At 41.3% G+C, this 121,546-nt stretch overlaps 1 protein-coding gene and 2 pseudogenes across 4 annotated transcripts; 1 reads left to right on the forward strand and 2 right to left on the reverse strand.

Annotated features, from left to right (window-relative positions):
- The first annotated feature begins 457 nt into the window (after positions 1 to 457).
- On the forward strand, positions 458 to 120,933 carry SLCO5A1 (solute carrier organic anion transporter family member 5A1). 4 transcript variants are annotated; one of them, XM_037148922.2, is made up of 10 exons: positions 459 to 670; positions 2,243 to 3,619; positions 48,969 to 49,101; positions 53,813 to 54,030; positions 73,854 to 74,018; positions 97,907 to 98,105; positions 108,504 to 108,663; positions 110,186 to 110,427; positions 112,457 to 112,521; positions 114,984 to 120,933. In XM_037148922.2, the coding sequence occupies exons 2-10, from the start codon at positions 2,653 to 2,655 to the stop codon at positions 115,439 to 115,441; spliced, it is 2,607 nt and encodes an 868-aa protein (XP_037004817.2). In that variant the 5' UTR covers positions 459 to 670; positions 2,243 to 2,652; the 3' UTR covers positions 115,442 to 120,933. The 4 variants fall into 4 exon arrangements, with proteins under 4 accessions (XP_037004818.2, XP_037004817.2, XP_037004819.2 ...); XM_037148923.2 differs by lacking the exon at positions 73,854 to 74,018 and having other exon boundaries at positions 458 to 670; XM_037148924.2 differs by lacking the exons at positions 48,969 to 49,101; positions 53,813 to 54,030.
- LOC119051952 (heterogeneous nuclear ribonucleoprotein A1-like) lies at positions 14,763 to 17,440 on the reverse strand (annotated as a pseudogene).
- LOC119051946 (60S ribosomal protein L7a-like) lies at positions 17,842 to 18,641 on the reverse strand (annotated as a pseudogene).
- Positions 120,934 to 121,546: the final 613 nt, after the last annotated feature.

Raw genomic sequence — 121,546 nt, forward strand, 5'->3', positions numbered from 1 at the left:
CAACAGCACCCAACCTCTGCAGTCCTTGCTGACCTTTTCTGCTCTGCCACTCTGGCAGTCCAGTCCTCTGCCCCATGCCTACAATCTCCCTTCTTCCAGAAATAAAGCTGTAATAGGTTCTCCAGCACATTGTATATAGAATTTACCCCATTGTTTTAGGTCACTTACAGAGCTAATGCACTAGACAGTGGTTTTTTAGTGGAGGGATCCTGTCCTGATTATCTTTGGTCCCAAGAACCTACTATGGTCTCTGAGAATTGTGAGTACCCACAAACAGAAATACTTTTTAAAAAAATTCAGAATGGACTCTCTGCCTCAGCAGCTAACTTTTTTGGATACCTGCCCCCTAGAGGCTTCAGGACTCCTTTCTCTCCCCTGCAGAGCAGGTGAAGGGCAGCTGGGTGGCTCGCCTCCTTCAGGCTGGGCTGGGCGGCCGCTGCGCGCCTGCGCCCTCTGTTGCTCTGCTCCCGGTGCGTCTCTGTGCGCGCGTGTCTGTTTGGGTGACAGGCGAGGCGTGGGGGAAGAGTTCAGCCTGAGTCACAGTCTCATTCACTGATTTCTCAGCGGTTGGACCGATGCTACCTCCCCAGGTAGCTCCCAACTACTCCCTCACCGGCCCAGTCCTCGCCTCCCACAGTTGCACTCAGCCAGACTGACGACAGACTCACGAGTGAGTAGCTGCGCCTTGTGCGCCCCTGCAGCAGCTGTTCCCGGAGGTCCAGTCCCGGGAGCGGGCTTTGTGTGTGGGTGAGCGCGCGCGCGCAGGGGGTGTCCCTCGGCTTCCAAGTCGGCTCCGAAAACTCCCTGTCCATCTGAGTCTGCGCTGAGTTGTGGGTGCCCACCTGGGCAGGAGCCCGAGCGCCCCGGGTGCGGGAGGGTGTTCACGGGGATTCCCGGGCTCGACGCGTGGCCACCGGTGGGGTTTCCCAGGAAGATGCCTGGGCCGGTAGGCGGCGGGGAAGTCCAGGCTGTGAGCGGCTGGCAGGCGGGGAATCTGGGAGCGGGTCTGGCCAACAGTGAGGAGGGAGATAGTGTAGCTGCCCTCCTTGTCCGCCCAGCCTCTCCGCCTCTCCCCCTCTCCCCATTCCCCTTTCTCCTTTCTCTTCTCCGCAGCATCACAAAAGCGCGCTGCAGAATGAAAAACCCCATGCAGCGCATTCCTGCTTTCCTTTCCCACCTGGTGCTCATTCCCCCAGGCTGGAGAAATGGAATGGGAGTCTCCGAGATTAGGGGAAGGGGTATTATCGCGGAGACACATCTGTTTTAGGCTCTCCTTGAATTCAGCCTGGTGCGGGATCGCGCGAGGGGTTCCTACAAATGCACGCCTGTGTGGGTGTGTGTGCTCTCTCTCTCCAGCGCGCGCGCGCACCTCGGGCCCACCCTCGCGGGTGCGCTGGATGTAAATAGCACGCCCCTCCGCCCGCCCCGGCTTGCCAGGACTGCTCCGTGGGCTCCCGTGCCCGCATCTCTTTGTTTGCTTGTGGCTTCCCCACCCATCCGTAGGGCAAATTGATTTTCGGTTTCGCTTGACACTAAGCGCTGGGACTTGGTGTGGGCCGTGCGGCCTCAAACGCTCCTGGTATTTGTCATTGAATAGTTCTTTCGCGGGGTGTTATTTTTAGTGCTGGGAATAAAGAGGCAAGCACGTTGACCTTTTTGCGGCTGCCTTGAGCTCTGAGTACGTGTCTCTCATTACCGGAGCAATCGGATTCACATCCAGTCCCACACGTGCCTGCGCACAAGTGTGTACACACATTTCTACACACGTAGCTTTCCCCTGCTCTTTTCTTCTTGAAAATTGCGACTGGAAATGCAGTGTGTTTATTAAAAAAAAACAACAACAACTTTCCTTTGTTCTTTCGGGCATTTTCTATTTTGAGTAATGGAGTAGGAGAGCCAAAAGGTTGCAATTAGTTCACTCGAATAAAAGACCTGTCTCTGAGTCAGCGCTGCCAGGTGGATAATTATTAACATATAAAAGCAGATGCACTGTTTAAGGGCAAAAGGGGCGGGGCGGGGGCAGGTCCTCGGTAGACAATGAGGGAGGGTCTCTGGCGACCGCCTACTGCTTATTGTTCCCCGCACCGCGGGTGGCAGCCTGCAGCCGCCTGCCTCTCCAGGGATTCGCTCCTCGATGGGAGCGTCCCAGTCCTTCAGCGCTGGTGCCTGGGGCGCTGGGACGCTGGGGCGCCAGCCCTAACCGCAGAAGCTCTTCGCTGACCACCCTTTCTTTGCTTCACAGGTTGGCAGCTTTGCACCCGAGGGTGTTGCGAGCGGAGGCAGCGAGGACAGCACGCCTCTGGGCGGGATGCAGCACGGGCATCAGCGCTAAGCGCCCCAACGCTGGGCACCGGGCGTTCTTGCTCCGGGCGGCCGGCCGAGCGGCGGCGGAGGGGATGCACCCCGGACGCTCCAAGCTCCTTCCACAAGCTACCGCCCCGAGGTGGACCCCGAGCAGAGCTCATCACAGGACAGCGAGGACCCCTGCCCCCCGGGGCACTAGGCTGCGGAGCCTCGGGGCAGAGTCTGCAGTCAGGATGCCCTCGGCGCCTCCCTGCTTGTGAGGATGTCCTGCGTGGCTCTGTATCCCCCAGCCCCGGTCCCTGGTGGGCACAACTGCGTGGGCCTGGCTTCAACCCCTATTGCCGGTGGATGAAAAGCTCCGGAGTCCTTGAATGCGATCAGCGATCGGACTTAATTCTAAGAGCCATGGACGAAGGCACTGGGCTGCAGCCCCCGGCGGGAGAGCGCCTCGAAACCCGGGCCACAGAGGGAGCTGTCCAACAGAAGTGCGAACCAGAGACCTTTAGGTCCAAGAGTTTACCCGCCTTGAACAGCACCTCCTGTCGGCCAGACCTCAACCCCACTAGTGCAGGCGCCAAGCCAGGCTGTGCAGATTCTTCGGGCCACCAGGAGTCGAAACAAGGCCTGAGCCGGTTGTCCCCCAGCCTCTCCGCCCCGTCCACTTCCGCAGAGATGGCGGGGCTCGTGGACTGCAACCACAGGGTGGACGTCTGCAAAGCCATGTCGGTGTCCTCCACGTTGGCCACGCTTCAGGGGAGAAGGTGCCTCTATGTGGTCCTCACCGATTCGCGTTGCTTCCTGGTTTGCATGTGCTTTCTGACCTTCATCCAGGCGTTAATGGTCTCAGGGTACCTGAGCAGCGTCATCACCACCATTGAAAGGCGCTACAGTCTGAAGAGTTCCGAGTCAGGGCTTCTGGTTAGCTGCTTTGACATCGGAAGCCTGGTGGTGGTGGTGTTTGTCAGCTACTTCGGGGGCCGGGGTCGGCGGCCCCTGTGGCTGGCCGTGGGTGGCCTTCTCATCGCCATCGGGGCGGCCCTCTTCGCCTTACCTCACTTCATCTCGCCTCCCTACCAGATCCAAGAGCTGAATGCCTCGGCCTCCAATGACGGCCTGTGTCAGAATGGCAACTCCACGGGGACTTGGGAGCCGCCTGCCTGCCTGAAGGACTCTGGGGGCAATAATCACTGGGTCTATGTGGCTTTATTCGTTTGCGCACAAATCCTCATTGGAATGGGCTCCACACCTATTTATACCCTGGGACCAACCTACTTAGATGACAATGTCAAGAAAGAAAACGCTTCCTTGTACCTAGGTAAGAATTTTCTGTCCTCACAGATAAGCGTGAAGTCAGAAATCAAAGGAAACACTTTCTTTCACATTTTCTTGGAGATTTTATGTATATTTAGCTATATACAATGAATTACATATGTGTTATAATCATTAAGTTTCAGTTTATTTATGTTTTGGCTTTAGGGTGGTGTGTTTAGGTTTGGGAGAGAATCGAAAGTTGAGAGCTGTTTGAACCAGCTTTCAGACTCACACTTTATACTTTTTCCCCCAAGTCATGAAAAATTTTAACTCTGAGGTAGTTTCTCTGTCTCGCCACCTATCTTTGGGAAAGCTGTAATCTATCAAGTTTGCCTTCTAATAATTAGCTGCCCTTCTTGAAAGGCTCTGGAAGGAACGGAAGTAGTGGCGTGTGGAGTGAGGTTGCTGCTTCTCCTTCCTGTCCCTGCAGTTCAGGTGCTGAAGTGCCCAGACCAGATAAAACATACTTCATTGCCACCATACCTACATTTCCTACGCATCACCTGCATCACTTAAACAAACAAACTTGAGTGATATCATATGACTCGGTTATCTTCATGTAAAAGCAACACACCACAAGTTGTAAAGTTTATCGAAAGCTATTTTTATTGCTGGTTGAAGACCTTCAATTAAATGCACTTGAGAGCAGGATCCCTTATTATTTTCTGAAAAGCAAATAATGCATTGGGTGAGTTGACTTGCACGAATCAGCTGCTGCGGACAGGGGTGCTTGGGTTCAGTACCGGGTTCTCACCGGAGGCCAGGCAGGCACTGCAGCTGGTAGGGAAATGTAGCTCCTAGAAAGCTGTGTGGTTGTTAGCAGCTCCCTGTACTAGCTGCCCCTTCAAAACCGAACTTATTTCTTTATTTTTAATTTTTAATTTATCGATTTGAGAGAGAGAGAGAGAGGTCAACTTGTTGTTCCACTTATTTATGCTTCCATTGGTTGCTTCTTGTATGTGACTTGACCAGAGGTCACACCTGCAACCTTGGTGTATTGGGGGTGATGATCTAATCAACTTAGCTACCCCATCCAGGACCAAAACTAAACTTCTAAGGGATGGACTTGAACCCTTGGAAGGGATGAGTAGCAGTTATGCTGGCTGTGATGTTTTCTCTATGTTTCTCTTCTTGAGTCCAACAAAAAGACAATGAAGGATTTTACTTTGTACAAAAATATAAGCAAATAGCAGGCACATTGAACAACTTATTAGCTATGTAGTGATAGGGTTCTTGATGTGGGAATAATAAGGTTTTAAAGGACAGTGAAAATGATAGCCAATTAAGAGGGCTATGCTTTTTCCACAGTACAGCTGCTATCCCCAGAATCTGTTATAGATGGTGTCTGAGCCATTTATAGTTCCCAGTAACTGGACCAAATGCATTAACATGAGAGTTTTCTAATTCATTTTTATTATTAAATGCAAGAGAAAGAAATTTACATTCAGGGCAGAGAGGAATAGCTTGTTACTTTGCCTGCATGTTTTCTAACATTTATTAGGATGAATTTTTAAGCATAGAAGAAGTTGAATTAAGGACTTTCTTTTATATGACTGCAGGAGTTTTAACATCCTAAGAAAGTTGATAATCATTTTCATAATGTCCTCATGTATTCACTCCACATTCAAATGTCCTCAGTTGTCCCCTTGAAGTCATATGGATATCATATATACAAGGTCCAGAACAAATAGTGTGCCTTTTTTGATTACAAAATCTTCTTTTACAAAATCATAAGCATGTAATTCTGAAACACAACAATATCACACTCAAGCACACCATATGACATTTTAGGTAAAATGTTAAAATTAAAAGTATAAATTATTTTTAAAAGTATAAATTACTACACCCTTACTACTACCCTACCAACCATGCTCAAGCAGGTGTTACTTCTGCCAGAACACACACACACACACATACACACACACACACACACACACAAATATTTATATATATTTATATTTCAAACCATTCAAGTTGATCAAAATTCATTCATGCATTGCATGAGGCTCATTTGTATCTTACAGTCCAGAACAGGGAGTGCAACCTTTTTCTTTTTTCATCACATAGGGTTCTGAAGGGACAAGACTAGTTGGTTTGTGGACTGTTCCACATTCTAGGTTTGCCTGATTATTTATCGATGCTACAAAGTTGAATTCTTGGCTGAGTGGGTGATTGGCAGGTCTTTCCATTGTAAAGGTATTTTCTCCCTCTGGAGTTGTAAGTAATCTTTGGTGGTACCTTGACTCTGTGGACCTATCTTCATATTCTTGCTGATCTTTGCTTCTATTCACTTGGAAAACTTAGCTCTCCCTTCCACCCCACTTCTGGGTATCAGTGGCATAAATTTCTTTCATCAAGAACACAAGCAGAGCCCTACACAATAAACGGCTACTAGTAAGAGCCCCAGGATTTAACTTTTCTGGTAGTAGTTGTCCACCAAGAAGAAAAACAGCAAGTACGTGTTGAGCCCTTCTTCTGTGCTGGGCACTGTGCTCCTTTTGGGGAGACCAAAAATGAGACCAAGCTCTAGCACTGAAGAGCTTTCAGTGTAATGAAGAAGTATTGACAATTGAAGGTAGGGGTGTGAACCCGTGCAAGGGGAGGGAAGCTATGCAAACAGTGATTGCTTTCCCCCTCTCCTTCTTTCCCCCCTTCCTCCCCTCCTTATTCCTCCTATTTTAGATATTGGCTAATCATTTATTTGGAAAAGTTTTTGATGAATGCCTTAGGAAACTCATGAGACTTCTGCTTCATATTAAATGGAGCTCAGTGAAAGCTCCAATGGTGGGAGTTCCAGGAATCTTCTATGGCTTGTTTTCTTTAATGTTCCCAATGGCCTTAAGACCTGGGCGTTGATTTCCCTATTTTATGCTTGAGGAAACTGGGGCTCAGAGGGTTTCAGTGACTGCTTCAGGGCTTCAAATCCATGCCTGTCTGACCCCAGAGCCTTGGGGCTTCCCTCCATGATGCATGTCTTTTGGCTAGAGGCTTGGACAGTCAACTGAAACCAAAGGTCGTGCCATGTGCAGCGGAGTTCTCAGAATGGTGCAGAGGTTGCGGAATCCGCCTGAAGTCATTCATCAAAACAAGATCATTCTCAAACCCTTTTAAAAAGTAGGTTTTTTCTGCACAGATTCAAATGAGAGGGGTCACTATGTTCTTAGAACATGAGTGGGGTTAACCTAGTATGATGTGGAATTTCTTCCTAATAAACAACTAGTTACATGTCTTTGGTACTTTTCACAAAGCTATTCTTCCAGATTATCTTTTTCTCAACCCACCCCCCTTTTTAGCCTTTTTGTTAATCTTTCTAACTTCTCATTACAACCATAGAAGGGGGGAGGGAAAGCAGGTAGCAGGTTAGTAATTGCAGGCAGAAACAAATATATCAATTAATGTTAAAACCATTGAAATGGGGTGTAAATGTATATCTTAATCTTTTGCAAGTGCAATATTAACATTCTGGCAGCTTTAACTGTAGAAGGATGTGGTTATAGGTGAGATACAGCAGCCTTTATGCCCATTAAATACCCAACTTTTTTAGCATTGAGAGAGGTTTAGTGTTGACCTGGAGCACAGAGAAAGCTTTGTAGGTATTCAAAGGTAGGTTAACAATGACACCGTGATTTGTAATTGTATCTCAAGGAGAGAGGAAATGTGATCGTCTAGGGACAAGATATTCATGAATCAAGAGGAAAGCGAGAAAGAGAGGCTAACCAGGTGGGAAAAGGGGGAAAAAGGATGCATTTCTAGAATAGAAAGCTCCAACTTTGATTGGGTGATATTCGGGATATGTGGTGATCGGCATGGGCTGGCCACGTACCAAGCAGTGTGGGGGCGGTCCTCCTTGGTGTGTGCACCCCGACTGCACACCGCAGGGAAGAGTCGGCAGAATAGGCACAGTCAGTGCCTTACTCAGGAAGAGCACCGGAGGAGGCAGAGGGCCGTGTTGCTGTCTGGCTCTACCAATGACTCACCGTGAGAGTTCAGACCAGTCCCTTAACCTTGCCCAACCTCTCCTCCTACATGCAGATGATAACATTTGTTTCTGGCCCTGTAATGTTTTGTGGGCTAAATGAGATTACATGCATGCATAAGCCTTCAAACTCATCCTAGAGAGCAGAGGAGGGAGCAAGAGAGATTTTACTCTAAGTCTGAAAACCCATAAACATATCTTTTTATGATTGGAAAAAAGGCAAGAGACATTTGTAGGAAATCACTCCTTAGAATCATTGCACAGGAAACTGTGCATCGGTGCTGCAACGGTGTCCCATTCTGATTAATGGGACTTTCTGAGAAGCCAGGGTTTGTCACCAGCACTTTCTGCATGTCAATCATTGGTGACCGACTATCTTGCTTTAATGTATGAACATTTATGTAACATGTATTTGTGCCCCATGTAACATAACAAAAACTCTTTTGAAGTTTGGGGGGCTCTGTGTTGCCCCCAGTTTCGTCACTGTGCCCATGTACTCTCAAGGATTTCCCATGGACCAGAATGGAGTTCCCTAGCCTTTTGTGGCTAACGTGACTTTGGGGAAGGCAAGCTGTGGATTGTCCAGTCTCTATGGGGGAAGAAGGCAAAGGAGATAAGGGTAGTGCGTGTACTGAGTAGCCGTAGTTGTATCTGCCACCCTGGTCATGTTTTCTCTTTTGCCTCAATAGCCAGAAAGTTCAGGCCTTTCTTTTCTTCCTATCCTGAGTGTCTCATAGCATTAGTTTTCCTCATCTTTTTGTGGGGATTTTGCAATGATCCAATACAGAGCACCCTTTCCCCTCTCTTGAGTTCTAAGAAATGAGGCAAAGAAATTAAACTGTGATAAAAATGAGGCTGAAGAGTGTAGCTCATGTATTTATACAAGTAGACTTTCTACGAATGCCAGCATTAAACAGACTCACCCTCCAGCCCCAGGCAAAGCTGCGCCTTCCCAGCACGGCAGCCCTGGGTCTCCCACGCGGGCTGGGCCGTGATACGCAGGTAAGGCACATGCCAAGAAAAAGCAGGGAAAGAGTTTTGTTCCCATGTGCCAACTCCCCAGCAAGAGGCAGAAAGGAGGACTTGAGCTGAGCACCCCCGTTTATTTTCCACTCCATCAATTACATGCATTCTCCGCTCCTTTCCAGGCAGGAACAGCATGGGGGGGGAGGCGGGGGAGCCAAGAAGCAGCAGGAGTGGGCCCACGCGTCATCCCTTAGGGCTTTTAACTTTTTTAAATATCTGCCTTAATTTTGCCTGACTTGTTTACAATGTGTTTATCTTTGTAAGCCACATAAAATCCCTTTGGGAAGCAAGTTCTGTTCAAATCACGAGTAAATAAATAATCTCCACTGAAAGCGCACATGAGGGGGATTGACGATGGGGGGATCTGAGGAGATGACCCCGGACACATGGAGAGGTCACTAGAATGGATCCAGCACCGAGGGCCCTGTGGCAGCTTCATGTTAGAGTGCAGTGAGTTTTCCAGATGCCTGGGACAGCTGATCTGTGGCAGAATGGGCACAGCAATTACTGGATATATAGCAGCCGCCTGAGGCTTACTATCATTTGTAAAACAAACTAGTTGGTCCATGATGCTGAGAAACAAACTTTAAATTCTAACTGAAAATTTTAAGGGTTTACTGCTTCTGGTGGAAAGAACAGTGGGGTACACATTGGTACATTCACCCACCTGCAAATGACAGCCAATGGCCCTGTTGGTGGTATTTATTTATGATACCTTTTCACCTTGCTATGAGTTCTGTTACCTCTGAGGTTCCAAACAGTCCCTCTGAAAATTTAAACATGGGGGGTGAATCCCTGGGGTGTCTTTTCAAAATGCAGATTCTGCTCCTGACCTTCTTGGGTGGAGCGTGGAATTCTGCATTTCTAATATGGTCCTGGGGGAGGCCAGGGCTTCTGGTCCAAAGCCACATTTTGAGCAGCGAGTGTCCAAAGACCACAGATGTTTGACCTTTTGGACCACTGGGACATCTCTCTCTGGTCTGGGGTCAGAGCCACTGTTGGCAAAACCAGCTGCTGATCCAAGTTTTACTTCATCAGGTAGGACCCCACCATCTCTGATTGCATTTGCAAAGGCACCATGTCCATGGGGGTTGTTTCACAAGCTGCGGTTGCTTTTTTGAATCTCACAGTTGTGTGACATTGAGATTACTGCTGAGTTCAGGGGGAGTAAGTGGCCTTTGGACAAATGGTGTTCATTTTAGCATTAACCAAAAGAAGCACCACTTTCTCCACCTGGAAGGCTCTGTGCTGAAGGGTTTCTCTCGGGTGGTGGAACTCTGCCCCTCACAGGTAAGTCTGTGAGCTCTGCCACCCCAGGTGAGCTCACCTTATTATGCCTCTTGATGGAGGCAAAGCAGACAAACCCCTGTATTTGCCTTTGCTTTTTTCTTTTTCAACAATATAGAAATTTCAGGGGTGGATTGGGAGTTTTGTGACAGACAATATAAGGTCTGAATGTATTGGAAGTGATTTTACAGGCTGGAGATCAGCAGTTTTTCCCTGGCAAAGGATGATTAGACTGGAAAGGGGCTGAGCTGGACTGGCTGGCTGAGTTCTCTCCAGCAGGAATGGTCTAGTCAGTACGCATCCTAGAGATGGTCTCATTCAGCCCAGGTGTAAAACGATCACTTGGCTTGCAAAGAAACCCAGACTGCAAAAGACTAAAGGCTTTGTGCGATGGATGACAGTATGGCAGCTCTTCAATAAATTAAAAATATAATTATCGTATGATCCAGCAATCCCACTTCTGGGTATCCAAAAGATTTGAAAGCAGAGTCTCCAAGAGATATTTGCACACCCCTGTTTATAGGAGCACTATTCACAAGAGCCAAGAAGTGGAAGCAACCCGTGTCCACTGATGGATGAATGAATAAAAAATGTGGTATATGCAAATAACGGGATATTATTCAGGTTTACAAAGAAAGGAACTTCCGACACCTTTATGTACAACATGGATGAACATTGAGGACATTGTGCTAAGTGAAAGAAAACAGTCACAAAAGGAAAAATACTATATACTTGCACTTACCCGAGGTACCTAGAACAGTCAAATTCATAAACACAGAAAGTAGAATAGTGGTCACCGGGGGAGGGGCAGCAGGGAGTCAGTGTTTACTAGGTACAGAGTTTCAGTTTGCGTGATGAGCAGGTGTGGAGATCTGTTGTACAATAATGTCATATACCTGACGCCATCAAACTGTGCACTTAAAAAATGGTTGTGGTGGTAAAAAAAGATTAAAGGATTTACCAAAGTCATACAGCCAACTTGTTTTCTGTCTGAACTAATTTGTAGATTATAAACCAATCTGTATTAAAAAATTATGAGCACATAAAGGAAATTGGAAAACTCCAAGTCCTTGGATGGGAGAGTCCCTTCTCCCAGCCTACACAGGGTTCTAGCCTGTGTTGACTCATGTGCGTCTGTGCATCAACTATGAGAATTTTTTCAAGTGTGTGGAAATTGCAAGTTATTCCTTTGGAGCATAATTTTTAAAAAGAAGAAATAGGAATTTGGGACAAGAAAAATGGAGGCAAAATGGATTTTAGAGTAAGAGTTTTAGGGATGAAGCCTTCAGAGACAAGAGAAGGTGAAAAAAACATACCTCGCTGTTTGGATCATTTGATTGTCTTTTTGGGGGAAAGAGACTGGGATATTTGGCAGTGGAGACTGTGACTCCATGTCTCTGTGTTCTGCTGTGCTGGGTTGTCCAGCAGGAGCTGGTGTTCTCACCCAGCTTTTGCCGTCTCCTTGTTCTAGAGAGAAAAAGAGGGATTGCACAGCTGCCTGGTCCTCCCGCCACTATAAAGCATTAGCAGTACTCAGATGCAGTGTTTTCTGAATCTTGGTTCCCTGTGGAAAACTGTGTAGGCTAAAGGTCATTCTAAACAGTGGTTCTCAGCTAGGGGTGATTCCCGAAGGACATACTTGGTAATGTCTGGAATCAGTTTTAATTGTCACAACTTGGAGGGGGCCTACTGGCATTTCATGGTGTTTTGGCCAGTGTTGTTGCTAAGTATCTTACAGTGCATAGAACGAACCCACAACAAGGAATTATCCTACAAAAACGGTTCATAGCGATGCTGTAAACATTTTGCATCTTAAGCATTCAAGCTACTGTGTTATCTTGTGTTTCATATATCTTGAAACTGCAAATAGAAAGCTCTAGGTCATATAATCAGAAAGCATTGGATATATGGATAGAGATTACCCAGGAAAAACATGTCTTTGTGGAAAACAACACCTTCTAGCAAGCCAAGGATTAGGAAATACAAGTTAATTGCGCATTACTACTACATCATCACTCAATAGATCCTACAGTATCTGTAGTGGATTGTGGGAAGTACTAGAGTGTTCCATAGGAGATTATTTTTACTAAGTGTAAAAACATGAAGGGTTTTATGGTTTTTATTGTGGCTTTAGTTTTCATCAGCTTAACAAAGTTTCTAACCCTAGAGACTTCTAGACCTTACTGGAGTTGGGAATAATCCTTGAAGTGGGAATCATGTGTGCTCATGGGTGTGTGTAAGTGGAATGCTGTTTACTTATGTGTCTGAGCTCTGTTTTAGTGGTGGTGGCTTCAATAAAAAAAAACATTGAGCCCTGGCTGGCATAGCTCAGTGGATTGAGCATGGGCCTATGAACAAAGGGGCCGCTGGTTCTATTCCGAATCAGGGCACAAGCCTGGGTTGCAGGCCCGGTCCCCAGTAAGGGGCACGTGAGAGGCAACCACACATTGATGTTTTTCTCCCTCTCTTTCTCCTTCCCTTCCCCTCTCTCCAGAATTAAATAAATAAAATCTTTAAAAAAAGAAAAACAAAACATTGAGATGAGGAATTCTGGGAAACTATAAAGCAGTTAATCAGCATTCTAAAGCAGAGCTCACCAACTTAATAATTAGACCTCAAGAGGAGATGTAAGATAAATTTAATTAGGGGTTAGAAGACCTAGAATATCTCTTAAAATAAATACAAACTTAATTAACCAAAAAACACAAAACCTGATATGGTTTTATATCTGGGGTATAACAAGGGCTATTTTTAACAGCAAATATTTTTGAGTGTTCAACAGATGGCAGGCATTGTGCTAAATGCTTCATCATCTTCATTTATGCTCAGAACAATACCATGTGGCAGCTACTTTTTTTTTCTTTTTTATTGTAGTACAAACATATAAGCTTAAATTTATCACCAACCATGTAAAACGTGCAGGTTAGTAGTGTTAAATATATTCACACTGTTTAACAACAGATCTCTTCTTTTCATCTTACAGCACTGAAACTTATACCCATTACATGGTAATTCCCCCCTGCCCACCATGTGGCAGCCGCCTTTCTACTTTCTGTTTGTGTGGTTTTGAGTGGAATGACATCATATTTGTCCTTTTGTGACTGGCTTCTGTTGCTCAGCATAATGTCCTTGAGGTTCATTCATGTCATCGCTTATGACAGGACTCCCTTTTTAGGGCTGCATGATATTCCATTTTATGTGTAGACCACATTTTCTTTATTCGTTCATCTGTTGATGGACACTCGTGTTGCTGCCACTTCTTGACTGTTGTGAATAATGCTGCTACGAGCATAGGTGTGCAAATAGTTCTTTGAGATTCTGCTTTCAGTCCTTTTAAAAAATAATTTATTTATTTATTTCTAGAGAAAGGTAAAGGGAAGGGGAAAGAGTGGGAGAGAAATGTCAATGTGTGGTTACTTCTCATGTGTCCCCTGCTGGAGACCTGGCCTGCAACCCAGGCCTGTGCCCTGACTAGGAATCCAACTGGTGACCGTTTGCCTCACAGGCCCATGCTCAATCCACTGAGCCACACCAGCCAGGGCTCAGTCCTTTTGTGTATACACCCAAAAGTGAGATTATTGGATCAGATGATAACTCCGTCTTCTACTTTTTGAGGAACCTCTACATTGTCTTTCATAATGGCTGTATCATTTTGTATTCACACCAACAGTGCTGAAGGGCTTCAACTTCTCCGCGTTCTCACCACTTGTTATTTTCTGTTCTTTTGACAGTGGCCACCCTGAATGGGTGTGAGGTGATATCTCCTAGTTTTACTTGTATTTCCCTAATGATTCGTAATGTTGAACATCTTTTCATGTGTTTATTGGCTATTTGTATAGCGTCTTTGGAGACATGCCTATTTAAGATTTTCCCATTTTTTATTTGAAAAATTATGTTAAAATTATAGATGACATATTAAACACTTATCAGATATATGATTTGCAATTATTTTTTCCATTTTATAGGTTGCTTTTTTTACTCTCTTGATCATTCCCTTAGATGTGCAGGAATTTTTATGTTTGGTATAGTCTCATTGTCAGTTTTTTATTTTGTTGCCTGTGCTTTTGAGTTATATCCAAGATAGCAGCACCAAATCCAATGCCTAGAAGGTTTTCCCCTATTTTAAAAGAAATTTAATAGTTTTAGGTGTTGCCTTTAGGTCTTTAGTCCAATTTGGGTTGATTCCTGTGTATGGTGTAAGGTAAGGGTCCAACTTTATTCTTCTGCATGTGGACATTCAGCTTTCCAACATCATTTGTTGGAGGGACTCTCCTTTGCCCATTGTGTACTCTTGGCTTCCTTCTCAGAAATTGGCAGCTGCTTTTACTTTTTATGTTTTATAGAGGAGGAAATCAAGAGTAAATAATGTGCTTAAGGTCATCTAAAAAGTGGCAAAACCAGCATCCAAGCTAATTATCCAAAGCCTGAGCTTTAACTTTCAAAATTATGAAACAGGAAAGGGAGGGAAAAGTTTATAAACCTCTGGTGTGACTTTGACTGCATTCTTAATTTTTTGTTAGCTCTAGAGAAGACGATGGAGCAAGGCTGGTCGCTTTTTATTTTTAATTTTAAATTTTAAAAAGACACATTCATGCAGCATCCTGATCAGACTATTACATTTGGCAATCAACAGCATGGGTACAGAAAAACTGCATTAAAACCCTTTGTTGGAATGCTTCACACTTTCCACAGAACAGAAACTAAAATAACATGTTATTCAATTCATCACAAATACAGTCCTCAAGTTCTGCCATTCACGTGAGTTTTGTCTGAAACGTGTCTTCTTTGTGGCAGCCGGGCCCAGCCACCGCTGTGCCTGGCTGGGTTCACAAATCTGTTGTAACCCGTAGCTTCCCTGTCACTTCTCTGGCTCTCCTCTCCTGCTAAGTGTTTTAATTAAAAGCTGGCAGTAATTAAAACCTCTGCCATTGCCACAGCTACAGCTGCTGCTGGAACCACCATAGCCACCTAGGTGTCATAGTTTGGTGAAGCATTAGCCTCCACCATGGTAGGGGCCAGAGCTTCTGCCTCCAAAGTCTCCACCTTTCATGGGTCCAAAATTTGAAGATCGATTGTTGACATTGCCAAAACCATTGTAGTTTCCGCCACATCCAAAGTTGCTTCCATCATTACCGAGTCCATTATAACCGTCCCCACTGCCACCGTATCCACCACCACCATGCCTGCCACCAAAGCCACTTCGACCACTGACATTTCCTCCGCCACCAAAGTGGTCATTCCCACCAAAACCACCTCCATGACCACCTCCAAGGTTTCCAGAACCACTTCGACCTCTTTGTATGGATGAAGCTCTAGCCATCTCTTACTTAAACAGGGCTTTCCTTACTTCGCAGTTGTAACCATTCACAGTATGGCACTTCTGAATGACAGTCTTGTCTACAGAGTCATGGTCATCAGGGTTTCAGAGCAAAGCCTCTCTTTTTGCCACTGCCACAGTCAATCATGATTTCAATCACTTCAGTTTTCCCCTACTGTTCAAAATGACCTCTTAGGGGATGTTCTTCGGTGACTTCTTTAATGCCACCGACAAAAATCTTTTTCACAGTTAAGTGGACACCAGGTCTTGAGAGTCTTGAGACAGGCCTCTTGGGTTCCACGTATCTTCTTCCATCCACCTGGTGTGGCCTTGCATTCCTGGCTGCACTCGCTTCCTCCACAGTGCGGTGGCACGTGACCCATCCAAAGAATCTGGAGTGCTGGGTGTTTTGGTTGCTCCTCACCACAGGGTCTGTGAGTGTTCCCAGTTGCTCCACGTGGCTCTTCAGACTTTCATCGGTTGCTTCAAATCTCCAACCTCCAATAGAGAGCTTTCTCAGCTGTTCCGGCTCTTTGGGAAACTCTGACTTAGACCTGATGACTGCGGGAGGGCAGACTTCAACAATGCTTACTCGGAGGCATCCACCAGCAGAAAGGAGTGATCTAGCCAAAGTACCTCAAGGCTGGTGGCTTTTTAGATTTCTATTGCCTCTTACATTCTCCAGTTCTTTGCCTTTCTAGCCCTGGTTGATATCATCTTGTCCTGGAACTTGTATCTTGGCTATGGAGAGGAAATGTCTTTCAGAAGCTCTGCCTTTCACAAGCTAGTCTGCTGCGGTCCAGCCACAGCAGGGTCCAGGGGTTCCCGAAAGGTGGGTAAGGCGTCAGCGATGGGTAACAGATGACAACATGCCTCAAAGGACAGTGAAGCTCTGTTCTGTTTATTGCAAGTACAAGCAGGTTTTTATATTTTCATTTTAGGTAGCGATTAACATTTGCAAGTGCATGATCAGTTAAGCAGAAAAAATCAATACAAAGGTAACCAGGAAAAGTACGAAAGTTCCCATAGATTCAGTTATATTAAACAAAGATTATTTTGACCAGGAGAGCCATAAGTCAGACAATTAGAAGTAGCTGTGTGTACAGAATTTGAATGTCTTAATGTTTATTAAAGTTTCTCAGAATTTGTCATGGGGCAAAAGGATATGCTAGATTGAGTAGAGGTAATAGGAAATTTATTATAAGGCCTTTGTGATGTCTAATTTAGCTATCTAGCCTTTTCTGTCTAAAATGTTTCTCTGTGTACTATAAGCTCTGACTCCCTCGTAACTGTTTCTACGTGTTTAGTTTGTAATAGCTAACCAGCGTTTCTTATTTCTTTGCCTGTCTAATTGATATATATTCTTATTCAAGGAAAAGGAGGGGCTGTTACTCCAACAACTTTTAGACATACAGGGACTTTGTTTTCTGGTCAAGAAATTATTTTGTACAACTTCATTGGAATTATGCGAATCAATGAACCTGAAATACAGGTGTCTAACAATCCCACCACCTTTTGATCACCCAAACAAACATGTAAGGAGAGATAGACAGGAAATCCAGCCACAGTTGCCTCTGCCTTGCAGATGCATCTCAACCGTCCTGACCTTGTCAAGGGACAATTGCTGGCCAGCTCCTGACACTAGTCTCTTGAGCAGATCCTCCAGCCCCCAGCGGCTTGAGTGATGTTGCCATGTGACGGTTGTCTGTGGGGAATCAGGCATTCATTCCTTTTGCTCCTATTTCAGGCAGCTGCGTTATTACCTGACGGGAAATTCAGTCTTCTTCCTGTCCTGGGAATTATGATTGCTTGTGAAACCGTCACCCTGCAAAATTGCTAATCCCTGTTACCTAATATAACCGAGAAAGGCAGGTGCAGGTTATTCTTACTTGAAAGTACAGAGCATATTCAAGTAATTAATATTTTCACCATGATGAAATGACCTAACTTGCAAGTATATGAAATTGAATTGTCCAGTTTCTGACTTACTAGTGTGAAGAAATTTTTAGCCACAATACTGATCTTGTCAGGTATTTTCCTAGTTTTTTTGGCCTTGAATTGGTATCAAGGAAATAGAGCTTTCAAGTTTTTGTTTTTGTTTTGTAAAGAGAGGGGAGAACTAAGTGAATAAGACTATAGATAGTAAATTCCAGACCCGAGACTTTCTGGCTGCAGATCAACTTCTGATCAATGCGTAAAGGCGGACCAACAGTCCTCATTTGCAAAGTGTTATTGGGTTAATGATATTTGCCAGTATCTTGTCTAGAAATGTGCTCTTGTCCCTGCTGTGTACTTCCAGCTGGAAGGGGAACCTTTCCTGACTTGAATGGCATTTTAATGACTTTCCTTTAGGTGGAGGACAGAGTAAATTTTAACAAGATGCAAAAATCTTCCTGAGGTCAATCAGAAAATTATCCTGTGGGAAAGACTTACTTAAAAATATATATAAATCTTAGGACAAGGATTTGAAATTTGGTTTTGCTAGCTTAAGATATCTCTAGTTATTAATATTTCATTTCTGTGAAACTCTGAAGAGAAATTAATTTTAATTAATTTATTTTTGATTGGTCAAAGGAGAATTTTTATTACTTTTACATACAGAAAACTCAACAGTGTGTACTTAGCCCAGCTTGGTAGCCAGTTCCTTAGCCTTGGCCTTTGCCAGCTTGGCCATGCGAGCCACTGACTTTGGACCCAGGATGTCGCCTCCCCAGTGGTGGCAGATCTCATCGTATCTGTCATTGTAATTGGTCCAGAGAGCTTCCACCAGCCTAGCCAGAGCTCCTTTGTCTTCCGAGTTAACCTGTGTAAAGGTGACAGTGGTGCAGGTGTTCCTGTGGACTAGACGTCCCAGCCTGGCCTTCCCCTTGATGACGCAGTAGGGGACACCCACCTTCTGGCCCATGGTGGGCAGGAGAACCACCAGATCAATAGGATCCATGTCACGTGCAATCTCTACCAGCTGGGCTTTCTTGTTCTCCACCAGGGTGGTGACAGTATTAACCGCTGCTGGAAGGACAGGTGGCCTCATGGTGGGGACATCCCCTTTGCTGGCTGCTTCTTTCTTGGCCTGGGCCAGCAATCTCTGCTTCTTCTGCTTTGTCTCTGGTCGGTCCTTGTGGGCCAGCTCGAGCAGCTGTGTAACTGTTTAGCAGTCCAAGGCCTGAGTGAACTGGTTAATGGCAGGAGGTACTTTCAGACGCTCATAGAGAGTAACTCTTTGCCTCTGCAGCCAAACGAGGCAGGGCCATTTGACAAAGTGGGTGAGGTCCCTTTTGGGTTGGATGTCCTTCCTGTCCGATGCTAAAATTCTTGGGCCTTTTCTCAAACGGGATTTACCACTTTCTTGACCTCCTGCTCCATCACAACAGCAGGGGCCAGCATGGCCTTCTTCCCCTTAGCCTTTTCTCCCTTTGGCATCTTGGGCAGCAGGAGGAGAGACCTTAATTTCTTTAGAAATAGTGATGGACAGTGGCAGCTAAAGGCAAGAAGGGAACATCAGGGCAGTGCTCTTCCCCATGGCTGGAATCCAGTCTTTCAGTTGTGTGATGTCCTCTCTGTACACTTTCTTTCCTTTTATGTTCTAGAGCCGTTGTTGTCTGGGAGTGACCTGTGGGACCGCCACATGTATTCTCACGGGCCTCCTATTTACTCATTTACCACTTTGGGGACGACCAACTTAGGACTTAAACCTTCCAGGTCATTCATCTTACAGAAATGGTAAACCAGCTATAGATGGCTAAGCAGTAATTTGACACAAGTGCAACTGTAATTATGGACACGACTTGGACCAAATCACATCACTTGTAAAACCTCAGTTTCCTTTTCTGTAAAATGATCTTGTCTGACCATACCAAAAGACTTCTTATCTGATCTACAGTCATTTTTTTGAAAGCTTGATTAAGGATTGGAGCATGAGAGTAGGTAGTCACTATATATCATCTATTGTATTTTTAAAACGAACTGTAAGAAGTGGATCCTGATCTCTAAGGAACTTACACTCTAGTTTGATTGTTTATTTAGCACCATCTATTCTGAGCGACCCGAGATGCTCTGTGGGCTGTGTGACCTCTAGCATGTCACTCAGCATCTCAGGGTTTCAGCTTTCATATTTATAAACAGATGGAATTGAATTAGAGTCTCAAAGGGTCTTCCTGGGATTAAACTCTTTGATTTCTTCTGGGCCTATTGGGTCATAATCCGGAAGCTAGCACCTTCGAGGCTGTTCAATCTTGTTGCTGCTGGAGCTGGGCTGCCTTGGGTTCGAATCCCAGCACTGCCAGGGCCAGTGTAACCTGGGGCAGGTTCTGTGGCTTCTCTCTGTCTGATCCTATCTCTGTTAACACCAGGATCATTGTGGACTAGTTGTGAATTAAGGCACCTGATGCACTGAACACAGGACTGGCACATGATTAAACACTCAAAAAAGTGTGCTGTCATTAAGTAAAAAAGTTAATCCTATTCAGGAAGAGAGTGGTGTTTGCTTTCATTGTAGCTGGCAGGGTACAGCTTCTTCTGGGCTTTTCTGAACAGGTTGTCTGACTCACAAGCTATGTTCAGTGTACCTGTGTTGATTGCCTCGTGCGGGTCCCTGCACGTTAGGCTGGCCCCAAGCCAGGTGGAGCTAGGATGTGGGTTCCATTACATCACCTGTTCTGGAGGCATCCCCCGTGCCTCTTCTCACCTTCACCATAGATGCGTGGACTCTGTTCCTCCCTGGGTCTGCAGTGGCTATTATCTTCCTTCTAGGAGAGAGGGACCCCAGGGAGAAAGAAGGCAAAGCTTTGGGGTTATAAATAGTTTCCTGATGAGATGCTTCTTGCTATGGGCTTCTGATAATTATGATGATGGGAGCTGCTGGGTATAATCAAGTTTAATTGCTAAGGATTGTAGAGAGGTGGCCCTATGAACATATGTTCATGGGCTATTTTCACGCTTTTCTGTCCTGTTTTAGATTTAACACTCTCCAATCAGGTCTCCAATCAGCACGTTCTGGTAACTTCAGAGCATTTTGTGGTTCTTGGAGGGGACCTTATGACTCTCATGAATAGTCCATGTCTATCTTGGTTCCTGTGGTTATGATAGTGGGGGAAGCGGGGTAGACGATGTGAAGGGGCAGAAAGCCAGTGCCTGGGAAATACAGATGTGGGCCTTCTTGACCTACGTCTCTCCTAGGGGGCACACAGTATGTTCGTGTGTGTGTTTGAGTTGGGGGTGCAGGAGAAGAAACAGTGAGTGGAAGAAATAGCTACATTTTCAGGCTGCCTTCATACTGCACCTCAGAAATATGACCATACCTTGCTATCGCTGCAGTAGGAATTTTTGCATTTCTCCAGCTCCTTACTTTTCGTTGGTCAAATGGTAGTTTAAAGGTTATTATCAACACCTCTTGTTTTCCCTTCTCTCTGTAACTAGTGATTTCATGGCCTATTAGTGTTCTATGAAGAGTTTGTAGAGCAATAAAGGCCTGATAAAATTATTTTTTATATTTAATTACACTTACAAAAGGTTTTGCTTAAAAAGTTGAAGGGCGGTGATGTCTGAAAAAAAAGTTTGGATTCATATCAATGAGCCATGTGGTTCATGCCGTGATATCACAGGCCATGCTCAAGTCACTAGTATGTGTTATTATTTGCTTTCTGTCTTTCCTGTGTGCACTGGCCGCGGCTCCCTCCTGATCCACTTCTGAGGCTTTCAGCCACCTGTAATAATACCTATGAACTGTCCCAGAAAAAGTCCGCGGGCTCCACTTCCTGCCCTAAATTCTCAACCAGCTTGCTCTGCCCTACTGCCTCCCACTCATATTTGCTGCCTGGGACCTTATTTTCTTCTCCTCACCCTGTCCCTGTGGATTCCAGTGGACGCTTCCCTTGGATCTTAATTCACCAGGATGCTGAGCTTTGCTCTCTGTTAGCTCTTTCTTGCTGGTGGCCACTTCCGCTGTATAAAGACTGCTTGCTCAGCTCTCAGAACCTCTCTGGGGCCTGGGGCATGGGACTCCCTTGTCTTGGCATTAATTCCAACATCAAAGCCACACACAGGTGCTTCGCTGTGTATAGCTCATTTCCATAAGGGTTATCTTGTGTCTGTGGCTGGTGAACTTACTGGGTTAGGCACAACCCAGTATTAATGAGGCTCATGACTGTGAGTTATATGCAAGTGAGTCACCATTGCTCTGTCCCATAATACACTGCCACCTTGTCCTGTCAACTTGCAAATGAGGTTATTTACTGACCTCCAAGGAGGCAGGAAGTAGGAGCGATGCTCACCCATTCCCATTGCAAAGAACAGACAGAAAAACAAAATACCAAATCCCTCCTCCTTTATCCCCCACCCCCTCCAAAAAAGCTCCACTGCAGGGTCATATACTCTATCTCAGTACACAGAGAATGTATTAAATAATAACAAAAATTAACTTGGCATAATGATGATGATATGGCAATTATAATCATCACCTTGTAAGTACCTCAGTCCTGCAAAGGCAGGGTGTTTAAATGTTCTGACTCAGCTGGTTTTAAGTGACTAGAATGATTCTAGGTCTTTTCAGAGTTTCTTTTTAGCATGTTTGGCCATGTCCTGATAGATGGCTTGTCTTTTCTTGTTTGTTTGTTTGAAATTTGTATACCAAACAAAATGTTCACGTGTTTTGCTGGCCATTGTATTTAGGTGAAAAAAGAAGTATTTCTTTTCTTTTTTGGTTTTGATATTCTTTCACATACCCAAAAGATAAATTGTTACTCTATCTACGTCACTAGGTTAAACAGCGCATGCTGATAATTGCACATTTTCTTCCAAGGAGTTGATTTCAGATTATGCTGGCTCAGTTTCGAAGCCGTAGGTTGTCTTGCTTTAAGAAAAACTGATATGCAAAAATAAGAACTTAGAAAATATATACATTTTTCATGTGGGAAGGTGAATTTCTTATACTGTAATAAATTTTTTTGCTATTTTTATAAATTTCTTTAGCTATGATTATAGAAAACGTACCTAGTCTGTAGCTTTTAAGAGCACATTCATCCATTAAAATCTCATACATATATATTCTTTACAAATTTTTTTCATTAAATTTATTGGGGTGACATGGGTTAATAAGATCCTATAGGTTTCAAGTGTACATTTCTGTGACACTGGATCCGTATACTGCACTGTACGCCGGCCACCTGCCGTCACACTGTCTTCTGTCACCACGTACTAGGTGCCGGCAACCCCCAGTCCCCCACCCGCTTCCCTCTGGCAACCGCCAAGTTGCTGTCTGTCACACATGCGCGTTCTAATTCGAGATACTTATTTCTTACTGATCACAGAAGTTAGCTAATAAGTGCCTCTCTCCCTTCTGAGTTTTCTTCTCCTTTTTTCTTTTATTTGACGTCATCTGTGATTTGGATTTGAGGGCTATTAATAGTTTCATTAATGTCACAGATCAAGCTTACCACTAAGTCTGTGGGTTCCCACTGGGACTTTTCCTAACTCTTAAAACATTATTGGTTGATTATTATCCTTTGCTTCAATTTACTCCTGCTGATTTAAAGACTTTTGACTGCTCTAATGTGAGTCAATCTGAATTAATGTTTCACAGAAGACCCTGGAAGGCCTACAGTCAAATGCCTACCTGAGGTTAATTTGTCTGTTTGTTTATTCAACAAATTTTTTTTCCAAAATGGCTAGATATTTTATCACTGATTTTATTACCTAATTTGTTATTATTCATTCTTTCTTTTGTATTATTCTTTCATTAGAGATTTTTGTTAGATATACTTGTGTCAATATAATTTGAAAAATTCATTAGTTTCTTTTTTTAAAGAAAATTGCCAGTGTGTTAATAGACATGGTCATTGATTTCCCTTGTGACTTTGTACAATCTAAACCCACTGTGGTGATTAAATATCAGCTTTGTAAATATCAGTATAGATGTGTCAAAGTCTGTGTTAACAATGCTAGTTCCTAATGGGTGAGTTTTTTAATATCATTGTTGTTAAAATTAGGTTTTTAATGACCAGTTTATTTTTTCAAATTTATTTATCTAATTGTTGTTCAAGTACAGTTTTCTGTACACTGTAATCCATTTTTTTGCTATTTTTATAAATTTCTTTAGCTATGATTATAGAAAACGTACCTAGTCTGTAGCTTTTAAGAGCATATTCATCCATTAAAATCTCATACACGTATATTCTTTACAAATTTTTTTTCATTAAATTTATTGGGGTGACATAGGTTAATAAGATCCTATAGGTTTCAAGTGTACATTTCTGTGACACTGGATCTGAATACTGTACTGTACGCTGGCCACCTGCCGTCACACTGTCTTCTGTCACCACATACTAGGTGCCGGCAACCCCCACCCCCCCACCCGCTCCCCCATGACCAGTTTATTTATTCACCATTTTTATTGTGTTTTCATCCATTTCATCTCCAGAATTTCTTCTTTATGAGATATTTCTTTTAGCTTCCTGTAAATTATTTAAGTTAGAATAAACTCAGTATATGTCACTTATTAACCTCCCCTCTATGTTCAGGTTTCCATTAAATGTGCTTTTCTTTCTTTCCAGCACAAGATTCTTCTACTCTCAGTGTTTTGACAGGTTTCTTTATAGCTAAATAATCCTGCTCTCGTAACATGAGAGCATTTTTTTGTTAGAACTAGAATTTATTATACCAAAATGTCCCAATGAACTTCCACTTTCCCTCACCCTACCTCATGTCTATTGTTTCTCTGATAAGCGAATAGAAATGTGTTCAAAGTTTCTACTGAAGCTCCCAGTGGCTTATGTTTCTGAGATGCACAGCTGCCTGTCAAACAGATAACTCTAAGACTTTGAGACACAGTCACCATCCCTTCAGTCAGCTGGATATTAATAAACTGGAACCGTGTTTTGCTTTGTGCCAAAGGGAGGCAGCAGAGGAGACTGGGAAGGAGTCAGGGTGAACCCTGAAAGCTTGAGTCTCGGAGTTAGACGCGGTTCCGCCACTTAATCATCCTGTGATCTCGAGTCACCCAGCTGTTCTGATTCATCTCATGCACTTGTGAATAATAACTTGTAGTCTACCTGTATCATACATGTGACTGTAAGAAGAAATGAGAGAATTGAAGGCAATGTCCCTTCATTCAGCAAAGGTTCCTAGAAACACACTCTGTGCTAGATGCTGGGGTGTGACGTGAAACAGCACTGCCTTCGTGGAGCTTAGTCCGATGGGGAGACAAACAAGGTACAGGTAAAGGACAAGCAGTTACAAATCCTGCTAAGTGCTATGAATAAAGGGAACCACATGGCATTGCATTGCGGGGGGGGGGGGAGGTGTTTAATAAAAAGATCCCTAGAGGAAGCCATATGTAAGCAAAGGCTTAACGGATATTGGAGAACCATGACATGGAAAATGTAATGTCAGCACATAATTCTGATATCAAAGACCTTAGAATGGGCTTCTTTTTTTAGTTTCGTTTATTCATTTATTTTATCCTTTAGATGCTACATATTAGTGAAATCATGTGGTATTTGTCTTTCTCTGGTTGGCTTATTTCACTTAGCATAATTCCCTCTAGGTCCATCCATGCTGACACAGATGTTGGAATCCTAAAAATTTTTAAACTTTTTATGGCCCAATAATATTCCATTGTATAATGTACTACAGCTTTTCATTCACTTGTCTATTGATGGGCATTTGGGTTGCTTCCATATCTTGACTATTGTAAATAATGCTGAAATGAACATAGTCTAGGATGAGCTTATTAAACATGTCCGATGATAAAAAAAAAATGCAGATTCCTGGACCTACCTGCATGGGGCTTCTGATTTAGTAGGGCTATGGTCACTTTTTTGCATCTGTACTTTTTAAAATAATAATCCTGGGACACTCTTGTCCTGGAGGAATCCTGGTCAGAAACAACAATTTCCTTTCAAGGGAATGACCGTGGCCTAGTCTTCTTCTCCCTTGCTTCTCACCTGCTGCATAGGTAGTTTCCTACCTATTCTCTACCTTTTGAAACTTCTTTGACAAAGGGCCTGGGCCTCCCCAGCACTACCGTGGTGCTGGTCCTCACTTCTCAGCAGGTGGGGAAAACCTCTCGATGCTATTTAATTAGGGGAAGGGAGGTTTGTTTCTGGTGCGTGCATTGAAATTCCGGCTATAATATTGTATCCTTAAGTAGACTGTTGTGGGCTGTTTTGAAAATTTAAATGCTTTTGGTAACTATAGCTTTTGGAAAGATTCAGAAATCTACTACGAAGGTAAGCCTGGGGATTCCTCACAGCACAATTCATCATACTTTTCTCCTCTGCCTCCTTGTAATGTAGCTAATATATTTTAGCATGTATTTAATATAATTGAGTAGTTTTAAATATGGAATTAGTACTAGGTCTGATGTTGGGATCCAATGGTCTTAGCAAAGCTCAGTTGGGGTCAAAAGGCACCAGGAGTCCCCTTCTCTTTTCTCCCCCTGCCTGGGGTGTTCAGGGAAGCCAGCAGCAGTGTATTTGAGAACAGAGTAGCCACTGGGATTTACCAGTGAGAGGCTGTTAAAAAATGTGTTTGTTTTCTATGCTCCAAGTGACATTCTATAAAGGTTGGTTATTAGCAGTCCAGTTGAGTTTAGTGGCTGGTAGAACATGTCTAGTGGTAAATGTTCTTTTGGAACTTAACTGGAGAATGGTCTGAAGAGTGACTCTTAATAGTCTCAGGGTCTGAGCTCCGGGTCACCTTTTCTGCCCAGTGATTGCTGCCTTTAGGACCACCTAACCCTGAAGCACGCTGGTTGTTTCCTAGTGAGGAGAAATTTTTAACGTGTGGTCTCTGGACATATTTATCTTTATAAAGCACCTTGGGATTTGAGGGGTCACCCTTTATGTGGGAAAACCCAGACACTTCCAGGTTTCTCTGGCAGGGGGACGTTCAGGTGGGGTGAGTAACTCACCAGTGGGACTGGTGTGCCTGTTCTCTTCTACCTGAGCTGCTCCACTCCTGTTTTTGCCCATTTTCACCTCACTCTGAGGCTGGGGGCAGGCTGAGAGGCTCTATGTGCTCACGACTATGGAACAGATGACCCCTCCCCTGGTTTTCTTTAAAATAGACTGCAGCTTGTAAAAGACGGGGAAATAAACTCAGAAAATATGAGACATTGACTGATTTCTAAGGAGTAGATTTTATATCCTTACAAAAGGCCTTGCTTCCAGGCTCGCTTTTATCCTACATCTTCTCTTGGGAATTCTAACATCTACACTAGAGGACAGTGAAAGACTCACTTATACCTGGCCAGGTGTACCGTCTACCCTGGGCTACGATCTGCTTCACAAGGAAGGTACATCTCATAAGCATTCCCTTTTCCTATATCAGGATTCCCATATATCAGGATTTCTTTGTGGCTGCTCCCTCCCTTCTTCTCCCTGAGAGGGAGGTAAAGAGGAGAGGGTAAGATGTACCTGGCCGCTGGAATCCCTTGAGAGGTGTAGGATGGTCTTGTAGCTAGAGCTCTGGGTACCACAGAAACCAAGGAGCAAGCCCATAATGTGAGACGGCAGGTGTGGTAGAGAACAGGGGAAGGAGAGAGCAGAGATGTGTGAACCCGCTCTTCTCTCACTGAAACTAGAAGTGATGAGATGACATATACGCCCATCAGATGATGACAGTGAAGTTCCTGTCACTGGATGCCGTCAGACTCCCAAGAGGGAGAAGGTCTTGTGGCTGAGGCAGGAGGAGTCCACCTTGAGGGAGTGGCAGCCCTGGGCTGGTCCGAAGAGGGCGGGAGGGGTGTGATGGGAACAGAAGATGAGGAAGGGGGAAGGGCACGGTGTGGAGCTTGTAAGTCTCAGTTTGGCAGGAGCTGAGATGGTCACTGACGAGTCACACATGAAACGTTCCTGTTCACTACATATGTTCAGGAAACACTGATCTCAACAACATTAAATGGTTTTTTTTAATTGCAGAATTTCTTAAAGCCTTTACCCTGCCGAGAGCCATTACACATTTCCAGGAGAGGACTAAGGCATTTAGTCTTTCTCAAACTTAAGACTGCCATAAACGTTTAACCCCAAAGGTATCTCAGAGACTGGGGTTCTTTGAAACCCTTTTGGGAAATCTTGACTGTGTGTTTTCCTCCCTCATTTTCCAGTCAAGGAAACTGAGGACCAGAGAAATTAAATGACTTATGCGAAATAATGAAGCTTGAGGTGGCGTGGTGTGGTGGAAAGAACACTGAGTTTAGAGGTGGAGAACTAGATGGGAGACTTTGCCATTCTCTGTAACACATTGTTAATGGGGGACCTGGCCTGGCCGCCTGAACTCTGTGGGTCTCATGAAATGAGGGGATTGCAGTGTCTCTTTCTAGTGGAGTCACTTGGAGTGTGTATGGCTACTGATTGTATCATTTGTTTTTTTTGTTTTTGACTGCTGAGTTTGTGTCAGCTGAGGCAAAGGAAGAACACTCGGCGACACATGTAGGTATATTAATCAAACACTACTATTTAGATTCCTTTTTTGCTTGCAAATGGATACAGTTACCAGGCTAGTAATTAAAATAAAATCTGCCAGAGAATGTAAAACTCTAAATGATAAAATGTTGGGAAAGAAAATGAGAAACATAGAAAGACTAACAGCTCTGGTAATGTACTTTGCTGAAGAATGTTTTAACACAGCTTTTAATTTTAATGAAATCATAATCAATTTTAATGTAAATAGTAAACCACAACAGACATCACTTTTCTTGTGTGCTTTCTGAGGAACTGATGAGGGAAGGTCAACCAAAATAAAACTCGGATTTTGGTCTGTTATTCACTTGGGTCATATTGGACCGGTGCTCTCTGGGCTCATTGTCCTTGAGGATTTTACAGCTCTCTTAGTTTAAGCTGGTGTCATAAGTATACCTTTACAGCTCAGCTAATTTCATCTATATTTGCCTTAAATGGGTGTTAGCAATAGGATCTTTGTCAAAGCGTGGCTTGGAACTGAGGGCTCTCAGACTCAGGGTGAGCCCTGTGAAGCCAGAGGTGCTTGAAGATGTGGGTTCTCCCCCATTCTGTGCCCTTGACAGAGGATACTGCTGGCCCCCTTGTGGTTGGATGGGGCCATGTGACAAGTTCTGCGACCAAAGAGTCATGTGTAGTAACAGATGCTACTTCCAGGCCAGAGCACATTAGTGCCAGGAAAAGACCCTACAGAGTCTTCATTTCCTCTGTTGTGGGACAACAGTCTGATGCCATCAACTTGGGTTCTGGAATCAGAAGTCATGGAGCAGGTCTCCCAGGTCTTCATAGGTTATTAATTGTGAGCAAGGATTAAACCTTCTTGTTTAATCCCTAAAATGTTTTGGGTTGCTCGTTATAGCAGCATAATGTAGCCTATCCTGACGATTGGGTTCAGAGAAGTAGGGAAATCTGAAGAGACTGAAGGAACAACTAGCTGCTGGGAAAATAATTATTTTATTGAAAGGATGCCAGTCGGAAGCCTACCCTTTTTCCACCCCCACCTTACTGGGCTTTTACTAAGGAATTCTGCTGTCCCTGTGAGCAGCAGACTTTAAAGACTTGGTTAAAAAGTGAATTGAATGGGTATAAGTATTCATATTGATAGATAGACATTATCTAAGCATGTAGTGAAAGAGGCAATATATCACATGGTGACTAAGATCCCCGGTCAGGCTGAGTTGCCTGGGCTTAGAACCCAACACTGTGTTACTTCGAGCAGGTTTCTTAAGCTGTTTGGGCTCTAGTTTTTCTATCTGCAGAAAGGGAAAATAATTGTACCTATCTCATAGGGTTGTTAGAAAGAGTAACTTTATTAATGCATGTCAAGAGTTTAGCACTTGAAATATACTAGGTAGTCACATCTTGGCCATTTTTTCCTTCTCTGCCTCCTCCCTTCCCTTCATGTTGTTGTTATTGACATTCAAAAAAAGACTGAGGGATGAAGTGTTAATGAAGTCATCTCCGGGTAGCAGGATTCTCAGTGGTTTTTATTTCTTTTTGATATCAAATTTGCAGTGAACTTGAGTTCTTTATAAATAGCTCAGATACTTTGAGGTGCTCTTCAGTTCATCATTACTGGGGGAACAATCCAGTTTCTTAGCTTGATGTGGAAGATTCTCTACATTTGCTCTTTCCCTGCTCTCCCCAATACTCCATTTTTACCTTACTGAGGGTCTTCTTCCTATCATATCTCTGTACATGAGTATCTTTGCCCTCCTGTTCCCTTTATGTCCAAATTTTACTCGTCCTTGAAGATCTTGCTTAAATATATCATTGACCAAAGTGTTCATATTTTGACCTTTGTAAATTGCAGTGGCACTTTTCTGTTCATTGGCAGTTAATCACACACCGGCTTGCAATTTTTTTGTATTGAAATAATATTAATCTCCGTGTCTTTTAACGTTTCATATGTTTATCTCCTCTTACTAACTAAATTGTAGTGTTTCTGAGGGTGCTTGCATTTTTAATGTCTACCGTCCAGCAGAAGATGAGTGGTATAAAAGATGTTAATTGATGACTCTATATATTCTTAATATTTAATAAAAAAATAGATGCTTGAATAAAAGCCTGCCTTTTTTAAAAAAGAAAGGAGATTTCCATTTAGATATTTTATTTTTGACTTTGCTATTTATAATGTTTATCCTGATGGTCCGAGCTTCTTTTAATGGTCAGATCAATATTTGCTTGACTTGCTCGCAAAGCAAGCCTTCTGCGATTTACTGATTAAAAAAGGTCATTAAATTGTTGAGTATGTAGGATTTAAAAAATGAAATAAACTCCAGCCAGTAAAATCAGTGACAGGGAGCTTGTGACCCAGATGCTACCACACAAGACCAGGAGCCTCCTGGGTGGAAGGTGCTGTTTCTCAGTCGTCGCCCCGGTCCCAGTGCCTGACGCGGTGCCGGGCACATGGTGAGTGCTGAGTGCACATCACATGGAAAAGCCACAGAGCAGCACTGCTTCTCATGTATGTTCAATGTATTGAATGTTTGCCGTGAATTTATATTTTTCTTCTCCTTAAACAGACCAAACAATTTTTAATGGCTGTACTTAACGACCAAGTGCTTTCTTTAAAAGAAGCTCTCACTTTCTTTATGGACTGAATTGTGTCCCTCCAATATGAACAATGAAGCCCCAGTCCCGATGTGACTGTACTGGAGTTAGGGCCTTTAAACAGATAATTAAGGTTAACTGAGGTCAAAAGGGTAGAACTCTAATTCAGTAGGACTTGTGTCCTTATAAGGATGAGAAGTGACACCAGAGCTTTCTTTCCCCACGTGTGCAGAGAGGAAAGGCCATCTGAAGACACAGTGAGGAACTGGTCATCTGAAGCCAGGAAGAGGGGCCTCAGTAGAAACCAGTCCTGTTGGTGCTTTGATCTCGGACTTCTAGTATAGAACCATGGAAAAAAATACATTCTGGATCTTTAAGCCAGCCAGCCTATGGTGTTTTGCATGGCAGCTTGAGCTAAAACATCTCCTGACTCAGTAAATCCACATGTTGGATTTGTAGTGCCTACTCATTTTATCATGATTGCTGGCATCCTGATTTGCAGAGCTTTCACGCTTCTATTTCTCCCAACCTGCAGAGCGATAATGCTGACTAGCTATATGCATACCCACGCCTCCAGCTCCTGCTTCCTTGAAACCTCACCTCAGGACGCCCAAGGCTGGCCCTTCCCAGGTGGTGAGTGGTGATGGGAGCCAGCCAGTAATGAAGAGAGAGCAAGTGGATGAGATCAGAGAGCCTTCGGGCTTGGGGACTGAGGGGCGGGTTTAGGAAGCCTCAGCTCTGGACCATTTGGTGGCCCAGAACAGGGAAATCCCAGTCTTCTGCTCCCCTCCCTCCCTCCCTCCCTCCCTCCCTTCCTCCCTCCTTCCTTCCTTCCCCCGCCTCCCTTCCTTCCCACTTCCCTTCCATTAATGATGTTAGTACATTTGAAGGGAACGCACTGTAGTGTAATGGCAGCCTCGGCAACAGCTCTTCGTTCTCTTCAGCTGCCCTGTCATGCCTGTGTCTGGCCTTCCTTCTTTCCAGTTCCCACTTTCTCAGTTGCTGAGGGAACTTCCTGAGTTGTAGTTATGTTTATGGCACCTCAGAATATTAAAGGGCTTTCTTTACCAATCCGGCTGCCTGCTGACCTTCACCCTGAGTGTCCTTGACCTTTGAACATCCATGTTGGTTCTCCTCCTAGGGTTTTTGTTTGCTTGTTCTGTTTTTGGTCACACATCCAGCACTATTACTTGTTGTGTACTGTTTTGGAGAGTACAGGTCAAAACTTTTCACAAAACGCACAGTAAATGGACAAAAGAGAAGCTGACAACTGTGTAGACACGTTCACTCCAGTTGCTGGCTGAGGATGACTGCGCTGTATGGTGGCTCGAGCTCTTTGGCCAAGAAGAACAAGGAGTGTGGGGTCCCAGGCCAGTTTCTACACTTGAAAACAAAACATGTTTCTTGGGTGATGGAGATGTACACTGAGAAAACTGAAATAGATTATTATATATATACAGATAAATGTATATGTTTGAGGAAAATTCGGAGGCATAGTATTTAGATGGATTCACACTGTTCGGTATCCCTATATTCAGTATGAATGTGTTCTACAGTCATACTAAACTACTTACACTCAAATACTTGTCTTGGGGTCTGCTTTTTTATAAACATATTTTTTACTTTTATTAGCATTGATTTCATGCTGCATTTACTCCCAGGCCACAAGTTTTTGTTTCTTCAGTTTCTTCTGCAATTTAGTTTTCTTCTGTGCAGCCTCCTCCTCTGGTTTAGGAACGCTCTTTGCCTTTTCAGCAGCATCGTCTCTCTCAGAGTGGCATCCCTCTCAGTGAGAGCCCGTGTGTGCACGAATCCGCCTGTGAGCTCTGTAAGTTCCGCGCTGCACCCTGGGAGCGCTGTTCCCCTGGGTGTGCTCGGTGACTGGAGTAGCTATATCTAAACCCTAAAGTTCAGCATTATGCTCTGCATTTTTAAGCACGTGCAGTAAGAAATCAGCTCTCCGTGGGCTGCCAACCCTGTGTCCAGGGCACACCTATCAAGTCCACCAACGTAACGACAGAATGGCACACATCGCTTCTGTAAAGTGACACTCTTCGATTCTTGGTGGCTTTTCTGATCATGCATACCCTTGGTGGCCTGGGCAGTTTCACAAGTGTTCTTAAAGTGAGCATGAACATTTGAACCTCTTGATTTGCATGAGTTTGTGGGATTTTCTGGTTCAAGTGAACAGCAAACCATTTCAGAGGTCACCTCAGTTTGCTTTTTGGAAGAGCTCTTAGGGTCTGCTTCTGGGGGACCCCAGCCTAGGACAGTTGCTACAGCAAAGACTTGCATATTCAGGAGAAGATAATTTTCAGTTGTACTAAGACTATGGTTTCAGTTGGCACACTGCCCTTTTTCTGTAATTAAAATGCACAGTAGGGAAGCATCTTATTTAAAGAATAAAATGATCATACATCATATTGTTACAATATCTGATTCATTGTTTGAACTAAATGAATATTAAATTAAAAATGATAATTACATGTGTGATCTGTTTATACCAGGGTTGTTAGAGTGAATTGTTTACTGGAAGGTATAAGGGATTATTATTATTACCATCACTCTGGTCTCATGTAATACTTGCGACTCTTGGAATATCTCATTTATAAAAAAAATCTCAGGAGATACAATGTGGGCTGGCAATTTGCAAGCTGAGGCAGCAGTGCTGGATGAGAACTAATCCAAATTACTAGGCTAAAGGTGGAGTGAGGAGACTGGATCGCTTAAGCTGCCTGTGGTGACCACGGCAGAGGACTGGTAATGCGCTTTGCTCAGGGTCTGCCTGCCTGTGTCGGACTCGGAGAATCACTGTCCAATTCAACCTGAGCACTTGGAGCCCTTTCACAGCCTTTTATTTTTTCAATCAAGCCTTTTTCTCACAGCAGTAATTAGAATAAGCATAAATTTCATAATTATGGGATAAGCATACAGAAATTCAGGAAAAGAAGAAACGCTGTTTTAAAGGGATGATTGTCAACTTACAATTTTGGTCAAACGAGCAGAACTGGTGAATAACCTAAGGCTCGATCCTGTGCCTTTCTAAATCTCCTGAAATCATGAAATTATGTGATTTTGTTTTTAAATCTGCCTCTTGACTTACCATGTAGACCTTTAATCATATTAAATCCTATAATCAGAGAGAGAGAAGTAATGTTCAAAAAGAGGAGGCCGGTCAAATAAAGGGCTAATAACAATTTGGGCTTAATCTGAGAGTTAGAAGGGTGTTTTAATTTTTATTTCATTTTTATACTTTTTAATTGAGTTTATTGTGGTAACATTGTTTAATAAGCTTATATAGGTTTCAGGTGTACAGTTCTATATAGTACATCATCTGTATATTGTATTGTGTGTCCACCACCCATCTGGTACCTAACATCTGTTCTCAGATTCCAGCTCTTGTAATAATGATTGCAAACATTATCTACTGCTACTACTCCTCTCCTATTAATTTTATATTCTATCAATAACTTTGAAATCCAATAGTTAGTTTTGCAACTCATTTTATGGAAAAATTAGGTCTGATTTGATAGGGGCTGTTTTTTAAATCATACTTAGCATGAACGTTCATTCATTTTTGTTGCAGAAACAATAGCATACTTGAGTTTGGAGCGCCATTCCACATTCTGCTGGGGGAGTTACATAGTACACGCCATTATTCACCCTTTCCATTTTTGTAAAATGGGAAAAATTCTTAATTACATGATACATTTAACCTCGAGTTTGGACTCAGGGATTGTGGACCCAAGTTCATGGTATTATCTCACGCAGACAACCTTGATTAATTGCAACAGCACAGAAGCAAACGCAGATGCTGACGTTTAGGGCTGTCTGCAAGGCTGATGGCTTCTTTCAGTTCAGTGGTAGCTACAGCTCAGTCGTGATCATCATGTGGCATAAAGAAGTCAGATATTTGAAGCAAATCAGCATTAGTCATACGCTCTCCAGAAAAACAGAACCAATAGTATGTATCTATACACTTATATATAAAAAGTAAGTATACTTACTTATATTAAAAAGTAAGTATATGTACTTATATATATTACATGAGGTCTGTCTGTAAAAAGTTCAGCCATTGTTAATATAATGAGAGTGGTTTGTGTGACATTGATGTAATCTGGCAGCCAAGGAGAGTGGACCGGAATGCGCATGCATGAACAAATATGCCTTCACTGTACTAGTCAGTGGGGGAAATGGGTGCCACTGAGTGAGCCTGTGTACTGTGTGGCCGTTGCATTTAAAATGATTGAGTGAGTAGAGAAACAAATCTGCATCAACATTTGAGTCAAGCTTGCACATTCTTCTGTGGAAACTATTCAGATTAACTCAGAAGGCAACAGCTATGGGCACCTGGTGACTGGCAGCTTCATTGTGACGACACACACACTCGTTCATAACAAGTTGTGCAGAGTTTTTTGGCAAAACATCAAGTCATCCGGGTGACTCAGCTTAGGCACGCAGAACTCTTAAAAAGAGTATGAGAGAATTAGGCCAAACTCAAAGCCATTTTTTTCTGATCACAGTTGACATTTTTATATACTAGTTTGGTATTTTTAGAAGTATATTAATTTCCCATTTTGAACTATTTAATATTATATAATAGCTTTATTATCTCGAGTCAGGTCTCAGAATTAATGCTCTATAAGTGATGAAATTACTCTAGAAATGTCCTTTAGAACTTGTTAAAGTGTGTAAGTTTGAAAATTTTATAGTGTAAATTTATGAAAATATCTTTAATAACTTTGCTCTTAAAATTATAGTAGCCCCTGTGACAATTCAGAATTTTCTTTCTAAAGATTAAGGCTTAGTGTTGAGATGTCTTACGCGTTATTTGGCTGTTGTATAAATTAACATCTTTCTGCTGGAGAACACTAATGATGGTTTGTTTTTTCTTTTGGTTTGATTTTGATATTTGTTGTGTGATGTGAGATTTCATTTGTGGATTTCATTTAAATCACCTGGAAGGCCACGTGATCTAGTGTAGATGTTTAGACTCTGGAATCAGATGGACTTGGTCTTGAATTTGCTATATACAACGATTGAGACTTAGGTATATATTTTTCCTTAACATTCAAAGGTCAGAATCCAGTAAAGTGGGAATTCATTAAACTTATTATTCAAATATTTGGGGGGGAGGATTTAGCATCGTGTTTAAAAAGCACAGGGAAAGCACTTAAAGTGTGTTTTTTTTTTCCATTTCTCTCTTTACGTCTTCTCAAATTTTTTTGGAATCACTATTTAGCCCTTATCATAGAATGTCTTATTTTGGTAATTGTCTTGTGTCTTTTGTTTCTCAAGAAAGAATTCCCTACAAAGTTAAAAATTTTTTTATTTATTTTAATTGTTGTTCAAGCACAGTTTTCTGTCTTTTACTCCCATCCCAGCCCACCCCCCAGTGCTCCCCACCTCCCTCCCATCTCCACCCCCCTTAGTTTTTGTCCATGTGTCCTTTATACTTGTTCCTGTAAACCCTTCTTCCCCTTTTCCCCTGAAATTCCCTCCCCTCTCCCCTCCCTACAAACTTTTTATAGGAAGGGAAATGGCTCTTCTTATCACAAATAACATTTAAAATAAAAAAAATTTCACTTACAGTTGACATACAATATATTAGTTTCAGGTGCACAGCACAGTGGTTAGACATTTATGTACGAAGTGACCCCCGTATGTCTTGTACCCACTCGACACAACATGTAATTATTACAATAACACTGACTGCATTCCCTATGCTGTACTTTACATCCCCATGACTATTTACAACTATCAGTCTGTACTTCTTAACCCCATGCCTTCTTTCACCCAGTCCCCCAACCCCCTTCCATGTGGGATCCATCAGTTTGTTCTTTGTAATTTGAGTTTGTTTCTATTTTGTTTGTTCATTACGTTTTTTAATATATATCACTCATAATGCTTAACATCAGGTATTTCATGCAGTGTAATTTTGACAAGTAACTACTGATTGATGAATCATTAGAGAATATAGTGCTTTGGGTAACTAAAAATTCTGATTATCTGATAGCCATCTATGTGAATTCCATATCTGAAAACTTCAATAAATACATTGAACACTAAAATAATACTGAATGTAACATCACCATTCTTTGGTGGCTCTGAAGATACTTTAAAGTCTTGTATTGTCTCAGAATCATAATTTTAAGTATCAAGTTAGATATAATAATAGCAGTAATGATAATTGTTATAGCTGACATTGACTAAGCACTTAGTGTTAAGGGTTTTATGTGCATTATCTCATTTATTCCCTCAATAACTCTTGTAAGTAGATAAATTATGGTTCTCTGTTTATAGATGAGGACGCCTGTCTAGCAGGATTGAGTGTCTTGTCTCAGATCACGGAGCTGGCCCCTGACAGTCACAGATATCTGACGCTGAAGCCAGCGTTCTTAGGCACCACTCAAATATTGTGTAGAATCCTAATTGCCCCTAAGATGTTGAGCATTACTTTTTATTTAAAATAAAATACCAGATATTAGATTGGTCATTTGCCATGTTTTCTCCTCATAAAAGTCAACTGTAGCCCAGCTTTCCAAATGAGAATTTGAAAATAGTGAAAGCGTGGTTTGACAGAAGAAGAAACATGGAATGTTTCGGCATATTAGTGTAATAAAACTGCTTGCATCTATAAATGACCTTTGTATTGTTATGTAACAAAGAGTCAGGGATCATCTATTGTTTAAATGAGATGAACTGATTCTCTAGTTTCATCAATGTGGTGGTTACAAAGACAAATGCCTTAAATTAGGATAATGATAGTACCTACAGCGTAAGGCTGTTGTGAAGATTAAGTGAGAAAAAAATGTATAAAGGTATTCAGCACAGTACGTTTTTTATACGTAATAAATGCTCAGTATTATTTTTTAGCAATAGTTCTCCTGTCAGTGGCTGTAGACTTGGACCACTTACACTTTTCTGAATACAAGAAATAGCTTTACAGGGAGCCCTCGTGTAAGGAGCCCGGCTGTGGATGCCAGTGGATTGATGGGGAAAGGGGGTACTATTAAAGGTGTTCTAAAAAGTTGATACCACTTGACTGTCTGTCAAAGTCAGTGGGAGGCCATGATGATGCCAGTGTGTGTGCAGACATTTGCACGAGACACTCTTCCACTTGTGCCTAAGTGTTGCCCCACACTTGGATCTTTCCTTACGGGAATCATGCTTTTTCAAATGCCTGGAAAGCAAATTGGAGTGTGTCATACCTACGCTTGTTTGCCTGGAAGGTGTCTCCTGGCATGACTTGCCCTTCCCAGGAGATCAATTTAATCTGCTCTTAACAGCTGGTACACTCTTCTGAGTCTTCACAGTAATTATTGAAGTAAATATCATGTAACATATTTGGAATGTATTTTTCAGTTAATGTGCATTTCTCTGCCATACTATGGCAGCCAATTAGTGATGAAGCTGGAGATGGAAATCTAAAGAATGAGCTTCTTTTTCATTTAGAATGCTTTTAGGACTACTGCTACTGATGGTGGCAGAAATATTTTGAGATTTTCAGCTCTTATGGGACTAATTTCTTCAGTGGTAGAGAGACCTACTTACTTCTTTTTTCTTTTGATTTTTAATAGTTTATTTTCTAGTGTATTTTTTCCATGACCATGTATCCCCTGAGACCTACATACTTCTAATTAAACTTTTCTTACTTTTTTGTATTTTAGAGACATGTGTCCATAAATGGAAAGGCTTCAGTTTCAGATAGAGCCAAGTTCTAATTTTGGCTCTACAGTTTAATGGTAATTGCTAATCTCCTGACTTCTCAGGGCTCAGCTCTCTCATCTGTAAATTGGGAAGGGATATATATATATATATATATATATATATATTTTTTTTTTTTCTCTCTCTCTAAAGCTGTTAGTGTTAAACGGCACAAAAGATGTAAAGTGCCTATGGTAGTTTCTGAGATATCACTGATACACAATAGCTGTGATATCATTTTCCTTCACAGTGAATTATAGTTCAACCAAAATGTTACTTAGGGTTTTCACTCTTATAAATTGAATCTTTGAGAAATTGCCAACACTGGAAAAATGGACTTATAAATAAATTCCTTTTTATACACGTATTCTTTACTTATATATTGATCATTTTTAATCTCCATAGATAACTTGTTCATAATAAAACACCTGTAGAGGAGTGACTTTTCCAGATATGCATTTAAACTAAGACTTACCCACACCTCTGTATATACTGGGTCTGTCCAGAAAAAGTCCAGCCATTGTTAATATAACAAGAATGGTTTGGGCGACATCAATGTGACCTGGCCAAGGAGAGTGGACTGGAATGCACATGCATGAACAATGACGACTTCACTGTACTAGTCAGTAGGGGTGGTAGGTGCGTTTAATGAGCGTGTGTAATGTGTGGTTGCTGCTTTCAAAATAACTGAGTGAGTAGAACAAGTCTGCATCAAATTTTGCATTAAGCTTGAATATTCCTCCACGAAAACTATTTGGATGATTCAGAAGGCTGCAGCAATGGGCAACTGGGGATTGGCAGCTGAGGCTGTCATGATGGATCATGACATCACACCCACTCATGCATCACATCTTCTGCAGAGTTTTTTGGTGAAACATCAAATCACCCAGGTGACTCAGCGCCCCCTACAGTCCAGATTTGGTGCCCTGCAACTTCTGGCTTTTTCCAAGACTAAAATCACCTTTGACAGGGAATGAGATTTCGGACATTGAGGAAAATACAACGGAGCAGCTGATGGCAATTGGGAGAACTGTGTGAGGTCCCAGGGTGCCTATGAAGGAGACTGAGGCATCATTGTCCTATGTACAATCTTTCTTGTATCTTGAATCTTCTTCAGTAAATGCCTCTCTTTTTCATAGTGCATGGCTGGATACTTTCTGGACAGAGCTCGTACATTCATAGCTTAGATAATTATAATTACCTTAGAGGTAAACATTTATCTGATACTTCTACAGAGTAAATGAACATAAATGAATTTATTGCATGGGTTGGCAAACTTTTCCTATAAAAGGCCGGATAGTAAATATTTTAGATTGAAGGCCATCCAGTCTTTGTGGTGCTACTCAGTTGTGCTGCAGTGGTGTGAAAGTAGTCACACCCAAAATGGAAGTGAGCACATGTGGCTGTGTTCCAATAAAACTTTATTGACTGATTTGGCTAGTAGTTTGCTGACCCCTATTTTGTTATAATAACTTAGCCAGAGAGACTTTATCATGATGTATCGGGCAGGTCAGTCTTAAGAAAAATGGAAAGACGACTTTACAAATACTGTACCCTCATTCACCCAGAGCTACTGGGTGCTCACTCTGTGTTAGGTGCCCCTGTGGGAGGTACTATAGATGTGAGAACAAGTAAAACAAGTCCTTTAACCTGTAAAGGCTTTTTCAAGTTTAAAACAATACAGACTTTTCTTAAGTTTACACAAAGATGATACATTTGATGGCTAGAGTATTATTAGTTAAAAGAGATAAGTGTGCTAATTCCAGGAGATACATTAAACATTTTTCCTCGTTAAATTTGTATTCAATTAGAAAAAGCTGAAGCTGTGGAACGCTATAAAGAAAACACTAAAAAAACCCCAACCCATTGTAATTTCACTACTTAAGCAAACAACTTTTGATATGTAGGTTGTTTCCTTCTGGTCTTTTACATTTTTTTCGAATGACTTGAGACATAACTTAATGTATCATAAAATATACCCACTTAAAGTGTGTAATTCAATGACTTGTGGTAAATTCATAGGCTTGTGGAACCACTTTTAGACATTTGTCAGTCTTGAGATGAAATTGACATAAAATGAACCACATAGAGTTAAAGTATATGATTTGATAAAGTTTGACATATATACACACATGAAACCTTCGCCATAATCGACTGCTCGTATCCAGTGTCACCAAATCTTCCTCAAGCATCTTTGTCACCCCTTCCTTCTGCTGGCCCCTCCCACCCCCAGGTCAGCACCGAGTGTTTTTATTATTTATTACTCTAGATTAGTTAGCACTTTTTAGAATTTCACAATTGACTCATACAGCATGTACTTTTTTGCATCTGCTTTCTTTCACTCACATAACTGGAGGTTTATCCATGTTTTAGCATGTATCAGTAGTTCATTCCTTTTTATCGCTAAATAGTATTCCACTGTATGAATATACTGTTTATCCATTTGTTTATCCAATTTGTTTACCCATTTACCTTGTAATGAGCATGTAGGTTGTTTCTACTTCTGGGTGACTACAATAAAGCTGCTATGAATATTTGTATGTAACTCCGTGGGTGGACATAGGCTTCCATTTCTCTTGTAAAAATACCCAGAAATATAATGGTCAACTCATATGACAGTTGCATTTTAACTCCTTAAGACATTGCCAACTGTTTTCCAAAGTAGTTGGAGCATTTTACATTCCACATAAGCAGTTTATGAAAGTTCTAGTTGCCACACATTCTCGCCAAGACTTGGAATAGTTTGTCTTTGAAATTGTAACCCTTTGAATAGGAGTTTGGTGGTAGCTCATTGTGGTTGTAATTTGTACTTCCGAATGACTGGCGACGCCAAACACCTTTCATGTGCTTATTTGCCACCCATATATTTTCTTTGGTAAATTGTCTGCTGAAAAATATTTTTCAAAAATTGTTTTCTCCCAGAAGTTTTATAGCTTTAGGATTTACATTTATGTCTTTGATTCATTGAATTAATATATGTATGTGACTATTTAATGCACCACTTGTTGAAAAGACTGTCTTTTTCCCATTGAATTACCTTTACACCTTTCTCAAAAGTCAGTTATCCGTAGAGAGTGCAGGTCTGTTTCTGGACTTCTTTTCTATTCCATTGATCTGTTTGTCTATCTTCAAGCAAATACTCTATTGTCTTGATTTTAGTATCTTTATAATAAGCTTTAAAATCAGGTACTCTCCATTGTCCAACTTCTGTTCTTGATCTTCAAAATCGTTTTGGCCATTCTGTGAGCTTTGCATTTCCATGTGGACTTTAGGATCACTTTGTCAATTTCTACAAAGAGCCCACTGGAATTTTAATTGGAATTGCATTGACTTTCTAGATTGATTTTGGGAGAATTAATATCTTAACAATATTGGGTCTTTGACCAATAAATGAGTCACGTCTCACCACTTATTTAGATTTTTAATTTCTTTCAGCAATGTTTTATAATTTTCAGTGTAAAGGTGTCATACCTATTTTGTCAGATTTATCTCAAAGTATTTTATATTTTTGATATTGGTATATAAATGATATTGCTCCTAGCACATAGAAAGATAATGAATTTTTAAAGTATTGAACTTGTATCTTGCAACCTTGCTAAACTCATGTATTAGTTTTAATGGCTTTTTTGTAGACAGTCTTTTTTTTTAAACAAATAACTACGGCTGCATTTTAATAAAACTTATTTACAATAATTTGTTGTAAGTTGCATTGCTATTTGATGAAATGTTATTCAACATTTATGGATAATGGCCGCTGAATATTTTTACAAATATTCTAAGTAAAAAGATTTCTTTGCAATTCCTTTGTTCTTAGAAATATCCCACAAGGTATAAAATGCGTATATTTTATTTTATTTTTTATTTTTATTGTTTTTTAATTTTTTTCATTGTTATTTTATTTTATTTTTTAAATTTATTTATTGTTCGAGTACAGTTTTGTTTTTTACTCCCATCCCAGCCCACCCCCCCAGTGCTCCCCACCTCCCTCCCATTTCCACCCCCTTAGTTCTTGTCCATGTGTCCTTTATACTTGTTCCTGTACATACTTCCCCTTTTTCCCCTGAAATTCCCTCTCCTCTCCCCTCTGGTCACTGTCCCCCTGTTCTCTATTTCAGTTAGACAGTCTTTTTTTTAAGTACGTGTTTTTTGACATAATTATGACCACAACATCAATAGACTTTTGTATTATTTTTACTTAAATTTTAAAAGTTTTTCCTCTTAGTATAAAAACTCTTCTTGAACATTAAAATTAATATTTGCATTATGCCTCAAAATGTAGTTAATCTCTATTATTAACATTGTTTCTGTTTTTCTATATATGTAAACAGGGATAAATGTCCTCATGATATATATTGTAAATTGCTGTCCCAAAGCTGGTGCCAAATGAATAAGCCTTGTGCTATTTTTCTTTAGAGTTGTATCTCATTGTTTGTAGCTTCTATTTCTTTGATAACTAGTAAAGTTAGTTTCTCCTGGATTCATTAATATTTTGATTATTTTTGCACTGGGAATCCATACTTAACTTTTAGTAAAACATAATATTGCCCCAAAATATAATTTAAAAAAATTTCACAGTTTTTTAATGCTTTCCTGTTAGCTGTCCTCGGGGTTCTCCCTGAGGGCTGGCACGAGTGCAGAGGTAGCAGGCACTCACAGGTGATCAGACGTGATGTCTTAAAGCCACAGCTCACTAAACACTTCCCTCTCCCATGCCCCAGATATGAATAAGGTGCAACTGTCTGCTCATACATGTCCTTGGTTGTTCCCTTTTACAGTACAAGTTACTTTGAAAATATTTCTAGAGGAAAAGAGTGAATTTAAACCAACTGTTGCTCACTCTGGTAGTGAGGGAAAAAATACTTTAAATCTACGTAAACCTCTTCCCTTCTCATCTGTGACCTAAGGTGCTCTCTGGGTGTTTTAGCAAAGTGATAGACTCGCCCCTGATAGCTGAGGCAGCTGCTCTTTGGCTTCAGGTCTGTGTTAAAATAACTGAATCACTTAAGAGGAAAAAAGTTGCTGCTCAAAATAGCCAGGATCAAAGGTCTCATCTGTCTGTGCTTGTGAGTGGAAAGAATGATTTCTTTACATGTGATGCTCTCAAGTACTTTGGCTAATTCTCAAGGAATTATGCAAATTGAATGTGAGTTGTCATCCCTGATGCTGCAAGTGATGTGTGGATTGCTTTTCATGTCCTCTTGTCATCTGCAGTAGCTGTGACACCAGACATATTTAAGAGGGTGACCTGCCCTCACTGTATGCCTGTCTGGGCCTGATAGTCCTCTGAGGACCTTGGACATGGATGTGGAATGTCTCCGTGTGACCATCCTGGGTGCAATCCCAGGTCCTGAGACTGAGCCTAAATTAGGCATGTAACCCTCCACCCCTGCCGAGATCAGTGCCCAGCAGCACTCAGGGGCATGTGGGGCAGCTGAGAAAGTGGGTCTGAGCCAGCGGGGACATGAGGAAGTGGCGGACAGAATGCAGGAAAGAGTGGGAGGTGGGGAGCAACATGGAAACAGAGTCTGGTAAATTAGAGACCAAGTTCAAATGAGGGTCCTGCAAATCCAGGCCTGTTCCAAAGAGGCTCTGAGATCTCTGGAAACCCAGTGGGGAGGGTGGTGGCCCATAGACAGCCAGGTAGAGGTCAGAGTCAGGCCCGGAGTGGGCTGTGGTAGGAGTTGAGGCTTTGCCGCATAAAGCACAGAAACACACTCTGCCAAACCGAGAACTTAACGGGGAAGGAGGATGGAGATGGTACACAGGACAAGGCAGCCCCAGGGCTCTGGGGAGCAGGTGCCCATGGCTGGCTCTTCGAGGCACTATTGTAAGGATGGATCCACTTTGACCTTTCATTCCTGTACTCAAGATTGGAAGTCCATGTCTTCATCTCTTCTCTACTCAACAATATTGATTAGCACTGATGGACAGATTGCTTAGGCATGGATATGGCATTAGTGAGAACAATAGTCCTTATTCTCATGGAAATGACATTCCAGGGGGAGAGACACAGAAAATAAGCAAATAAACAAATGTCCTGTCATATGGCAGTGTGTGCCGTAATGAAAGTGCCAGCAGGGTAGGGTGACAAAGAGAGATGGCGGGGGGGGGTGCCACATGTAGAGATGTGGTGAGTGATGGCTTCTCTGGGGAGTGATAGTTGAGCAGAGATCTGGAAGGAGGAGGTGACTGTGTAGCTTCATGTGATGCTAAGATCTTTGCTGATTTTGAATGGACCCCTAGTTTTCCCAGGTCTACCGAGGCTGTGGCCAGCAGGCTGATCACTCTTAGGAGTTCCTGAATCATTTTTTGTGAGTAAGAGGCAGGTTGCGTTATTCAACATAGACCGTAGGGTTCAGAGAACTGTTCCCTTGGGTTGTAGCAGACTGCACGGAATGACCCTATTTGAGATAATCCCCAACGCAACCAAGATGGGCTTTTGTGGTGAGGAAGGAGCTGCGTCTTTGGACTCTGCCAGGAATGGAGGTGTCAGCCTGGACAAGGGGTGGACTGGGTGCAGGTGGGTGTTGGAGGAGGATGTCATGCCTTCTCTCTCCAGCAGGATTGGGAAGGTCAGCCCATAGGATGCTCTCCAGGCCCAGTGGGAGCCGAATGAAGAGCCCTGTGGTTTGTCTCTCTTGCTCTGTGAGCCTGACTTGTCTTCAGGGCAGTGCTGTGCATCAGAGACCTTGGATCTGGGACTCACACGCCCTCATTACTGGACAGTGAGAGCAATCCCAGGGCTCAGATAAGATGTGCCTTGTGCAAGTGAGACTTGACACCCGGGGCGGATTCCGTGTGAGTCCCTCAGGCTGCCATCGTTAACCGTGGGAGCAGGAGAACAGGGGCAGCGGGCAGATGGCCCAGAGGTGATATGAGGTTGGGCCCAGCTTCTAATGAGCTATGACCCAAACTGGTCAAAAATAGCAAAACATAAGTGAAGGCTAAGAAAAACAAAGTCTGTCAAAAGCAAATGTCAGAAAACTGAGAAAGGAAAGAGAAACTGCTCAACCACAAAAAATATGGTAAAATTCAGGAGTGTAACCAAGATTTAAAGTTCATAATCATGAGAGTTTATTAAAAACAGTTAGCCTCATATAGCAAGAGCTAAAAAGTAAGCAAACTTACTTAAGGTATGAGAAGTAGGTAACAGACAAATAATTTTTAAAAACTTGTAAGTTCATTTAAACAATGAAACCCCCCGTATGGAAAATATGTTAAGGAGAATGTTTAAATGTGAAGGTAAATGGAATTAAAAATAGAGGTTAATGTACTTTAATGTAAAAAGCACAAGTGATCACAGAATAAGATACAAAGTAATTTAAGAAGAAGAAAATGGAAATGGCAAGCCTGAAGGTCAACTGGCCTGGGGAAAGGTCAGTGAAGGAAATAGGTGATGGGCCAGCCTTCCCAGAAGCAGTTTCTCTCCTGAACCCACCAAGATGTTCGAGGTGAAGGTAAAGAGCTGGCTGTACCCAGTTGAAGGGTCCTGTGGACCTTCCCTCATAAAGAGTGGGTCTTACCTCCACGGAGGAACGTGGTGGAGCTTGGTTTGGGGCCGGGGTTGTCGCCTTCAGGCTGGGGTCTGGTTCTGTGCAGCATGTGCAGGAGCAAAGCTCTAGACAGGCCCACTGCGGGAGAACAACCACTCAGACATTTGCAAACACAAAGCTGGCCACTCGAGCCAGCGGTTGTCGGTGAAGTGTGAGCCCTGTGATGGATGGCACACCGTTTAGCCAGAACAAATGCTCTAGAAAAATATTTGCTGACATAAGACTATTTAAGATATTTATGTGAAAGCTGTACTGTAGCACTATAAGTATGGTATGATTCCTCCTGTTTAAAATGTATATAGTATATGAATAGTAAAATAACACTTATTACTACTGTTAGTATCTTACCTGAAGTTAGGGATTCTGGGTGATTTAAAAAATTATTATTTATGCTCTTGGGAGTTTCTCTACAAATGAATCTATGTCATATATTATAATCATTAGGAAAAACTCTAAAGTCTATTTCAAAAGAATAAGAACTGGCGTGGGCACATGCCTAGCTTCAGAAAGATGTGCTGTGCAGGCTCTCCTGTGAGGAGGTGTGAGCCAACGGGTGACGTGACCTGGCTCCTGGTGTGGGAGGACCGTTTCGGCTGGTGTGTTAAATGCTTTGCTGTGCTGACCGTGTAAGTAAGGGCAGCAGCGGGGACACCAGTCGGGAGGCCTCCAGCAGTTTCCCAGGCGAGCGGCGATGATGGCGTGGACCCGGGTAGAGTAGGCCGAAGGAATGGGTATTGGATCTAATTGGATCCCAAGAGGATTTGCTGATGTGTTAGATGTGAGTGGTGAGAGACGGTAACGCTACATATACATTATGTTTACTGAGAGGTATACTGTAGGCAAATGTTTAAAGCCTTTTACTGATTGGGAGGCATGATAAGGTGTGGGTTTTCGTATATGTGAAAAATCTCTGTAAATTATATAGTTTACAGGGATGCTGAAGAGAGAGTCCACTCAGGAGGGTTGTCCGTGCTGGACCTGGCTGGGCCTGGAAGGTTGGATGGGACTCGGACAGAGAGGCCCCCGGGGGCGGGGCACTGCTCCGGAAGGAGGGGCCTCTGCCCAGGCCTGATCTGAGCGTCTATCTGCGTGCGGCCCTGCGTGCAGGCAGCACGTCTGAAGATTGAAATAGCAGCAGGAGGCCAGTTTGTCCCACCCTTGAACTCCAGGTCAAGCAGTTTAGACTTTTTTCTTTGGACAGTGGGGAGGGGAGGGGATTGGTAACTTTTGACCAGGGAATAAGTAATATATGTGTTTGCTTCTACAATATTCTCCTCTAATAAACTCTGAACGAGTGCTATTGGTTAATCTGTGGATAAGGGGAATTCAGTAGCCAGAATGATCTATTTACTAAATAGGACCATGTCAATGAGTTGTTATATATTTTCAATATATTATATAAACTTATTTATATAGATTTATAAATCTAGATAAACATATATATATAGTATAGTTACACATACACAAAACATGTATATAACATACATATAAGACAAATAGTTATATATAGTAGTTACCATACTATATGTAGCATACAGTACAGTTATATACTTCTTCATATTTGTATATACTTATTTCTGTTAATGAGAATAATTCAGTGGGACTTGCAATGAAGATCATTGTCCTCTGATTACACAGCTGACTTTACGAAGCTCCACCCGCATCTGAGGAAGTAGTTAAGATGCGAATTTCCCGTCTCTGGGTCCTGGCAGGTCTTTCCAGCACACATCCCATGTGCGTTACAGCTTGGAGCTCAGAGAAGCTGTTCTCAGTGCCCCAGGCGTAAACAGTTTGGCAGAAATACCCGGTTTGTGTTTGTAAGACAGTCGCTGTCGTGTGGGAGGAGCTATTTTGGGAAGATGATTTATGTTGCATTTTGGCCTCATTACAGTTTTAAGTCGTGTACAGTGCTGGTTTACCCGGAGGTGTAAACTTAAATTTTATCTTCATATGCATCTGGAAATACCTCAGACTGGAAAAGTGCTTTCTATTCTTGAGTTCCATATTAGGCTATAAGCAGGGAGGTCAACAAGATATATATCGAGACTAATTTTATTTTATCAAAAGCATGCTTTCAAAAGAATACCAGCTATATGAGGTTGTGCCTTCTCCACTCTGCATTTCCAAGCACAAATGTTCAAGTCCAAGAACCTAATGTCTCATTGTTACAAGCAGATGATTCTGTAAAATACATAAACACTGTGCTTTCTCTACTGAAACTGTGAAAAGTGAGATCAGGTGTTCATTACTGTCTGCAGCTATAAGTAACAGAAGGGACAGGTTGCTTCAGGGTTTATTCAGGTGCAGATGACAAGGAAAGGTGCAGCTATTCTGAGTATTCCATTTGCTTTCTGGTAAATGAAGTGCTGTTGAAAGGAAACGGCAGACCACTTATTTCTTCAGTGGTGAAAATGCACGGTGGCCCTAGAAGTGAGAAACACGTAACACCTGAGTTTGTTATTCCTTAAATGTGTTTATTGCTTTGTCCCCAAGTAACTGAGTTTTAACAGGACAAACACTGGGTTTCGAGTATGGCTAGATTTTTCTAGGACTTTCAAGGAATTTCATATCCTACCTCGAAACTTAAAAATTGGCAAAACATTATTTATTTAAAAAATTTATATCTCGGCATGAAAGCAATATTACAAATGACAACAGATTTGTTATTTTTTTCTATGAGCTCATTTTGATGGTGAAATTTTTTGGATAGAATGAAAACCTTTCTGATCTCCTGACAGTAATCCCTGCCCCTCCCCCCCAACATTTAGACTTGCCCTTCAAAAATTTATTTTCTAATTCAGCTGTGGGTTGGTGCTTTCCACTTGGGTCCTCACTCAGGCCATGTAAGGGGATTTAGTAGTCTTTAAGTAAGATTCCTCAATTAACAGTAAACCAAACTTATTGTGAGATCTTTGATTGTAAAGTGGTGATTTGAGAATATTAGTGAATGGAAGGTGTTAGGAAGCTTTGCCAATTCAACTGAATGCAGCTTCATGGCAAAATCTGGCCTCGAGTTCCCTTAACCTGTCAGAACCTTCCAGCTGCGACAAGTGTGGCATCCACTTTTCCTCCTTTTTCTTACTGTTGAGACTACCTTTGATCTTCTCTTGGTTTTACCCAGTGACTGCCTCAATCCCTGCCCAAGTCTGTACTCCTGGCAATTTAAATTAAGTGGGTCTGCGGTAGGTCCTGAGCACTTATATTCAAAAACAAAATAAAAAACCAACCACAGAGTTCTCCAAATGATTTTGATGTTAAAAGAGAACAACAGTAAACAGTTAAATAAAGGACATGATTTGAAACCCAAATGTCAACAAAGACATGATCTCTAAAGTTCCCTAAAGAGTGAATCTTTTTACTCTTTGTTTGGAAGCTGTTGACTGGTTTCACTGTGGCATCTGTGGAGTGTGACTGAAGTTAGACAGCGCTGAAACCAAAGGAACATGTTGCTGTACCTCACGTTTCCCCTTCTGTCTTCTCAGCCACCATGTATGTCATGGGAGCTCTTGGCCCTGCGGTGGGATATTTATTAGGTGGACTTCTTATTGGTTTTTATGTTGATCCCAGAAATCCTGTTCACCTTGACCAGAATGACCCTCGTTTCATTGGAAACTGGTAAGAACTGTTTACTAAATTTTTCATTTCACTTATTGTTAATGGTAGAGTTGTAGTACCCTTGTAGTTAACATAAAAATTTCTCCAGAGCGAATGTAAAAAATTGCTAGAAGTCCCCTAGGAGGGGGTGGTCTGCAAAAGAATGACCCCCCAAATCTATGTCCCAATCCCCGGGATTTATGAATGTGTCACCTTTCATGGCAAAGGGGACTTTGTAGATGTGATTCAGTTAAGGATTTTGAGATGGGGACAGTATCCTGGGTGACCCTGGTGGACCCAATATAATCACAAGGGCACTTATAAGGGAGAGGAGGAGGCAGGAAGTTCAGAGTAAGGAAAGGTGATATGGTGATTGAGGCAGAGATTGGACCAATGTGCTATGAAGTTGGAGGAAGGGACCATGGGCCATGGAGCGAAGGTAGACTGTAGAAGCTAGAAAAGCAACAAAATAGGCACACTCCTGAAGGAATGCAGCCCTGCCAGCCCACTTTAGATGTCTGACCTCCAGAAGTATAAGATAATACATTTGTGCTATTTCAAGCCACAGAGCATGTGCTAATTTGTTATAGCAGCAATAGGAAACTGACAGAGAGGGTTTGGGAATAAGAGCTTAATCCCCTTTCTTTAGGGTGGAGGCTTTTGTTTTGTTTACAGAAGAGTGCAGGAAAAGAGTGACGTGGCTGTGCTGGGACTTTCCTGCGTACTTTAACCAAGGCTTTCCTGATCTTTCCTGTACCTTTAATTTTTTTCTCCCACTTCCCTATTATATTGTGTTTCTGCTTTGTCAACCCTCCCCCACTGCCCAGAACTCTGGCTCTACTTTTCCATCGTCACACACAGTGAATCTTTTCACTGGGCGATAGTTTGTTCTCTACCCGTCCTGGAGATGTAGCTACTCTCTCACTTGTGAGCCCTTAGTTGTCTTGTTAAGTAAGTAACGTTTAGGACATAGAGAACGAGAGCTCCTCTTTGGTCCTTAGGTTATTTATTCAGATAGCGAGGGCTGCGCTTGAGGCCTTCACAGCCCTCAACTTGTACAGGAGTTCTTTTTTCATGATCATAAGCATTAAGAAGTATTAGTGTCCTAAATTCATTTAGCATGGATTAGTAATAGGTATAAGTAGATAAGAAATTTTCATTTTATACCAAAGAGAATACTGTAGTATTGGACATTAGTGCCAAGTAATTACTTTCTATAGTTTCTTAAGAGAACTGTGTTCTGCACTTCATTAGCAGATAATAACCTTATAACTCCAAGCTTTGTGGGGGTAATGTTTAATGCTATTTTCAAAGCAGTTAAAATATTAATGAGGTTATAGAACACTTCTTATTTTCATAAGCAATCCTCTTTGAAGATGGGAGTGCTAAGGTCTAGATGACCCTGGCCTGGTAGAATTTTGAAATTATTCAAAAGGAAGTTCCCTCATCAGCATGAGGGGAATAACACAGGCATTTTCAGTCATTGACTGATAGGGAAATTTGGGGTCTCAACTACTGTTTTCTTGGCATCTTTGAAATAAATCAGCATAGGGATGTTTTTGTTTTGTTCTTAGAAAACTAGATCATTAAAATAGACTTATAAACATCCAACGTTCTGTATTCTGTATAGATGTCCATGACAAAAGCATGACAAGAGGGGACATCTGGTGGCAGAGAGAAAGGCAAAGAGGACCAACTAGGGGGCAGGTAGAAAGAAGGAGGCAGAAGTTTTCAGCTTACAAGTGCTTCATGGTGTCTTTAAAAAGCTTCCTAGTAGACATCAACCCAATTGGTAGCAAAGTGGAGTTGTTAAGGGTGCGGAGCCTGAAGCCATAGTCCCCTGGGTTTATATCCCAGTCTGCCACCTAATAGCTGTATGACCTTGGGGAAGTTACTTAACTTCTTTGTGTCTCTGCTGTTATTTTTTAATCCATAAAATGGAAATAGTTACAGTACCTACTTCACTGGGTTGTTATTCAAAATGAATGAGTCTATATATGTAGAGCTCTGAATAGTTCTTGCTATATAATGTGTTAGTTATTCATTCTTTTGTCTGTCACCAATGTCCAAGTTATTTTATTCATTTTAGTGGTCTAATATTCATCCTACCAATAATAAAATTTCTCAGTGTAGAAATATATAATAGGAGTCTATTTAAAATGAGTTTTGTCTATTGAGTAGCCCTGTTTCCATTCTACCTTGAACAGAGACATAGTTATTTGATATAATGTTATTTTATACCATATCTAGTAGAATGATATACTTTTCTATAAATATATGCTGAAAGAATAAAGGAAGGAAGGAATAATGCTAACATTTGTTGGGTACTTTCAGGCATTATACTAAGAGGTTTACATACATTTTCATTTAAGCCTTCTAACAACCGTATATAGCCACTAATACTATGCTCAGTGATTTGAATAACTTGCCCAAAGCCTCAGAGTCTGTGAGAGCTGGGATAGACTGAGTGCAGGGGGAGGTGCTAGTCCATGTACTTAACTGACCCCCTCAGTGAGCAGTATCTGAGTAATGGTCCATGTAAAGGAATTAGGAACCCTGGCTTTTCCATTTGGACGCTTAGTCATATTTCTTTTTGCAACACAAAATGCACATTTCTTGTCTTACTCAGCTTTTTGCTTTTAGCACTATCATTATTTCATGCATTAACAACCATTTGTTACTTCAGACCGTTAAAGAATGCGGGCTGCTTTGCTGTGCTTAGAAATGCCCCCAAACTTTTGTATTATTGTTTATTCTCTGTGAGTCTTCTCCTTCTTCTATATTTGCTCTCACTCTAGGCCACTACGAGTGCGCCTTTAATGTCTGCATATGACTTAAGGCAACGACTCTGGCTGGGCATGAGGGAATCTGAGTGAGAGCTACACAAAAACAAGCAACACAAGCTACTATGAATTGATTGCCGATGGGTGGACATTTTATTAGGTTCCTTTTGTACATTGTATTATCAATTTTGATGACTCCAAAACAGTTATTATTACCCCTCTTTCAGATGAGAAAGTGGGTTCAGAAAAGCACAATAAGTTCCCTAGGCTCTTACAGCTAGCTAGTAAGTGAAGACAGGATAGAAACCCAGGTCAGTCTGGAGCCACAGCTCCAGAAGTGCCCCTGAAGCTCCGCTGCCTGCCGCCTTGTGGACAGGGCATGGGAGGTCTGGGGAGCTGAAGGGTGGGGAGACTGAATGTCAAGTCTACAGAAAAAGATTCAAGAAAGGCTGATGAGCAGGGCCAGGTTAGTAAAGGCCTCATAAGCAGCCGAGCACTGAGCGGGCCAAATGTTTTAGTAGCTATGTTTCCTGCAGACAGATGACTTTATTTTCTCAAAATTTATCTCATTCGATGTATTTATGCAAGACATTTTTTTCAGTACCTAATCCATGTCAGGCACTGGGTTTGTGATTATATTTTGAATAATTGAGATTGCTATGAGTCTGTCTTGAGCAATCTTCTCAAAATAAAGCTGCTTTCTGATTGGCTTAAAGTCTTTATTTGATATAATTAAATAGGATTGAAAATAGCACACTGGATTATTAATGACAAGTTCTACGAATGATTCTCTCAGCTAAACTACGACCTTTAGCAGCTAGCAGCACTATAAGTGAAACACTAATTTTATAAATGAATTTCTACTTAGCACCTGATCTATATTTTTACTCAGTTGGATCCAACATTCCCTATTACAATGCTGCTCCCACTGTGGTTACAACTGACAGCGTGTGAGGCAGAGGACAAAGTCTGAGCCTTCATGAACTTGGAGGCTTTAAGGACAAGAGGATGGAGTTGAAGAATCCTAGTTAGAAAGAAGTGACCATTAGGTAGGACCCGGGGCTATTGGCTAAGAAATGGGGAAAGAAGAGAGGACTGAGAAATTGCTGCCCCCGGGGAATTACAAGGGCAAGAAGCCCAGGGCCATAAATGCTGAGCTCTGATGCATGGCTAGAAGTTAAGTTCTACTGTCTGTACTTCCTTCCTAGTTTCTGCAGCATGGTAACCTCTGACCAGTTCAAAGACAGATTCTCGATTGTGCAATACACAAGTTCTACTTCTCCTAAGAATCTGACACACATTTCCCTTCTCTGAACTTTTGTAAGATTCATGGTCTATACCACGTGATCTAACACTTAACTGTACATTTTTGCATTTCTTGGAGACATATCTTCTAGCTCACTTATAACTAGGTTGTAATTATTGAACTAGCAAATCAAATGAACTGTCTTTGGTGGCTCAGAGCGTTCAATATATCAAGTGCTTGCAGAAAAATATTTGAGCGTCATCAGCAATTTAAAATACATTTTTACATGAGATATTAATGCTTTTCTTCTAAGAACAAAGTGTCTCTACTGGTCCACGAAGCATGCTATAGAGTCTGTATTATTTTTGTATTTAATTTATGAGTTACTGGTTTATTATAGAATGCACATTGTAGCAGAACTAACACACGTGCTTAACAATACCTGAATGAAGTTCTTGTCAGGTTGTTTATTACAATGTTCACTATAACACAAGTATAATTATTGGGTAGATTTCTAATTTATACCACAGCAAGGGAGGATTTCTGTATTTTCTTAGTTTGTTCAACTTCCTACTGCTTTACCATTGATGAGGGCCAAAAGGTTTTTTTTCTGGAGAATTTTATCACCACAAACTTCTACTTTGCTCATTTGTTCTCACAGTGCAAAAGCCATAAATGCTCTTCACATTTCCCAATTTTTTAGGTGGAGTGGATTCCTCCTTTGTGCCATTGCAATGTTTCTTGTGATATTCCCAATGTTTACTTTTCCAAAAAAGCTTCCGCCTCGACACAAGAAAAAGAAAAAGAAAAAATATTCTGTTGATGCTGTTAGCGACGATGACGTTGTGAAGGAGAAATCGAACAATGCTGAACAAGTGGACAGAAAAGTTTCTTCTATGGGATTTGGAAAGAATGTCAGAGGTAAAGTATGTCTCTTGAGTGACTATGTGCACGGTAGTTCAGATCTCTCAGACTCTGGTCCCAGGCCAGTGCTGCCCACTGCTGTCCGTGGTCTGAGATGAGATCGGTACTGAAATAGAGCTGTAAGTATTGTGAAACTTTTAGAGACCTTTGACAGAGTCTTTATGCCTGTTGAATCGAATGGTGATAATAGCAAATTGGACTTATATTTTGTATGTTTTTAAGAGATTTATTTTCTAATGATTCATTTTTATTGCAAAGATGAATGTCTTTGCAATAAAGACATTCATCTGTATCGTGCACCAATACTTTTGTAGGATGGATTTTGCAAAAGTATTGGTGCACGATAGGCTAGAAATGATAATAATAATAAAATTATTATTTCCCACAAATAGTTTGAGAAGCACTGCTTTGGATCCAAAGATACATTTATATATGTCAATTACTATACTTAGAGATGTCTGATTTTTAAAAATATTGTACTTATTGCATTATATGATGAATGGTTTGTTACAGGGGAATAGTGGGTTTGGTAGTATGTCCTGATCCTTCCTCAAATATATAAAGCCTACCACTAGATGGGGGTCCCATTCAGTAGTGGCCCCGCCACATGCTTGTTAAGTGGACAGAGAGAAGGGTAGCCAGGGGCCAAGCCTCCAAATCCAGTGTAAAAAAACACCTAAAAAATGTCAGGGATGTGTAGTGATCTGTTTTTTTCACTTTTATTTCTCTTAAAAATAGTGATCTTTTTAAAGCTAGATTAGGCAATCTCAAACCTAAACAATTTAACTGAACCTCAATCAGCCAGTCTTTGTTCAGCAGTCAATGCACCTGCTGAGTGGCAATAAATCCCTTCAAGAAAACTACATTAGTTTCTGCTATTTCCTGAATTCCCTGAATTGACTTTTGTGAAATTATGAAGTGGGGTACTGGTCACGTGCTCAATGTTTTAGGTAAATTCACCCAGGCACATTATCATCTCACTTCGACTACGTACACAGTGAAGCAATAGAGACATCTGCCTGGCCGGGCAGGGAGTTACTACTACACTATAGAACTGTCCCCACAGCCTAAGAGTGGTAACGTTCAGATTGGGCTGTTTTTAATGACTGTACTGTTCAAAGCCAGTGAAGTGGCATTTCACTGGAGATGCTTCTTTCCTGTTAAGTTTTAGATTTGCCTCCCACCCTCCTCATCATTTTCTGACAATGTATATTTTGAAATTGCCGAAATGACTCCTATTGTTATAAAGAACTCCCGGATGCCGCTGTGGCCTGAGCTCTCACCCCGTGGACCAGGGCCAGCTCATCATTTTTTTGTGGATGTTTTTATGGACCACAATGGCTGCTGCCAAAGGAGTGATTTTTTTTTCAATTTAGATGGGAGCAAGGTTGATGTTAAAACATTTACAATACAGGAATAGGCTTAGAGTCCTAACTTATAGAGAGTATAACGTAAACACAAGGGGAGAAATAAAGGCATAGGCAAGCTAAAATGGTATGTTTTATGGCTTAGAAATAGATGATCTGAATGTGAAATATATGCCATAATAGATAGTAAAGAAAAAACAGAGAAGATCGATACCAAATATCAACAGCAGAAGTGACTGCTGATGGGAACAGCATGTGATGTGGTATAGATGATGCTGTCAGGGCCCTATCCACACTCTGGACCTTTCTGTCTTCAATGATGGGGGACTGCCATCTGCCAGTACCTGCATCACTTGCCTGAAGGTTTCCTTTGTGGGCTGGACAGGTTCAAGTGCCAAGGAATGAACACCCTGGCCTCCCCCTGCCACAGCAGTGTTAACCAATGGCTGATAAACACCCAGCTGCCTCACCTCATGGGTGAGACAGTTCTTCTGTGTGTTTCTCTGTCCTTTGCAGGCTGCCCTGTCTGCCTGAGCATCATGTCCACATTCCCTGTCCAGTGTTTCCTGAATCTCCCGAATATGAATTGGACTTGAATCCTCTCCCAGGATTTCCTTCTGGGTGGACATGTACTTTCTTGGGCAGGCAGGTTCAGAAGTGATAAAAGTCATCACAGAGTTTTAAAATATTTTTCTAAATTGAATCTATGCGTGGTTTTGTTGCGTATCTTCTTGTATTGCTAGGGGTTCTTTCCCAGCTTCTGTGCTCACTTTCATGGTTCGGGATGCTTTCTTTACTTTTTCCTTTTTATTGAATTTATTGGAGTGACACTGGTTTACAAAATCATACAGGTTTCAGGTGCACAATTCTACAACACATCATCTTTACACTGTATCGTGTGTCCGTGACCCCAAGTCATTCTCCATTCATCACCATTTATTCCCCCTTTACCCTCTTCTACCGCCCTCCTCCCCACTCCCACTGGCAATCACCGCACTGCTGTCCATGTCCATGAGTGTTTCTTTTGTTCTTTAATGCTCAATCCCTCCACCCCTCTCCCACTGACAGTTGTCAGCCTGCTCTCTGTGAGTCTGTGGCTATTTTGCTTGTTAGTTCATTTTGTTTGTTAGATTCCACATAGTTAAATCATAGGGTACTTATCTTGACCTAACTGGCTTATTTCACTCAGCATAATGCTCTCCAGATCCATCCATGCTGTTGGAAAGGGTAAGAGTTTTTATTTTTTACAGTCAAGTATTATCCCATTGTGTACATGTACCATAGTTGTCCACTCATCTACTGATAGGCCCTTGGACTGCTGCCAAATCTTGGCTATTGTAAATAATGCTGCTATGAACATAGGGGAGCGTACATTCTTTTGAATCAGTGTTTTGGATTTCTTTGGATAAATTCCCAGAAGCAGAATGGCTGTGTCATAAGGCAGTTCCACTTTTAATTTTTTGAGATATCTCCATATTGTTTTCCACAGTGGCTGCACCAATCTGCATTCCCACCAACAGTTTACTAGGGTTTCCTTATTTCCACATCTTCACCAACCCTCGTTTGTTGATTTATTCATAATAGCCATTCTGAGAGGTGTGAAATAGTATGTCATTATGGTTTTAATTTGCACTTCTGTGATGATTGCTGATATTGGACATCTTTTCATTATGCCTATTGGCTATCTGTATATGTTCTTTGGAGAAGTGTCTATTTATGTTCTTTGCCCATTTTTAATTGAATTCTTTTTTTAAATATATTTGATTGACTATGCCATTACAGTTGCTCTATTTCCCCCCTTCATTCCCCTCCACTCTGCACACCCCTCCTCCCATTCCCCCCTTTAGTTTATGACTACATGTCTCAAGTTCTTTAGATTCTTTATTTCCCATACTATTCTTGCTCCCCCTTCTATTTTCTATCTACTGTCTATGCTACTTATTTTCTGTACCTTCTCCCCCCTTCCCCTCCTCCCACTCCCCTGTTGCTAACCCTCCATGTGATCTTCATTTCTATGGTTCTGCTCCTGATCTAGCTGTCCTCTTAGTTTGCTTTTGTTTTAGGTGTGGTTCTTAATAACTGTGAGTTTGCTGTCTTTTCACTGTTCATCTTTTTTATCTTCTTTTTCTTAGGTAAGTCCCTTTAACATTTCATATAATAAGGGCTTGGGGATAATTAACTCCTTTGAATTTGATCTTATCTGAGAAGCACTTTATCTGTCCTTCCATTCTAAATGAAAGCTTTGCTGGATAGATCAATCTTGGTTGTAGGTTTTTGGATTTCATGACTTGGAATACCTCTTTCCAGCCCCTTCTTGCCTGTAAGGTCTCTTTTGAGAAATCAGCTGACAGTCTGATGGGAACTCCTTTGTAGGTGACTGTCCCCTTAGCTCTTGCTGCTTCTAGGATTCTCTCCTTCATTTTAATCTTGGCTAATGTAATGATGATGTGCCTTGGTGTGTTCCTTCTTGGGTCCAACTTCTTTGGGACTCTCTGAGCTTCCTGGATTTCCTGGAAGTCTATTTTCTTTGCCAGATTGGGGAAGTTCTCCTTTATTATTTGTTCAGATAAGTTTTCCACTCATGGCTGTTCCTGTTCCCTTTCTGGTACCCCTATAATTCGGATGTTGGAACATTTAAAGATGTTCTGAAGGTTCCTAAGCCTCTCATTTTTTTGAATTCTTGTTTCTTCATTCTTTTCTGTTTGGTCATTTTTTTCCTTCTTCTGGTCCACTCCTTTGATTTGAGTTCCAGTTTCCTTTCCATTACTGTTGGTTTCCTGTGCATTTCGCTTCATTTCAATTAGTTTAGCCTTCATATGTTCCTCTAATTTGTGACTAAAATCAACCAGTTCTGTGAGCATCCTGATCACCAGTGTTTTGATCTGTGCATCTGAAAGTTTGGCTATTTCTTCATCACTTAGATTTATTGGCTCTGGGGCTCTGAGCTGTTCTTGAGCCATGTTTTGATCTGTTCATGCCTGTTATGTATGAGGAGAGGCGCCTTAGGTGTTCATCAGGGTGGGGGGCCCCCCAGGTTGTTGGTTTGTGATGCTGTATGTGGGGGCGGGGTCAGAGAGGGACAATGATGGTCCCCTCTGCTGCTTCTTGCCACTGGGGCCTGCGTGGTCCTTCTCACTGCTGGCTCCTTCACCAGTTTATCTGTTCGTGACTGTGTGACCACAGTCCTCCCTCAGTGTGTCTGCCCACTACTCCACACCTGGGATTCCCCACTGCCGGTGTGCCTGGGTCGTGCGACCAGGTTGGTCCGGTGGATCTTTCCTGCCCAACCCCACTCTGCTGCTGGCTCTGCCCCTCTTACCCATTTGGCTGAAGGGTTCGTTGTTGTTAGACTTCCATATAGTTCAATTTTGGGTGGTTTGGCTGTGTTTTTGTTGCTAAAACTTTATTGTTTTTAAACTTGGTTGTGAGAGAAGGTACAGTGCTTCCACCTATGCCTCCATCTTGGCGGAAGTCCCTGAATTGTTTCTTTTATTGATGTTGAATTTTAGAACTTCTTTATAAATTTTGGATATTAGCCCTTCATCAGATGTATCATTGGCAAATATGTTTTTCCATTCAGGGAATTACCTTTTCATCTTGTTGATGGTTTCCTTTGCTTTGCAAAACTTTTTAGTTGGCTGTAGTTCTATTTGTTTATTTTTTTAAAATTTCTTTCCTTTGCCTGAGAAGATACATCAGAAAAAATATTGCTATAAGAAATGTCCAAGATAATACTGCCTATGTTTTCTTCTAGAATTTTTATGGTTTTGAGTCTAAATATAACTCTTTAATCCATTTTGAGTTTATTATCATGTATTGTATAAGAAGGTGGTCTAGTTTCATTTTTTTGCATATATCTGTGTGATTTTTCCAACATCATTTTTTCAATAGACTATTTTTATCCCATTATATGTTTTTGATGCTTTTGTCAAACATTGACTGTAAAGGCATGGGTTTATTTCTGGTCTCTCTATGCCGTTCCATTGATCTATTGAATATATGTCTGTTTTTATGCTAGTACCAGGTTGTCCAATATGTTGGCATAGAGTTGTTTATAGTATTTTCTTACAAATCTTCGCTTTTTTTGGAGTCAGTTTTTACTTCCTCTCTTTCATTTCTGGTTTTATTTATTTGGTCCTGTTTCTTTTTTTTTTTCTTGATAAGTCTGGTTAAACGTTTGTCAAATTTGTTTATCTATTCAAAGAACCAACTCTTGGTTTTATCGCTCTTTTGTATTGTGTTTTTAGACTATTTATGTTTACTCTTATCTTCATTATTTCCTTCAACTCATTTTGAGCTTAGTTTGCTGTTCTTTTTTCAAGTTTCTTTAATCATAAAGGGAAATTATTTGAGATTTTTCTTCCTTGAGGTAGGCCTATAATGCTATGAATTTCTCTCTTAGGACTGCCTGTGCTGTGTCTCATATATTTCGTATTGTTGTGTATTCTCATTTTCATTTGTTTCAAGTTTTTTTTATTTCTCCTTTAATCTCATTGTTTTAAAATATATTTTATTGATTATGCTGTCCCCTTTTATTGATTCAGTTGTCCCATTTTTTCTTTCCTTTATTCCCCTTCACTCTTCACTCCCACTCCCATGAACATTCCTCCTCCTTAGTTCATGTCCATGGGTCATATATATAAGTTCTTTGGTTTCTGCATTTCCCATACTATTTTTAACCTCCCCCTGTCTATTCTGGACCTACCAATTGTGCTTCTAATTCCCTGTACCTTTTCCTCCATCTCCCCCCTTCCCCTTTCTGCTGATGAGCCTCCATGTGATCTCCATTTCTATGATTCTGTTCCTGTTCTAGTTGTTTGCTTATTGTGTTTTTGTTTTTTAGGTTCAGTTATTGATAGTTGTGAGTTTGTTGTCATTTTACTGTTCATAATTTTGACCTTCTCTTTATTAGACAAGTACCTTTAACATTTGTTTCCTTCCTTCTTTCTTTATTTAACTTTTGGAGAGAAGTGAAGGGACAGAGAAAGAAAGGGGGAGAAACATCAATGTGTGGTTGTCTCTAGTGCAACCCCTACTGGGGACCTGGCCTGCAACCCAGGCATGTGTCCTGACTGGGAATCAAACCAGTGACCCTTTGGTTTACAGGCTGGCACTCAATCCACTGAGCCACACCAACTGGGGCAATATTTCATATAATAAAGGCTTGGTGATGATGAACTCCTTTAACTTTACCTTAACTGGGAAGCAATTTATCTGCTCTTCTATTCTAAACAATAGCTTTTCTGGATAAAATAATCTTGGTTGTAGGTCTTTGCCTTTCATGACTTCAAATACTTCTTTCCATCCTCTTCTTGCCTGTAAGGTCTCTTTTGAGAAATCAGCTGATAGTCATATGGAAACACCTTTGTAGGTAACTCTCTTTTTTTCTCTTGCTGCTTTTAAGATTCTCTCCTCTTTAATCTTGAGTAATGTAATTATGATGTGCCTTGGTGTGTGCTTCCTTGGGTCCAAGTTGTTTGGGACTCTGAGCTTCCTGGATTTTCTGGAAGTTTATTTCCTTCACCAGATTTGGGAAATTCTCCTTCATTATGTTTTCAAGTAAGTTTTCCATTTTTTGCTCTTCTTTTCCTTCTGGCACCCCTATGATTTGGATGTTGGTATGTTTCAAATTGTCCCAGAGGTTCCTAAGCCTCTCCTCATTTTTTTGAATTCTTGTTTCTTCATTTTGTTTTGGTTGAATGTTTATTTCTTCCTTCTGTTCCAAACTGTTGATTTGAGTTCTGGTTTCCTTCTCTTTACTGTTGGTTCCCTGTGTATTTCCTTTATTTAACTTTTCATAGCCTTTACTTTTTACTCTGTTTTATGTCTGTACTCAAACATTTCTGTGAACATCCTGATTACCAGTGTTTTGAACTCTGCATCTGAAAGTTGGCTATCTCCTTGTTGATTAGTTCTCTTTCTGAAGTTTTGATCTGTTATTTCCTTTGTGTCACATTTCTATGTCTATGCAAGCATGTTATGTTGAAAAAGGCAGAAATGTAGGTATTCGCCAGGTAGAGCAACCCACTTTGCTGGGCTGTGGACCTGTATGTGGTCCAAGAGAGGTCCAAGAGGAAACAGTGCCACTTGCTCAGCTCTTGGCCAGCTTTCAGTCACTTCCTCTGCTACCCACAAAAAAATTGGGCTCTTCTGGTGCTGATTCCAGGGTAGGTGGGTTTGTGTACGTTCTAGGACCCCATGGGTCTCTCCAGTGAACTCTCCTATGAAGCTGGGAGTCTATCCTGCTGCCACAACCACCACAGGTTTTTACAGCCATAGGTTTTGAGGCTTTATTTCCCTGTGCTGGAACTTTGGGTTGTGTTGTCCGTCTTGCTCTCCAGTTGTTCCTCCCAGCTTATCCACATGCAAATGTAGGTTATCCCAGCTATAGGATATCCCACAGCAGATGTACTGTCTACCAGCTGCTGCCTTGCCCACCTGGTCCACCACCTTGCCGTGTGTCCTCTTCAGCCCAGTTGCCCATCTCTGCCCCTCCTACCAGTCTCGATGAATGTTTCTTTTTTAACTCCTTGGTTGTCAGTCTTCCATACAGTTTGATTTTCTGGCAGTTCAGTTGTTTTTTGTTTTTAAATTTGTTGTTGTCCTTCCTTCTGTTGTGTGAGGAAGCAAAGCATATCTACCTATGCCTCTGTCTTCACCTGAAGTCCTTTAATCTCATTATTCATCCATTTATTGTTTGGTAACATATTATTTAGCCTCCATGTATTTTTGTGTTTTTTAGTTTTTTTGTCATGATTGAATTTTTGTTTCATACCATATTTGTCAGAGAAAATTCTTGATATGATTTCAATCTTCTTAAATTTATTGAGACATGTTATGGGTCCTAACATGTGGTCTATCCTAGAAAATGTTCCATGTGCACTTGAAAAGAATGTATATTCTGTGGCTTGGGAATGAAATGCTCTGAAGTTGTCAATTAAATCTATCTGATCTAGAGTGTCACTTAAGGCCATTTTTCCCTTGTTGATTTTCTGTCTGGAAGATCTATCCATTGATGTTTGTAGGATGTTAAAATTTTCTACTATGACTGTGTTACAGTCAATGTTTCTCCTTATGTCTATCAAGATTTGCAGCCCTGGCTGGTTTAGCTCAGTGGATTGAGTGCAGGCCTGCAAACCAAAGGGTTGTAGTTCGATTCCCAGTCAGGACATATGCCTGGGTTGCAGGCCAGTTCCCAGCAGGGGATGCACGAGAAGCAACCATACACTGATATTTCTCTCCCTCTCCTCTTCCCCTCTAAAGACAAATAAATAAAATCTAAAAAAAGAGATTTGCTTTACATATTTACATGCTCCTATGTTGGTACGTATTATGTTTACAAGGGTTATATTCTTTTGTTCACTTGCTCCCTTTACCATTAGGTAGTGTCTTTTGTCAGGATATTTTCTTTTACAAGAAAGAGTAATTGGAGTCTTTTAATAGTGAAGGGCAGTTGGTTTATAAAATATGTTTGCATCCTCATTTTCTGATCAGTATGTCTGATAAAGTCTCAGCTTTTTCACACTATCCATGCCTTAATGGTGATGACTGATGTCACTTGGGCAGTTAAACCTCCTGATTCAGACATACAGCTGGTTTCTTTCATTACTTGCACTTATCCTGGATTCTCTAATGGTATCTAAATGGGAATCTCAAGAGACACTTTTTCCTGTTAAAAAGGAATTCTGTTTTAATGAGACAATAAAATGAAAATGCTAAAAATGCTAAATCCTAAAAATGCCAAAAATGATTCAAATGATATTGATAATATTGGAATAATGTTCAGTTAGAATATATAAAGTTAATTCATATTTATCTTGCACATGTCAACTTTCTTTAGGTTATCTAATGCCTATCACCTATAGGAAATGAAATCAGTCTTGTAGTATTTAAACTGATATCCAAAAGAGGAAATCAAATTTCTGTGAATCATTCTATTGTTGTCATAATTTGTGTTATAAAACTGAGATTCATTATCAAGGCCTTGAATAAAGAATGGTTACGAAGAGTTCCTTTGGAGTTAAATCTGAGCTTGACTTCCAGATACTCTTTTCCCTTGTTCTGTTTTCAGGATCAGGGCTTCTTTGGGTCTTTATTTTATTCAGAGTGGGACAACAGTATGTTTACAGTTGTGAATACACAAAACACAGAGTTTATTCTTTTGTTACTTATCAATTGCATTATTTTTTCATATGAACAACTGTAAAGCTACCTTTGCCTCACCCTGTATATGAAACTTGGGTGCCAATATTAGCTTCTTTAGAGAGGAGGTAGAAAGATAGCTAAGTCACTACTTCCTTAAAAAGAAAATGATTTGGGCCATACTGAATGGTGCCCTTTTGGCAAGTTCTATCGCAGAGAATGCTAGAAGAAAATGTACTATACTTTTCACTCTGCCTTCACATCGTAATGACAGATACTGGGAAAATCTGACTCAGTCTTTTTTGATTCTTATTATAAATTATGCAGGAATAAGACTGTTTTAAAACACCGCAAAGGAGAAAGAATTTTTAGTGTGTCTGCATCACCTTTCTATAAAGAGATTAGCATTGATTGCATCAAAATCTTACCAATAAAAATAAACACTTAAAATATTAAAGTGGATCAATTTTCCTGAGGTTCAAGGTCTTTTAGTCTTCCAAATTTAATTGTTTATCTTCCTAAATGGAGAACTTTTGATAGCAGTTAATCATAAGGACATTTTTATTTTTGTGACCACTTTTAATTTTTTAAGCTTAATTGCTTAGTGTTGTAATTTAGCATAAAATACAACAGATTTTTCTTTACCCAACTTTGTCTGTATTAGAGCATAATGTGTTTACCTTACTAATTAAATAAAAAATTACTTTGAAATAATGAATAGATTTAAGAGTCCATTGAAAATTACAGAATTTTGATTATTATTTAATTAAACTGTTTACCTTATAGAAGGTTCTGTTCTTTGTACTGTGGCAGTATGAACATGAGCAAGCCAGGGTTTGCCCTCCATGAGCTTACAGCCCACTAAGGGAGACAGGACAAGGACAGATGGAGATATATAAAGACCATAAAGGAGGCCAGACCTACTGGTGTGAGGTTCAAAGGCAGCGAGGGCATATGTAGTTGAGGGGTTAAGAAAGGTTTCAGGGGAGGAGGTGGGATTTGTGATGAACTGTGGAAGGCTGGGAGAAGTTCAGTAAATAGAGGGGGGATGGTGCGAATATGTGCATGGAAGAGAGCAAAGCCAAGGTTAGACTATGCAGATGTATGTGAAAGTGCTGAACGTGTCATTCTGGTTGGTGTGTTGTATATCAGTGGCTAAGGACTGGGAGATAAGGTTCAGAAGGTAAGATAGAGTCATATTGTATATGGAGAGTCTGAATTCTAGCCTTTAACTGAACTTGCCCCTAATGGGCAGGGGGAGATGTAAGCAGACATTTGGCAGCCTTCTTTAGGCAGTTTATGGAGAAAAAGGAGTAGATTGGAAGTAGGCATCCAGGTGGAAGACTATGAACAAAGCTGAAGTGAGAGGTGATGATGGTTTTGATGAGTAGAGAAGGAAAGGACAGAAGCCTTCTAAACTGGCCTCCCTCTTCTATCCTTGCTGCTTTCAATTGCTTTCAACTCAACAGCCAGAAGGATCCTGTTCAAATGCCACTCCTCTGCTCAAAGCTTCTGTGGTTTTTTATTTCACTCACAGAGAAGTTCTTTCCCTATACAACCTAGTAGGGTTACGATCTCATCCATGGTTGCCTATTTTGACCCCATATCTTCCTCTCTGTCTCATTTGTTTATTTTGCTCCAGTCACATTGTTTTCATCACTGTTCTTTTTATTTATTTATTTACTTGTTTATTTAATTTTTGTTGTATATTTTTCCATTATTATTTATTCTCCTTAAACCCTCCATCCCCTGCAATCACCACACTATTGTCCATGTCCATGAGTCCTTTTTCCTTTTTCCTCAATCCCCCCATCCACTGGCCTACCCTCCCAACAGTTAGCTGTCATCCTGGTCTCCATCTATGAGTCTGTCTCTATTTTCCTTGTTAGTTCAGTTTGTTCATTAGATTCCATGTATGAGTGAAATCATATGATATTTTTCTTTCTCTGACTGTCTTATGTTCTCCAGTTCTGCCTATATAGTTGCAATGGGTAAATTTTTCTCTTTTCATGGCTGAGTAGTATTCCAGCGTGCAAATGTCCCATAATTGTTTTATCCACTCATCTATTGATAGATATTTGGGCTGCTTCCATATCTTGATGACTGTAAATAACTCTGCAATTGACATAGGAGTGTTTATGTTCTTTCGAATTAGTGTTTTGGGTTCCTTTGGGTATATTCCAAGAAGCAGGATTGCTGGGTCAAAGTCAGGTCCATTTTTAACTTTTCGAGGTATTTCCCTACTGCTTTTTGTAGTGGCTGCACTGATCTGTATTCCCACCAACAGTGCAAAAGAGCTCTCCTTTCTCTCTATACTTGCCAGTACTTGTTGTTTGTTGATTTATTGATGATAGCCATTCTGACAGGTGTGAGGTGATGTCGCATTGTGGCTTTAATTTGCATTTTTCTGATGATTAGTAACATTGAGTATTTTTTCATACGTCTATTGGCCATCTATATGTCTTCTTTGGAGAAGTGTCTATTCAGGTCCTTTGCCCACTTTTTAATTGGGTTGTTTGTGATTTTGGTGTTGAGTTTTGTACATTCTTTATAAATTTTGGATTTTAACCCCTTATCTGATGTATTGGTGAATATGTTCTCCCATTTTGTGGGTTGTCTTTTTATTTTGTTGGGTTTTTTTAATCATAAATGGGTGTTAAATTTTATCAAAAGCTTTTTATGCATCTGTTGATGTGATCATATGGTTTCTATCCTTCATTTTGTTTATGTGGTGAGTCACATTTATTGATTTGCAAATGTTGTATCAACCTCGCATTCCTAGAATAAACCCCATTTGCTCATGGTGTATGATCTTTCTGATGCATTGCAGTATTTGGTTTGCTAATATTTTGTTGAGGATTTCAGCATCTATGTTCATTAGGGATATTTGCCTATAATTTTCTTTTTTTGTAGTGTCTTTCTTTGTGAGAACATTGATGTGAGAGAGAAACATCAATTGGTGGCCTCTTGTACATGCTCTGACTGGAGACTGAACGCACAACCTAGGCATATGCCGTCACTGGGAATCAAACTCACAACCTTTTCAACCTTTCATCTCGTGGGATGATGCCCAACAAACCGAGCCACACCTGTCAGGGCTCTTTTCTCTGGTTTTGATGCTCTACTCTACTTATATCTTCTTTATCTCAAATTCTTTGTTTTAGATTTTTTACATTTATTTTGATGTGCATATGTTTTCTGCTGATGAGTGGAATCTTTAGATCTGACCATAGCTTATAAGGTAAAAAGTAAATGGTAACAGGACTGGCAAAGAATTCTTTAAAAAAAAGCAGTTTCTTTAAAAAAATATTTTATTTATTTATTTTTAGAGAGATGAAAGGAAAGAGGAAGAGAAACATCAATGTGTGGTTGCCTCTTGCACACCCCTACCGGGGACCTGGCCCACAACCCAGGCATGTGCCCTGACTGGGAATCAAACTGGCAACCCTTTGGTTCACAGACCTGTGCTTAATCCACTGAGCTACACCAGCCAGGGCAAGCACTTTCTTTATATTTATTGCAAATTGACTGCGGGGTTACTCATTAGAGTAGTATTTACTATATATATGTATATGCTTATTAGTGCCAGATTTAAACAAGCAGGATTGTACTCTGGCCAGCAACCACCAATGATGTATTTTGGGCCCTGTGGCTTCCTTCTCTGCCCACCATCTGCAGGTAAGAATCTCATGCTTAAATGCTTACCCAGAAGTGACTGTGGCATGCCACGGCCATCCATTGCTTCCCACTCTTTTAGTGGTGGCAGGGAATGGGTTTGCATTGTGTAATGGAGGGGCAGAAGAAATTGATATGCTTACATAGGGACCCCAGGGGATCATTAGTTTCAAAGAAAATGAGCAAAAATGAAATGGATGAAGTGAAAATGAGTAGGGCAATTGGGTCCTATTTGGCCATGTTATATATGAAAAGCAAATTTGGTTCTGCTTTTACAGAAGCATATGACTAAAAAATTTTGATGCTTCTGAATAATAAGGCATCGAAAAATTGTATCTGCCCTACACCTGTGAAATACACAGAGTGGTGAGAGGCCCACAGAGCATAAGGGGAGTTGTTGAGGGCTCACTGCATGGGGACAGTTTTTTTCCATCCACTTTTTGATGGACCAGAAGGCTTTAAAGTATACAGGTAGTAAGAATTTAAAGATCTGGGATAAAGGAAAATTACATACTCACTTTGAGTACTTATAAGAGAAGGGAATCACAGGATTTTTTGGAGAGATGTTACAGGAAATGGTTTTATAATTTGAATTTTAATTTATGGAGGTGACTGAATGACAATATGGAGAGGTCAATGTCATTGAAAGAAGAATTTTTACTTACATTTCCCAGAGGGAAGGGTCCTGCTATGCCATAGAGGGCCACAGGGGATGCACCAGGTTTTGGTCAGGAGACAAAAGACAGGTGCTGGGGGGAAGCCAGGGTCAAAGTCTTTATGGAGATTTCCATGGGAAAGACAAGGTGGGGCAGAGCGAACAGCTTGTGATTGGCAAGTGTGAGTAATTCTAGGGGGCCGTGCGCTGTAGGGGTGGTCTCTAGTTGCTTGGTACCTGGCCCTGGGTGATCTCAGGGGTAGTACTGGCTTGGTGTGTGACAGGAAAGTTGGTGGGTGGGACTGTAGGCTCAGGATTGGTTGGTTTGCCTATAAAAGATGTGTCTCAGCTGAGCCCTTGCTCTTTCTGAGAATCGGTAGTCAGCAAGATTTTTAAGATGTCAAAACATTTAAAAAAATGTGATTAATATATGAAAGCTTAGGTGTGATAGCCAGAGCAGACTCTCAGCCGGCCTGATGCTACTATAATTGACATATGGTGTGTCCTCCTCTCTTCACCTCATCTTCTCTCTTCACCCCTTTGAGGCCAAGGCCTTGGGTCCTGCACATGTGATTTGAAAAGCCCTCTATATTCTGCCGTATCATGATATTTTATTATTTATCAATAAAATCCCAACCTATTATATAACAAGGACCTCAACTATGGTGTTCTCATTTTTACTATTGGCCTTTTTGTCTATACCTAATATGAATTCTATATCATGTTTGATTTAGTCCATTTATACCACTTTTACCTGCTTGTTCAAGTGACACTCCCTCAAATTTTACTTTTATTTAAGAAATTGGCATTATGTAAGACTTTTAGGAAAGGACTAGACTGGTACCCAAATATCATACTAATTATTGAGATATATGCCTGGCAATATTTATTTTAAGGAAACCTCTATTTCTTTGTTTCTTTTTCTCTTGTATAAACATCTTTATTGAGCAACTGCTACAGGATGAAGAACTCAGGATACATATATGAAAAGTTACAGTCCATGTCCTTAAAGGGAAGCTGAAGGGAAATAGATACAATAGAACATAAATCTTAAAATGGAGACGTCACATTCTAAGGAAGTTTGAAGAAAGAGGGGGAAGGAATTTCTAAGTCAGCTGCCTGAGTCAGGGAAGACATCTCTTGTAAAATGACGTATTGTTGCATTCCTTCAAAATTTCAGAGTTTTTGGAATATAAAACTAATGCATGCTCATGGTAGAAATTTTAAAGTATAAAGTATGAAATAAAAATGAATTCCAGCCTCATTCCTGAACATAGATGCTTACATTTACCTACAATAAAGACACATTGAAACTAGAGAGAGGTGGTGGTCACGCACCATTGCAAACATACTAAAGCCTTGAGGTTTCAGTGCCAGCCTGCCTTTATTGTAGGATTTCTTATTCAGTGATTTAAGAAAAGGGTCACCGTCATGATTCCACCTCTCCTCCATCATGCTTTTCACTGTTTCTTTGGTTTTACGATGACACAGTTACCAACGACACCAAGAAACCTATCTAAACCATGTCCTGCAGCATAAAAATCAGGTATCTGCCTGCAAATGGATGAATGTAGCAACATCTTTGCTAACTTAGGTTTTAAAACTTTGTGTTTTTGAAATAATTTTGAAATCACATAAAAACCACAGAAGATGCAAAGAGAACTCTTATGTCCCCTGCAGCTGATTCTCCAATTGCTGGCATTCAACCCATGGGAGAAGTTGAAGCCATGATACTCTACTGCCCCCTAATACTTTCGAATGCATTTCTTAAGTGCAAGGTCACTCTCCTGTGTGACCCTTGGGCAGCCATCAAAGTCAGGAAGCTCACATCGATCCTGTGCCATCATCTAGACCACAGGCGCCATTCAGATGTCACTGATTAATGCCCTTTACATCCAACATCCAATCCAGGTCATATGTATTTAGTTTTGGTGTCTTCTTCATCTCTGTCAGTCTGGATAAGTTCATCATCATTTTTTTGGTCTTTTATGACATTTATCACTCAACTTGGGTTTAATGACGCCACGCCCTGGTTTATGCATTTTGTAGGCATACCACCACAACGACTCTGCTCAGCGCTTTGTAACAGAGGCTACACACGATTACTTTGCCTTGTTACCATTTAGGGGAACTTTTATCATCTGGATAAGATTATATCTGTCAGGTTTCTCCACTCTAAAGTTAATAAGTATATTGTAATTATTATGCAGTAAATAATGTATAAGTACTTTGTATACAGTCAGTTCCCATTATTTGCAGAAGTTGTGTTCTATAAAGTCACCATGAACACTGAAATATCCAATACCAGAGCATTGCTCTGGGGGAAATACAGAGCTGGATTCCCGTCACAGCTTAATGGCCAACCCATTAACATATAACCTTGTTTTACATGTGTTTCTGTTTAACAACACCTTATTTCATGTACACTGTTGGTTCATTGACATTGAACCCATGGCCAGCGGCACTATAACTCCTGCCTGAAAGAAGCTTATGCATAACACACATCTTCTCTTGGAAGGCACACCCCAGCCTCTTGCATTTAGAAACACTACCCAGCACTTCAGCTCTACGCTTGGGGGTGGCAGGACATTTTAAACAATAAAATCACCAAAAGTGCAAAAATGCAAAAAATGTGACAATGGGTTGTGAAAAGGACACTTGTTTGTAGTATGAGAGCTGAGACAAGAGGGCCTTGTGCAGCCCAGCCAAGAATGCGTGTCCTGCGACTCCCATGTCTTGCCATTTTGTGCGTGTCCTCCGAAGTTCATGTGCTGCCAGTGTTGATTTCACAGACACAGATGAATTCTGGTGAATTTGCAAATGCTGGATCTTTGAATTAAAGGACTGATCGTATCTTGTTCCTACTGAACTTTCACTTGCCATTTTTAGCATTAATTGTGCTCAAATTGTTCCACATTTGGCCACTGGGAATCCTTCATGCTGTCTCTATCTTTCTGACATGTTCCCATCATTCACTGAGTAGTTCTTTGCTTTTTTGCTCAGTAAGATTTTCTAGGCTCATCTTGCATTTTCTCTGCCCCAGCTCTGAAGTTAGCCAGTTCTCCAAGGCGCTCTGGTTCTCGAGAAACCAAGAACTGGGTGTGAGGTGGGCTCATTGCTACCAGGCTCCTTATTTCCAAGCTCTGCTAGTAGACATAGTTAGTAGATGCATATACAGTGTTGGGCAAAAGTAGGTTTATAGTTGTTCACATGAAATGATACAATAATTAATACATAATGCAAGAATAAACTAGTTTGCATACTCACCTAGTTTTGCCCCACACATAGACACACACAAAGTCTATCGTCTATCATTGATCAATTACCATCTGTCTATCCCACCCCTCTATCATCTGGTGAATCCATACCAATACCTGCAGTTTCAGTCTTGCATCTAACTGCTCCCTTTCAATATTTGTAACTCCCTTTTCTGGCAGTTAAAGAACCGTCTCCCATTGTTCTCAGTGTCTGCATTTACTTGCTTCCTACCCCTGTACGGAAACAAACTTGGAATCCTAACAGCCAAGGACACGCTCCGGGATACCTGGCCCCTCCTGCTGGGCGTGTGGGCTGAAAGGCAGCCCCAGCAAAGGGGAGGGAAGAAGGTGGAAGAAAAAAAAAGATAAGTTAAAGGTTGTTGAGAGTCTGACCTTTTGCTAAATTCTTCTTAAATAACAGCAAGTTTTTTTTTAATGAAAGAGAAGAGAGAAACGTCACATGTATTTTTAGTTACCTTTAAAATTACAAGGTTATTTTACTGTACTGAATGAATGCGTATAAAAGAAAAACCAGTTTACATAAATGGTATCTTTTGAAATATTCATGTGATACATGTGTTATCTCCTTGGACTGAAATAATTTATATTTTCCCAAATGTTTCAGATTCAAGCTAGTGTTTAACAGCTAAATTTAATATAACAGCTAAATCTCTAAATGTTAATATGAAATCTTAACTTCCTAATTTTTAAAATTTTAGATATGACATTTTTATTTGCAGTGCTTATAAGAGGAAATTGGGTAATTTTATGTACTTTGATTATATTTTTTCTGTTGTATTTTTTACATTAAAAATTAAGTTTGATCTTAATTTTTCTTTTAGATGTTCATTTAAACTTTAAATAATTAAGTTATAGAACATGAAAATTAGTTTACATTTAAAGAGGATAATAGTGAATAGTTTTGCCTTCCTAAGTTTTAAATCCTGTGAATAAGCTATAAACTATAGCTTTAACAACTGTTGTTTAACTTTATGAAATGACTTTATCATGTCATAACATAACAAAACCATTCTGATAACTGAGATGATGCTAAATGTCAAAAGTCATGCAGCTCACCTTTTTCATGAAGGTGTGTAAAGGTGACATGAATGTGAGTTAGTTCACATTATAAACATGCAAAAAATATAAAACTATACACATGAAAATTTCCTTTATTTCTCTTTACCAGTCTTAGTTCCATTCAACAGTTTCCTGGTATATGTATTAAGATGTATACATTGGACTGGATATAAATACATTTTTGGTTTGTTTGATTTGCACTTAGACATTATATGTACATATATGATATATATATATAAAGGTATATAATATATATTTATACACACATAAATATATTTCTGCAGCATTTATTTATTTATTAATACAGATATTTCTTGGAGTTTCTTTTATGCTAGTACATACAATTTATTTCATTTTTTTATCCTCACCTGAGAACATGCGCCTTGGTTTTAGAGGTTGGGGGAGGGAGGGAGAGAGGAAGAGAAACACTGATGTGAGAGAGAAGCATCCACCTGTTCCCTCTTGTACACACCCCAGCCGAGAACCAAACCCACAACCTAGGCATAAAACCCATGACTTTTTGGTTTATGGATGATGCCCTAACCAACTGAGCCACACTAACCAGGGCTCGTTTCAGTTTTAATTACTGCATTATATTGTATTATATGATTGTGCCATGATTTAAACACTTCCCATTGATGGGCATTTAGGTATTTCCCCCCCCTTCCCAAATTTTGCTGTTATGTTCAATGCCGATATGAATATATTTGCACATATATCTTGAACCACATCTATGGCAAGTTCTGTGAAATAAATGCCCCCACTCAAGGAATGGTCTGCTCTTCCTTGAGAGGAACTGGGCAGGTGCTGAGCTCCCACCTCTGGGCTGTCCTGCCCCTTTGGAGATCATTTCACTTTGTTCCAAAGCGCCTGGGACTGTCTGACCTGGTGGCCTCAGACCATGTGCTCTTTCAGCTGTGTCATCTCCTGAGGCTGGAAGATCAGATGTCCAATCCCGTGACAGCCCCTCTGCTGTGGGTGTCGGGGAGATGGCAACCCAGAGGTCAAAGTGCAGGATTATTTTGCAGGTCCTTTACACATTTAGTAGATTTTGGAATCTTAAAGAATAATGTCATTTTAATGAATAAAAATGTAAATAATTTGCCCTGGCTGGTGTAGTTCAGTGGATTGAGTGTGGGCCTGCGAACCAAAGGACTGTGGTTCGAATCCCAGTCAGGGCACATGCCTGGGTTGCAGGCCAGTTCCCAGCAGGGGACACACAAGAGGCAACCGTACACTGATATTTCTCTCCCTCTCTTCCATTCTCCTCTAAAGATAAATACATTAAAAAAAATAAAATAACCTTAAAAAATTTTTTTAAATGTAAATAATTTATTTTAAATAGTTTTTGAAACAGGAGTCATAGGTTGGGTACTTCTTGTAAGGATATTTGTGTATGGGTATGTTTTAAAAATACTTTATTAAATTACTTTACCCTACTTGAAAATTAACCCTCCCACAAATGTATTTAATAAAGGGGATAATTTCTAATTGGCCATCAGGTTTTTCTAGTTTTATTCTTTATTCAATAATCTCAAATATTGCTGAATGGCTATTTCCTGTTCATTTCAAAAACAATTCAGTTTTATTTTATTTTCCATCCCTGGTTTATAACATTCATTTGTCATTTTTGTCATTTTGTAGACCTACCAAGAGCAGCTGTCAGGATCTTAAGCAACATGACATTCCTTTTTGTGAGTTTGTCATACACAGCTGAGAGTGCCATTGTCACTGCTTTCATTACCTTCATTCCCAAGTTCATCGAGTCACAGTTTGGTATCCCGGCTTCCAATGCCAGCATCTACACTGGTAAGGCCCCGCCATTGGAGCGTCTTCGAAACACGAGCGTTTTCGCCCAGGAAATTGAAAGGCAGTGAGTGAGGAGAGCTCACTGGTTCCTTCTCACAGCCAAGGGTGACGTAAGGTCATTCACAGCTGCCTTCCCTGCCCCCCACATTTCAGGAGGAGGAAGTCTTTGAATGCTTTCTCTTTGATTCCCATTGTACTGCTATGTGGCGATTTTACCAGCAGTGTCTTGGACAGGGAGAACTTGGCATATTTATGTTTTTGTGGGTTGGAGTTAAAGGGAATGAAATAGGCAGTGGCCTTCCAATGTAAATGCGAATGAATCCTTTTAGAGGTTGGCACAGGTCTTAAAGCTTCAGGTTTTCGAACATTGATAATTCGAAATGTAGATCAGTTCTGTGGTTATCAGGATTTTCCTTTCCTAAATGTGAGTGGATTCTAATGGAATTACTGCAGATGCTTGAATTTAGAAAGGAAATCTATTATTTTTATGAATTTTTGTCTTAGAAATGATTTCATGTCTGGAGAAACTGATTTTTAGAAGACTTTGATACAGGGACCTTAGTGCTCAAATCTTTTCCTAGTAAATTGGGTGCCCAGAAATGTGGAAACATTAATTTTCAAATATTAGGGGGCTTCTCAGTGTATTATATTGTTGCCGGTGGAAGTGGGGCTCTTTCACGGGATCCGGAGAAAAACATTTCACCCACCCAGTGCACGGGAGATTGTGGTGTGGCAAGATTTCTTCAGGTGGAAGTAGAAGAATGCGCCTGTGCCCAATCTCCATCCACTCCACCACGGATCTTTATCCAACTACGTCTTTAGCAAGGTCAGAACAAAGGCCAGTTTCCAGTGTCTGTGCCATGTTAAAGCTTAGTCCAGTCTTAGTCCTTCTCATCATCTGGCTGACTTAGCTTGTGTTCCTGGCTGCAATCTGCTGCTGTGCTGCCACGTTCGGGCTCTCTCCTGGAGCCTGTGTTTGGAGCCTATGTGACTGTCAGCCACACAGCTGCGAGGGCCACATGGTTATGGAGAGAAGTGCATGGGGTGAGCCTGGGTCAGGGAGGGGGAGGGAGAAAAAGAGTGAGCACACACTCTTTTTGGTTCCTTGGAATTATATTATCTTGGGCTTGGGAAGGACCGGTAGCTTCTTAAAAATAACTTTCCAAGCTTTAGCGCGCTTCGGATGGACCCACCCACTAGCCAATTGATCCTTTTCTCCGGTTAGACTGACTGTCTTCTATGGTCAAACCCCTCCCCCTGCACCATTTTGACTTGTATTCTGCATGGGCTGACCTTCCCCTGCTCGCTGCAGCAATCCAGTACCGAATAGGAGGACAGAGGTGTTAATCCACACAGGGCACCGCTGTGATCCTCGGGAGTGTGTGAATTGTAGCTTCCCAGCTAAGTAAACGGGCTCATGCTCCCTGGCCCATTAAGCTCAACAATGACCGATTCCCTTGCTTCCTATTTTATTATAATTAGCTATCAATTGTAACAGTATCATATGATATTCTGGATATTTCCTTAGTGGTTTCAAAGATGGTCAGTGACTGTATCTACCTAAGACTCAATACATTAGGCATGTTTATCTAAACAGTTAAGTTGGGAATTATTATAACTTTTTCTAGTGGCTTTTGTTCCCACTCTTCTCCATGTCCACGTCCAGACCCAGTAAGCATTATTATCTGAAAATTACCAGGCAACATTATATTATAATAGAAAGAAAATGTTGACTCAAAATATCTGGGTAATTGCTTTGTTCTCCCTTTCACTTTGCACAGAAAGATGTACATAATTGGGTTGTGGATCCATGGTAGGAGATTTATTTTTTATAAAGAGTGTACTGCTGTGGACCACTGTACTATGACATAAACATATTTTTTCTCGTTTTTTAAAAAAATGTTTTTCTTATATTAAGGTAAAGTTGACAGGTTACAGTTTGGTTGTCAGAAAAATCTTAACCTCCCATTTCTGGTTTAACTTTCACACTAACTTTTTGCTGAGCAGCAATTCTTAGATTGTTGGGAAACCAAGAGTTGGCTCGTAGCTAGATTTGAGGTCACATAGCTGTTATATGTAGTTTCAAGTATTTCCCAAATGTAAGTGTTACTGGAAAGAAGGTTTATAGTCAAATAATTGTGAAACGTGCTGAGTTAAAGCATTAGAGTTCTTTGCTGCAGGACTTAACCCCTTTAATATGCTAACATGCATTGGGAGACTCCTGGAGGAAGATTCAGAGTATAATCTTCTCCAAATTGATTTGACCACCAAATCCAATTTTTAAAAAAGATTTTATTTATTTATCTTTAGAGGGGAAGGGAAGGAGAGAAGGAGAGAAATATCAGTGTATGGTTGCCTCTGATGTGTCCCCTGCTGGGAACTGGCCTGCAACCAAGGCATGTGCCCTAACTGGCAAATCCAATTTTTTAAGAGGCATCTTTGTCACAAACAGTGCTCCTCAGGACATACACCAGGAGCATTGCTGGTCCACCCTGTGTGTCCTGTTCCCAGTCAACCAAAGAGCAGCACTGTTGGAGCCTCCAACTCCCCTCTGGACACACCGGTTGGCTCTGTTGGGGCAGTGGGACATTGCCAAGCTCGGCAGGAGTTCATGCACAGTGAACACGTACAGATCCGGACGTCTCTACTGCAGAGGCAGAGGGTGGATAGACAGCTCCTTGCACAACAATGGAGGATAGGGTTCAGCTGGACCTGGGACGTTTGGCTGCAGAATTCCACGTGGTGGGGTCAAGGCAGCGGTCACTGAGTGTGGACCCTTGGGTGAAGAGGGTGCAGGAATTTGCTCTTCTGTGCTCTGGCATCGGGAGCACAGGAGGAGTGTCACTAAGTGCCAGTTCCCTTCCGGTTTTGTCACCGGTATTTTGGGGGAATCCTTGCCAGTGTAATTTATATAATGTTTTGATAGTCTCCTGTGTTCTGATAAAAGCCTTTTATTTCTAGCACACATACTTTTTGCCTCGTCTCCAGATAGATAATAAATAATAAGAGTCAAGAAGTATCTAGACTGATTAGAAATAGAGGGTGGCCAGTCATGGTAAGAATAAACAAAGACAATAATTCATTTTAAAACTCAGTTTGATTGTTTGAATTTTTAGTACCAATTTGCTTGCTCTCTCAGCAGAGATTTATATTTTAAGGACTAATTTAATTTACTTTCGTTTGGTTTAATTTAATCTTTTGTTGTCTGAATCCTTGTCTACATTTATAACACAAAGAATTAATAAATGTATTTAAAGAATTTAAAGTTTTAATATTTTTTCTCAAATTTCATTGATATGCCCATTTCTTTTTAGTTTTAATTTCTCATCTGACACCTTTCAAGCTAAAGTTCTTTTTTCATTAAAAAATTTATCTGGATAAATACCTTGATCTTTTATAGCAATTTGCCTGTGTTGGATTACATGGTAGAAATGCAAGTCTCTACCTGATTCAAAAGATGGGCCTTTGCTCACCTCTCTTATATAGTCATTGAACACCAGGTCTGTGCGGTTTGAACATCAGAGTTCAAAATGGAGTCTTGAATGTTTTTATGGTGCTTTTAATTTTTAAAAATATTTTTACATTTCTAAAAATATTTTACTGGTCACGTAGGTTCCTGCTCCACAACCAGCCCCCACATGCGACCTCCCCAGAGAGTCTCAGCGAGACCAGGTGCAAACAGTCACGGTCACTGTCATCAGTAAACAAGGATATATGCTAGTACGCACCATGCCCTGACGCCTGGGATCTATAGTACAGAGCCACGCCATTCATCACCACGTTTCCCACTGTGACTGGGGGTCAGCATCCGGCACACACAGTGGGCAGCTCAGGCTGACTGGGGCCCCGCGGCAGTTACACTGCGGGGCGGGGCGAGGTGGGGCAAAGGTGGCCAGCAGCGCCGCCCTCAGGCTACTAATGCAGCTGCGAGTTCAGGCTTGCCAGTTTTTCTCTCTAGGTCTGTTTTCTAATCTAGGAAACAATAATTTGGACTGGAATCAACTCTCCAATTTCTTCCTGCTCTAAAATCTTAGATTAAGTAGTTTTTCCAAGGCTGCATGTACCAAAGACACTGAGTCTTACAGTTCCCATGGAATTATATTATTTTCCTACAGGAGGACTAGTTACGCCCCTTGGTGCGGTATTTTTAATAACGTTGTGTCGTTACACCCTTTAGCCATGTCCGGCATCAGCGTTACCTGTTCTTTGCCACGGGCGGCCTGATGGAGTCCACAGACCAGTTTTTGAATTTGAGAACTGTCACTTCCCTAAATGTGTGATTTTTGCCAAGTCACTTAACTGCTCTTTCTCAGTTTCTCACTTGTAAAATGTGAGTTATCTCAGAGCTACTGAAGGAAATTGAATGAGATAATTTTCTCTTACAGCATTTGATATAAAGTAAATATACCAAATAGAAACTGGTCTCCCCATTTATGTTGTGCAACTGTGTTAATGGTGATGTGTTAATCACCATTAAAAACTTTAAGTTTTCTGAATTAAAACAAACTTCAATTAGCCTAATTTAGAGTGATCATTCAAAGGCATTTTCTTAAATGCCACCTGTTAAGAGAAGTAATGTTTTCACATGAAATGGCAAGGTGGGGCTATTTTAGTCTGGATCATAGCGATAAAGCAGCAGAAACCTTTGGGGCAGGAGGCAGCCAGGGGATGTTGGGGAGGACTGTCTGCATTGCTGTGCTTCACGACTCTCTCTCTCTCTCTCATTTTTTTAATTGCCCTAAATCAATTTGCCAAATGACCAGCCCCTTTTCCCCCACTTATCCAAATGACCATTTTGGGGGATGATTCTTTTCCTTCATTTACCAATTTTAGAGTAAAAGTTTACGTTGTAGCAAATTTCTGTAGGGACCAATGCATTTAAGCAATGTAGTCATGAACTAACTCATGGCTAGTTGCATGTTTGATAGGCTTTAATCCACTGCAGTCATTCTTGTTTTTGATGCTGCAGTTGTCGGTCTTTGGCCCCTGGGAGCCCCTTTGAGTAGATACCCGGATCCTTCCGCACCGTCCCGCAGTCTTTGTGGTCTCCAGGGTGACGCAAGTGTCTTTTGTTGCTTGTGTCCTGCCCTGGTTTGGGGTCAGTCATGTTTGTCAAGAAGCCTGGTTCCTTCTGGCGGAAATGGTGTTTGGAGATCACCACTCGGACACTAGGGGTCTCTTTGCTACGGGTTGTCGTTGTTTCTAGGACTTTTGTTCCTGAAAAGAGAAAAACGAACCTTGAGGTTGCACTGATATTTCTGCTTCAAATTTAAGATGACAAGTTATTACTTCTTTGATATTTATTATACCCCTTTGCTCCAATACTGAAAATCTTTTTTTCTCATGACTTTAACAAAATTGCTTTATAAGTGTGTGTATATGTGTGTGTATAAGAGTATCAGATCAACTATCAGTATTATTACTAACTATGAAATGTGAAATGCAGTTTTGAACTTGTTTGTGGTTCTTTTTTTCCAAAGGCTATCTTTTATGGATATGCAAAATACTATGACCTAAACTTATTTGAAATAATCCTTTATTCAGGTTATTTCAAATAACCGGACCTACAACCTGATATGATGTGAAGTTTATTTGCTTTAATTAATTTTCAGTTTTTAGGAATTACTTAATTTATATATATACATATTAAAGATTTTATTTATTTATCTTTAGAGGGGAAGGGAAGGAGAGAGGGAAAGAAACATCAATGTATGGTTGCCTTTTGTGCATCCCCTGCTGGGAACTGGCCTGCAACCCAGGCATGTGCCCTGACTGGGAATTGAACTGCTACTGTCTGGTTCACAGGCCCATGCTCAAGCCACTGAGCTACACCAGCCAGGGGCTAATTTTCATAGATTTTTAATAGTTTAATTTTTATTGTGTTTTTTCCCACTACCATGTGTCCCCCTCATACTCTCTCCCATCCCCACCCATCTCCGTCCCTCTGCAGTCACCACACTGCTGTCTGTACCCATGAGCTCTTCTTGTTTTTTGCTCAGTCCCTCCACCCCTCAACACACCCCTGTCTGCGCAGAACTGCTGTCAGCCTACTCTCTGTCTATGAGTCTGTCTCCACTTTGCTTGTTAGTTTAGTTTGTGGAATCAATAAATGCCACACATGAGTGAAATTGTGCGATATTTGTCTCTCTTTGACTGGCGTATTTCACTTAGCATAATGTTCTTCTGGTCCATCCATGCTGTCACAAAGGGTACAATTTCCTTCTTTTTTACAGCAAAATAGTATTCTGCTGTGTGAATGTCCTACAGCTGTTTTATCCACTCACTTACTGATGGACACTTGGGCTACTTCCAGACCTTGGCTATTGTAAATAATGCTCCAATGAACATAGGGGTGCATATATTTTTTCAAATTAGTGTTTATGGTTTCTTCATATGTATTTTTATATTTTTAAGTTAACTTGTTTTTTAAATTCTGTAAGACATTTATAGGACTTGAGAGTAAAAACCATAAAACCAAGGACATTCAGAGAGACCTTGCTTCTGTTCCACATTCTTGCAGTTCTCTCTCCTTTTAAAAAAAATATTTTATGACTTCCACCAAGATGGAGGCGTAGGTGGAAGCACTGCGCCTTCTCACAACCAAGTTTAAAAACAACAAAGTTTTAGCAACAAAAACACAGCCAAACCATAGAAAACTGAACTACACGGAAGTCTGACAACAACGAACCCTTTGGCCAAATTGGTAAGAGGGGCAGAGCCAGCAGCAGAACGTGGTCGGGCAGGAAAGATCCACCAGACCGACCTGGGCACGCAACCCAGGTGTGCCAGCAGCCGTGGGTGGATCCCAGGTATAGAGTAGCGGGAGGACCCATTGAGGGTGCAAGGCGGTGGACCCACTGAGGGCTGATAGCGGTCACACATTTGCGTGCAGATAAATCAGTGAAGGAGCAAGCGGTGAGAAGGACCATGCAGGCCCCAGTGGCAGGAAGCAGCAGAGGGAACCACTGTTGTCCCTCTCTGACCCACCCCCACATACAGCATCACAAACCAGCAACCTGGGGGCCCCCCCACCCTGGTGAACACCTAAGGCTCCGCTCATACGTAACAGGCATGAACAGATCAAAACATGGCTGAAGAACAACTCAGAGTCTCAGAGCCGATAAATCTAAGCAATGAAGAAATAGCTAAACTTTCAGATGCACATTTCAAAACACTGGTGATCAGGATGCTCACAGAACTGGTTGATTTTAGTCACAAATTAGAGGAACATATGGAAGCTAAACTAATTGAAATGAAAGGAAATAAACAGAAAACCAAAAATGAAAAGGAAACTGGGACTCAAATCAAAGGAGTGGACCCAAAGGAGGAAAAAAATGACCAAACAGAAAAGAATGAAGAAACAAGAATTTAAAAAAAAAATGAGAGGCTTGGGAACCTTCAGGACATCTTTAAATATTCCAACATCCGAATTATATGGGGTACCAGAAGGGGAAGAGGAACAGCCATGAGTGGAAAACTTATTTGAACAAATAATAAAGGAGAACTTCCCCAATCTGGCAAAGGAAATAGACTTCCAGGAAATCCAGGAAGCTCAGAGAGTCCCAAAGAAGTTGCACCCAAGAAGAAACACACCAAGGCACATCATCATTACATTAGCCAAGATTAAAATGAAGGAGAGAATTCTGGAAGCAGCAAGACATAAGGGGACAGTCACCTACAAAGGAGTTCCCATCAGACTGTCAGCGGATTTCTCAAAAGAGACCTTCCAGGCAAGAAGGGGCTGGAAAGAAGTATTCCAAGTCATGAAATCCAAAGACCTACATCCAAGATTGCTCTATCCAGCAAAGCTTTCATTTAGAATGGAAGGGCAAATAAAGTGCTTCTCAGATGAGATCAAATTCAAGGAGTTCATCATCAGCAAGCCCTTATTATATGAAATGTTAAAGGGACTTATCTAAGAAAAAGAAGATAAAAAATACGAACAGTGAAAGGACAGCAAACTCATGGTTATTAACAACCACATCTAAAATAAAAGCAAACTAAGAGGACAGCTAGATCAGGAGCAGAACCATAGAAATGAAGATCACATGGAGGGTTAGCAACAGGGGAGTGGGAGAAGGAGTAGGGGGGAGAAGGTACAGAAAATAAGGTACCTACCATAGATGGTAGGTAGAAAATATATAGGGGGGAGGGCAAGAATAGTATGGGAAATATAGAATCTAAAAAACTTGAGACACGTGTTCATGAACTAAAGGGGGGGGGAATGGTGGGGGAGGGGGTGTGCAAGGTGGAAGGGGAATGAAGGGGGGCAATAGAACAACTGTAATGGCATAATTAATAAAGTATATTTAAAAATGTTTTATTTGCCTATTTTTTAGAGAGGGGAAGGGAGGGAGAAAGAGAGGGACAGAAGCATCAATGTGTGGTTGCCTCTTGTACGCCCTTGACTAGAGACCTGCCCCGAAACACAGGCATGTGCCCTGACTGGGAATCGAACCAGTGACACTTTGATTCACAGGCTGGCATTTAACCACTGAGCCACAGCAACCAGGTCTCTACTTCTTTCGGTAGCACTTTATTAGTTTATTTCTCTTTTGTTTTGTTTCTTTTTGATGATGTGAAGGGCTGAGGGATTATTTCCTCTGAACTAAAGGAGGCTTGGAGATTTAATATAAATGATAAAGGTGCAATTGCTTTAAGAGTAACACATAATACACGTAACTGATTTCAGCTGAATCAGAGTTGAGCCAGGGTTCACTGCTTCTCTGATTTATGTATTCTTTACTTGCTTTTTAACCTCAAATATGTCTATTCTTCACAACTCTTGTGCAGGGGGAGGAGACATTTTAAGTATTATAATTTCATATATTTGAAAAATATATGTTCAGTGAAATGTCAGTTGACCAAATCTCTCAATTAAATGAAATGGAAATATGTTTGTTTCATCTTTGATGAATAATAGCACAGCCCTTCCATTTGGGATTTGTTTTGTATGAGCACACGTGTACAGGCAAACACACAGAGAAAAATAAAGTCTGCCACCAATTATAAGAGATTTTGGGGCTCAGAGAACATTCAGCCCACTTTTCTCCCAATTTCTGCATCTACATCCATTGTCCCCGTGATGATCATCGATGTTCAGAAATGGCTCAGAGGCTCCTGAGAGCCTTAGTCATCAAAAATACTGTATTGTGTTCACAGAGCAGGATTCATTTATGTATGAAAGTTGAGCTGAGAAAGATTAGGGAGCTTTTCAAAGGCAGTAAAACCCTGGGGAAAGAATGAAGTGTCAGGAGAATAGTGAGAGTATTTCTGCTACCCAGTGCATCATGTCCTTGGTTAAATCAGCATCCGAGGAACACCCAGTAGAGCTGATGAATGAAGGAATGTAAACATTTATCTTTCTGGCTCTGAGCCTCATCTTTGGAATGAGGGATTGAATTAAATAACCTTCCCCCAAAGATCCACTAACAAACACCCCAGCATCCTCCTCCCCTGGCCAACCCCAAAAGTCCTTGGGTTTTTGTGAGCAACTTCTTTTTCTAGGTATTGAAGTTAGTCATTGTCTCACATGTTACTTTGTATATATATAACACCTTTTCCTGGCATCTTAAATTTCATACATACATTACTTCTCCTTTGCTGCATGTGAAAGAATGAGGTTGACATGTTCCACTTTTTGCTTTTTTTTTTTTTGGAGGGACTTTATCAAGGAGCAAGGTAGCTTGGTGATTAAATTTCTCCTTTGAGAATTCAGAAACTTTTCACCAAGCATGATCTCATTTTAGCAGGTCCATACCCTCCTTAAGCAAGGCGATCCCTTTCTGCTTTGTGGTGAGCCAACATTTTGTACAAGAAATGTTATGGATTTTAGAGTCAGATGGTCTGGGTTCAAGAGGTGCCTCTGCCATTTATTTGCTATGTAAGCTCTGGTGAGTTAATGAATTTCTCTTGCCTCAGTTTTACCAGCTGTAAAATGGTGTGAAGTTTTGAAAAGTTAAACTTACTTATCAAGTGTCAAGAGCAACATAAAGAATTAATTGGCAATGAGAATGATCCTGGCTTTCCTCTCTAGTCATTGAATATTTTGTCGTCTATAATAGGACAGGGGAATCAGAATTATTGTTGAAAGACACGAGGGAAGGAGGAAAGTCAGGGATGGAGTATAACATTATCCCAGTTTTAGAGATAGGTAGAGACACTATACCTACCTCTAAAATAAGTAAAGGTATAGACACTGCTTGAAGGAGCTGTGGCCTCACAGGTAGCCACATACCGGGTCTACAGACAAACTGTTGTGACTCCCAGCTCATGCTACCATCTGTCATTTCCTCAGAGATGCTTTCTGTTAGCTCATGAATATCACATCCAGAGCTAATGAATATCTTGGCCCTTAAGTGTGATCAGGATATAGTTATTACCACACTGGCAGGAGGTACCGTACTCTTTTCAACTAAATAGTGAAACGTGTGCTTAGGCATCTTCAGAAGTTAGAGTAATGTCTTTTTGTAACCCGGACCATCTCCCGATGGCCCACAGAACCTTTGCTCTGCTGCCAGGCCCAAATCCCCATTGTGGCCAGAAGGAGGAACATTTGGATTTGTTACTGTTAGGCCGACTGGGTTTCAGGCTAAGAGTTATTTTTTCAAGTCATTATATTGAAATTTTTTCCATATCTCCCTTTGCAATAAAGGTGAATATAACTCACATAGGTTTTCTAATTAAAGTAATATTTAAAAACATTATAGATGTATACTTCTCCTAGCTATATAAGGAATGACTTGTATATAATTGTTTTATATTGAGTAATTCAATATTATTTTGTAACATCTTCCTTAAACTTGTTCACATTATATATATATATATATATATCCTTTTAAAGATGGAGTTGAGCTTGGTGGAATCATTCAATAACAAGGCAGAGTAGGACAGCTGTGTAAATGTATCCTTTCGTAAGGTTTTCCAGTAGAGCATCTATATTCATGACATTACACATTTTTTGTTGTCCCTATTTCAGCCTTGCTGTCAGAGATAGTTATTTATGTAATCAATGGCTTAGTAACTTTAGTTACAAGATAGAGATATTTTATATATGTACATCAGCAAACTGTTATTTGCACTTAACATATTTGTTCATGTGAACAGAGTCGTTGACATGAACTTTGCTGAGCAAAACATTCTGCACATTAGAGATTTTTAGGGAGAATTAAAAAAATGTTTGAGAAAATAACTTTGTAAGTTGACTCAAGTATTGTGGAAGCATCGGGTGCATTTTCGGTGCTGACAGCTGATAGCAGATGTCTTATTTGTCTTCAGATGAGACTCCTGCTCTAGAAGACAGAAGGGTAGTTTTCAGGGGATGCGTAATAATTTGTGCCTCAGCACCCTTCCAGATTCTGACTTTAGAAAAGCAAACAAACAAATAAAAAATCCAAACAACTTCTTATGATATAGGAATAATTTTGAAAATGTTAATGAACGCTAAAACACATGCCAGTAAATTCTAAACCGCAAAGTTCTTTCTTGCTTGAACAGGCTGAAACTTGAGTTGTGCCTGTCAACTCGCCTTGTTATTCTGTCTGCTTCCCCATCTGGCAGTGGTTGCTTTCGGTCCAGCCAAGTTGTCTAAGACATCAGCTACCCCTCTCCAGCTTAGAGTAAGAAATTACATTTTTTGGCATTTGTCTTCATTTTGGTGACAATAAAAATGTGAAAAGGTGCAGGGATACCTTTGATGCTGGGGAAGTCCCCGTAGTATAATATCCAGGGCTGACTGTGAACTGGTGACCCTCGCACTGTGAGGAGCCTGGGTCTGTTAGTTGGGAGGTGCAGTACATTGACTTCTGCTGCATTGGTTTCCTCTGTTGGTTCACACGTGTCATTTGGGGTGAAATTTAAAATAGGCATTGCTTTTTTCTTGTGCTTTTAGCCAAATGCGTGATTTAATTATGCAAAACCAAGAAGAGATAAGATCTGAACAATATAGGGAGGAGACTATGGGTGGTTGGCTGAGAGGTTTAGAGACAGATCAGTTGGTGGAGCTTGTTATTATTACATTAGCAAGGTGCACAGGAACCACGTCACATGTTTTTCTTCTAATGCTTTCTACCCAATGGCCACTTTTTATAAGGTTGATTAGTTAACAGATTTCTGACGGCTAAGTTCTCATCAACAGTGAGTTTGGTATTCTCCAAAGCTGCTCAGGCCATTGGAGTACATTTTTGTTCATAAACTTATTTTGTGGATTTTATTATCTAGTGGAATCATGCATGTCTTTTGAAACAAAACAGCATGTTCAGGTGAAGAGGGCAGCGGGTAGCATACTTGGTTTAGAGTTCCATCCCCGCTGTTGCTGTCTGCCCCGAAGCTCTTCATTTGTATGGCCTAAGCTATCTCGTTCAGAGAGCTAGGAAGGTTGATTAACCTTTACATTTCTTCCAGATGTCAAATGTTGTGACCTTTAATAGTCCTGACTCTCAGTAAACTCCCTTTAATGGGTGGATGAGAACGGCGGGTAATTGGGGGACATTTACTCCCTGTGCTTTACTGCTTTCCTCCTGCTTTTTGTTCAGACGACCACGGGACATTGAGACCTGACCCAGTGTTCCTTGTTTAAAAATGGCACTCCTTTCCCACAACTCCTGATTTTCCTTGCTCGGTTGAAGATTTTTCTCTATTAGTGCTTTTCACTTTCTAAAAAATCAGTACAATTTGCTTAGTTATTGGTTTATTTAGTGTCTGTTTTCCCCACAGTAATTGCATACTCAGTTAGGTAGCAATTTTTGTCAGGTTTCTAAGCACATATCTCCAGAGTCTAGTAAAGGGCCTAACGCATAGTAGATACTCAATAAATGTTTTCTGCTACACTGAATATATGTTTTAAAAATGGTAAGTTTTTAAGTTTTATAAAACTTTTACAAGTTTTCCAAAAGTTATACTTCTTAACACATTTGTAAAAAGTACAAAATGAACTTTACTTCAACTCTTATTAATTAAAACCAGAATGTAACAAACGGCATCTACAGGAAACCCACAGCTGATGTCACACTTATTGGTCAAAACTGGCTGCTTTCCTCCTAAATCGGGAATACGGGAATTGCTGCTTCCACTCACCACTGCGATGGAGATTCTGACCAGGACAGTTAGGCAAGAGGATGATGTGAAAGGCATTCATATTGGATGGAAAAATGTAGAACTATCTTTATTCACAGATTATGTGGTATTATCTAGAGACGATCCTAAGGAATCCATTAAAAAATCAGTAGGACTAGTGAGTTCAGTGAGGCAGTGAGATATAAGATTAGTATCTAAATAGCAATTGTAGTAGTGTACTAGTATATTTCTATGCACTAGCAATGAACAGTTTAAACATGAAATTAAGGAAACAATTTCATTTATACTAGCATTGAAGAATGAAAGGCTTAGGAAGAAATTTAATGAAAGTTGTACAAAACTTATATCCTGAAAAACCACAAAATATTCTTTAAAAATTAAAGGAAACCTAAATAAATAGAAAGATATCTCATCCTCATGAATTGGAGCATGTAATGTTATTAAGATGACTGAATACTTCCCAGATAGAGTAAACCAAATCCCCATCAAAATATCAACTGGCTTCTTTGAGTATTTTCATTGGCCAGGTGATTCTAAAATTCTTTGGGAAATGCAAGATACCCAGAATACCCAAAAACAATCTTGACAAAAAACAAAGGTCTTTGTCAAGGTCCTCCGGGACCTAGACTTCTTGATTTTAAACTTAATAAAAAGCAGCAGTAATCAAGACAGTGTGGTACTTAAAAGAGACATAAACATAAACATCAATGGAATAGCATTGAGAGTTCAAAAATAAACCCATACATCTATGGTAAACTGATTTCTGACAAGGAAGCCAAAACTGTTCAATGAGAAAAGAATAATTGTCTCAAAAAAATGGTACTGGGACAACTGGATAGTTCCAAGCAAGAGAATGAAGTTCGACTTCACATCATATGTAAAAATTAACTCAAAATGGCTCAAAGACCTAATGTAAGAGCTAGAAATTATAATACTCTTAGAACAAACATAGGCATAAATCTTTGTGACCTTGGATTAGACAATGCAAACAGTGAAAAATAGATAAATTGGGTATCATCAAAACTTTAGTATATAAAAGGTTACCACCAAAAAAATTTAAAAAACCCCACAGAATGGGAGAAAATATTTTCGAAACATATATCTGGTGAGGGATTTGCATCTTGACTATACGAAGAATGCTTACAACTCAATAATAAAAGGATAAATATGCCCATAGAAAATGGACAAAGGATCTGAATAGATATGTCTCTGAAGAAGATATACAATGGTAGCGTGAAAAGATGCTCACCCTCATTAGTTACCAAGGAACTGCAAATCGAAACCTCGATGAGACACCACTTCACACCCACGTGGATGACTATGACTAGACATCATCTATGACAGTTATAAGGGCTGGCAAAGACCTGGAGAAGCTGGAGCCCTCTCCCTTTGCTGGTAGGAAAATCAAATGGTGCAGCCACTTTGGAAAACAGCTTAGCACTTCCTTTAAACATAAGAGTTACCGTATGATCCAGAAATTCCATTTCTAGGCATGTACCTAAGAAAAATAAAAATGTAAATCTACAAAAAAACTTGTATATACATGTTCATAGCAACATTATTTGTAACAGCCCAAAATAGAACCAATCTAAATGTCCATAAATGGATGAATGGGTAAATTAAATTTATCCATTTATAAATTAAATTTATCCATTTATGATGAATGGATAAATCAAATGTAGTATATCAGTATGATTGATTATTATTTGGCCATAAATAGAAATGAAGTATCAATACATGCTACAGCAGGGATGAACCTTGAAAACATTATGCTAAGTGACAGAAGGCGGACGGAGGCATTGTATGTCTCCATTTATATGAAATGTCTGGAAAAGGCAAATCTATAGAGACTGAGAATATATTGGTGGTTGTCTAGGGCTGGGGGAGGGGTTTGGGAGGAAATGGGTGTGATACCTAATGGGTACAGGATTTTGGGGGGGCATGATGTAAATGTTCTAAAATGATTGTGGTGATGGTTGCATATCTCTGATATACTAAAAAACACTGCACTGTACACTTACATAAGTAGGTGACGTGTATGGTTTGTGAATTATAGCTCAATGAAGCTGTCAATTAAAAAAGAAAGAGAAAGAAATAGCACATTCTAGCAGTGAGTTGACTATGTTTATTAAGTGGTTGCTTTGCCCCCCCCCCCATAAACTTGGCAGAATTAACCTGGTTCTTAATGAGCAAAATTTTCATGTAGCCCTTATGGGACAGTAACTGTCTAACAAATATAGTTGAGGTGTGTAGAAGCTTCTCTTAAAAATTTCCCCCCCCCAATAAATGGGGTTTTTAAAATCTTCTTGCTTCTCCCTGGGCGCGGATAGTGTTGTCAGGCTTTGGCGGCTCGGCTGTTAGGGGATGCAGTGATGCTAACTGTCTCAATGGCAGCTGGGAATGTCCTGAGAGCTGCCGAATTTGAACGTCAATGAAAAGGGGAGACTTGCAAACTGCCAACAAGAGAAAATGGATCTCGCCCGAAGGGCCTCCAAAGAGGGTTTTGCACTTGGCACTGGCCCACCCCAGTAGCTTTGCCTCTGTGAACAGAAACCAAGTCCTGCAACTCAATACCATGGTCTTAGTTTGCAGTTTATTTTGATGACCAAAAGAGCTAATAGACTTCTATCAGTCGCCAATAAATTTTTCTTTACAGGAGGCTTTTCCTTTTGCAGTATCTTGTTGAGAGCTTTTGCTGTTTCACCTTGTTTCCCAGAACCAGTGAAAGACGGAAGGAAGTCAATGCTCTGAGTTTTGCATTTCATCATGTGGAGCTGTTTGTGCCCTCTGTGGTTTTAGTGCCTGGGTGAAGAAAACTCTTCTAGGTTTCTAGGCTGTAAAAGATGGAATATTAATTCGAGTTGACTTTTGGATTTTTCCCATGGCACGACTCGATATTTGCTTTTCTGTAGTATTTTAGCTGGAGCTCTGGTGACACCTGGAATGAAAAGTGTGGTTGTTTTCTCTGTTGAATGCACCTTTTATTACCTTTCCTTCGGTGATCCCAAGACCTCGACTCCTGAGGTTTGGTTCTCAGGTTTCTCTCCCACCGCACAGTGTCTCCCTGTGTTAGCAGAGTTGAAGAAAGTGTTATTCTGGGTGAATGAGACCCGTTTGCCCGAGTAGGAATTAAATATGAGCTTCAGATCGCTATCTCCATGCTGAAGTCAGGGAAGGGAAGGTTTGCAGAAGTGTGTAATTCCTTTGAAAGCCTTGATTGGTAATTTCAGTAAGGCCGTGCTAGAAATTTCACAGCATCCTCTATTGTTAGCTGCAGGTGGTCCCTTCTGAGCCACACTGTGGCTCTCCTGCGGTACTTAGCAGAGGAGGCTGTGGCCGGAGAAGTCCTCTTCTGGCTCTTTGTTTTCTATCTGAAAATGAAGAGGACACGATTTGAGACCAGCTGTGTGCAGCAGCCTGGTGTGAGGCTGGCTAACCAGCCAACTCGTCTGTCTGCAGAGAATTCCTAAAGGACCTCCCTGTAAATTCTTCCTCTGGGCCCATTGCCTTCTCTTCAGGTCCTGGGAGACTGGATTAGGGAATATGCTATTTAGTTCAACACACACAGGCTGCCTCTGCTCATCCAGTCAATGGTTCTATACTTTGCTGTTCCTCCTTCAAAGTTTGATTTAGTGTTACATTGTGAAACAATATGGACTTCAAGAAATAGTCTGTTTTCTGTCTTAGAAAAGCCACTGCATTTTACTAAGCAGTTACCATCAATTAGTTCTAATGATACCACTGGTTCATTGTTGTGAAGGAATTTCTGAGATTTTTTCCACAAGGGTAGTTGTTGATCTATATGGAGAAGAAAAAGATATGTTGTGCTTTTGTGATACTGTGTGAGTCTATGTATTGTTAGTGAAAATGTATACTCACTCGCTGTCTATTCCCAGACCATTTAAAATTTTCTTGCTTCAAGGTTTGAATTTTAAGTCTTTTCCTTATTCCCTGCTGACAGTAATTGATATTTATTTCCTATAAGAAAATGTTTTCAAGGGAAAGTGGAAGCTTAACAGAGTAAAATAATGTGCCCTGGTGATAGGAAATCACTGATTTTGTATCATAAGGTTAGAAGCCTGGTCTTTGGAAAAGTGAAATAAGCCTGACTGTCACACCAGTCTGCCACTCACTCAGTTTTCTCATCTGTGATGTGGAAAGAACACTACGATTCTTCCAGTCTAAGACATCGTTCATTGTGAGGTGCACTGTGATTTTGCATTATGATGAGAGAAAAATGCTTCGAACTAGACTGTGACACAGAGCTGAGATGCTGTTGATTGTAGGACACATTCTGATTTCAGAGCAACTCAAAGTCCTTACATGTCTGAGAATTAAGTGTGATTATATGCAGAGTCAGTATCACACTACCTGGCATCTACTCAACATCAGAGTGTGTGTGTGTGTGTGTGTGTGTGTGTGTGTGTGTGTCCAGAGAAGGAGAGATGGAGGGAAAGGGGGAAGGAGGGAGAAGACTATGAATAAACAGGAATAAGAATGGGATTGGATTGTAAGTTCCTTCTTTCCCAGGTGCTCCTCACCCTTTCCCCTCCCCTCAGAGGACTAGTGACGTCACCCAGTTTGCCACCTTTAGGATGTTGGCAGTTAAACTTCTGCTAATAATGTTCAAGTTAGAATTTTGATAACAGTGAGATTTTTCAGGCATCAATGTAGCTATTTAAAGCCTGCCAGTTTTAAACCGATTTTAGCATGTTTTCACCCCAAGTTGTATCTTATATTTCCTGTATGTAAAATGAGGGATAGCCTGCTTCAAGGAATAAGTGAAAATGGAAATGAATGTCATTTGAAGATTTTTATGTAGTAAATTATAAATAACAAAATCCATACGTTCAGCCATACATTCACCACACCCTGGTAAGTGCTCAGAAGGTATGAAGAATAAAGATAACGTCCCTATTCGGCACTGGAACCTTCTGGCTGGCAGGAAAGATGGGGAGGTACCGACCTCCCGACAAGGGTCAGCACTGGGTGCCATGAAAGTACACTGTTGTCTGTCTTAATAATAGCAACGGCTACAGCGCAGTTGAAAGTCCTGAGCTTAAAATAGTCTTGGTGTTTTGTTTTGTTTTTTTCCCCCTTTCTCCTCACTTTTCTCCATGGAACATTCTTACTAATGAGTGAGTCACCTAATTTTCTCCACCTCGCCATTGTGCTGCAAATCACATATTAAGCTCAGGCATATTTTACATGTCTATGGAGGTAGGTAATGTCTGTATATTGGTGTAGAGAAGAAAGTTCCTCCTTAGCTTTAATATTTGGGGACTCACTGAATATCATTTTTTCTAAAGACCTTTCCACTTCATGCAGCCACACTTTATAAGGGAAGCAATATTGAGACCTCAAGTAATAACTGCAACACTGAGTGTTATAGTGTATGACATAAGAGCAAGAACAGAGTTAAGACAACTGACATATCAATTTGCTTTGATAAATAAAAAGATAAAAGATTTCTAACTGGAAAGGAGACTTTTTAAGAATTAATGCAGAAATGAGTTCTTTTGATTCAGATATATACGCATGATAGGTAGCTAAATAACAAACGGGTTTGTGTGTTTAACAATCATAAGCTAAATATCATTCAAAGATTTACATATTAAAGAGCATAGAGGTTTATGTTAGTCCACTAATTGTAGCTTACATTCAGTTCTGTAGATTACATAGCATATAGAAATTTGTGTAATTATAATTCCAATATAGCTCATTGTGCAAATGTTGAACTCACTAATATTAGGCTGTTGCTGCTGATGTTTATACTCATGATGATGATGATGATAGCTCACTCTTTTAAGAACTTCATATGTCTTAGCTTGTCTAATTTTAATAACCCTATGAGCAACATATTATTCTTACCCGTATTTTACAGGAGAGAAAATACAAGGCCTGGGTGTGTCCAGAAAGACTCAGCTTGTAGTTGGCAGAGCTGTTTCCAATTCAGGGCATCTGTCTACACCGCCCATACTCTCACCTGGATTTGTCTCTTAGACACTTCCAGGGGCATTGGCTTCTTTCCTCCACCAGTTGTATTTTGGGTGGGCTGCGGGCTCAGCCCACGTGTTGCCATCTTTCTAAGCTTGGTCCCCATCCTCCTCCCGCCATACTTATACCAGAGTTGTCCCTGGACACCAGCTGATCAGATGTCCTTGGGCATCCCCCTCCAGAACCCTCCCCCGCCACATGTCTAGGTCACGAGAGGGCATGAGAGAAAAAAACTCTGGGACAGCTGGGGCTGTCACGCTGGGGCAGGAAAGGAGGTGGGTCAGATGCAGAGGCTCAGAGGGGCAGAGGAGGTAGAGGAGCTGGGGCCGTCTAGGGCCAGAGGGAAGGGAAGGGAAGGGAAGGAGAGCACCCAGCAGTGAGGTGAATTTGAATAAGGCAGTTTCTGCCTGGAGATCCCATCTTACACAATTATTTCTTCACAAGGGAGTGTGGAAGTTGGAAGGCCTGGATGGTAGGATAGTGGTGGGGGGAGAAATGGACTCCCAGCCCCTCCATATTCTCCATGAGCTAACTTCAAACTAACAAAGATGGTTTCCCACAGTCAGGGGGCAGCGAGAAGGGTCTACTGTCATACCCTACCCCCTTGCTCCCCAGCCCCGAATGTCCCCCACTCACCCCATTGGCCATCAGCTCCAACAAGGAATCATTTGGGTCTCTTACTCCAGCAGGAGATCTGAGCGATGTACAGATTGGCAGGAGTGAATACTCAGAACCTTTGTGTGTTGATGATGTGTCAAGATTTAGAGGCTGAGAGACATTAGGTGAACATTTTAATAGGTGTTTACTCTGTTTGATGTAACCTCATATTTACTGATGACAAATGCCCTATTTTTAAGAGCTAAGTACTAATTAGGATGTTTAGTCAAATAAATCCTACTGCTTTTAAGTTATGGCTCAGCTGTGAGCATGGGGATTTGCTTTGTTGTTGTCCTGGGGCTCTGCAGAGTATTTGTCCCTCTGTAAATTGCTCAGCTGAAATAGGAATTTTACTGATGTGCCATTTCATTATAAATGTAAAGCTTTACCTATTTAATCGTGTTGACAGCGTGGTACCCTTCCTTAATGAGGCAGATACTTTATTACCCAGCTCCTGTAAGCCCAGACAGAGCCCCGGTCAACTTACCTAGAAGATTCCAGGGGCCAGCTGAGTCTCCGAGGCTGCTGTGGTGATGTGGACAGAGCTGGGAATCGGAGACCTCAGTTTTTATTCAGGGTCTCCCTCCCTCATGTGCACTATTGGCCAAGTCACTTCTCTGAGAGGTCAGTTTCTTCACCTGTACAAGGGCTGTTATTGATTTTATAAAATCAGGACTGCAGTGAGGATTACAAGATGAACACTGGTTGCCAGGCAGAGCTCAGACTTTAGATAAATCCAGGCCTCGTTCTTCACTCCCTTGCATGGGTCGTTGAACATGCTCAAGCAAGCCCTCCAACCATGCGCACTGACGCAGCTGCAGGCCTCTGGGACCTCGTGTTATCTGGACTCGCAGTACTCCGTGCATGCCGAGCCTGTGACACCTTCCTATGTCTGCTGTCTTCACTTTCCTGCGAAGGTTATCCCAAGCCTTGGCCACATTTAAGGCTCAGTATCCCTTTCTTCTAAGAGTTACTTTTATTTTTAACTACACATGATGCCCCCCCCCACGAAGCTATAAAAATACAAATTGGCAGCATGCTATCAATTCTTGAAGGAAAAAGAAAAAAAAATGAGTGAATTATGTAAGCAGTGGATTTTTGTGTCTTCCTACTTTCCTATGCTTTTCAGATGTTCTGCTGCAACATGTATTACATTATGTTTCCAAAATAACAGGAAAAATAAGGAAACAGAAAACTATGGCCCACGCAGTGAAATCCCCCTCCTTCCCCCTCTCCAGTCCTATTCCTAGTGCAGAGGAGGGGATCTCTCCACATCCAGGGCCCTCTGATCATCTGTGCCGACTTCTCAAGGACCTTGCACTGATGTTCAGCAGACTTTTCCCTCTCCATTCTATCACTCCTTTTTAGTCTAATTTTTCCAGGATTCTATATAAATATGCTTCAGCTTCTCCATACCTTAGCAAACAGACAAGACTCTGAAAGCCCCAACTCTAACCAGGGACCCGTAGCCCTCCTCCTTCTTACAGCCAAAACTCTGGAAAGGCAGGGCAGATTCCAATCTCCAAATCCGTACGACTGCCTGCTCATCCGCTGAGGTCTAGTTTTTGTCTTCAGGATGCTCTGAACATTGTTCTTGCCAAGATCTCCAGTGATGTCATCATTTCATTTCAGTCTTTCTCCTACTCGACTTCTCTGAGGCATGTGCCACTCTTCATTTTCTCCTTGAAACTTTCCTTGGTTTCTATGGCACAGTTGTAATGGTAATAACTACAATTTATACTGTGTGCCATACACAGTGTACTGTGGCTACAGATGGTGTCTGTAATCTTCATTTTAACATGAAAGGTAGACATCTCCATGATAATGTTAAGACATCTGGTTTAGTGTTGAGGAAGCAGATGTTTACATGTGATGGCACGGCTACAAATTTGAATTGCAGTCCTTCTGAATCCGAAGCCCAGGCTTCACCCCCTTAACACGTTTATCTGTCCTAGATCTCCTCTCCCCTCTGTGGCTGCTCATTTTCAGTTTCCTCTGTGGGCTCATCTTTTTATGGCCCCCCATTAGCACTGGCACTCTCCAGGACTCTGGTTTGGGCCCTTCACTTTTCTTTGTTCAGTCTTGCTGGAACATTCTACCTGCACCATGAATTCTGCTCCAGGTTATAGATGCCCCCTCCCAGGTTCCCCCGCTCGCGACACAGGTGCAACTATGTGAGGCACTTTCGCTGACTGTTGCCCAGTTGTTGTGCCGTAGCCCTTTCTCTGCCCCTGTCCTCCTTCGCTAATTTATTTACCATGCCATCGGTGTGGGGCCTGACCATGGCTCTCCTGGACCTTTGCAGCTACCCTCCTGACCACGTCTCTGACTCCAGCTTCGACTCCATCTAAGCCGCCTTCTATCTCGGGGCCAGGAATGATCTTCATATCACACAACTCCCATCCCGGCAGAGCCCGGCTGAGGATTCCTGGGTGGTGTCTCATGGCGCAGAGGTGCGGCCTGACCTCCCGTTCATGATCTCCGATGGTCTCGCTCTTCCTCACCTCTCCTGTCCGTGTCCCATCACTTCCTGGCAGCTGGCACTCCACATTCCCAACTTGTTCGGCGGACTGCTCTGAATCCTCAGTTCCGTCTCATGCCTCTGCACATGTTTCCTTTGTGTAGGATGTTGTCTCTGTGCTGGTGCCTTGGATGGATTCTGTCTCATTTGTCAAATGTCAGCTCCACTATGGCCACTTCTGGGAAGCCCTCCCCGATTTTTCCCAGGGAAAACTCAGATGCTTCCTTTCCTATGTTCTCCCTGCCCTTGTATAATTCCTTTTTTGTGTTCTGAATTTTTTTGTTGGGTTCCCTTTTAGATTATAAGGTTCTTGAGGCAGGCACTATGGCTATTTAAAAACATGTTGCTGTAAAACACAACGCACTGAGAAGTACGTTAAACAAAGTTTGAGGTAAGGAGTAACTCTGAAGTGAACACGTGTGCACCTCGTACCCAGGTCGTGGAACGGAGTGTTTTCAGTCCTCCAGGAGTCCCCTGTGCCCTTTCCAATCCCACCCATCGCCCCGCTATCTCGGCTTTTATGGCAATTACTTCCTGGATTTTCTTCATAGTTGTATTACCAGTATGTGCATTTCTAAACAATATCATTTCATGTTCCCTGTTCTTGAACTTGATACAAATGCACTTGCACATGTGCTCTGTTGTGTTCTGCTTCTTTCACTCAGCATTGTGTTTGTAGAATCCATCCACATGCGTAGTTATGTGTAATTAGGTTTCTGACTTTTACTGCCGTAATGTGGCATTCCATCATATAAATTTGCTGCGTGTTATGTATCTATTAACGGATATTTGGTTCATTTCCAGTTTTTTGGTTATTACATTTCTTCAAATACCTCGTACACCTCTCTTGGTTGCCATGTGCGTGGGTTTCTTCAGGGTATAGACTCAGGAGCAGAACTGCCTGTCACAGGGTGGGCGTGTGTCCAACTGGGCCAGTCAGTGTCGGAGTAGGTGCCACAGTTCATGTCCCACCAGAGGGGGCCCATCGCTCCACTTGCCAACTTGTGGTACTGTCAGGCTTTTACATTTTTACCAACCTGATTGGTGTGGAGTAGTTTTCCATTGTGGTTTCAGTTTGTATCTCCCTCTTACTAACGAGCCTGAACACCTTCATGTATTTTTTGGTTAGCTGAATTCCCTCTTTAGTGAAGGGCCCATTCAAGATTTTCTTACTTTTCTCTTGGGTTGCTTGTATTTATTATATTGCTTTATAATAGGCAATACACTACAAAGTTACACATTGAGGATTTACTAATTACAGTATTTTTTAAATAATTGTTTCTTTTTAAATAATTAAAACAAAAATTTCAGTTACAGTTGACATACAATATCATATTAGTTTCAGATGACCGCACAGTGGTTAGACACATACGTAACTTATGAAGTGATCACCTCGATAAGCCTAGGACCCACCCGACACCATACATAGTTAGCACAGTATTATTGACTCTATGCCCTGTGCTCATCCACATGGACCATTTTTACAACCGCCAACTTTGATTACAGTATTTTTATTCTTTACCTTAGTACTAGTAAGTAGAAACAGAGTATTGGAAAACAAATAATAGTATGCATTACTTAAATTAATGGAGTCATACATTAATTAAATAAATCGATTCTGTCCTTTCCTTCCCTCCAGGTGTCATTATTGTCCCCAGCGCTGGTGTTGGTATTGTCCTTGGAGGCTACATTATAAAAAAATTGAAACTTGGTGCAAGAGAATCTGCAAAACTAGCGATGATCTGCAGTGGTGTGTCGTTGCTGTGTTTTTCAACCCTGTTCATTGTTGGATGTGAGAGTATCAATCTAGGAGGCATAAACATCCCTTATACCACAGGGTAAGTATCCTGGAAGTGCCGCTCCACATCATCATGATCATGAGTGAAGTGTCGGGGTCCAGGGGCAGACCTGTGCCTCCCCCCCGAAGCCGGTCTCTGTGTGCTTCCTCTGTCCAAGTGGAGCAGGTGCTGAGGGTGGAGGCCACGGCTCTGTCCCTTTGACCCTCCTATGGGTGTCTCCCATAGCATTTCAATGACAACAGACAACAAGGGAATGCTTGTTGAGTTCATGAAACTATGCTTGTTTTTACTGTGATGTTTGCATAGATGATACATTGACGCGGTTTTGTATGATCTGGCAATGCAGATAGGTAGTCAAGAGTCTGGCCCTTACCCAAACCCTCCATCCCATTTCTCCACCCAAAGACACACCAGGTGACAACTTCAATTCATTGTGTACACTTTCAGGGCTTCTTTGGATAACTATGAATGGGTATTTTCAATTTTCCCTGCTTTATATCCAACATATAGCATTTTATAGACACTTTGCTGAGCTTCTCTATTAAATGTTAAGATACTTCTTGGAGATCTTCTAATGTTTTGAATCATAGCTAACCTTTATATGGACACTACTGCATGACAGACATTTCTCCTAAGTGCTTTACATAGAACGACTTACTAATCCTCACACAACCCGATCAGGTAGGTGCTAGTCTCCTGATTTTACAGACAGCAAAACCTAGGTACAGAAGAACACATGTGCATGTGTGTGTGTGATGTGCTGATAAATGTGTAACAAATGTCTCTCTCTCTCTCAAAACCAAACCAAACCAAACAAAAACCCAGTCTGTATAGCATTTGCTGATTTCAGAGGTGTAATTATTCCCACCATGGCTGACTGCGAGCTGCCAGGGTGAAGATGCTGCATTAGGAGGAGATGCCAGTCACATCCCTTCATATAGTATTTTTTATCACACAGATGTGATAGGCTTACAGAGCCTGGTCCAGAGCACAGACTGTAGTAAAGTATAGTAAAAGAATTAGGAGGTGATGATTTGAGTATATTTATCTTTGTTTTTAATAACATTTATTTAATTGTAGTTTTATATAATTTAATTTTTAATAACCGCTGTCCTGAATAAGCAGTTGACAAAATCCCTTAAGATCTAACAGAAGGATTTTATGACCCAGAGTGGCTGTGTTGCATATTACTCAGGACTTGACCCTACATTTAACCCCAGGTAATTCAGAGCCCATGCTCTTAATTACTATGTAGTGATTACACTCCATTTAATTTTATTTTCTAATTTAACTGATTGCCATTGGATGGTCAGTGGGGTTCTTTCTCAACTTTAATTATTAAAACAATGCTGCAGTAAACAGCCTCTTGCATATACCGCTTCTCCTGTGTGCTGTGCATTTGTAGAATAAATGTCCCCAAGTGGGGTTGCAGTGAACATGGCCAAATTGCCTTCCCAGTGTTGTACTGATGTGTATGTACCATCACCAGCAATGGATACAAGCACTGATTTTCCTACAGCCTTGCCAAAAGAAGGCGGAAAACTCTTCTTTGACAGCTATGAAAACCTAACTTTTATTTCTTGAGTTTGTCAGGGTTTGTTAGGATCTGCTCAACGAACAGAACTTGAGTGCCTAGTTTTTGGTGCTTGGTACCAACAAATGCTCCATTCCTTTTGATTCTCAGTTGAGTTTTATGTTATAAAATGCTTCACTTGAAATCTGAATAACAAAACCTTTAATTTCATTGAGCCAATGTAGAATATTAAAGAAAACAAAAAAGAAACGACCAATCAGAGCTTATCTAGGTGACAGAATATGGCCGTTTGTCCCGAGAGTTCTTTTCCACCAGCTGTGTCGTGTGTGATGCATGCACCAGGTGTGAGGCCTGGTTAGGAAATGCTTTGCCCTCAGGTTCCATGTTAGCCAGACCCTTCCAGTGTCACTGTCTCGGCAAGGCGTCTGCTCTCTGCCTGATCCCAGAAACACACTCTCCCATCATTCTCCACCACCTTACTCCTGTTTAGTGTCCTCATAGCACTAACCTCTATCAGCACGTACCTTTTTGAATTATTTGCTTTGCTCTTATCTCCTGTCTCCAAAATATGAGCTTCTCAAGAACAGGTGTTATAATTCTTTCCATAATAGTTGTGTCCCCAAAACAATGTTTGTTGCATGAATGAATGAATAGGTAAACCAATGGCTAAGCATAGGGCCTTGTTCGTGCCTTGTACCAGGTGCTCTCTGAACTCTCTTAATTTAATATGTATTTTTTTAACCTCATGGAAATTTCTTCTACCGTAGTTTTATTCTATCCCTCTTCTTTATTTTTTTCTGCGCTCTCCAGGACTCCTGAAAATCAGATGTCAGAATGTATGGGCGGTTTGCCTATGTGTTTAATTTTTTTCTTGCATATTTCTGATGTCTTTAGCTATGAGAGATTTTTTCCAGACATTGTTTTCTATTTTCTATGTACATTTTTTATTTTGAAGATACTACTTTTGTTTTATTTTGAGTGTTTCCTTTTGAAAGCATCTTCGTGTTGTTTTAAAGAGTAATATCTTTGCAGATCTCTCTATGTATATAATTAGCTTTTCTTTTAAAAACTTTCTCTTTTTTTAACATTTTTTATTGATTATGCCATTACATTTGTTCTATTCCCCCCTCCTTTCCCCTCCACCCTGCACACCCCTCTCCCACCATTCCCCCCCTTTAGTTCATGAACACGTGTCTCAAGTTCTTTAGATTCTGTATTTTCCATACTATTCTTGCCCTCCCCCTATCTATTTTCTATCTACTGTCTGTGCTACTTATTTTCTGTACCTTCTCCCACTTCTTCTTCTCCCACTCCCCTGTTGCTAACCCTCCATGTGATCTTCATTTCTATGGTTCTGCTCCTGATCTAGCTGTCCTCTTAATTTGCTTTTGTTAAAAAAAACTTTATTTCTAAAGAGTCAATTTTTCTTTCCAACTTGACAACGTTCAACCTAGCATCTCTCAGGTTATGTTTCCCCCTCCCTCAAAAGAAGACCAAAAAGTTTTATTCTGAGTTGTTCACATCTAAAATAGAAGCTAGTTATTTTTTTCCACATTCCTTAGAGAAGAGGTTCTCGGTGATGTTCTGGGTTCTCAGTTGGGGATGGGTGGGTGAGTAGAGGAAAATGGAAGCGCCCCGGGATACAGTGCTTTTCCTCCTCAGATCTGCAGTGGGCCCCACTGTGGTCAGCTACACATTCCCTCTCGCCCTTGTTACATCTGCTCAGGTGGGAGCTCGGGGCCTTGTGGAGGTTCCGTCGGGCTGGCTAGCTCCTCTCCATGGTGGCTTCTGCTCATTTCACATGAACCTGTGCCTGTCCACTGGCTCTTTTCATGAAGTTTGGTGTCACTCTTTCCATTGTTCTCTGCCAGTTTATTTCTTTTAATCTTACTTTTATTTTAAGTGCATCCTCAGAAGGAATGGAAAGCAGACTGACTGGAGGTGCTCCTTGCTTTTAAACTGCAAGTTGCCTCAAGCCTTTTCAAGCCCTTGCTTAACACCACCTGTCACTTGCCAGTCCTGCATCAATTGATTTCTGGACTCGCCAGCACGACTGGGCAAAAGTTACATAATGGTGCTGACTGGCTCCATTACAGATTTATGAGTTCCAGTCTTAGCAGGCCTTCATCTTTGCTGAGCAATCCATTTCCTTGGCTCTGGCTGGCTTCCTTTCCTATGCCCCATGATGGTACTTCCATTTTTTGAAAAACACTTTCTTCAAGTTTTTTTCATCTTACCCTACTATTAGTTTTCTTTTCTTAATTGAAGTTGTTAGGGTGACATTGGTTAATAAAATTTTAGTCTTGTTTTTTTTGGACAACCTACTATTCTGCATTTTGGGATAAACTGAGGGCCTAAGAATAAACTCCTTGAACTTTGCTCCCCTCTTCCCTCAAACTTCTTTGTCAAATCGTGTTATTTTATTTTTTCCTATTTTTAATTTTTATTCTTCAAGTACAGTTGTCTCCATTTTCAACCCACCTTGGCCCCCTGCCCTACCTGTCCCTACCCCCCTACCTCCCCCTTTGGCTTCGTCTGTGTGTCCTCTATACATGTTCCTTGGTGGGCCTTCCCTTATTATCCCCCATTATCCCTCTCCCCTGCCCCTCTGGTTACTGTCAGTTTGTTCCTTATAAATTGTGTTATTTTCAAAGGCAAGTACTAGTGCCATCATTTTCTAACTGTGACCTTGCAAAAAATCTTCTAATGTGGTCAAGTGTTGCTTTCCTCATGTGTAAAATTGGTGATAATATGAATCACACCTGGTTAAAAGCATGATTAAAGTATCACATATGGCTGACATTAAAATACCACAGAGGGTAGACAATAAAAAGCCTATTTCTCCTTTCCTCATCCTCAGCTTCTAGTATGAAGCATTTAAATATCGTAAACAAATGTTTGCAGCTTTGATTTTGAGGATTGTACAAAGGAAGGGTTCTGGTATTTCCTAGCATGGTGACTTAGTATATGCGGGAAAAAGCTATATATATATTTTTTTGGTTTCTACTCCCTCTGCTTATAGATCATGCAAAGCCACTCCTTTGAAAGATGAATGAATGTTCTGGCATCTGTCTCTGCCCAGGGATGTTACCCATAATGATGCTGAAACTAGTAAGAACTTGATGTAAATAAACCTGAATTATCTAAATTCACGAGTTCTGATATAATTCTCATCATTTGACTGTGCTCAGCAGAGAAAAACTTGATTAGGAGGGCTGCGAGCTGCTGCCAGGATCCGGTCACTCTAGCCTTTGCAGGCTGACCTTGGTGACGTTTACGGCAGCAAAGCCAAAACCCAGCATCCCTGGGGAATTCCTCTCGGTTCTCCAAATTCTTCTAGAAGCTAGTCTAAAACTGAATTAGCATAAAAATTTTGGGTGGTTCAGTCACAAAAGTGTGCCACTTTTTTTGAGGAGCAGTTACCTTTGTGTGACTAATAATGGGACCCGCTCTCCAATCAGGGTGTGAGGTACGTTTCAGCCTCTCCGTGGCCCCCTGGCTGAGCGCGCCTGTGTGGGGCACAGCCTGCCCCTCAGTACGAGGTTGGCCTGCCCAGTACAGACTGTCTCATTTTGCATGATTTTGAGACTCGCGTGTGGGAGTTTCTTCTGCTTTGAAGCCAATAGAGAGAGAGGGATAAAGGGAGTGGCAGTGAAGAGAGGGGCCTTTGTCAGGCATTTTTGGTTCAGGTATGGTATTTGGCTCTTAATAGGTGTCTTTTTTATCTAATGTTTACAATCTCACTCTACTGTCTGGATTATTATCCACATGTTTCAGTTAAAGGGACAGAGGCTTAAGTAGTGAAATCATTTGCTCAAAGTCATCAATTAATAAGGAGTGGAACCAAATCCAACCCCGAATATCTATTTCAGAGGTTGTGTTCTTTCTAAATACCACAATGGTGCTATTTTGATTTTGTATTTCATATAGGCACACACCTAAATGCTCACACCACTTCCTTACTAAGAGTGACAGAGAATGTATCCACCTCCTTCACTGGTGCCCTGTTTCCTAATATTCTGGTACAGCCGAGTTCCAGGCGTAAGGCTAGGTGCTCTGCGTGTGGACCGCTTTTGCTGGGCAGCTCTCAAGGCAGCCAGTTGAGATTTTCACCTTGGCCTTGCCACACACTAGCTGTGTAAGTGAGCAAATTATTTAACTTTTCTGTGCTTGGTTTCTGCATCTTTAAGGTGTGGCAGTGATAATATCTATCTTGTCAAATGGCTGTGAGGATTGAATAAGGTACTTGGCAAATTTCTTAACCTTTCTCCCTCAATTTCCTTATCGTTAATATGGGTTGATAATAGTTCTGGTCTCTTATAAAGAGGATAAGCTAGAATAAAATTCTATAGACAATAAGCAGTTGACTTTGTTCTCGCCTTAAATATGAGGAGAAAGAGGCTCGGCGGGGATCAAATAACTTTCTCAGAGTCACACAACTAGGAAACGGTAGAGCTGTGATTTGCACCCAGGTTTCTCTGATGACTAATAGAATGGCTTTGATGATTAAACTATTCTGAAGGGAAAAGAAAACATGAAGAAGAAGCCACCAAATGCAAGCAAACTCCATTTATTAAAGTTCGTATGAGGAGTTCCAGGTTTACCAGGAATTTCAATTGGTAATTGACCAGCATGGTGAATTTTCTCACCTTGAAGGACTTAATGACTGACCCATCTTTGAATTAGCATTGAGTATTCAAGAAGCATCTAGGTGCCTGGGTAGATTTGGGAAGTTTTAGAAGGACGAACTTTTCCTTTTGAGCCCAAATGGAACCACAGTTTTTTTTTGTAGGATGAACCTGGTGTGTTATTAGTTTCCCTTAGAAAATTCAGATTTGATAGCCAACATGTGGAAACAACATAAATGCCCATCAATCAGTGGATGAATGGATAAAGAAACTGTGATGTATACGTACAGTGAAGTAGTGTTCAGACTCGCAAAGAAGGAAACTACAATATGTGGCAACGTGGACGAAACTTGAGGACACGATGCAAAATGATATAAGCCACAAACGAGTCCAAGTGAAATAAATCACTGCAAGATTCCACCCGTATGAGGTCTAAAACAGTTAAATTCGTAGAATCGAAGAGTGGAATGCTGGTTGCCCAGGGTGGGGTGGCAGGGGCAGGGAAATGTGAAGTTACTGGTCAATCAGCATCAAGTTTCACTGAAGCAAGATGAGTAAGCTGTGGAGTTCTGCTGTATGACATTATATCCCTGTCAGCAACACGGCATTGTACACTTAACCCTTATGAAGAGAATAGACCTCTTGTTAAGTGTTCTAACCACAGTAAAATAAAATTAAAGAAAAAGAAACTTCAGATTGGAGAATCTGATGATTCATCCCATAAAAAAAAAATCCCAGAAGCTGTGGCTAATATTCTGGCCCATTTCCAACTGAAATAATTACATTCTCAACACCCCCAATTTCCCTGCAGTTTGAATTAGGAAATGTATTTTTCTTTCCCTTGGTGTTTGCCGAACTGTATTTCACACAGGTGTGTCCTTATCATCCTGCAGCCGAGGAGCCAGGATTTACTGTGAAGACAGCAGCTTAAGTAATACTAAATATAAACACTTTTCGTAATGTGAGTTATTGCCTTTCACTTTACCTTTTCTTTAAATAGTTATTAAAAATGGGGTTAAGTCTGATGTCTGCATACAGAATTTTTCACCAGTACTGTCTTAATAAATCATTTAGTAATTCTAGCTTTATTACCTCTCATTTATCACGTCAAGTCTTTGAACTGAAACTAAAATCTATGATATCAACTCCTGATTTTGTGACTGGAGGTACCAGGCCAGAACTTTCCTGGGGATACTTTCTTGAGCAATAAACGATGAGGAAGCATTTTCTCATTGGCTGCATTCAGCAGTGACGGGTAACTATTGGATGGCGAGGTAACTATTGGACTATTGAACCAGCGAGGGAGCAGGGCCGAGATTTGACTGTGGTCACACATTCGGGCGCAGATAGACCAGCCAGGGAATGGGAGGTTAGTCGGGACCCAGCAGGACCCAGCAGGCCCCAGCAGGGAGCGGCAGCAGAGGGCACCGTCAGTTCCCGGCTCTGACCCCGCCTCCACATACAGCGTCATAACCCAGCGACCTGAGTGGCCCTGCCTGGGTGAACCACCTAAGGCTCTGCTCCTCACCCAGCTGCACTAAACAGCAGATGGGGTCGCCATTTCCTCGCTCTGACCAAGCCCCCACATACAGTGTCACAAACCAGCGACCTGGGAGTCCAAGGCTCCGCGCCTCAAACGTAACGGGCGCGAACAGACCAAAAATGGCTCAAGAAGATCTCAAAGCCCCAGAGCCTATAAATCTAAGCAATGAAGAAATAGCAAAACTCTCAGATGCACAGTTTAAAACACTAGTGATCAGGATGCTCACAGATCTGGTTGATTATAGCCACAAATTAGAGGAATATATGAAGGCGAAACTAACTGAAATGAATGGAATTGCACAGGAAACCAATAGAGATGAAAAGGAAACTGGGACTCAAATCAATGGAGTGGACCAGAAGAAAGCAAATAATGGCCAAAAAGAAAAGAGTCAAGAAGCAAGAATTCGAAAAAATGAGGAGAGACTTAGGAACCTCCAGGACATCTTTAAACGTTCCAACATCCAAATTATAGGGGTGCCAGAAGGGGGAAAGGCACAGCCACCAGTGGAAAACTTATTTGAACAAATAATAAAGGAGAATTTCCCCAATCTGGCAAAGGAAATAGACTTCCAGGAAATCCAGGAAGCTCAGAGAGTCCCAAAGAAGTTGGACCCAAGAAGAAACACACCAAGGCACATCATCATTACATTAGCCAAGATTAAAATGAAGGAGAGAATCCTAGAAGCAGCAAGAGATAAGGGGACAGTCACCTACAAAGGAGTTCCCATCAGATTGTCAGCTGATTTCTCAAAAGAGACCTTCCAGGCAAGAAGGGGCTGGAAAGAGGTATTCCAAGTCATGAAATCCAAAGACCTACAACCAAGATTACTCTATCCAGCAAAGCTTTCATTTAGAATGGAAGGACAGATAAAGTCCTTCTCAGATAAGCTCAAATTCAAGGAGTTCATTATCACCAAGCCCTTATTATATGAAATGTTAAAGGGACTTATCTAAGAAAAAGAAGTTAGAAAAACATGAACAGTGAAAGAACAGCAAACTCACAGTTATTAACAACAACACTTAAAAGCAAACTAAAAGGACAGTTAGATCAGGAGTGGAAAATAGAAATGAAGATCTCAAGGAGGGTTAGCAACAGGGTAGTGGGAGGAGGAGAAGGGGGGAGAAGGTACAGAAAATAAGTAGCATAGATGGTAGATAGAAAATAGATGGGGGGGGCAAGAATAGTATGGGAAATACAGAATGTAAAGAACTTGAGACACGTGGTCATAAACTAAAGGGGGGGTAATGGTGGGGATGGGGGGGTAGGGTGGAAGGGAATGAAGGGGGGAATAGAACAACTGTAACGGCATAATCAATAAAAAACTAAATTAAAAAAAGATTTTTTTATTTTAAAGAGCGGGGAAGGGAGGAAAAAATAGAGGGAGAGAAACATCAATAAGCAAGAGAGACACACATCAATTGGTTGCCTTCTGTACATGCCTCAACCCGCGACCCAACTTCAAGCCCATGCATGTGCCCCTACCAGGAATCGAACTGGTGCTTGGTCTGTGGGACAATGCCCAACCAGCTGAGCCACACAGGCTGGGGCTATTCTAGCTAGTTTTATTAATAGGCTTAGAGTTCATTCATGATTTCATCTATTTTTGGCTGTTTTGGAGACACAGTTTGTTTTATTTCACTTTAGGAATATCAAGGAGATAAGAAATATAAACAAAATTCTGTCCAATGAATTTAAAATTTTGTATCCAAGATCTAAACAAATCTACCCAAAATCTATAAATGATGTAATATGTGTTTAAACTTTTTGTTTCAAAAACACCTGTGAATATTATTAAGCTAAGGGCCAAATTTATAATTCCATAATCTCATGTTAACATAGTCACTAGAAAATGGTCATCGTGCAATGTTAGTGAGAAATAAAATAGAAGTTAGAACTCTGTGCGAAGTCTTGTTTGATCACCACTCACTCTCCAGGAAGCAGACTGGATTAAAATAAGGGCTCAAGCATTTCAATGTGAGGAGCACTACGCAGCCCCTCCTCAGCCTGAAGTGAACCATCCTGGGGACAGACAGTGTGCAAGGGCTGCGGTACACTGACCTTGGCCTCCTGGGAAGGGACTGTGCAGGTTCCCAATAAATGAAAGCCTCTCTGACAAGTTAGCCCTCCAAACAAAACGCTCATGTTCACTCAGAGTCCATGTAAGTATTAGTCCCAAGTGAGGAACCAGGGCTCACTAATAATGACTGTCTAGAGTCCCACAGCTTTCTTTGTTAATTTATTCTAGAACAATTAAAGTTGCTGGCCAAAGGAACCATGTTGACAATTGTGATTGATGGATTCCATGTCTGTGTCCTCATAATGATGTTCCCGATTTGGCCCCTCAAAGTTATTTCCTGCATTTTACAGATAAAGGACTTGAAGACCAGGTTCATTGAGACCTAGGACAAGGCATCTGCAGTGAGAACGGTTGGGCCCAGGGATTGAGACAGGGCCCTAGCACCAAGGAGGGTAGAATTAAGGCAGGATGGATAATCTGATACAAAACTACTGAATATGTGGTGCCAGAAAATGGTAACATTTTCCTTTCAGTTTTGTTTTATTTTAAAGTTATAAAAATAATTATCAAGAGCAGCCACTTCACAGAACCATAGCTTTGATTTAACGAGAATGTCTTCTCCAACACGAACAAATGACTTGATGTCGAGAACTTTATTAGTATTATTTTAGTAAACGTCACTCACGATCTTCCATTTGCCTTTCTCCTCTCTCAGACCCTCGCTCACCATGCCTCACAGGAACTTGACCGGAAGCTGCAATGTTAACTGTGGTTGTCGGACCCACGAGTACGAGCCCGTCTGCGGATCAGATGGAATTACGTACTTCAACCCCTGTCTGGCGGGCTGTGTGAATAGTGGTAATCTTAGCACTGGGGTGAGTATATCTCCCAGGTTCCTGCACTGTTGTTAATCCAACAGCCTGTGATGAGGGTGTGTTAGAATTCAAAGGAAACACAGGACCTCAGACTCCCTTTTCAAGAGACTTCACATAACCTACAAAATACCTCTGACACAAAACCAGAGGAAAGACTATTGTGCAATACTATTTTTTTCTCAGGGGTGACTGGAGTGTTTGGGTGTAGCGCTTCGCTTCCCCCTCAGCCCTCTCCTACTTTGTGTTTGTTGCCAACTCAGTGAAAGTTGATAAGGTTGAGTGCTGGGCCTCCCGTTTGCTCCTCCACAGGACCCTTGTGATGAATTTGAAGGTCAAGATGACCACACTGGTGCCAGTTGAAGAGATTAGGGGTGTACCTCCCCTCCCCTGCTGAGAGTCAGTGAACTGGGGCAATAGCCAGTTTTCTAGATTTTCAGTTCTGACTTTTTTATTTTTTAGCTTTCAGAGTAAAGATATTTCTGTCAGTTCAAGAATAGGCTATTTTGAGAATTCCTTTCCCTGTGAATTATAAATAGGCTGTAATACTGTAGGGAAAGGTTTTCATATTCTACTCAGCTCCTTATTGAGCCTGGTTTCATTCTTTGTATAAAAGCGATTATAGGAGGCTGGTGACCAGGCATTATCCCATCAACTGCGTGTTTCTGGAATGTCGTACTTGACTTTTGAGTTTTAAACACAAGTGATAACTTGAGAATTCCTGTTGCTGGATCCCCATTATATAATTGGTGCGCTCCGGCACGTGATCAGTTGGAAGGGACAATGAGGAGGGTTTCTCTGGTGGCCAAGCCCTTCCCTGGGAGTGAGCCCATGTCCTGGTGCACAGCCCCCATTTGCACAAAGACGTCAGCAGTCCCTGCACCTCAGCTACATAGCGTCCCAACTGAGCGTTTGCCCCAACGCCTCTCTAAGTGACTGAGAGGCCACAGTGGCAGTGGCAAAAGCTTAATTGGTTGTTTCATTGAAACACTTTTTTTCATCCCTTGAATTAGCTGGTTTCACATGCAACAGCCAATACTGTCTATGTGCACTGTCGTTGGAGTGGAAGCTGTCATGAACGATCTGCATTTACATTAGGTCCTACTCTGCATTCGGGGTCGTGTGAGGTGCCCTGGTGGGCACAGATGAAAATCGGGCTCGGTTCCTGTTTTTGAAGGCTTCTCTTATGGAGACCCCCAGCAGTTAAAGAGCAATAGAAGCAGCATTTAATTAGGACCAAAAACGAGCACACGAAATATGAATGCTATAAAGTGGAGTGGTGAAAGCTCCTTGGAAAAGTTTAGGCTTAAACAATTTTGACCAGCAGGTTTGGTTATTGTTGGATGTACTTTTTGGATACTTATTGTCAACATTAAGGAAGATATTTCTAAGTAAATCATTTGCATTTTAAAAAATACTGGAGTCGTTGGAGTGCATTTGAACTAAACTTCGTCTTACTATTCCTGTGCTGAATTTTGCTTTTGAATGGCACACAAATGACTGATCTCTCTGATCTGTCACTTAGATAAGGAATTACACCGAATGCACCTGTGTCCAAAGCCGGCAAGTGATCACTCCACCCACGGTGGGACAGCGCAGTCAGCTCCGTGTGGTTATTGTCAAAACGTATCTCAACGAGAATGGCTATGCCGTGTCTGGGAAGTGCAAACGGGCCTGTAACACCCTCATCCCGTTCTTAGTTTTTCTTTTCATAGTCACCTTCATCACAGCATGTGCCCAACCGTCAGCCATCATAGTGACACTCAGGTGAGAACAGCATCCAACTTCTTGGGTGGGTTAGGTACTCAAATGGCCAGAATCCATGTTCCAGGACTGGGGTCTAATGCGCAGAGGAAAACAAGGTTAGATTGTGCAGGAAAAGCACTCAGAGGTTCGCCTGGTAAACTTCGGAGAAGTGAGTTTTCCCATGTCAGAAAAGGAAAAGCTGTGACATTGCACTCTCCTGGGCTTGCTTTTGTCAGATGGGTCTTATTCTTATGGTTCAGTGTAACTTCTTTTGAGTGCCTTGGGTTCCTGAAGATTCTGCCCAAAATGGTTCCATTTCAGGAGCTGGTAGCTAGCACCTCGTTCACTACAAGAAGCCTGGCCCCAGAAAAGGCAGGAAGTCATTTTGGTGAAGTCGCTAAGTCCTGCAAACAGCAAAAAATATTTTCTCCGACCCTGGAGACAGTTACCACCTCCAGGACCACTGACTGCTTAGGCTGGGCCTATGGTTCAAAATGCCAATTTTACTAATTTTACTATCATATAAAATTTTGGAGTTGAGCAAGGAAAGGGCAGACTGGAAAAACTTAATTTTTCAGTTCATGCTGCGCTTTCTTTGCCATACTGTAGATCCCATTTGTGGGTGTTTTTTTTTTCTTCTATGAGAACATGGAAGTTACCTTAATGGAAGTCCTGTTAACAAGGCTTGACACTAGCACATTCCAATCAGATGTTGGTATTTTCAGTAAAGACTGTGGTGGGCAAAGGAAGGAAGGGGGCAGCACGGAGGAACCCGAACACACCCATGGCAGCTTTACGGGGCGGTGGGCATACAGCGCAAGGAGTCAGGAAAGGAAAGGAGTCCTTACTCCTTCTGTAGCTCCTCCCTGACCCCTCTGGTCACCACACTGCTGGGTACCTGGTTGGAAACAGCTACAGTGACAGCTTTCTTAGCAGGACCACTGGGGGGTCTGCCTGCCTATTCTGCAGAGTCTGGCTTCCTGTCTATGGGATGCGGAGTTAGAGGTTTCCCAGACAGTCCCTTCCTTGACTGTAGATAACAGCGCATGAAAGCCTGATAGTTTGTTTACTCAGTCCTCCCATCAGCACACACTTGTGGAATAGCTTCTCTGTGTGCAGCTTTGGGCAAGTGCTCTGTGAAAATAAAGAAGGTGGAGAATGGATGACAAGTACACCAGTCCTTGGGAATTTTACATTCTCTGCCTAGGACCTGTGTGTATGGGATAGAAAGGGAAGGTCCTTCATCATCAGAAAGTACAGATCATTCATGATCTAATTCTTTGACCTTTAATGCTACAGGAGATGTTAAATCATCTTACTCTTTGAACTTTAATTCTGTGAGATATGTTCAGTCACCCAGGTGAGGGTTGCTTAGTTTATAATGTTCAAACGCAGCAAGTTTTAGGCACCTAATCTAAAACTTTGAAAAAGGAGCCCTTTCATCTTTGCTAATTACAAAATCAGTAGACTGTAGTCTTCCTGCCATGTGGGAATTACTTGGAGCATAAGTTTTAGGAAAAGAAGAAAAAATGAGGTGGCTGGAAGGGATTCATTATTTCCCTAACTTTTGACTTGTTCCCTATATGTATTTTTGACTATATATTTAAAACATTTTTCTTTATGCTTTTCCTTGAGAAATTATGGGAGTAGTTTTCAGTGTACATACCATTTGGGAAAGTATAGGCAAACAGGAAAAAGTGTAGTGGTTAGGATAAAGTGCTTTATATACTTAACAGAACTGGTTTGGGAAGCTCAGTTAGGACCACTTCCTATACTTTCATCCCTGACCCTTTGGCCTTTCTTCCATCAGTATTTAAATGGAGACAATTAGAGTAAATTGGAGTTGCCTTGGTGTCTTCATTGGGGATGCATTTATTCCCTGGTTTAGCCACCAGCAGTCTTGCTTGGCTATTGTTAATAAACTCTAGCAAATGAAATACTTGGGCCTAGCATCTCTTTGGTTCCTGGCTCTGCGCTAAGCAGGGTTTACTTGACAGTCATTTTCTCGAGGCCACAGTTCTAACACATTTCTCTTGTTCCTTCCCCTCAGGTCCGTAGAAGATGAGGAGAGACCTTTTGCTCTGGGAATGCAGTTTGTTTTATTGCGAACGCTTGGTACGTCCCTCGATTTCCAAAAGGCCTCTTAGTTCCTCTTTGCAGGTGGCAAGTGCTCATTGTCCTTTAAAATGGAATGTCAGTCATTTGTTACCATTGTAGTAGCGAGGGTTTGACAGGCATAGTGGTAAGGGCATGACTCCCTTATGTTCTGATTTGGACTAAAAGCTGACTAGTTCTGTCATCTGATGAAACAAAACAAAAGCGACTTTAGGTCAGTTCCTCTTTCATTATGAACATAAACTTGGGCTAAATTCCCCATAGAATTTTCTGCAGTAAGAAATATTGGCCCAAACAATCGTGGTGGGCTTGATGTTGGCGTTTTTGTTCCTTTACGCCTTTTAGATATGAAAGTGATGGGGAGGGGTGCTCATTTCGTTTGTGAAAATGTCGGTATCTTCTTTCCAGTAATTTTATTGGCTTAGGCAACAAGTGTAACCATCAAGTTTTCTGAGAAAAAGAAATAAAACATTCTAAAAAGAAAAACGAGAGATGCCCGAGTTAACTGCCCTTTACTTAATTAACAAGAGAAGCTCCTTAGTGCCATGTTTATTCGGACGGTTGCAGAGCTCACTGGGCATGAAGAATATCATTCCGATTTTTACAGACACCGCAGCCCCCTGTGATGTCTTGCAACAGTGCATGGGAAATAGCCTGGGAAGTAGTAGTCCATCCTCTTGATCCATTTCAATGTATTTTTTAATTGACTTCCTTATCATCAGGCATATTTTTTCTTTCTTAAGTGGCAGTCTGATTTTCTACAGCTGTTTTTTCCCCACAGTAATCAGTAGCGTTGTTTACAGGACAAAAAGAAGTTTTCTGATTCAAATTTTTTATTTTAGTTTTGAAAGGTAAAACATTTTAAAATGGTATCATCTGACCCTTTGAAACCTTAATCATCTTAGGAATTTTCAATTTGGCCTATGTTGTGGTTGGTGGCCCGAGACTGGGCGAGGCTCACTTTCTGGTGAAATTCAAAGACTTCTGGTTGTACTGAATGCATGGCTTGTCTGTTTTGGTACCAGTGAGACATTGAAGGTACCATTTTTTCAAGGCACGCTGATTAAAGGAAATTTTGACAGACTTTGGCACAGTTAAGAAGTATGCCTTATGCTTCTCTTGAAAACTAAAAAGTTATTTTCAAAGAAGAAAATTTGTTTAGCAAAGGGGTAGTGGATTAGGGAAGAAAAAACCAGTTCCTCATTTTTGCTGGCCTGTCTGTGATGCCCTGGAGTCAGTCTGATTTGACGGGACGTGGAGGTAAAGGTGGGTTAACACATGGAAAACATAACATCTGGAGGGCAAACGTTTCAGGAGCTTATTGTTTAATGCTACCTTAAGTTCTAGTGATTGTTCAGAACTGCTGTTCAACATGCCAATTTCTATTTCCCCAAATTTCAAAGCAAAATGAGGCTTTTAAGGATTTAAAAAGCATTAAATGTTAATTATAGTGAACATGTTCCCTTTTAAATGAATGCATCAGGTTTAAAAATATATCACCCACAGCCACCTGGGCTATTAGCCCACCTGTTCTGCCCCCTTTCCTCCTTCCTCTCCTTCCTTCCCCGTTCTGCCCTCCCATTACTTCCTTCTATAAACTCGTACTGAGGATCTGTGGGCTGTCCTCTTGGTCCTTGGGAGGCAAAGAGTAAAAGGCATGGCCCTTGCCATCAAGGAGCCCGTGCATGGCAGATGTGCAAACAGTGCGATTGTTGAAAAAGGGTGGTTTATACAGAATGCAGTGGGAATATAGTGGCAGCTGAGTGCGTAAGGAATTTAAGAGAGGGGTAGGATATTCAAATGCAAGGTGAACAAGCAGGGGATAGAGACTCATTCTGGCAAAGGGAGTGAGGTGCTGAAGGACATTTACTTGGGTAGACTTTCTTATGGGATTAAAGACATGTCTATCACAGGGCCCCAGAATGAAGTTACTACTACTCCTCAGAGCTGTTTCCTAAGCTTTAAAGATGAATTTTATGCCTGAATTATTTCTGTACCCCAAGTGCCTTTATAAAGTTGCCATTTAACATGATTTCTGACCTATAAGAGACAGTGCTTTCCTCGTCCAATACTAGAACCCATGGGAGCTCAGCATGCTGAATTTCAGTGGATCGTAAAGGCTTCTGGTAGAGCATCTTGAATAGTTAATGACAAAAATCTGATTTTTAAGTTTAAAAGGTTTCCCCAATTGCATTTTTTGGCAATAGACATTTTTATGATCCTAAAAATCAATAACACATTCTGATTGAATAGCAAACTGGAAGATTTAAAGTATCCACCATTTACTGAACATTTTATAATAAATATATTATGACGACATGTGACAAATTTTTAAAAATCAAGAAAACCACTCCCCTCTATTGCATTCAGAGCATAGAAATCACCTTGCTAACTTACAAATGTGTTTTCTCTTATCCGATGTGCTAACTGATTTTCCTCTTCTCCCCCCTCTATACCTGTAGCGTACATTCCTACTCCGATTTACTTTGGAGCAGTTATTGACACCACCTGCATGCTCTGGCAACAGGAGTGTGGAGTGCAAGGCTCTTGCTGGGAGTACAATGTGACGTCATTTCGTTTTGTCTACTTTGGTTTGGCCGCTGGCCTCAAATTTGTTGGCTTTATTTTTATTTTTCTGGCCTGGTACTCCATTAAATACAAGGAGGAGGCCCTGCAGAGGCAGAGGTGGAGAGAGTTCCCTCTGGGCACCGTGAGCGAGATGGTGGGCCGCCCCGACGGTGCCGGGAAGCACGCCCGGACTAGGTCTTGTCCTGCTTTCAGCACCCAGGGAGAATTCCAAGAAGAGACTTGTCTGCAAAAAGGGATCCAGTTCACAGCACAGACCTACCCGGGGCCCTTCCCGGAAGCAATAAGCTCCTCCCCAGACCCGGGGCCTGAGGAGAGCCCTGCTGCGGTGTAGCCTCCCTCCCGAAACTTGAAAATGGAAGACTTTAGTTTTGTTGGTTGAGTTGAATACTGGCGACTTGAGAAACACCCGTGCCTTTTTCTCTTTTTTTCCTTTTTTAACCTCTAAAGACACAATCCTCAAACCAACAAAGCTCAGTGAACACAGCCACTATTGAATGAGGGCTGGATACCTCAACAAGACTGAGAGCCTTTCTCCCGATTCTCTCCAAGAAGGAGTTTAGGTACACTTGTTACCGTTTCCGCTATGTGAACTTCATGCTCATGCTCCAATAAGTATAAGGTCAAGGGACACGGTTAACACAATCACGGACGTGTAACGGCGATGCATCTTATTAGTGCACACTCCACACAAAGGTGGGCTTGACCATGGCTTTGCATTTACGAGTCAAAATCTTTAGATCTGAGCACCTACTGTGAGTTCTGCTACAAAGCACAAATGAATTCGCCTCAACTATGCAATTTGACTGGGAAAATAAGTGCAGCATGCTACTTTTGCTTTCAGAGACTGCAGCAGATATGTTTTTGAGAAGAGGAAGCTCTTTAAAGTACTGTTAAATAGCATTTTAAGCCATAGCAGAGTTATAAATCAGGTAGGATTTTTCAAATGCTTCAGAGGAACCATATGCATAGTGTGATAAAGGAACAGCTACTTCATTTCATAAAGTCCATTCTCTTTTAGTCCGTCTGCCCCCCTCATAAGGTTGGTAAGGAGGCTGCTAAATCATCTGATAGCTTGAATATAAACTCCAGTATTCCTTCATAAGGGGCTTTAAAACTAGTGTGCTAAACAATAGGCCTAGACTCTGTAATTTGAGATGCATAATAAGGAAACTCATGGCTTTCTCATCCCCAAAAATTGCTGCAGAAATTCTTTTAGCTCATAAGGGCTCACATAAGAGTAGTTAGAAATTGTAATCTTGATATAGTTGGAAATAGGAATATAGTTGGAAAATAGTTAGAAAAAAAATTTCAGAGATGCGTGATTGAGTCCCACCCTGTTATTATAATTATCTGCCCAGAAACACTAGCAAATCTGTATTGTCCTCTTTCTTATGCAGAGAAAATTGCTGTGGTTGTTACTGAAATTAAGTCATTACACCAGGAAACCTATACCTGCTCTGTGGAAATCACCTCGAAAACAGGAGGAGGGAGATCTGGGAGCCGAACCTAGAATATGATCCTAAGTAATGGTTGGAAAATACCAAATAAACTGGTCCGTGGTACTGAATCCTGCTTCATTAGGGTTAGAATCATTTTATACTGCCCTTTGGCTCCTTCCTACTGTGACCTTCCGAAAGTGATTTGAGAGAGGACTTTATTTTCTTTTGGGTTCATGATCCATGATCCTTTTGAGGACCTCCCAGCACGTCCCTTGGATTTAGGTGCCACCCAGCATGCTTTCTGCATGGTTCTTAAGGCAGATGACTCCCGGCAGCACTATGCACCGACGGCAAGTTAACTCCTGGGAGCTGGCTGCTCAGAAAAAGAACCATGGGCACTCAGGGTTAGGAGGAACTGTCAGGTCCAAACACCAGTGTCAGCATTTCTGCCAAGGGGCCTGTGCTTATGTGGGGCTAATCCAGGAAATGGTTTCCCTGGCTTCTACCCTCTTCCATGGAAAGAATGTGATTGACACAACTGTCCCACAATTCAGACTTTTCACCCTCCACTCATGGTTGCCCCGTGGGGTTGTACGGCTATTCCTGGGTGCAGGGTTATTCTCCTTTCTACCTAGGAATGGTACCAAATGGTTCTCTCAGTTGTATGTGGTTTGTGGAGAGGGTTACCACTCTTAAACTGAAGAATGTCTCCAAGGGCTGGAGCCAGTGGTCTTGGTGACAAGGACTTCCCTTTGAGCGGTCTCATTTGACTAAGGCATTGTTGCCTGTGGTTACTCTGGCGTCCATCAAGCTTTGGTCAGCATGGCGTGTGTGGAAGGTCTTTAGAAAATATTGCTGACCAAGCCAGTGCCTGCTCTGGGGCTTCCCCTTTCCCCTCTGTGGGAAATCTTTCAGCCTTCCAAAGAGAAAGTTTCCTTTTGTGTTGGAGCTACAGATAGGTAGGTTGGAGAGAGATACTGTTTTCTTAATTTCTCTCTGATTGTTAAGAAATGGCATCAAGAAAATTTTGGTGGGATTGTACTTTTTTCTTGCAGCTTAGATAATATGTTCCGACACTGTTACAATTTCTCTCTTCTTGGTAGGAGGTTTTTTAAAAGGAGCGCCCTCCGAACTCCAGGCTAGGGAATGAGGGACGCACCAGGTATAACTAGAGAGCACCTCCCCCTTTCTCTGCCGTGAACTGTCACCCGGCTCTGCAGTCAGCGACCACTGAGCACTGTTTGACCCATTACCATCTGCCACTCTCCGAGACCCTTTGGGGCGATTAGGCCAGAATTCAAAGAAATCAGCATGAATTGTACATCACAACGTTGGTGTTGTACTTCTTCAAGTATCTGATGCTTATAAATAGCAGGTGTATCATTAATGTGTTATTGGTGTGTGTGGAATAAGTAGTAAAAGTTGTGGAATATATACCAAGTAAGAGTTGTCCCCAGAATGCTTTGGGCTCTGGTAGCATCACTGGAATATTATGTAGTCAACTAAAATGATTATTTCATAGATGACACCATTTAATTATGTATATGAGGTTCTTAAATGCTTCTTAATAAATTGGTTATATTAATTTATAGTCATAGCTCCTATTATAAGTTTAATTGCCACTTTCCATGAGCTTAGACTCATAATTCCTTGTTTTGGAAAAGGTCATCTTGTTTCCTAATAAACTATGTAGATTAATATAGTATTTGGCTTTAATATGCAAATATAATATCCTTGACTATAGCCTATTAATTTAGGAAGTCCCTGGGGCTGGGGTGGGGGTTGAAGCACATTCTTTGGTTATTTTCATTGCTAGGAGATCCTGATCCTTTGTAGGTGCTTTAGTTCCTGAAAACAGTCAAAAGTCATTCAGAACCAAGGGAGGGGAGAAGGGCGGGGCAGAGAGGACACAGATTAGCACAGATTAGCTGATTGGTTACAGAGCATTTGTCAAGCACTATTGTTCATTTTAATTTTTTACTAAGTTTGAAAGAACTATTTATGTTCTGCTATTTTGTTTTATTGTTTTTTAAACAGATGGTGCAAACTGAGGCTCTGAGAGGGAAGGTGACCTGTTGAGAACTGGGGGGTGGGCAGGTGAGGGCTCAGACTCAGGGCTCTGCCTCTCGCTGGCCCGCTCCCCACGCTGCCTGTGGTGGTTCCAATGAACGGGGATAAGCTGTGACTAGGAGGTAGTGAGGTAGATCGCTTCAGCTTTTGACGTGCTGCTGTTTCTGAGGAGTAGAGAAGTTCTTATTTCTTTATGTAAAATAGAAAAAAAAACTGCAGGAAACATTAACATTTAAGGTTTAGATCTGGAAGGTAAATTTACATTTATTTAGCTACGTCTTAAGGTCAAAATTTTTTTGTCATAACATACCTCAAGTATTTATTTATAGTGTGTACTTAATATAGAACAAACTCAATTTGGGTGGTGACGTTGAGTCTCAGTAGAGTTTCTGAAATGAAACATTATGAGGAAAGGGGGTTCAGATTTACTGAATCTGAGCTTCGTGGTTTCCGGCATATGGTTTTCTACCCTTCCCCGCCTTCACAACGTCAACATTTCTATTTGTGTTTGGCGAAAATTGGTTTACGTTTCCTAATAAAAGTTTTAAATGCATATCTATCTCTGGTGTTACATGTTAAGTGAACAGATACAGCACATTACATGCAACATCCCAGACCACGGTGGTGGAGTTACTGGCAGAGGTGATGGCGGCTCCCCCTGTCCACCACCCGCCAAGAAAACCCTTCCTCAGTCAGCAGGCTCAGCTCGCATCCTTGGTGGGCTTGGAGCCAGAACCTTTCTTTTTGGAGCCGGTTATGTATCAGCCACAGGTGCACCAAAGGGAAGCTTCATAGTTTGAATAACCAGAGCATGTTGTGGAGATTTTCTTGTGTGCCGGGAACCATAGGAGAGCCCAGGCCCAGGCTGGTAGCCAGTTCCACTTTGTGATTTTGTGTGTAGGTAAGACACCCTCCCTGGCACAGAAAGGTGATGGTAACTATTGATGTATTGGCGCCTACTGAGTATTCTGGGAAGCAGATGGACATCGCACCACTTACTTTACAAGCCTGGAACCACCTGGACTGCAGGCTGGCGGATTCTCTGGTATGCAGGCCAGTAGGCAGCCTTTACACATCTGCATGTTCTCTTTCATAGCGGCCCAGGGAGCGCCATCGTGGACCCACGAAGTTAGTGGCCTTGAGCACTTTACCTGTTCTGTCTTCTCTTCTTTCTTCATCTTTCAGGATGCTGCTGGCTGTATCCATCCCAGATTTCTTGCTACATTGGTATCAAATCTGTGTATGTTTGAAGAGGTTATTTTAAGCACCTCAATTTTTCTCAGCCCCAGGAAGGGTCAAAGAGGAGGAAAACCCTCCCTGGGTATTCGCTATTGCAACATTTAAAAAAATGCCTTGGTGCTAGAAGTGTTTGATGAAGCATGCTCACCACAAGAAACGCCCCACTGAATCCACGGTATTTCACTGATAAGCGACTGCATGTGCTGTGCTTTTGGAATTTGGGAGAACCTCCCAGAAACAAGCACTCATTACTCTCATTACTACAGTTAACCCATGAACATGACATTGCAAAAATGAAGTGTGTAAGGGGGAATCCTTTTTTCTATAAAAAAGTCAGCATTTTTGATATTTATTTTAGCAAGAATAATCAAATGCTAGGTAGAAACAATTTCAGAGAGGGGGAAAATATTTCAGGTAATCTTTTCTTATTTCTTCTCCAGAAATGTACACCCATGCAAGGTGTTTTTAATACTAGGGTTTTGAAGGTGTTATCTTTTTCTGGTATTCTACTATTACATGTTAAAATCCAAGGAGAAGAGATCATTAAAAACTAAAACTAATGGAATAGCAGGGACTGTTAAACCAAAGGGGTGAGCAAAAGAAGTTTAAAGTTTGTCTCTAGAAAAGAAAAAAGAAGAATAATTGGTAAGACTTTATTGTGGGCATTTTTCTTAAAATATATACCTCTACTCCTAACCCCAAATATCAATGAGAAGCATGAACCAGGCAGGTCAGCCTCCGATTCTTTAGTTAAAGGAAATGTAACACTGTGTCAGGCCAGCTGTCATTAGGATCCTAGTGGAGTGTGTGTTCAGCGTGTGTGTGTTTGTGTGTAGGGGTGTGAATGCTTGTGCAGAAAGGCTGTTTTGAGTTGGTGCATAAAGAAGTTTGATTTTGTGAATTTTAAAATGAATATTTATTTGGTGACCTCTTAGGTAATTGAAAAGATGTATCATTTCCTTGTGTTTAATGAAATATATTGTCAATGTACTAATCAACCTTGGTTTACAACATCTTGAATACTTGATCACTGAAAACTAAGAAAAAAAGTAAAAAAAAAAGAGAATAAAATGTGTTGGATTGAAATTACTTTGTCTCTTACGATTTTTGTTGTTTGAAGAGATGAAGTGATGATGCCGGTGTGATCACCTTCCCCCTCCCACCTCACAGTGAAGACTCGGGGTTTGGTTGGATTACATAGGCCAACGCTATTCCGAACTCCGTACATAGTAACGAACTGCTCATATAACTGATCACTCTGCCTTGAAGCCAAATGTCCTATGTGTCAACTATTAGGGCTATAGTTTTAAGAGCCTGCAAGAGCACATTTTTCCTTGAGTCACCAAAGAGAATACTTTTAAGTAGTTTATCACTTACCTATTACATTTCGAACAGACTTTGGGCCTGCAGAACTGTGCCTGAAGTATAGTTTATGTTAGTCAGGATAGTCTGAGTTATGCTTAAAAACTTGCTAACCCCAAATCTCAGTGGCTTCATAGCACAAAAGTTGACTTCTTATTTCCATCATGTGGCTATAAAGGTCTGTTCCACGTAGTCCCTCCGGGACCCATCCTGACAAATCCTATGGCCTTGAAGCCTCACCATCTAGAACATTCAGGGTTGGCCTTGGCTGCTGAGCAAGGAGAGGACGAACCCAGAGAAAGGCAAGGGGCCTTTTCTCCCTCTCG

Source organism: Artibeus jamaicensis, unplaced genomic scaffold (assembly GCF_021234435.1).
Source record: "Artibeus jamaicensis isolate MK-2021 breed Jamaican fruit bat unplaced genomic scaffold, CSHL_Jam_final scaffold_916, whole genome shotgun sequence".
NCBI classification, from domain to species: Eukaryota; Metazoa; Chordata; class Mammalia; order Chiroptera; family Phyllostomidae; genus Artibeus; species Artibeus jamaicensis.

Coding starts and splice junctions, on each gene's coding strand:
- SLCO5A1 (XM_037148922.2), top strand. CDS start 2,653: ATGAAAAGCTCCGGAGTCCTTGAATGCGATCAGCGATCGGACTTAATT. Junction 3,620..48,968: donor AAACGCTTCCTTGTACCTAG/GTAAGAATTTTC, acceptor CTGTCTTCTCAG/CCACCATGTATGTCATGGGA. Junction 54,031..73,853: donor ATTTGGAAAGAATGTCAGAG/GTAAAGTATGTC, acceptor GTCATTTTGTAG/ACCTACCAAGAGCAGCTGTC.